The sequence below is a fragment of the Vigna angularis genome, chromosome 8 (genome assembly GCF_016808095.1).
Source record: "Vigna angularis cultivar LongXiaoDou No.4 chromosome 8, ASM1680809v1, whole genome shotgun sequence".
Lineage (NCBI taxonomy): Eukaryota > Viridiplantae > Streptophyta > Magnoliopsida > Fabales > Fabaceae > Vigna > Vigna angularis.
Genome location: NC_068977.1, coordinates 34,695,183 through 34,839,361, shown reverse-complemented (window position 1 = coordinate 34,839,361; position 144,179 = coordinate 34,695,183). Strand labels below are relative to the sequence as shown.

Genomic DNA, 144,179 nt, shown 5'->3' with positions numbered 1-144,179 from the left:
TTGGATAGATTAGTTCTTAATAAAAATTTTGTCACTGTCATATACCTAAAAAAATCAGCCATGTCCCTGTAAAAAAAGAAAAACAGTCACTATCACATGATTCACATCAATTAAGGAACTTTAATTATTGTTTAATGGCCACTTAAACATATCCACATAACAAACTAAGCAAAAGGGGTTAAAATATATTTAGACCTTAATAATGTTTAAAAACTTATAAACTTTAACTAAAAATGAGCTGCTTTTAATTGAAATGCAACAACATTTATTACTTACATTTTGTAAACACAAGTATTTTCAACTACTCCCTTTATTTTATTATCTTTTTTGTATTTTTTTATATATAATGGATTTCTTTATTTTAATGAAATGTTTTCTAAAAATTTATATTTTATCATTTCTGTTTTTGTATTATGATGAATACATATGCTTGGATTGATTAAATTTATATAAAAAACTATAATTAGTGAATGAGAAATTAATATTATTTTAAACTTCGCAAGTAACGCATAAATAAAAAAAAGTCTGGTAACAATTAAACTAAAAGGGAAGAAGCAGTAGTTAATCTCACATAAATTGATTTATATGTTCTGGAAGTAAACATTTTTTGTTGAGTTTAATAATTTGATGGTCCCCAAGTTATTTTGTATGTATGTGTCGATATTATCGAGAAAACAATAATAACATAGAAGGATGCAATGAATCGGTTGATTTGTAAAAGGGTGAAAAAGATAATTGTTATGATAAACAAATTAAAAAAAGAGAGAAATCAAACATATTAAAATGAGCTCAACTGAAACACAAGACATCAAAGATAATTAGATCAAAACAAAGGAAAAAAATGATCAAAATCAAGATGAAAATTAGTTCAAGAAAGAAGTTACATATTAATAGTAGAATGTGAAACCAACAAATATATATAATACGAAGTATCAAGCAGTAGTAAGTTGATTTTAAAGTGAAATTGAAATATATATATATATATATATATATAATATTATTTTTAGTTGATATAAAATTTCTAATTTTTTTATGTTAAAATATATATATTTTGAAAATTGAACTAAAATTAACGAGTAATTCCATAGCAATTAAAACAATAAATTTTATTAAGATATGTTATAACTGATCATTCTAATACAAGGTTAAGAATAGACTTGAAATCTAATTAATATATATATATATATATATATATATATATATATATATATATATATATATATATATATATATATATATATATATATATTATAAATTGATGTTATTTTCTGTATTTCATTGGAAATATTTTAAGATAATTAATCTTTTTTATATATTTTTTATTTTATTAGATTAAGTAATTGTCAAAATAAAAGAAAAAGAATATAATTTAATTATATTATTTAGATATATATATTATCGATTAAAGATTACATAAGTTATTCAACTCTCACTCAATAATATATATATATATATATATATATATATATATATATATATATATATATATATAGCTAGATCATATATAAAATAAAAATAAAAATTATAGACACAAATTAAAATATAATGTGAAACACTCTTAATAGAAAAATTAAAATATCAATATTTATTATAGGAAATGTAGTCTCCACTCTCATTAATTTTATCTTTAGTAATTTATTTTTTAAAAACCACTAAAAAATATACAAATTAATAATATAAAATGTTTTGGTTATAAAGAAAATTAGTTAGCTTCAGTAGTGGCAATGCAATTTTTAACAAATCATTTTGATTAAGGAATATTAACCATCACTCTAAACCCATCAACTAATATTTTTTTCTAAAACCTTAAGTTTTAATAATCTCAATTAATTTATCAATATTTTCTATAAAATGAAATTTTTTCATCCGTAAAATGTGTTTAATATATGATATTTATATGACACGTTTATGTGACGACGGATGACATTGTGTAAAGACAACCATGGTCTTGTTTACCTATTGTTGTCAAAATAGTAAAATGTTAATACTTTAATTTACTCCATATTTTAAAAGAGTTACAGATTTTATATGTGGAATTCTATTTTGAATTAGTGAACTAATAAATCCCTTTGATTTGGGTTTAAGATATAAAAAAGAAATATTAGTTTTAGAAAAATGGTAAAATCACTAAAAATGAAGAACAAAGTTATTTGTTTTTATTTATACCTCAACACCTAATTTATGTAAAATTATTAAGTGTGATAGAAATAAACATAGGTGATAATGATTAATAAATATATGATATTGATATACTGTAAAAGCTTAATATAATAACAATAATATAAAAAAAGTTTATTTTTCATTTGTTAAAAGAAAAACTAATATAATATTTGTGATGTATACACAGTTTTGGATCAGGTATAACTGTGAAAGTTTTCGGAAAAAGAAAACAAATTATAATATCTGTGGTTCTAATATAATGTACGAATGACCAATTGAAAAATGCCAACACATAATCATATCATATAAAACAATCCTGTTTTAATTTTTGTGATTAAAGTTAAGCAGAAATTAAAATTTTTATAATCGTGTTGATATCGTATGATTTGTTTTATGCGTTTATCTCCAAAAACAACCATTGGATCTATTGTTGAAATTGAAAGATGACTGGGAAGGACGAGTTCGTCTCTTACTCGCCCCTTCCCTCAAACCCTAATCCCAATCCTTACGCTTATCATTACCCAAATCCTAGTTCTTACCCCCAAAACGTTGTCGTTCTCCTACCCACCTACCGCCCTCGTTTTCACCGCCGTCGCCGCCGCTGCATCCTCTACTCCTCCGCACTCTTCCTCTTCATCCTCTTCGCCGGTGCAGCCTTCCTCCTCTTCCCCTCCGACCCGGAGGTACGCCTCGTCCGGATCGGGCTGAACCACATTGGGATCCGAACCAACCCGAAGCCCATTCTCGACATTTCCTTCTCCCTCACGGTCAAAGTTCGCAACCGAGACTTCTTCTCCTTATCGTACGACACCCTCGCCGTCTCCGTTGGCTACCGCGGCCGCCAAATAGGGTTTGTCACCGCCCCTGGAACCGGTGGACGCATCAGGGCGCGCGCCTCCTCCTACGTCGACGCCACGCTCACCGTCGACGGGTTTGAGGTTCTCTACGATGCGTTCTACCTTATCGAAGATATCGCTAAGGGTGTGATTCCGTTTGACACTGAGTCGCGAGTTGAAGGGAAGTTGGGGCTTTTCTTCTTCACTGTTCCTTTGAAGGTACCAAATTCCAGTAATCTTTTAATTCAATTTCGGTTGTTTTTTTGCTCGAAAACTGATTCACACTTTATCCGCTACTCAAACACTCTTTGATTTTGGGGGAATTGTAAATAAATTATGCAGAGACATGCATATTTTTACAGTACTATAAGTTTGTATATTGACTTGTATATTAAATAAATTAAAAGTAATATTATTAATGATTATTTATGAATCGTTTGTAATGTATAAATTGAACTACAATATTGATGCATAAATTAAACGTGGTTTTATATTATAGGTTAAATAGTAATGTAGAAAAACAAGTTGGACAAAACATAGTACGTGTGTCTGTGTCTAATGAGTTGGAAGCATTAAAAACATTTAAAGCATTCTTCGTCTAGCAGGAGTATGTTGTGGAGGATTTTAAATTTTTTTGTGATAGACCAGATTAGTTACTTTGCATTATTTTTTTCATACTATTTAGAATTTCCCATGAGTGGATTACTTAGCTTTTGCATTTAATTTACTTGAAAGATGCTTCAGGGGATGAAGGTGAATTTTTTTCTCCGAATGTAATCTTTTAATTCAATGGTGGTAAAATACTGTTACTACCAATATTGTTTTGCTGTAACTATATAGCTTAAAATCTCGTATTTGATTGGTGGAACTTGCTATCTGGAGGATGTTGTATTTACTGGAAATTGACACGATTAATGTCCATGCTTTTGTCTATTTGATTCCATTATATCTAAATACTGTATGCTTAATCTAGGCGACGGTGTCATGCGAAGTTTATGTGAATATAAACCAGCAGAGAATTGTGCGTCAAGACTGCTTTCCTGAGGTGAGGATTTTCATTTCTCATATCTGTCTACCATTTACAATTTTGTCTCCATATTCATAGCCCAGGAATGATCTTTGTCATCTATAGATAGAAATTGTTCCGCTGATCCTGTCCATATTTTTTTACTGAATTGCATGCTTTATCTGATTTATACTCCAGCAAGTAATTTTTAGGTTCAAATGCAATGCACTTGTCTCTTTTATACCTTGTGCAACTCGTAGCAAGTATTTAAGTTCTGTTTGGCTTACTATCAAACGCTTTGTCTGCTCTTACTACCCTAGAGGGACGGGGTTACATTAGGCACCTTTATTTGTCAAGAGAGTTAAAACCCAACTCAAAGTCAGTGTGGAGAAAAAGAGGCAATATTGGACAGTCCCTCGTCTGCTTTATATTAGAAGCTGCATAAACTTGGTGGGCACTTTTTATGTAATAGAAATTTGAACTAACCACAGGCTCTAGCTCGTTTGCTTGAACACAACTTAGAAAAGGGCGCGTGGAGTTGTGTGTGTAATTTTTCTTTGAATTGTTGCTTGCCTTTCTCCTGTAAGTTTCTGAAAATTCAAACAAGCGAAAGGTATCAAATAAATGTGTTCACTTCATATATGTGCATAGCAGCTACATGTATTAGCTTAAGACTAGAGAGCACGTCTCTTACAGTCTTGCCGTAGAGATCTTCTTTAGCTTAGCTGTTGTTTGAGAAACTGCTCAGATTAAACTTAAATTATCATGTTTTTTTGCCATAGAAGGCTGCTTCAATCATATAGGCTGTTTTTGAAAGAGAAGTTCAAACCACCATACAAAGGACGTAGAAATTACAGTGTTCTCCTATATGCAAAACTGTTATCATTGATCGCCTCGCCTCATTTTCACTTGGATTCTCATTTTTTTTTATAAATTGCTTGGGTTGCGTTATAGGACCCTTTTTTATAAATTGCTTATGCTACCATATTTCTGCCTTTGTTTAGTTAGTCTTATTTCACTGGTTAATCTATTCGTTTTGTAGCTGCATGCTTTTATTAGTGAAACATTATCATAAAGCTATTCTTTCCTGTGGCTCTGTGCAATCCTCCTTAGTATAACACTGGAAACTTCAAAGGATATCTGTTTTATGCCTTTTAAACTGAAATTGGTATTTTTGATTTTTAGATAGAATTTGAATCGGTGTTTGTCAGCCTAGTAGCGTTTTTCTGTTAACCATTATCCATGTTTCTTAAATCCTGGAGTACTCTACTGGGCGATTGAGTTTCTAATAGAATTTACCCTCGGTACCAATCATCATTATTTACTGTTTGTTTTTACGCAGTTTCAAAAGTTTAAGGTTGAACTAAATTATAGTATGAGCTTCTCGTTTGGTACTTTCAATTTTTCAAGTTTTAGTTATGCAGGCCTTTTGTCTTATTCCGTCTTGTTTCATATTCTTAAATTCTTGTAATTAAGCATATCTTAATTTAATATATAGAACTTGCTAATGCGTTATTCACTTGCTTCAGTCATTGGGTGATCCGCTGGATCAGAGCGCAGATATTGAAGCTGGGTGATACATGATGCGGTATTAATCTTTAGCATCCTTTATCTATACTGCTCTGGTGGTGGTGGTGTTCGTATTCATTACATTATTGTTAGCGTGCCGTATAATCTGTACATGGTTCCACACCCTTGTAAATAACGATTAACTAGAAACCACCTGCATTTTGTATTCAACCCTCCTATGAATTAATAATTTAATGAAAATGTTACCTGGGAGTTTTTCAGTCTTGTAGTTCAGAAATAAAAATATATCTTCCCTCATAATCTGATTTTTCTCTCCTTTTAGGGCGCTTATATATTCACAGTGCACACCCGGATTTTTGTTGAGTTTTGTTTTGATAGTTCTTTTATTCCACTGGTTGGTAAATACTTTTAGGAAAAATGGAATGGTGGTTTAACCAAGTGATTTGCTTTCGTCGCTTACTTATACTGTAAACATTATCTTTTTGTGCAATTTGAAATTCCGGAAGCTTTGAATAGAGTGTGTAATATATTATGTATAGCATACCTTAGTACAATAATTCGTAGTTTTTTTTAACTGAGCCGATATTCTGTAGTGCACATGGCCGATTTTATTTAATTATAGCAATTTCTACTGTGAGATATGACTTCATCGATAAGGCTCGGTTGATGCTGTTGAAATTCCTGGACATTTGTGTTGTTTTCTGTTTTTACTGTGAAAAACCAAACTCCTACTGATTATGGGGCAAATGTGAGAAAAAAGGTCCTAGCACGATATCGTATTAAAGTAGCTAGATTGGTTTTTCAACTTGAATTTCTTGGTGGAATGTCGTCATCAGAGGTTAGTGGGGTGCCATCTAGCATCAAATTTATAGTAGCAGTCTCTGTTCTGACCAATATTCTGTTCTCAACGGGTTCTTCTAGTAGATTTATAGGTGATGGCACACATGCCTCGTTTTAAAGGGAACCTAGAGCAGGGGTATAAAACCCTACTTTCTTCCATCGTACTTCATTGATTAGGTGCTTTTGATCTCTCTTTTATTCTCACCGACGATGAAAGGCAGCATGTAATGCCTTCATGATATTATTTATTTCACAATGCTTCTGCTATTCATTCTGTGATCTTGTTCCTAAATAATGCATAAACTGTAACCGCATCACACATTACGACCATTAGATAGATATATCTGTGTATTTGAGATGGCTATTGTGTCAATTCTGCTTAATCAAGATCTAACGGATGAGACTATAACTGTACCTTAATCAATATTTGTTTAAGAGTTAATGCAACACTTGTTTTTCTTTATTTTTAGTTAAGATACTAATTCAATCCTTATTTAGTTCAGTTTTATCAATTCAGTTTTTCTTATTAAGATTTTAATTTTTAATAAATTTAGTCATGTCGTTTAAATAATCGTGAATGTCACGTATTAGACAGTGAATTGTGAATCTCATTTATCAGTTTATGTCTTTTTTTAAATTAAATTTTATTAAAAAATATCAAAACTAAATTGACAAAACTTGACGAAAAGAAACCAAATTCGTATTCTAATTTTTTCTATCCAAACATGTAGTTATACGATGAAAAAATCTGCCTTATGGCACAGAAAAAACAAAGAAAGTCACAATTTTCATTATCATTCACCACAAATGCAAGCAGCTCGAACATCTGATCTCAAATTCTTTCATCGTTCATCAACAAAGAAGAAAGATGGATTGTTTATTTACATGCATGCTAATAAACTCTTATCATTAACTACATCCAACTACTTATCAGCTCTACCACGCCATACATACTCCCCGTGATGCAATCGGCACCGGAATGACCCCGGATGCTGCGACGGCGAGCACGCGCATCGCTTCGCAGAACCACTCTCGCCGGAGCTGCCACCACCATCACGAGGCTGCCCTGGCACCGCTGACAAAAGCCATCTTCTACGCAGCATGAAGGCTTCTCTGTTGAGAAAAGGAAGTCCAGGGTGACACATTGATTTTTCTTTGTGCTTTGAACCTTTTTGTTAGCAGTGGCTACAACACATTATATATATTATGTGGCTCACTTTTGAAGTTTAGAGTTGAAAAAGAAAAGAATCTGAGAGGGGGAATATGACATTTTGGAAGAAGAAAAGAAAGGGGAAGTAAAACGTTGGGTGTTTGGCATCGTAAGAAGCACTGACAGGTTTTGAGGATGTTTTTGTAGTGTGTGTTGGGTTGTATTGTGTTGTGTTGTGTTGTGTTGGACCAAATCCCACTACATCTACGAAACCATGTTGTCTCTTTTGGCATCTGTCTTTGCTGCTTCCACGTGGCTCTATTCAGTCCCTCTAACTCAATAACAAATCTTGCGTGGCATCTGCCTCTTCTGTGACACCACCCACCTTCAAAAATATTCATCACAAAATATCGTGAAAATTTAAATAAAATTTAATCTAAATACAATTGAAAATATATTAAACTTCATATATAATTTAAAATAAAAAATACAATCCAATATGTTAAATTTTAAATACAATTCAAAAACATAAAAATACAAACAAATTACTATTTAAATTAAATTATTTTTGTTATTTATCCATTTATACTATTAGAATTTTGAGTGATAAATTCATCACATATGAGGATTTACGTTTAAAATTTTCATTTTTTTTATACAACTTAAAATTTATAGATAAATTGTAATCTAAATTTAATAGATTGGGTTCAATTTTAGTCTATGCGAAAAATTATAATTCTTTTTAAACTCAACTCAGGTTCAAATTTATATATAAGATTGATTTGTAAGTTTTAATGTTTTAATTGTAATAATTTTAAATAAATTATATAATTTATTCCTTTTATCACATAAAAATGTGTTAGTTTATAATTAATTTGACAAAACCATGAAAATTAATGTAAACATTTTACTCAAAATCATGTAGATGGTATCTCAACATGATTATGAAAAGTTAACATTAAACCAAATGTTTATTTTTGTCTTAGATTCATTAGGTATTGTGTTCATTTTTCTTTTACATCAAAATTTAGGTCTAGTTGTAATGTTTTATTTTTTTCATTGTTGACCATATTTCAATTTAAAATTAATAAAAAAAATTAAAAATCATACCTAACCTAAAATTTATTCAGTACTTCGACTTCATTACGAAAATGTTACATATTATAAGGACCTGTTCATGGAAGAAGAACGTAAGAAACTAAATAATAATAATAAGAATAAAATAAGAAACTTAGTTAATGCATACATGAGAGAAGTTGGAAACTTTTAACCTATTTGTATTCAATTTTAATGAATAAAAACAGAGTTAATAAAGGATCTTGATTTTTCTATTCATTTTTAATACTTTGGATGCATTTTAATTATGAGCAAGTGTTTGATTCACATACTCAAGTTCTTTAATGCTTAGGATTATATTCTGGAATGATTATAAAAATAGAGAATATTACTTTCCTTTTCGAATTCTTAGTTAATTATTTTATTTGTTATTTAGTATGTTGTTTATAATATAGGTGTCTAACCCTAGTTAAAACTTTTTTAAGATGTTTAAAACAAGACGTGTGACATTGACGTATAAAAACTCATAAAATCATTAACAATACCATGCAAATATCATCTTACTATTTTTTAACACAAACGTAAAATTTAATCCCATTGTCAAAAGGGTCGTAATTTTCCTAAAATAAATTATTATACAAATGATTCATTTGATAATCATGCCTATTCCTGATCTTGATATGATACAATTTACAATCTTTCATCCACTTTTGAATTTTATAGTTTTTCATCAATGGAAAATGAATATTTGTTCATTGCCAAAATGTTATGTTACCATTAATGTAAAAGAAAATGCCAAATGCTTTTGGTAAAGTTTGATGTGTTATTATTCCTTTCACTTTCAAAGTATACATTCTTCTTTTCTTCCTTTAACCATAATTAGTAATGACTTATGAGACTGTTAAACCAATTTTTGATGATTTTTTTTCTCATTAGTAATAGTTTAAATTAATTTATTTTAAAAATTATTAATAAGTAAATTTAAATTTAATTTATTTATACAAAATTGACATAAAAAATAAACGTCTCACACATTTATATATTATAAATTTATCTTATTTTCATAAGTTTTTAATAAATATTTTTTTATGAAATTAAATATTTATGAATGATTCAATGTTAGTGACTGATATAATACATATAATATACTTTTTTAGAATAAATTACAATATACTAAATTAAGAAGGACTCTTTCTCACAAATCCGACTCATAAATAATATAATAAAATGAAAATATTTCTTGAAAACGTGTTTTCCAACCAAAACATAAACGACACATTAAGATTCTTGAAGACCTATTTCATTTTGTTACATTAATTCGATTTGAAATTCAAATTTTAGAGATTATAGTTGAGAAATTAGGAACGAATTTGAGTTGAATTTTGGAATTAAATTTGAGATAGACTATAATAAATCTGATATTAAGATCTTACATATAGAAATTCACAGTAAATGTGTTTTCTGATTAGATGCATGTGCATTTTGTTAATAATTAAAAAATATATCTAAAAGTAGTATTTTTTTTTCTACCTCAACAAAATTGTAGATATAGACAACTAGAAATTAAATATATTCAATATGCCAGATTCAGCTAAAAAAGAAAGTTTTTTTTTCTTTCTACAAAACAATTGCGTAAACATATAAAGAAAATTAGTATATAGCAATATTAGATATATATTTATTGTGTATTTGGAAATTCCTTAGAATTTTTTTGAAATTTTACTCATTTAAATGAATATAGAAAAGGGGGTTGGATTGATTTGAATGTAGTTGTTGGTAATTGTAATTGAAACACATCCACAACCATCACATTTTAATTATAAAAAATCTATTAATCTATAAATAGTTTTAAGAGTTTTTATAAATTTTTCTTTATAAGAAAAAAACAAAGGTAAGACGATAAAATATATTTATTATTTTCTTGTCTAAAAAACTATGAAGTGTAAAATTTTTATGAATTTTTTAGGATACATATCATCGTACGTGTGTATTTGAGATGAAAGCTTATACTTGAGATTAAATAGTCATTAAAGTTTTTAAAATTTATTAATTTAATCTCAATATCCATATAATTCTGAATATTTCACTGACTACTTATATTTAATTTACAGACTATATTTAAAAAGAGAATAATACTTTTATAAACTAAATTGACCTTCTTTTTTTCGGAAATAACTCATGGTCAAAGTTCAATGATTATTTGACTTTTCTAAGTTTTAGTTTGACATGCCTCTCAGCACATCACCTTTGACTATCGCAATATTAAGGGAATTTTTAATTTGGTTTATTTTAAAAAGTTAATTATTTAGTTTGTCAATATTTTAAAGAAATAGTTATTTCCTTAAAAAAAAGCATTAATTCTTATAATAAAGATGCTCATCAAATTATCAAAGACGTATTTTAATATCATTTAATTAAGTATCATGCTATTCACATATAATGCAGATTTATACATAATTTTTAAACACTATTAAATTTGTACACTTGATAATTAATACAATTAATATTTTTCCTTTTATTATTATTTTTATTACTATTAATTTTAAAAAAACCATAAATGAAATTAATAAAGATATAGTAAATGACACAATTAAAACTTAACATGCTTGCAATAATAAATAAATTCACAAATAAACAGATATATTTAAATACTTATTAAAGACAATTGAAACTCAATGTTTTCTCCTTACAACAGTAATAACTGTTCCTTTAGAGGTAAACTCGGTTTGTATTAAATGTCCCATTAATTATTAAAATTTAGTAAATAAAAAGAAAATAAAATGACTATAAAACCTATATAAATTTATTTTGTTTGAACTGAGAAAAACGTGTTAATATTTCTTTTTTGCTTACTTTATTATATGAAAATATTAAGGTTTAATTTTCATTAACGATTGGTCCAATTTTTTTATGCTACCAACTAATTAAAAACTACTTTAAACATAAGTATTACAAAAAGTAATAAAGTAATTTGCACGGAATTAGGGTGATAACTACTATTCAAACTTTGAATATTTTTGGTGACATGAACACATTAAAAATATGATTGAAAAAGAAAAAGAGAAACATGTTCTAGAACAATTGGGGTTGGGTCTTTGATGGTTGTTTTTACGAGAATTAAGACAAAATTACAGATACACTAATGAATACACACTTAAATTTATTTGATATATATTATAAAGATAAAATAATTATAAAAGAAATACAATTTTATATTTTTAGATGAAAAAAAATAAAAACAATAATATCAAATAAATGTGAAAATAAATAAAAATAAAATAAATATGAAAAATTTATTAGTGTAAAAATATAATTTCTATTATTAAATTACTCATTGTGGCAAAAAGCTATTAATTTCATGACATGTACACATTTTAATAAATTAGAAACGTTTTTATTTGTTATACGATTTTTAGTACAAAGTGCGTAGAATAAATAGTAGATTCAGTTAAACAAATATTAATATATTTTTATTTATAATACAATAAAAAATTACCATATTAATATGAAATCCTTAATTTTATTTAATTTTTACTAATAATTAAAATCATAAAACATTAATAATTTTTAACAATTGTTACGTGTGTTTATTAAATAAAAAGTTTAACGTTATTATGCAATTAATTTAAAAGAAATCCATTATATTTGTTTTATAAATTTAAAATTTTACTTACTTTTTAATATTAACGTTAATTTCATTTTAATAAATAACATTATAAGTATAAAAAAAGCAAAAATTTAATAATTATAGTCATTAAAAAAATTTAAACCAGATTAATAAATTATTTCTTTTATAGTGACATCATAATATTTTTATTCTATCAGAAATAAAATATATTAATATTTATATTATACCGATTATGTTAATAATAAACCGAGTCGCCACCGAGTCGAAACCAGCTGCCACGTCTTGAAACTCAGTCTGCATTTGTTTCGTTGAAGTTTCTGGCAGACGCCACGCACGAAAGCAAACACAGTTCATTTCTTCTTTTCTTCGTTTCTTCATTTCTTCTTTCACTGTTATAAATAGCACCAACCTTTCTCACACTTCAAAACACATTTTCTCACATACCCTTTTATCTGCTCAACTTTTCCACAATTTTCTCGCCGGAAAAATGAGGACTGTGAATTTTGTCGCCGCCGTCCCACTTCTCACTTTGTTGTTCATGGCAATCTCTCATTTGGGTCATGCTCAGGATTTGCCTTCTCCAGCACCTTCTCCTACCAGTGATGGTAAGTTCAAAACTTTACCTTTTTCGTCTTCTTCTTTACTTTTTTTTCTCTTTCGGTTTTCCGTGATTTATATAAAGTGATAAACTTTCTCCTTTTTATGTTCTCCTTTTACAATTTGTTGATCTGGGTTTGTTTTTGATTGTCACAGGAACCACAATCGATCAAGGAATTGCTTACATTCTTATGCTGGTGGCTCTGGGCATCACATATATGATTCATTGATTCTTCTTTTCTTTATTGCTTTTATCATGGTCGTATTTAGAGAAAAATTCAGAATTTTTGTGCTGTAATTATTATCATTATTGATGAAATTCAATATTATTCGTTCTTATACATTTCTTCTTCCTTTTTGGGTCAATTTTTCTCCATTGTTGTTGCATGTAACTGTGTGCTGGGAATTCTCTTTTCATTGTTCAAAAGCTTCCATTTTTTAATAACGCGGCTTAGAAAAATTGGACCCATGATAGAGATTGGATTGATTATACTATTATGCGTAAAAAAGACAACTTGTTGTAAGACTTTATAAAAAAACATTCAATATTGCATTCCCAGTTCATACAGGGTACAAATTGGTCAAGCCGTGTAAATTTGAATGTTAACCACTCAAGGAATTTCAACCTATTATTTAATGGCACTATTAAATAATGCACTAACACCTCTAGAAAAAAGAAATAATAAAAAGTAATTATTTTTATTTAACATGTATAATCTTGCAAGATGAGTTTCAAACACATATGAATGAATTTGTTTATGTATATATTTTTACTAGTACATTTGATAGAATTAAGAATTTATAAAATTATTATCATTTAATATAAGTTTTTTAAAAATAATAAAAAGTAGTAGGATATTTAAGGACATTTTTAATTTGACCATCCCAACTCAAGTATTCTAGCTCCACCCTGTTTTCCAACCATCTAGAAATTTTCTACAATGTTTGTTGACTAATAATATTATTATAAAAGATAACATGGATAGTAAAACAACGCATGTTCATTTGAAATTGAGTTGTTTGTTTCCCCAAAATGCTTAAAACACTAAAAATTTATACATTGCTTACTTAATATTTTCTCTGCTCTGCTCATTAATGTGAGCAGCTTTTTATATGACCCTGATCTAACAAACATTTTGCATTTCCAATGTTGTTCTTCAAAGTGGAGGATCACACAAGCTTTGAAGGTTATAATAATGCCTAAAACTTGCGTTGTTTTGCAACCTTAAAAGGAAAAGGCAAAGCATTAAGTTGCTGATTAAACTGATGTATGCTTTTAGTGTTTACAAACACACAGAGATGCAAATTTCAAAGCCAGGGAGAATTGTAGATAGGAGTTGCAACAGATTTAACTTTAAGATACTTATGAAGTGCTTCCAGTCCATAATCTCTTCCAAATCCACTCATCTTATACCCTCCAAAAGGGCAATCGATATCAAATGCAAAGAAGCAGTTGATCCAAATGATGCCTGCACGGATGGACCTTGATACAGTGTTGGCAATATCCAAGTTCTTGGTCACAATCCCTGCTGCTAGGCCATATTTGGAGCTGTTGCCTTTCTGAATTGCATCCTCAATGGTTCTGTTGCATGCATACCATACTTGATTTAACATTCAGTTGCACAATAACAATCTCTTTTTTTGTCTCATTCTAAATGAAAAGGAATATAAGATGCTTACTTGAACTTAGAAAGTGTCATCACAGGTCCAAATATTTCCTCCTGTGCAATTAGCATCTCCTCCTAAATGAATTTTCATAAAGGACAAAAACTTAAGATCAGTTGCTCAATAATGATAAAGACAGCTAATTTCATGGTTTTTGTTGAACTGAAATACACCTTAACATTGGTAAAAATGGTTGGCTCAATGTAGTATCCCTTTTTGCCCACTGGTTTACCCCCAGTCAATAGAGTGGCTCCTTCACTCTTTCCATGATCAATATAGGAAAGAATTTTATCAAATTGTGCCTTACTAGTCTGCAGTATAGAATCATGTTAGAGGAGAATTACATCACCAATGGTGTTTTTTGCTAAAGTAGTTATGTGAAGATTGAAATAGAATATGCTAAGTGTTACTAATAATAAAGCTACATTCCTCAAATCCTAGCTTAAACAAAGTTGTGTTGTGCCAATTTGAAGTAATCTCTTACTTGGGGTCCCTGTTGAACTTTTGGATCAAAAGGGTCTCCTACTACCCAAGTTTTAGCCTTCTCCACAACCCTTTTCTCAAATTCATCATATATCCCTTCCTGGACAAAAACTCTGGAGAATGCAACACAGATTTCTCCCTGAAAAGTATACAGTTTCAAACAGAATAAGTCCATGTCTTTTGTATGGTACAAAATTTCCATAGCAGAAAATTTACCTTGTTGTGTAGGATGCCAAAGAGAGCAAGATCAACAGCTTTGTCTATATCAGCGTCATCAAAAATCAACACTGGTGACTTTCCTCCTAATTCAAGAGAAACAGGTTTCAAATTGCTCAAGGCCGCAGCCTGCATTATTTTACGACCTGTTTCTGTTGAACCTGTAAAACTGACCTGTGATATAACAATTGCAACAAACCTTATAGTTAGTGGTTAATGAAATAACCTTCAACTTAATCAATGATATAAACTTAACACTCAAATTACCGCATCAATGTCCATATGTGAGCTTATTGCAGCCCCTGCAGTTGAGCCAAATCCAGGTACTACATTGAGCACTCCATCTGGGATACCAGCCTTCATGAAAAGGGAAAATATGTATTCATGTCCTTCCATGTATGAATGATAGCAGATAGATACTAACAAACCAAACATTCTAATGTTCCTGAGGTAGCATTTGGCCCAAACACTTATGTTCCATGTTCTTTGATTCCACTAAAAGGGTGTAGAATCAACATGTACCTCCTTTTTAACACCATGTGTACCAAACATAAAACATAACATGTTATATTTGATATGACACTGACAAGTTAACTAGCCAAAATCGTATATACAAGTGAAGGCAACTCTAGTTGAGTTTATAGAGTTTGCCCTTTACGAGTATGTTACCACAGAACAATATAAACTCGTCTAATCTTTAATCAAATATGGAATTTCCAACACATTCATAACTTATAGGTCTAATATCATGTTAAGAAGTAGAGTTCATATCTAATTTAACTTTACAAAATAGATTTTATAGGATGAGGTTTGCATTAACTTATATATGGTAAACTCGTTGTAAAATCTATAACATTATAAGATAGAAATATCCAACATGTTATGTTCTGTCTCATCTTAAAATGTCTACCAAATGTTACTTTAGCTATGTTTGATAAGCAAGTAAATCAAGGTGTTAGCCATACCAACTTAGCAAGATGAGCAAGTAAATCAAGGTGTTAGCCATACCAACTTAGCAAGATGAGCATAGAAGAGTGATGAGAGAGGTGTTTGCTCAGCAGGCTTGATGACCATGGAGCAACCAGCAGCCAAGGCCGGGGCGACCTTGGCGAAGAACATGACAGTAGGGAAATTCCAAGGGATAATGTGACCAACAACACCAACAGGTTCCATAAGAGAATACAAGTGGAGGTCACGAGATGTTTTGAACACATTTCCATGAATTTTATCAGCAGCGCCAGCATAGTAACGTAGGATGTTGCAGGCTTCAGGAACATCCACAGCCTTACACCAACTGAAAAGCTTCCCTCCATCAATGGTGTCCAATGCTGCTATTTCTTCTACGTTCTGTTCAATTAGTTGCGCCCATTTCAGCATAATCTTTGCTCTTTCCTGTCCAACATAACAAGTCACTTAATGTTGCTACTGTTTGAGAAAAATGCTATTTGTAAAATTTTGTAGACTTCACATTTTCATTATTATTACTCAGAATTTTAGTTATACAATGCTCGAATCTTTTGCAAACTCTACTTCATATATGTTGAAAACTCATCTCAGCTTTTTGGTAGTGATGAGTACACAATTTTTCATATAATTGAAATAAAAAGATAGGTGATGATATGAACTTACAGCACCGGGCATACGTGGCCATGGACCAAAATCAAATGCTTCACGTGCAGCCTTCACAGCAATATCAACGTCTTCTTTGGTAGCTTCTGCTATTTCAACAATCACTTCCTCTGTTCTTGGATCAACAGTCTCAAACGTTTTCCCTTTTGTTTTTCCAAACAAACCCAAATGCATTAAGGTTCTAACACCCCGATTTAATTGTTAAAACATAAAAATGAAGAGATCATGATCCTAGTCCAAGATCAGGCAAGTTTACAAGCAAAAACAATACTATCACATTAAGCTCACATGATATTACTACATCATAATCATAAAACAAAGGTATATACTGAGAGATTCTAAGAATGAGTTGATTACGAAGAAACAACACCAATAAAACATGATCTCAGAATATTGATACACCTTTAACTTAAACTTTTCTACCTGAAATAGAATCTATAAATTCTCCATTGATGAAAAGCTTGGTAAACTTTACTGCTGGAATCTGGACAAAGGATTGTGAGTGACTTGCCATCCTTATCTACTTCACTGATCACTGATGACTGATATGGTGAATGCCAAGTTCCAAGGAAGTTTGTTGGCTATAGAAAGGAGACACAACAGTTACTTATACATTTGAATTACATGAGTTATTGGAGCTTTATATGATGGTGTTGGTGGGTAGCTGAAACAGGTGAGAGATATTATTCTCATAAGTGTTTCCTTTGCTAGCAATGGAACTCTCCTAATGCATGCATTTCAACTCCCTCTTTTTCCTTTTGCATTTTCCACATTCAATGCCAAAGGAGTGTCAGTATTTGTGGGAATACAAATCATGTACAAACCGGATAAACTGGAATTTCAATTCATCATCCATTTTTTCTTTTAGTTTCCTTTCAAATATATATGATTTTGCACCTAATATTTTTAAATATAAAAACTTCTTTACTATAAAATTTAATATGTTTTTGTTCTCTAAATTATTATAAAAGATATGAAAGAAATTCATGAAATGTAGTTTCTAAAATAAACATGTGGATATAATATAATATGAAATATAATATAATTCTCAATAGAAATATTTTATATGATAAAGTATAAAGATAAAATATTTAATAATTTAGTTTAGAGAAAATCGCATGTGATGGTATGATTATAGTTGGAGTGATGTATATGAAATTAAAATTCACATGTTTCACTATTTGATTTCAGTTTCAGTTTTGTATTTGTTTAATAAATCGAATTAAGTTACCATAATCTTACATAATTACTCTTAATAAAATATACATATTATCTTGTAAATGTTATTTATATTGATATATTAATACAGATATCATTTGTCACTCTGATGTCAGTTATGTTTTGGAATAAAAAAAAATAGAATAACTGAAAGAAAGTTGTTTTTGGCTTGGAAGTCGCTCGTTGTACACAATTGACTTGTAAAATAAACCACCAATCAATTGCTCTTTCTTTCAAGTTAAAACAAATTATCAAACTTGCTTTTTCAAACAATAACTTCAAGCTAAATTAATAACTTTTGAAATTTTGGACATAACCTTGATTAGGAGAGTAATCAACACTGTTTGTGTTAGTTATTTTGTATTCATTATTTATCAATTATTTGTCAAATATTGTGTTTTGAAGTTAACATATATTTTTATTACACTCAATAATCTCATCTCAATTAAAATTTGAGATTAAACACTTTAAATTTTATTTTTCGAAATATTTTTTAAAAACAAAATCACGGTTAAGATTTCAAAACAGATCATGTAATAATTAATCTAATAACAATTTATAAAAAAAAAATCGTAAAAGATAAGATTTCAAAATAGACAAAAAATAATTAATTTAATGAACTTTTATAAAAAAAAATCATAACGAATAAGATTTCAAATCAGACAATGTAATAATTAACCTAATGATAAAATTATTAAAATTGTGAAATGTATATTTTAACTGAAATGAACATTAAGTCTAACGTGCTCATTTCATATTCCGTGTAAAACAATTTAATTAATTAAAATATAAATAAATGAACATACACAAAAGGTTGACAAATGGATCAATTTTCATTTTATAGACACTAACATTGCGTTAACAACTAAAATTTATATATCAATGTTGAAAAAATAAAGGCCTGTAATATACAATTTATACAAATTTTAACCAATATATCGTTTATCAAAAGGGAAATTGAATTTTATCTCCTCAAAATAAGTTTCGCATTGGAATATTTTCTCTAAAAAACGTGATGAAAAATTTTAATTTATTAAAATTAGTGAGTTAGATTTTTCCACTGAAACTAATCATGAAGAATACGTATATTGAAAACATGAAGAATATACACATATAATTCACTAAAATGTTTATATTAATATAATAAAATTGTTTGCAATAAAATATACAACGATGATGAGATGTCCTTTTTAGCCATTTTAAAAATAGGAAGAGTTTCTTTAATGGGCCTAATAATTGTACCAACTATTTTTCCGGTGTTATGGTTAATATGTCATCATGTGTACCAAACCAAATTATTTATTCTTTTGAAATTAAAAGGTTAATCAATATAAACTGGCCTTTACTCTATCTTTTTTATTTATTATTATTATTTTGTTTAACAAATGTTTCATGTGTGAGGTAGAAAATCACACTTAAAACACTTCACTTCACACTTTTTTCTAAACTGTATCGGGATACTTAAATTAGTAATATAAATATTCAGTTAATAATTTTATATTCAATAAATACAATCATTTATTTCTTTAATTATTTTAATATAAATTTATAATTAGTATAAGTTTAATCATGACTCAATATATTATCTATAAACTTAATTATTGATGATATTTTAAGTGTTTAAATATTTATTTGATTGAACAGTTGCTATTATAAAATACTATTTGGTCAATACACAGTACAACGTAAATTAAATCGTGTAAGTAATTAAAGATTCTATAATTTCAAGTTTGACTATAAAAAACTGAGTACTTCTAAGCTTTTGATTCACCTAAAAGTTTTGACCATTAATTTCAAAGTCAATGTTGTTCAGTCTCACGTGTTTTGGACTAATAGACGTCACATGTATACTATGAAAACTGTTAGGTATGATAAAACGAAAGCCCTTTCACCTTTTAACTTACAACATAAATTTAGAGCCAAGTTAATTCATTTTCTGCAACTGTGAAAATTTTCTTTTATATGAAAATAATAATAATAAATAATAATAATAATAATTCTGAGCACATCACAGTGTGTGTGATCGCAGTGAGACCTGTGCTTTATCATCTGAAAATTGAAATAAAGAAATTGGTATTTCTTTTACTTGTTTTTCTTATTAAAAAATGAAAATCTCATGAATGGGCCGCTTTTTAATTTGGGCCAAGTATATTAGACCGTCTCAATCCAATACGGGCCGGGCAGTTTCTTCTTGCACCGCTCGTAGCCCGTAATGCATATTCTTAGTAAATATGAAGATTTACCGAAAAAGAAGAGTTTGATTTCAGATAAAAAGGTCACAAACTGCATGTATTTGATAAAATGTATATTTTTCTTACCAAAAAACATGCATGGATCTTCCGATGTAATGCAGATAGACTTAGATTTTTAATATATGAAAAAATCATTGTAGAAAAATTTCCGACGATTAATTTAATGAAAATAAAAAGTATATATAAGTATAAAAAAGTACAGTGAGAATAAAATATTTTTATTGGTGGAGATAGATCTGAAATATAAATTAGAGGTTAATTTTTTAATAAGGTTAATTTGCAAAATATTTATCATTTAATCTATTGTCTCCGTGTCTGTGAATTATCATGATTAAGAAATTTATGACATATTATATGGGGACATAATATTTATGATATTATTTAATTTTATTTACTGTCTATATAATTGTGTTTATTATAGAGAGTAATTATGAGATGTTATAAAAGAATATTCTCCAGCATAATTATTATATTATGTTCCGTCAGGGAGGTACATATATCAATAAAGAGTACGTTTCACAATTATTTCATTATTAATTAGTTATATTTTTTCCTGTTTATTCGGAAAAACAAACTTGAAATTTCAGAATTTTTTTTCTTTAAAGATGTTTGGTTATTTTTGCTTTGGACACACATGTTTCTCAAAAGTGTACAAAGATATTTTCTTTTTAAGAAAAAGAAAAAGAAAAAGAAATAAAGTAAGCAATAACATAGGGTCAGCAACTGTTTTACTCTGTCAACTGACTCGTATTGGGCCAGAGATTCAATAACAGTGTCTGCAACCAAACACGCCCTAAGCCGACCACATTGTGTGTTTCTAAATTCAGTATATTTCCCTGTGTACACGTGATTCAATTGGACGGTACTTTTCTTTTTCTTACTCCAAGGTGTCTAATTAAAAATTAAAGAAATTGTAATTTATTTATAAAGAAATCAATATATTTCCTTAATTAAAGATCTAAAGTATAATATTTAAAAAAAAAAAAATTTACAAAACAGTGTACATGTTAATCTAAAAATGTTACTTGAAATTATTTTATCAATGTTTTTTATGGTATGCAATTAAAATAAGGAAAGATTTGTAAAAATGATATAAATTCATATTACTAGTTTAACTATTCCAAAAAATAAGAAATTTTATCTCTAGAGCTTATAAACTATATTATTAAGCAAATATGGTCAAATAGATATATAAGACATAAATAAACAAATTAACAGTAAATATGGTCAAATAGATATACAATATATATAAATAAATAAAAATTTCACAAAAAATATGTTCAAATAAACATACAAAACATAAATAAACAAATTCATGTGCAATTACCTTTCATACTAAACTTTTTCAAAAAGGACTAAAAGTCAGAATGAAAAGATAGAAGTACATGATACAAAATAATACAAAATGTTCATATATATATATATATATATATATATATATATATATATATATATATATATATATATATATATATATATGACTAATTAAAATTCATAAAATTTCACATGAATAATTTCTCTCATGGTATATCATCATTCTCACTTGGAAGTTCATCTACTTACATCATTTTGCAAAAGAGAAATATAAACAACACAACAACTAAAAGGTGCAAACTAGTGATAATTTTAAATATACATATTTTACAATTTCTATAATAATACAATCTATGTTAACTTGCAACTAAAATAAGCAACATACATTGTAACTAAAATAAGCAATACTCTCTCACATAAGAGTGGGCTTAGCTTATGGCTTTGCTAGAAAAAAAATCTCACCATAAGTGTCTCTTTCAACTCTCACTTCTTATTAAAATACTCTATTTGATTATGTAAGTCTAAGATAATTTATGATGATTTTAATCCAATATATATCATTAGTCAATACATAACACTAAAGTAATAAGTATTTGTACTTCTCCTCTAAAAGCACAAACCTTATGCAAAACATATAGTTCATTAATTTAATCTTTCCATCTCATTCATTCACTTTTATAAAACACAAACTTCCTAACAAGTTCTTCAGATTTTAAACCGAAATTCCCAATACAAACTAATTGACTTGTTCAATAATATCAATTACTCACTCAATGAGCTTCTCTCCTTAGCAAGACCGGTTACTCGCTCAACGAATTTCTCTAGAAAGACACTCACTAGCGACTAAATCTTTCGTCCAACGAACCAAGTAATGAAACAAAATGCATATTTATTCGTCAAATGAGACCTCATCTCTCTCTATCAAACTCAAGTTTCACTTTCGCTCAACAAAAAGACATATCTTGACTTTATACCAAACTCAAATTTAACACTTATCTAGTGAGAAAAGGGTTTTCCAAACGAGTTTGTATTATGTAAACACATAAATATGCATTTCAAAAAATTCTCTTAACTTTATAAAATAATCTCATTCTTCATTCAAGTAAAAACAAACCAATTTCGTTTTCAATTACTCATTATCAATTATTCAATCTAAACTTCACATCACAACATCAAATTTCACATATATCACATTACACATTCAACTCTTTACATATCTCAAACCAACCCAATCCAAAAATAATTTAACGATCAAAATCTATTTCAAAACATACCAACCAATCAGATCTCAAATCAAAGTTTAAGAATTAAAATTAACTTCTCTTTGTTTAAAATGTTTTTACTCTTACAATAACTCTTTAAAGTTCTATCTAACACTGTATAATGTAACTAGACAATAATAGAACCACCACTATAATGTAACTAGACAATATATTCAATAGTCGAAGATAGTGAAGATTTTTGGTAACTCCATTTATTTGAATTTTGAAGGCTAAAAAACGTTAATTACTACTGGCTGAGAATTATGAACCACCACCTTTATATATCAATGCATTTTTATACATAAATTATATATTTATTTATTTATATCTAAATTCAAACTCCCCTACAGTTCATTATAAGTTTTCTTTCTTTCAAATGAATATGTGAAAACGGGTTCCTAAACTGCAAAAAAAATGTTTGAAAAAATTGTAATTAATTATATTTTCAATGAGAAAAAAAAAACAGTTTAAAACATATTATATAGAGAGAGAGAGGATTGTAAAAAATTATAATATTTATTTTATTTTTCATTTAGAAGGAATTAGGGAGAAATTAGTCTAAATATATATAATTTGTTTTTAATATTATGCACCATTTGTAACATGGAATTTTTAAATTCTATCAATAATTTATTTTTTCTTCAAAAATCTTTGAAGGATATGAGTATGAAGAAGACGTTGAAGGAAAGTGACAACTCCAAATAAAAACAAAAGCAATGCCAAATCATGTTTTGTTCCATCTTGCTACTTATTGTATTTGGAACAAACACAAACACTACCTTACATCTCTAACTTTTTTTTTTTTACTTTTATTAGAAATGGACCACTTTGTTGGACTTTTGAATTAAGCAAAGAAAACAGATAAAAACTTTCCTAGCATTCAATTTTTTTTCTGTTTAACTCAATATCTAACATTCGAAAAATGGTACTTTAATATACAAATCTTTTACAATTATTTGGTATTATCATTTTTTTTACTCTCTTTTTTCTTAAAAAAATCTAAAAAATTATTTTTTAATAACTATTTTAATTTTATATTATATCAAATGAATATAAAAATATATTATCTTATTATTATTCATAATAAAATAATTGAAATGCAATGCACATGTGTAAAAAGAGAGCAACTTTATTCTCTAAAAGTTATATATATATATATATATATTTTTTTATCGATATCAATAACATTTGAGTCAACTATATAAGGAATTGACACCATTTTTTTATTTAAAATGTTAAGGTAATAAGTTAATGGGTCTTTCGTCTTTATATAGTGTTTTATTTTTTAATTTCTATTCAATGTGAGACTTAGACTCACATTTGAATTTCCAACACATACACACGTGTGTATATATATATATATATATATATATATATATATATATATATATATATATATATATAATTAGAATATAATAATATGAGATCATAAAATATAAAAAAATAACATAATTATTAGACAAATGAGTATTTAGGATTATAGACATTTTTACAAACAAATTTCAGAAATACCAATCTTAAACAATACAAATTGATAAAAGTTTGTGACATGTAGAAAACTTAAAGATGTATTATTTTCATGATCTCTTTCCAACTCTGTTTTTTAAATGAAATTTGGGTTCTTTCTAATTGCTTCCAGCTACTGCTGCGTCTTTTTGTTTATTGTTTTTGAGACAATCCATTATCCTCTTACATTTCATTTGTCATGTACCTAAGAATAAGACCTATTAATAATTTTTGGAATGTTTTGATGTGAAAAATTAATTAAACATAAACTTGATGATAATCCAAACTCGTGTGAAAATAAAAATGACGTACAGATTAGAATATATAGTTTCTTATTATTGAGATAAAAGGAAGTTTGTATAATTATAAGGACTAAATGAGTAAAGAAAACAAAAAGTACTAAAAATAGTTCAAAATTTGTGAAAAACTAAAATTTCAACTGATATTTTAAAGCTTTCGTAATTAATTTTTTATTTGATTAATTTAAATTTTTAATTGTACTATATATGTTAATCTTCTTGACATTTTATTAAGCATTAAATGGAGAAGTGAATGTTTATGAATTTAATTCATACTGGCGATGGATACCATTTTTTGGCGCAATAACTTCAATAAAATATTATCTTATTATCACATCGTATAAATGAATAGAACAACATAGAAAAATGATTAAATTTTATAATATATTTGTATGAAAATAATTTTCATTAATATGTATCAGAGTCAAATAACGTCAATAGTTAGTATAAAAAAGAATGAAAAAAAGAGATGTTAGAATAATATATCACAAAAAAGTATAGCTAATCAACGTCTGGAAAATATTAAATAAAAAATGAAAAAAAAATTATTAAAATTTATGATAAGTTGTAGTTAAGAAAAGATCGTGTAAGCAAATTTTGTTTTAAAAATTTACCAAATGTTTAAACAAAATAACATTTAAAATTTTATGATAAAAGATAAACAATGCTAATTATTACATCTTAAGTACCCTAAATGATATAGGAGTGTTTAACTATAAAAGAGTATAACAAATGTTTGACCATCTAGTATAAATGCGGTAAAGAATATGTAAGAGAGTTTTTAATATGAATATTGTCAAATAAAGGTATGGATAATGTTAAGGTTAACTCTTGTAAGGTTAATTCAATAGAATTAGAGTGTCTAATGAGATAAACTAATAATACTAAGAATAATTATAGTTGTCTAATCAATGAATTAGTTGTATATTAGGAATGATTACACTCATTTGTAATAATTTGTGATTGTGAATCTCTGTAAAAAGAAAAGTTAACTTAACTCAAATTTGAACAAATCACTATAAAAATTATGTGTTTTATTGCTTTTATTTTGTAAAGGTTTTTCATTAAACGCTATTAGAAATCTAAATATTTAACATTTATTGAAAACATGATATACTTTGTAAAAAGAATTAAACATGAATTTAGAAAAAGTTTAAAACTCATTTGTAGAATTTTTCTGTGTTTCAGTTGCATCGGAGTTGTGATAAGAATAATAATAACATTTTTAAGTATTTCTTTTAATTCCTTAATTATTATCTTGATTTTTTAAAATATACGGATAAGTTTGGTATGAATAAGACAATATCTATATTGATGTTATATTATTGCTTTAAACAATTATAAATAATTGAAATCAATAATGTTAGAAATTTCATATTACATAAAATGAAACCATGATTGGTGAGATGGACTGATAATCTTTCAATGTCCTTTCGTGTCGGCAACGCTAAAAAAATTGAAATGCAATAATTCTTGAATTTGAATAGTACCTACCAACATGGCATAGGCAAATAACAGTAAAATAAGATATTCGAGTTGTAAAATTTCAGCAGTTGACTTTTACCTTTTTTTTTTAAAAGAAAAGTTGTATGTCTTTTAGCTATTTACAACAATTCAATTTGAGTTTTGGTTAATAACTTCTTCAAACTTCTTTAAAGGAGCATTATTTACAATAATTCAATTTGACTTTTGGTTAATTACTTCTTTAAACTTCCTTAAGAAAGGATTGCCAAACAAATTATTGGAAATAATCCAAGTTTTATATTCAGTAAACAAAAATAGAAAGTTAAACAGTCATAACTTTATTTATTTAGCGTTTGAAATTAAAAATGGTGTTAATTTTTTATATATAAATTGTACTCGTGTTTTTATTAGTATGGTCTATTTTCAATGATTCTTTTTAAAAAAATAATAAATAATATTAGAGATGATGATTAATGTTGTTAACAGATGTATATAAAATATTCTTGATGGAAGAACAATAAAAATAATATTTAAAAGAAATTGATAAAAATGAATGAAAATATCACATAGAAATCATAAAAATTTAATGTAAAAAAATCGAAAAACTAAAATTAGTATTTAAATAAAAGTAAATTTTCAAATTCATTTAAATTTTAAATAACTAAATATTTTTAATTAAGTTCTTATTAGAAAACTTCTTTTTACTAAGAATTAATATTTTTTTTTCAATTGATGCCATTTTTTATTTTCAATATAAAAATACTAAAACAACAACAATGCAAATCAATCATGTTGGACCACTTGGTGGTAAAATCAAATAACAAAATCTCAATTAAAATTATAAAAAATTCAAACCCTCAATAAAATGAAATATTTAACAGAAACTCAATTAAAAGTATACAAAGATAAATCGAAGATTAATTTAAAAAAAAAACAAATCAAAACAAGATTGCTTGGGAATAATATAAATCGAAAAGAAGAATATATAGAAAAATTTAGTCAAAAAGAGAAGGTACGTAATGATGAAAAGCAAAGGACTAAACAATGTTTTAGCATGTTTACCGATTCATTGTATTTCATATTCAAATACTTATAATTCAGATGTAAAGAGAAACATCTTTCTTGATACATTAATGTTAATGTTAGGTAGGATAATTTTTAAGTAAACTTTGATTTTGTTTTTCCTTTTCGTCTCTCTTCAAAAATTAACCCTAAAGTAATACCTTTGATGCCATTCAAAAGGCTATTATGCAACTTGAGAAGAACGGCACTCATAGGCTATGTTTTTTTCTTTCTTCAAAGGTTATTTTATTTTATTTTATTTTTCTCAAAAATTATTTATGTTGAATAAAGGATTGGTTGAATCCGATTGAACTTTGGTATGTGAAACTTGTATTAAACAATTCATTCTAAAAAAAATCTATCAAACTGAAAAAAAAAGTGTGTGTGTGTGTGTGTGTTTTTTTTTTAAGTTATCTAAACTAAAACAACATATAAAAAATCGAAAGTCAAACATCCCCAATTAAAAATTAATGTCATCTACAAAAATATATTTATCTAGTACGGTTCACGGATTAAATCTTTTAAGTTATTGTTTTCATCAACCACACTCAATTTTTCGGATAATTATAAACACTTCCTAAAATCAAATTCTGGAAACTTAATGGATCATCACTTTTTCAAATACGTCTACCCAACCCTAGTCTTGCATTTATTGTGAAGTACTTGAAAGGAAATTGTTATTCAATGGAAACATGCATATACCTGAAAATGTGGGTTGGTTTCTGGGTTATTTTGTTTGTATATAGTTGTCAAAACACTGTATTTTATATTTTTATTTTATAAACAATGAGTCAGAAGTTGAAAGATGAAAAAGACTCCCTCTTAATTTTAAAATATTCATTGTATTTTTTTTCCGCCTTCTTACAATAATAAAAATAATAAAACATGTTATAAAAGAAAAAAAAAAGAGAATAAGAGATAATGGAAACTTATTTTCTGTATATTATTCTTTTGAGAAAAAAATCTATTTGTATAATTCAGATGATACAACTCAATGGTTACACATAGCTAATATAAATAGTTAAGCCAATTATATGAGTAGTTGTAACAAATTAATCATTCATATGAATAATTGTAATTCTAACAAAATACTAGATAGTTATTTATTAATAATTTTTCTTTTTGGGTTTCTATTGATAAGAGAATATCTCTCTTTAAAATTTTAATATAAAAAATTCTTTAGGATATATTAGTGAAAGAAAATGAATCGATGACAAATATAATTAATTTGTTATAATAAATTGACTGATGATATTTTTATTGTAAGACCTATGAAAAATATTTACCTTAATAGTAACAATTTTATTACTAGATTTATTTGTGAATGGAAAATATAATAAGTTTAAGTAAAAAAATAAAATGTGGAAAGCTAAATAAGAAATTTTGTTAGCTTAATTGGTAGGAAATTGTGGTGATTTCAAGAACATGGGTTCAAATTCTTTTCTATCTTTTTCTTTAAAAAAAATTTAAAAAAAATTAAAAATATTGATAGTGGATAAAACACTCATATTTTAAGGCATTATTGAGGGATCCAATATGTCAAGTGGTGATTAAAATATTATTGAATTTGTAAATAAGAAATTTGTTAAAACTAGTTGAGGAACACTTTGGCTAAGGAAAGAATTGATACTTAAGTTGTCCATTGTGAAGGAAAGACTTGGTACTTAAGTTGTCCATTGTGACGCACCTCTCTTTCCTGGAAGTCTACCCGACAAGTTTTAACTTAAATCTTGTTGAACAGATTATGTACTGTTAAATTATTGTGCAATATATCTCGTTGGAATGCAAATGTCTGATGAATTCATGTTATTGTGGTAGATATGGAATTATGAATTATAATTGTGATGGTAGGACAGAGGAATCTCAAAAATCGGAGTTGGTCAAATCCAGTAAGTTGTGACTAGTCATATCTACTGGCATTTATGGTGAGTTTGATTCGTCAAACATTTGATTCTTCTCTGGTGACCATTTATGGTGATATTTTAGTATTGTTAATTTATTGTGATATATTCATTTTGTATGATTTTTGCGATGATTGGATTTTATTATATTGGATTTGAATTTATGCATCTGAACATGATATGAGTATTATGGGGAGATTTTGTAAGGGTATAATGTGAGTTGAGAAATATGAGTATGGTATGAGTCTCGCGGAGAGATTCAGTAATGATATGGTATTTGTGTATATGTTGATATTGAGGGTCCTCTAGTTGAAGGTTATCCTGATACTCTAATAATCATCAAGTCTCAAGTAGAGAATGATGAATTATGTGGTGAGAGGGGCAGGAGGTCCTGGTCTATGTGCCGGTTTTGGACATAGTGTTAGACTAACCTTGTGGATGATATGGAGTATTTTGAAAGTGTATTTGTAAGAGGAAGTAGAAGACATCACAAGTGCATAACCTCCCGTGACCGCTCATCAACATATCATCGGAATGAGTGTCTATTGGGTATTGTGGAATGAATGTCTATTGTGTATTGTGGAATGAGTGTCTATTGAGTATTGTGGAACGAGTGTCTATTAAGTATTGCGGGATGAGTATCTATTAGTAATTGTGGTATTGTGTGATGAGTAACTATGATGCGATTGTTGTATGATGGTATGAGTATCTATGATGCGATTGTTGTATGATGGTATGAGTATCTATGATGCGATTGTTGTATGATGGTATGAGTATCTATGATGCGATTGTTGTATGATGGTATGAGGATGTCTGATATAATTATTATATGAGGTTTGTTGAGTGTATCAGAGTAATTAGGCATGTTTTATAAATGATTGGTTGCATGTTAGCTCACCCTACTTGTTTGTGTTTGTGTATGTGCGATGATCGTATAATTCGTTATACGGGAGCAGATGGAGGAATGTCGTCTGATTCAGTACCAATGAAGAAAGAGATAGAAGAATTCGAGTTATATTTATGAGTTTATAGTTGAAATCTGAGTTTAATATATATATATATATATATATATATATATATATCAACTATAAATTATCAAGTGTGGGATATAAATTATCAAGTGTGAGATTAAGAGATGTTACCTTAAATGTAATGCTACAATATATCAATTATGAATTATCAAAGTGTGAGATTACGAAATATTACATTTATAATACGAGTTATTATAACATGAATTAAAAAAAATACAAACTTAATATGAAAAGTATAATGAATCTATTAGAAGAAGTGAAACACATAATATAAATATAATTATAGTAAAAAGTTGTGATGACGGCTAAAAGAACTTTATGTGAATGAAGAGGACAACCTTATTATCACATGTACACAGGATCTAATAAATTTGAATATTATTTCATTTATTTTTAGTTTTTGTTCATTTGAATGTTATTTCATTTATTTTTAGTTTTTGTTCCTCTAATATAAGGTACTCGCGTTCTCTCTTCAGCTAATGTCTTTTTGAATTTAGAAGAAAAATTCATCAAAATTATTTTTAATACACTTTAATCCATTACTCTAAATTTTTTTAAAAAGATAATATAAGAGATATTGTGGGTAGCATGCTTCTCTTTAAGGAACCAAGTATCATTTTCAATTTTTTGTACAAATGTTAATCTTTTGCATATTTTGTTTTATAGTTCCATTATTTCCCACTGTCTTTTGTTACAGAAAAAGAAAGCAAACAAAACAGAGCACCACTTATTTTAAAGGTCCAAAGCACCCTCGCATTGAGTAGCTGTGCGTAGTTCCAAAAACTTATTCTTAAAAAAAGCATACATGATTAAAAACTACACGGTGTGTATAATAAAATTATTTAAAGTGACAATAATTTACATTAGTCGTAAAGTAATAAGTAGCGTCTTTGTCTCTCTTTTAAGTCAATATAGATCCAAGTAATATTCTATTAAATAAAGGCTGCTAAAGCTATTATATGGGATATATACTGTATAACTCTTTGGTCTCATCAGACAATTCAAATAAACATGACTATAAGAACTATTGAGATTGAACTCTTGTAATTTATGGACTCAACGATTTTTTATATCGATTAAATTTAATACTGATTAATTTACGGTAAAATTATTAGTAATATAAGATTAAATTTCACCATTTAAATATTTTATATACTCAGATAAAAAATCAAAACCTTATTCTCATAAAATACTTGTAGACAAAAGTAGAAACAAAAGATAATTTTTGATATGTTTCTCTTAACTCATTATATTTTTAATCTCTAGTTTTAGACGAAAAATTAATTTTTTTTTGTCTTAAATTTTAATATATTTTATTTTCAGATTTTAAAAATGAATGAACTTTTAATTTAACTGCATTAAATTCTTTATGTATCAAATATATTTTATGTGTTATTTGAGTTGTTTGTATCATTTTGACACATCCAAACTCAAATATCAGTTTAAAACATTGTTTAACAAATTTACAAAAACTATATATATAATTTTTTAAATTTAGGAATAAAAAATATATTAAAGTTTGAAAAGAAAACAAATTCTAATTTTATATATGAATTTAAAAACTAAAATCATTCTTAACCCTAAACTTAATTATCATTCAAACCCGTTTGATTCCTCCATCCTTTCTTCTTCTCTACATTTTTTCCCTCTTAGATTATTTTTTATTTTATTTTATTCCAATTATTTCATCCTCTCGTTAACCTAATTCCACCGAACCAAATTAGTCCTTTTTTTGGGCTTGGACCAACCTTGTGTTGCTCCTTTTGCATCACTCATAAATTCTATTTTTATAAAAATATATTTTTAAAACTCAACAGTCACCAAATCATTAAGACATTCATCTTCGACTATGATTAAATCAGTTTTAATAAATAATAGTTATTCGGTACTATTAAATAAATATAATACAGGATGAGTAAAGAATTTGAATAAAATATATTATAATGGTTATGTTAATTAATAAATTATAATGATATTCATTATACCAGGATTTAATTTACACATAAAATGAAAAATTGTAAATTAATATAATAAGTTATATGGAAGTGAGACGTAAAAAAAATGTAAATTGACATAAATGAGTCAATTATACGTTTTATAACAAAAGAATAATTGATAAAATAATTTATATTAATTCATAAATATTCAAAAATATTTTTTTATTTATTTAAAAAGGAAAATTATTTTTAAAAAATAAAACAAAATAACCGTTTATTCCAGTTTCTTTTATCTTGAAAAAAAAAATCTGGTTTCGTACAGTGACCGGACAGGTTGCTGTGTCAATTTTTAGTTGGATCATTTTAATTCGCCCGTGGTCCACTTTCCAAATGATGAATATAATAATTTTTAGAAAATGTGTTTTTATTATTATCTATTTTCTAGTTACTTAAAAAATTATTACTATTTTTAAATATTTAATGCTATTATTTAAATTTTATTGATGTTAGTCCATTAATTTTTTTGTATATTTATAAATGTACAGTAAAATTGCTTAAAAAACAAATAATACTAATAGTTCATTTTACTTAAAACAAATTAAAATTCATTTATTGGATATTAATGATATTAAATGTGTTTATTTAACATCATAAATATTAATAATAATCTAACAAATGTTTAACTCACATAATAAATAGTTTGAATTTCTAACCCCTTCCATATTAATATCAATTAACGAATGTATTTACTAGTATTACATCCATAAAAGCGTCATAAGTTTTATTTTAATAACATTATAATTTTATTTATTTTCATATTATTTGCGTTGTCATCTTATTATAACTTTTATTTACTTCTTCCGTTTTGTTCTTCTTATTGTATTCTCATTCTTTTATAATACAAACCTAATACCATCAAACTTATATTTATTTTTTTATATTTTTAGCAATCACAATTTCTACTTTTTCTTCTTTATCTTTTTTAAAATTTATTTATCTGTTTTACAGAACTGTCTAGTTATATGATGCATTAATTATTTTTAAAGTGCCCCTGATATTCTTAGTATATTTTATATTAGTGTTAGCTTGTTACATATTTTATTGATATTAACAAATAAGGACAATATTAAATTAATAAATATATACTTATAATATTTATTCAACATGATAAGATAAATTAGTATGTAACTACTGGAAATTACTGATATTAAATATATTTATGGAAACCCATAAATACTAATTAATAAGTTCACAAATATTTACTAATTATTGTTAAAAATTATATAATGATATTTAATTCGTAATTGAAACTTAGAAACATAAAAGTTTGTGTCTGTATTAAATAAAATCTTAATTATAAGTGTCACATAAGTATCCATCATTAAATAAAATTAACTTTCCTAAAATATACATATCCGGCCATATAAAAACTCTAGAGGATTCCTGGATGGTTTGAATGTGAAAAAGAAAAGCATAAGTTAAACACGTTATGTAAAATAAAATCAAAAGAAAAAGTTATGCAATATAAAACAGTGTCAAACTTGAAAGCCTGACCTGTTGAAGGCTTTCAATAAAATAATTTATTTCATAGATTAATTCAATGATTAGTGTATAGTGAAAATATATAATCCTATTTATATTATTTATTTAGTAACCATTTTTATATAAATAAATAAATAAATTTGTGGCTATAAATAAATAAATAAAGTAGTGGCTGATTCGAATGCGACGTGTCTATAATGGTTACGAAAAACGACGGTATCTACTTGTAAAATATATGGTGGATATTTCTTAATTTATATGCTGAGGTATAATTTATTTAAATTTTATAGAAATAATAAATTTATTTGATTGAATATTTTATTACGCATATATTTTAAGGTTAAATTGTATTGTAAAGAGTTTGAACACTATAATCAAACATCATTTAACCCGTTAACAAAATTTATCGCAAACAAAATTTATCCTAATTGTTAAAAAATATCTTATTTTTAAGTTTAATTTAATTTTACTAAATCGTTTTACAAAATAAAATTTATATATACTTAGATATTCTAAAATGATTTTATCTATGATTATATAACATCTTTCAATATATATATATATATATATATATTAATGTGAGATTAAACGTTAATAAATCTCATAATAAATAAAATAATATGTTTAACAAAATAATCTCTTACGAGGTTAAATTTTAACAATAATAATACTATATTAAAAAATGAATTTTAAAAATTTAACTCTACAAAAGAATTTGTAAAATGAAGTTTTTATTCATTTATATACTAATTTTATTGTTAGTAAATATAAAATTTTTAACATATTCCTTTACGCTAAATATATTTATGAAAATTAGTAATAATATATATATATATATATATATATATATATATATATATATATATATATATATATATATATATATATATATATATATATATATATATGACAATACATTAATAAAGGGTCTAATAACAGGTGTAATAGTATTTTCAACCAACAACAAATTTCTTTAATAAATTCTAAGAATGATTTTTATGGTTACATAAAAAAATAAACTTTAAATTTAATTCACATTTATCATAAAAAAAATTACATTCACTTGTATACTTTAAACTAACATTATCTCTTACCATTTATCCTTACTTAAATTTGGAAGATTATTCATATTCATGTTTTAAATCTAAAGAAAAAACTTTCCAAATTACATTTGGAACATTAATTATATCAATTTCAGATAAATTTTAAAATAGAAATATATTTAATTTATTTTTTAAAATTATACGTAAATAATGTTATTGATAATGAGTTGGAAGCCCTTTTCGCATCCTATAATTGTCATAAAGCCTGAGGTGTGTATAAAAGAGGTACCTTTTCTGTTCTTTCCTCTTATATTAGATTAGATGCGTAAAAACATTGCCTTGTGATTATCTTCTCTCTGCTTCTGTACACACAAACATGGCTGCTCTCTCTAATGGCAACCAAGCTTCTTCCTTCAAAATTCCTCCCATCAAGTTCACCAAACTCTTCATCAATGGACAATTTGTTGATTCCCTTTCAGGTTCTTAACTTAAATCTCTTTCCTTTCACTTTTCTCTCTGCATTTCTTTCATCTGTGGAAAAGCTCAACCGAAAACCCTATAATGAAAAATGTTTACTGTTACTGGTTTGAGTAATGGAAAATGAAGTGAGAGAAGGCAAAAAGGCATAAATTAAGTGAAACACTGAACTTAGCTTATTGCAAGCAGATTTTAAAGTTATATATCTGCAAGTATTTTTATGAGTTTTCATGCAAAATTCTCTGTTTTAATGTATTTCTCTCTGTTTTTTGCTGTGTTTCATGTGAAAACGGAAAGAAATACAGTATACAAATTCCAGAGATAGATGAGATGAAAACTCTGTGTGGACAAGAATTGATATTTTTTTTAAAAAATTATAGAACGGTTTATTTAATGGTTTGTGTAAAGAAATGAATAAACATAATTGACTTATATCAATTAAATAATAAGAAAAAGTTATAAGAAGTATATACTTTATGTATGATAAAAGAAAAACTAGAATCAAGGAATGTAGATATTAAAAAATTGATACTGAAAGTAAACCACAATAAATTTGACTGATTTAATATTATTTAACTAAAACTTCAAGTTAACTAATTGAATTAGTTTGAAATTGTACATCCTTGTTTGTTTGTGAGTGTGTTTTATCGAGTTTTATGTTAAATTGAAATTAATTTAAAAATTATAACAAATTTTCCATCTCTAATTAAATTTAATTTTCTGACTAAAATTCAAAAACATGTATCACAACAACTTCAATGGGTGAGAGAAATTGGAAGAATTTGATGAATGAAGATTCCAGAAAATATTTTTATTTTTATTTATAAAATTGAAAAAATAATTTCAGGAAAAGAGTTTGAGACAATAGACCCAAGGACAGGGGAATTGATTACGAAGATCGCAGAGGGAGGAAAAGAAGACATTGACGTTGCTGTGAAAGCGGCACGTGTCGCTTTCGACCATGGTCCATGGCCTCGTATGCCCGGTGTGGTATGTTATCATTTCTCTTCTTCTTCTTCGTTCTACAAGAAGTGCTACATTATCACCATAGATTTGTGGGTCTCATTTATTTTATCACGTGTGCTGTTTAATGTAAGTAAAATATTTAATTTACATTCATAAAGAAATGTTACAAATTTCCAGTTTATCAATTTAAAAGTCATACAAAAAATATTTAGGTTTTTTTATTACAAAAAAACCTAAATATTAAAGAATGTCGTCTAATAACTTGATTTAACAGCTTTGGGTGCATTCAAAATGTATTCGATGACCTTATAAATAAAATTTATATACATTAACTTGTTAACTAATAACTAATCATTGACTTTGTTTCATAATTAATTTTCTTGAACCGAGTTCATAGGGTTTGTTTGGCTGATTCTTGCGTGCGTTTAATGTTTTTGACTTTTTTTCTGCTATGAACTTGTCCGATGCATTAAATATCAGTTTTTGTTTTTGATGTTCATGATCTCACCTTCTGTCACGGGCCATCTCATCCTATATCTTTGTTTGACATATATATAATTAAAGTTTATTACGATTTAACGTGACAATAATACGTTATGATCAGTAAAGTTTGTATAAATTCTGTAAAATTTTATTAATTAACAAGAAACACATTATACGTAAGCGCCTAATTAATTAGTACAAATAATTTACTTTTATTAATTAATTATTTTGATCCATTTGGTGATAGGGGATGAAACAAAGGAAAAAACAATGTAGCAATATTAAAACTATGCCAACTAATGTTAAAATTGAATAACAGGTAACATCTAAATAATTATGTATTTTTTAAGGAATTATTCAATCCTCGAAACATGAATCGATTGGGATTTGGAATTGGATTCTTCTGAATATAATATAAGCTTTGTCTGTACTCGTGAGGTATTCGATTGGACCGATCGATCAAGTCATGTTTTGGTTTTCATATTTTAAATTTTATTTATTTATGTTTTGTCGTTGAGTTTATTCAAATAATTGAAGTCTCTTCAAGAATTTAGATGCGTAAAAAAATAAAATAAAAAATCAAACATTGTTGATGTTAAGTCTGCATAATTTATCTAAGTATGTAAAGTTTGGCAGAAAGAGAGTCGAAGCATGTGGATTGAAACCGTCCACGACATCAACGTTGAACAAAGACAGTGTTTTTGAGTTCAAGAAACACGAGTCTCCAACGTGTAATGCTTTTTTTTGTTTGACTTCAAACAAATAGTGTAATACTTGTTAAAACACGACACATGATATTCTCTTTTGCAAGTTGATCAGCTCCACCGAGTTATGGGTGTTATCTTGTTAAAAGTAGCTAGCCAATATTGACAAAACTGTATACTGTCTAGATAAATGTTTACTGTAGAAGTGTTTGCCGATGAACTGTTTGTAAAAAAGAAATTAAGTTATATTCAAATAAGTTGGTAGCTTCTGTAATTAGTAACAAAGTTCTTCACCGGCATGGTTCTTTTACTTTCTGATAGCATTGACATGACATAAGTGTTCATCACTTTGAGATGGTTTTGAAATCAGGAAAGAGCAAGAATTATGATGAAATGGGCAGACTTAATTGAGCAAAACATAGATGAACTAGCAGCATTGGAGGCCATCGATGCTGGGAAGTTGTACCACTTTTGTAAGGTTGCTGACATTCCTGCAGCAGCAGCTACCATACGTTATTATGCTGGTGCAGCAGATAAAATCCACGGGGAGGTCTTGAAAGCTTCTAGGGAGTTTCATGCATATACTTTACTAGAACCAATTGGTGTTGTGGGACACATTATTCCCTGGAACTTCCCTACCACCATGTTTTTTGCCAAGGTTAGTCCTTCCTTGGCTGCCGGTTGCACAATGATCCTCAAGCCTGCTGAACAAACACCTCTCACAGCCTTGTATTATGCTCATCTAGCTAAATTGGTATGCGTCTTTTACAAATGGCATTGACAAGTTGATCACTGAAGGTTGAGTTATTGATTTTCCTTACTTTTATGTTTTGAAGGCTGGAATTCCAGATGGAGTACTTAATGTAGTACCTGGATTTGGTCCAACTGCAGGAGCTGCAATAAGCTCACACATGGACATTGATATGGTAATTACTTAAATCTAAAATATGTGGACATTATGAGTCTCAGGTCAAGTAGAATAAAAAGGTTAAAGTGTTATTGCTTTGGTTGACTGATGAGACTATAAATAGACTAAATTAAGGTGCAATATACAAAATACTAATAGGTTATCACGAATAATAATAACAGAGTAACATAGTTTAAGTACAGTAAAACCAATATGATTGGCTTGATTGTGATTTGTGATTTGTGCATGTGTAGGTAAGCTTCACAGGTTCAACAGAAGTGGGGCGTGAAATAATGCGTGCTGCAGCTAGTAGTAATTTGAAACCAGTTTCACTTGAATTAGGAGGCAAGTCACCCATCATAATTTTTGATGATGCTGATGTAAATAAAGCTGCTGAGCTTGCCCTCTTTGGCATCGTATTCAATAAGGTGATTTTCCTTCATCAAATTTAATTCCTTTTACAAGGATCAGTTGAAAATATTCTAACTTTTTTTTTACTGGGATTTCAGGGAGAAATCTGTGTTGCAGGTTCTCGCGTGCTCGTCCAAGAAGGAATTTATGATGAATTTGAGAAGAAATTGGTGGAGAAAGCAAAAGCCTGGGTGGTTGGTGATCCTTTTGATCCTAAAGCTCAACAAGGGCCTCAGGTTTATACCGAATATGTCTTCTAGTAACTCTGATCGTTGAAACAAAAATGAGAGTAATTGGCTAATTGTTTTCTTGTTGCAGGTTGACAAGAAGCAATTTGAAAAGATCCTTTCCTATATTGAGATTGGAAAGAAAGAAGGGGCCACCCTTTTGACAGGCGGCAAAAGAGTGGGAAACAAGGGTTACTACATTGAACCTACAATTTTCTCCAATGTTAAGGTGATTTTTAACTTCTCCCAAGTATGAAACGAGGTTGTTTTGGAATAAATAGATAACTAACCATCACAGTGTCTTTCTCATGATATCTTGTTTAGGAGGACATGCGTATAGTACAGGAGGAGATATTTGGTCCTGTGATGGCCTTGAGGAAGTTTAAGTAAGTCAATGTAGTTTTATTTACTTGTTACTATAAATGATTCAATGTATTCATAGTAGTGTCTATGAATTTATTCATGAATACTGAATTCAAAAGTAATACATGAATGAATAACAGGACTATTGAGGATGCAATTAAGATTGCCAACAGTACTAAGTATGGTCTAGCATCAGGCGTTGTGACCAAGAGTTTGGACACAGCCAACACTGTGTCAAGGTCCATTCGTGCAGGCATTGTTTGGATCAATTGCTACTTTACCTTCGGGAATGACATTCCTTACGGAGGGTACAAAATGAGTGGATTTGGAAGAGATTTTGGACTGGAAGCCCTACACAAGTATCTACAAGTTAAATCTGTTGTAACTCCCATTTACAACTCTCCTTGGCTTTGAACATCTCCTTTCTGCTTTCAGTTTAAACAGTACAGTAGATTTAACATATGTACTCTATCAGAGTAATAAAATTGGGTCATGTTACTTTACATAATACATGCTCAAGTACGTTTAGTCTAAGTTTTACACATAGTTTGTGTGTTGATGAATTCAAAATTATGTGAAGTATGATTTTTATAATGATTTCTGTGAAAGTAAAACTTTCTTTATTCTATCTGTGCCTCACTTTCTTAAGTTGTCACTGAATGTATACACTGTTAAATTTGAAACAAACTATTATCTATGTATGGCTTTCTTTATACTAATGCACATAGCCGATTTCATTTAGTTATAGTAAATTTTACTGTGAGATGAGTTCACTGATAAGGCTCTGTTGATGCTGTTGAAATTCCTGGATAAATTGGCACAGAAAAAACAAAGAAAGTCACAAATTTTTCATTATTATTTCCCACAAATGCAAGCAGCTCCATCCTCTGACCTCAAATTCCTTCATCGTTATTCATCATGAAAGAAGAAAGATGGATTATTTATTTACATGCATGCTTATAAACTCTTATCATTAACTACATCCAACTACTTATTAGCCCTACCACGCCATACATACTCCCCGTGATGCAACCGGCACCGGAATGACCCCGGATGCTGCGACGTCGAGCACACGCATCGCTTCGCAGAACCACTCTCGCCGGAGCTGCCACCACCATCATGAGCCTGCCGTGCCACCGCCGACAAAAGCCATCTTCTACGCAGCATGAAGGCTTCTCTGTTGAGAAAAGGAAGTCCAGGGTGACACATTGATTCTTCTTTGTGCTTTCAACCTTTTTGTTAGCAGTGGCTACAACACATTATATATATTATGTGGCTCACCTTTGAAGTTTAGAGTTAAAAAAGAAAAGAATCTGAGAGGGGGAATATGATTGTGGAAGAAGGAAAGAAAGGGGAAGGGAATTGGCATCGTAAGAAGATGGAAGTTTTAAGGATGTTCGTGTGCGACCAAATTCCATGTTGCGTTGGACAAAGATACCACTACATCAACTTACGTAGGAAACTATGTGGCATCTGTCTTTGCTGCTTCCACGTGGCTCTATTTAGTGCCACTGACTCAGTAACAAATCCTGCCTGGCGTCTGCCTCTTGTATGATATCTGATAAATTATACGATTTTTACAAGGTTTAATACCTATTTTTTTATAAGGTTTAAAGTTGTTTTTTTTAAAGTTCACTAATATTTTATATTTTACAAAAACAGTTCATGTTAGTTTTTTTTGTTTCTGGTGTTAAAAAAGTTAATGATAGACTTGTTCTCTAAAAAAACATGATGACTTGTATTCTTATTATTGACTTGATAATGTGAGGTATTTGCGGTATTAATTACATTTAGAATTAAAATGAGGTGGAAAATCTAAAACACCTTTTAGGCCGCCGTGAGGAAACCATCAACACCATCTTTTTCCTCAAGATTTAGACACAACAAAATCCAGAAAAATTTCCAATTTCTGAACTCTCAAATTGCATAACAGAGCAACCCAATCGCGTCGTTGCCATGAACCCTAGTTCGCGAGCGCCGCCACCATGAACCCTAGCTTACGAGCGCTGCCGCGATAGAACTCCATCGCGAAACTCTACCACGCTTAAAAAACCAACATTGCGACCTTCGTCCTCTGCGAGAATCACCATGCCAACCACACCGTGAGCACCTCCACTAATCTCCACTACCTGCAAATTAAACACAAAAATCCAGAAACAGAAACCCTAAATCGCATTTTCTTTCTCGCGAGTTCATCATTCTCGCGCAACCTATAGATGCACGAAAGTCATTCTCCTCGCAAGTGCCGCCATCAACCTCCATCCAAAATAGAGCCAATGTGCTATCACAAAATGGAGAGAGAAAGAGAAAATCGGGACTATGAGAGAAGGGAGAGAGATGAAGAACAGTGAGGGGTAATTTTGGAATTAACAAATTCTGAACCCTAAACACTTTTCCACGTCACCATTACAATAAAAATTAATTTCAAACGAACCAATCATGTGATGCCACGTGTCGTTGTAAAAAAGTTTGCAAAAAATTAATATATCGGGATCCAAACGAAAAAAACAACGAAACGACACTTTCTTCCTCACCAAAGCAAACTCCTCTTCTTTTGGGCAAATTTCCTCAAAAGATGATACAGAGGTTTACTTTTCTTCCTGCATGGTTCCTCCTTCTTTTCCAATGGTTCATCGTCTATTTTGCTCCCACTCCCAAATTGATGAAGCCATCACAGAATTTAGTTACTTACTTAGTAAGCATAAAGTTCATCCCATCTTTGAATTTGGAAAGATTTTGAGATTCTTTGTGAGAATGAAGTAGTACCTTATTGCTATTTCTCTAGTTAAACATCTCGTCATTCTCACCCTCCTCATTAATAGTTTTTGTCATCTAAGAGAATTAAGCTTTGGTTTTTATGTATTTGCCAACATTCTGACACGAGGTTGTCATCCAAATGGCATTATGTTCACTACACTAATGAGAGGTCTCTGTCAATTTGAATTTGAAAACTCTATCTCCAAATAAAAACCCACCATTGGAATCAACTTATCTAACCAATAGTTCACTCAAAATGTACCTACCAAGCTTAACATTATCATTCAAATTTAAAACCCATCGAAATTGCATGTTCTCAATAAGTGACATGTGCTCCTTACACAATCTTTCATTCAAAGTACAAACATACTTCGTTTTAAAATAATGACAAACGCATAACTGCATCAAAGTACAAACATACTTCATTTTTCTTATTGGAGTTATTTTTATTTCTTTTCTTCTTTTCTCAGTTTGTATAATGTTGCGGTTCAACTTTTTGGAAGGACTGCGGGCAAATGGGCCCTCAAAGTGGTTCTGAATCTGGGAAAGAATCAAAAGGTGGTTTAGATTATAGAAATACTGATGGGTTGAACGAAGTGGAGAGTACCGACACTTAACTTGAATGGAGTGGATGATGGTGGCCTCCTACCGAATAAAACAAGTGTGGTGGTGGAGTGAAGCGACGCGGTGGTGATCGAACCAAGCGAAAACAGGGATAAAGAGGGGAAAGGTGGTGAATAGAACCTGAATGATTTAGGATTCGCCATTGTGAGGTTCGCCATTTTCAGAATAGAAGCGCTGCTTCCATTATTTTTCTATTTTTTTTAATTTACTAAATTACATGTCATAATTTAATTATTTTTACGTAATAAAATATCCTTCTTAGTATATTCACTGTCATAACTAATTAACGTCGTTTTTAACAATTTAACGGATATGAGAAAATTAACTTAATTTTACAAATATTAAAACCCAATTGAAACAGTTGTCGATGACCCTCTTAAGATTTCGATACAAATACGAGGACCACCATAGAATTTAAACCAAATATTTAATCAACAAATAAAAGGTCACAAAATGAAAACATAATAACAAACATGAAAAACCAAATCGAAAACGCAAATAATAAAAGAGAAAAACTCGTTTACCTTACTCAAACCACAAACGTTATCAAAAGATTTTATTACCTACAATACCGTCCACCTAATGGAACAAAAAATATAAAAAACTTTAACACAAAGAGAGCTTATGGTTTGTCTCATGCAAATGATAATTTAAGCAAAGGTTAGAGAAACCATGGACTATTAGAGAAAGAGAAAATCAAGACTATAAAAAAGGAAAAGAGATGAAGAAGTGATTTTGAAATCAACAAATTATGAACCTAAAAACTCTTCCACGTCATCCTTTATAACAAAAATTAATTTCAATCGAACTAATTGGATATTTATGACTGTACTATATGAAGTATACCGATCGGAATTGATTGCATTAAGTAAGTACTAATAGGTCAGATTGTGTTACGCTCTACAAATATACGACATTAATGATTAATTATTGGGTTTGATTATCTAAAATATATTGCACTAATGGTTAATCAATGGACGTGACTGTCACAAGCCTTATAAGTAGACAACTGAATGTCTAGGTATAATCATCTTTTTCTATCCTAATAAAATATAGACCTCTTTATGAAACATATCTGACTTGAGTGTCGGAGTGTCTTCTGCAGGTCAACAACCCATTGGAGTGGATCGCGTTCTTGGGGAGGATTGAAGATCAAAAGAGAGCAGAGCAAAGAAAGACGACCGACCCTCAGACCAATTCAACCGAAACATTTTGGCGCCCACCGTGGGGCCGAACAACATCCCCATGAAGCCACGAAGAACCAGACGCGCGCTCGGTCTCGACATTGCTACTTCATATCAACACCAGGTTTTACAACAAGAGTAAAAAATTTCGTAATAATTCATAAAGGCATGTCTTTTGTTTTGAGAACTTTTAGGAACGTTCAGCCCTACATCCAACCTTGACAGGTTTTAGTTTTCATTTTTAATTTCCAAATTATAATATATTTGTTTAACTCATATTTTTGTGAGTAAAAATATCCTCCACAGGAAGGTAGAGTTGCGTTCAACCTTGTCAGGTTCTAACAACTCTTAATTTTAAATTATAAAATATTATGCATGGTTCAGAGCTGCTTTCAATCTTATCAGGTTCTACCAACACTTAATTTTAAATTATAAAATATTATGCACAGATGGTTTAAAGCTGTGTTCAATCTTGTCAGGTTCTACCAACTCTTAATTTTAAATTATAAAATATTATGTGCATAGTTCAGAGCTGCGTTCAACCTTGTCAGGTTCTACCGACTTTTAATTTTAAATTATAAAATATTATGCACAGATGGTTTAGAGCTAGGTTCAATCTTGTCAGGTTCTACCAACTCTTAATTTTAAATTATAAAATATTATGTGCACACGATCGTTCAAAGTTGCGTTCAACCTTGTTAGGTTCTAACGACTCTTAATTTTAAATTATAAAAATTATAAAATTTTATGTACATGATGGTTCAGAGCTGAGTTCAACCTTGTCAGATTCTATCAACTCTTAATTTTAAATTATAAAATATTATCCACAGGATGGTTTAGAGCTGCGTTTAGGTTCTACTGACTCTTAATTTTAAATTATAAAATATTATGCACAGGATGGTTTAGAACTGCGTTCAACCTTGTCAGATTCTAACGACTCTTAATTTTAAATCATAAAATATTATGTGCAGAAAGGTTCAGACCTCAACTTGGTTAGGTTATAATGGCCGCTCGGGGAAGTCAGAAAAATGACTTCAGAAATCTCCGCTCAACGCAGGAAGTCAGAAAGATGACTCCTGCCTCAAGCTCGGGGGAAGTCAGAAAAATGGCTTCAGAAATCCCGACGCAAGAAGTCAGAAAAATGACTCCTGCCTCAAACTGCTCGGGGGAAGTCAAAAAAATGGCTTCAAAAATTCTCGCTCAACGTAGGAAGTTAGAAAAATGACTTTTGCCTCAAGCCGCTCGGGGGAAGTCAAAAAAATGGCTTCAGAAATCCTCGCTCAAGACCACTCGGGGGAAGTCAGAAAAATGGTTTCAAAAATCCCCGCTCAACGCAGGAAGTCAGAAAATGACTCCTGCCTCAAGCCGCTCGGCGGAAGTCAGAAAAATGACTTCAGAAATCCCCGCTCAACGTAGGAAGTCAGAAAAATGACTCATGTCTCAAGCCGCTCGGGGAAAGTCAGAAAAATGACTTCAAAAATTTCCACTCAATGCGGGAAGTCAGAAAAATGACTTCTGTCTCAAGCCGCTCGGGGGAAGTCAAAAAAATGGCTTCAGAAATCCTCGCTCAAGACCACTCGGGGGAAGTCAGAAAAATGGTTTCAAAAATCCCCGCTCAATGCAGGAAGTCAGAAAAATGACTCCTGCCTCAAGCCGCTCGGCGGAAGTCAGAAAAATGACTTCAGAAATCCCCGTTCAACGTAGGAAGTCAGAAAAATGACTCATGTCTCAAGCTGCTCGGGGGAAGTCAGAAAAATGGCTTCAAAAATTTCCACTCAACGCGGGAAGTTAAAAAAATGACTTCTGCCTCAAGCCGCTCGGGGGAGGTCAGAAAAATGGCTTCAGAAATTCCCACTCAACGTAGGAAGTCAGAAAAATGACTCCTGCCTCAAGCCGCTCGGAAGAAGTCAGAAAAATGGCTACAGAAATCCCTACTCAACGCAGGAAGTTCGAAAAAGAACTCTTATCAGTCAACTACTCAACAAGTTCAGCTTTGTCAGGTTCCAATGTCTTTTCATTAAAAAATAAATATTAAAGCGTTTAATTTATTTAAAAAACATATTATTTGAAGTGAAAATCTATTGCAGAGGACAAAGTTCCAAAGAGAACTCTTAGCCTTTTCCATTCAGTCTAAGGAACAGATCCAAAGAAAACTCTTACAGTTCGCCGTTCGATACATAGAGCAATGAAGACTTAAATCATCGAAGATAGACTCCCTAAATACAACGTGAGCAATCTCTTTTAAAGCTCATAATAATCCTTGTGCACCTCTTTTAATAAAGAGCTTGCTCGAACTTGGAGGACTTATGTACTATATGAAGTATACCGATTAGAATTGATTGTATTAAACAAGTACTAATAGGTCAGATTGTTTTCCACTCTACAAATATACGACATTAATAATTAATTACTAGATTTGATTACCTAAAATATATTGCACTAATGATTAATCAATGGATATGGCATTCACAAGCCTTATAAGTAGACAACTGATGTGTATGTACAATTATCTTTTTCTATCCTAATAAAATATAAATCTCTTTATAAAAAATATCTAACTTAAGAGTCAGAGTCAAGAATGCATTGAAGTAGATCGCATTTTCAGAAAAAATTAAAGATAAAAAAAGAACAAAACAAAGATCATTTATACATTTCATTCTTTTACACAAATGTTTCATTAGAGTGATCCTATTCCTCTAGTAATTCTTTCACTCCTTAAAATCTTTGAACTCTCACAAAATTCCAATCATGCATATGTTCAAAGAAACGCAGAAACAAATCCTGAATATAGATGATGGTGATGGATAACACGGAGAGTTAAAATCTCACTTTCCGATTTTGCCCCTGAGTTTGACACCGAGAACCCTCTCCATCTTGGCCAGCACGGCCTGGTTAGGCACTGCCTTGCCGTTTTCGTACTCCTGCACCACCTGCGTTCGCTCGTTGATCTGCTTCGCCAGCTCCGCCTGGCTCATCTTCTTCTCCAAACGCGCCTTCTGGATCGCGTGCCGGACCTCCCCCGCCACGCGCTCCAACGCTGCTGGCTCCGTCCCCTCCTCCAGCTTCCTCGGGTTCACAGCCGGACCGCCGGCCTTCCGGTTCGAACCGGAGTCGAACTTCTTGACAGTAAGCACCTCCGCGCCGGATCGGAGCGCCTGGTTCACGGCCTTGGGGTTGCGGAGGTCCTGCGCCTTGGGCTTGGCCTTGTGCAGAACGATGGGGTCCCAGTCTTGGGTTATGACTCCCGTTGATCGACTCGGCATCGTGCAAGAAACCCGATTCCTGTAATTGATTACTTACTAGTTGAAGAAATGAAGGGCGAGTTATGAAAACAGGGAAGAGTAATGAGAGTTTTATAAGGGTGGCGAAATGAGTCTCTGGAACGTTCCATTATCGTTTGCATGTTTGTGATGGTAGCGTAAATGGAATTTGACCTTCTGCACTTATCTCGAAAGTTCGACGGATATGGACGAATGTATTTAATTTAGTATTTAGTAAAAAAAATACAACTCATTACCTCCTTTTATTTTCGTGGTGGATTTTAATACGGTAAATCCTATAGGAGGAAAAAATGTATTTACAAGATTTAGTAATTAAAGAACTATTGAGTAGTTTTTCATGCAAATAAAAAACAATAAACACTTTTAGTTTCGGATAAAACTTAACTGTCTAAACTGCAATTTTCCAAAATTTGAATGTTATCGTTAAATTTAAGGATGGAACCAATCGTTCACCTATAAAAAAATATTTTGATGTGAAGATCGGTTGATGATTAATAATTAATAGCACAAGAAATTATTTATCTATTTATTTTAAATTTTTATTTATAAGTTTTAGATTGAATTTTTAATTAATATTAACTTAATTATAACTAAATTGTATATTATCATACTATATTTTTAAGTTGATAAACATTAATATTAATGTGTTTTTGATTTATAATGGACTTATTTGTTTGGTAATTGACCAAGTTTAATAATCTAATATGTTATTTACTAGACCACGATACTGTAATACACTTTTATTTTAAATAGGCTTTTATATGATTTTTAATAAATTATGTTTTATTTTAAATTCATAATTTGGAATGACAAAAATTGGAGTGTTTCTTTTTCACCACCTCACATATCTTCATGTATTTACATTATAAAAATAATTTTCTTTAACAGATTTCAAAATTTATTAAAATTATTGAAAAGTTCGTATCAAAATTCGTTAAAGTTTTTTCAAAACTTCAACAAATTTTTCAAAATTTATTAAAAGATTTTTTCTTGAACAAATTTTATAATTTGTTGAAAAAGAGAAATGAGATGTAGAATTTTTTAAAATGTAAGGAATAGTTTTAAAATTTAAAAAAACATGAGAATGCATGAAAAAAATGTGAGAAGGTACACGAAGAAACACTTCGAAAACTGTCCAACCCAGTATGTATAGGTTATGATCCATCTAACAACAGGTCGGTCCATTAAAAAACGGGCTAAAAGATTAATCCATCCTCGCAACAATAACAAAACAAAATTATATTTACTTTTTAATACATTCAAATCTTTAAAACATTACAAAGTAAAAGACTTCAATATAAATTTTTAATGTGGTTTTTTCTAAACATAAGTATATTATAATTAAAACCTCTTGTTGAATATTTTTATCATATAGTTGTATTTTAATTTGATGATAGACAATTTATACTACGATATAGTATTATTTTTAACTATGAATACTTTTTTTTTTTAATTTTAAATTTTATTTAAATAAAAAATATACTAGAAAATAGGAGGAGAAACTTCCCAAAAATCTCGGCAAGTAAAATGTATAAAAAAATGATTAAAAACATTTTTTTACAAAAAAAAAATTAGCACATTTTATTGAGTATATTTTATTAAATAGCTATCATAAGTATATTTATTTAAACTTTTTTCTTTCCCTAGAAAATGTAACTAAAGATTTCCCTCCAAAAAGGGCTAGAAAGAAGCGCTCATGTATAAAAGTTCTGGACACTATAAAACCCTCTTCCACCATTTCTACTCTGTAGTACTCCAAGGGTTAAGCTCTCAAGAATATTTTGGCGCCAAAAATTTCCACATTATGCATAGATATTTTCAGCGTATTAACGTTGAGCGACCTCCCACCGCTCCGACGGTTGACAAATTCGACCGCCACGGTACTGCTGCCGCTAGTCAACCGCCGCCGACCGACGATGTCAGAGGAACCGATACTCCGCCGGAGAAGGTGCCTCGTCGCGTTTTGCCGGCGAATTTCCCGCCAAAAGAGAACAACTCTGGCCCCTCCTTGTTTGAGAGCATCATGCACAAATTCGTCAAGGTCGACGACAACGAAAGAATCGCTAAGAGGTACGCTTAGTTCTTTTCCTTCTCCGAGTCGTTAGCTTAGAGTTTTATGGAAGCGCGATAAAGCAGAAATGCGTTTCGATCGTTCTTCGCTATATTTTGATGCCTCCTTTATGCTTTTATGGTATTCGTTTGTGTTAAAGGTGAAGCACTGGTGCATTTTGTTTCAATAGTTTATTTCGTAATGATGTTGGTAGAATGTCGTTGAACTATTCAAGTGAAATTGATAAGACATTGTAAGTTGAATCGTAGCACTATTCGGCATTTTGTTAATTTGAAATGCACAAACGTAATTTCAGTTTCCTTAGAAATTTAGAGATTACTGAGCGGAAGACACTGTTGAAATTGAAGCAGTTTCGGCTTCGTAAAGGAAATGGCTGTTTAATGGATGCTACGGATGTTTAAAATCACAATCTCAGTTGCAGTTTCATTGTGGTCGTTGATGTTATTGCAAATTCAGGGCAAGCATGTTGGCACCTGTGGTGGGTCAAATTTTTTTGATGTTGCGACTAAAATCATGGGCAACTTACGTGCATTTTTTTACAGGAGCTGTCCATTGAATGGTAGTTTGTCTAAATCTTCTCAACCAGTGGGAATACGTGCTGATACTGATCGTGAAGGGGTGCACAAGGAAGCAGTTTTTCAACCTCTGGTGAAAGCAAAAGATGATGCTGGGAGTTTCAAGGAAAATGCTAATCAGCAAAACATGACACTGATTGTAACCGATGACGATGTTGCTGGACCAGAAACCCCAGGAATGCAGCCTCTTCCTTCACAGGTAAAGCGTAGTCGTGATGCTGGATCCAAGTTTGGTTCCTTGCTAAATTCTGGCAAACGAGTCAGGTTTCTCGATGATTCAATGGCATTGGACACGACTAAGAAGGAAGTAGAAATGGCCAGCAAGTTTGAGTGGCTTGATCCTTCTCGAATCAGGGATGCTAATGGAAGAAGGCCGAATAATCCTTTGTATGACAGGACGACTCTTTATATTCCACCAGAAGTTTTGTCAAAACTGTCAGCATCACAGAAACAGTATTGGAGTGTCAAATGTAAATATATGGATGTTGTGCTATTTTTTAAAGTGGTTAGTTTATCAAGCTCTTTGAATATTGGTTTCTTAATTCCTCTGGATCCTGTAGTTTATTTGGTATTTTATGCATAACCGTTGGGTAATAATAGTATGCCGCAATTAATGGTCAATGTAGGGAAAATTTTATGAGCTTTATGAAATGGATGCTGACATTGGTCATAAGGAGCTTGATTGGAAAATAACTTTAAGTGGTGTTGGAAAATGTCGACAGGTGATTCCAAATTTATATTTTGGCTGGCGCTTGACATGCTTTTCTGTTAGTTGATGTCTTCCAGTGACTGTTTTACTTATTGGTTCAGGTTGGTATATCTGAAAGTGGAATTGATGATGCCATTCAAAAGCTGGTTGCACGTGGGTAAGGAACCATGAATTTGATGTGATAGTTGATAGGGATACCATATTTATTATGCTCAATGTGGATTTTGAATTTTGTGCACCTTAAGATCATTATAGCTAATTCTGCTTAGAATGGACGGTGTTAATTCTCAGCAATTCCTAGTTAACTTTTTGTGGACTTAGTATGCTGCTTTCATTGTGAAGGTATAAGGTTGGACGAGTGGAGCAGTTAGAGACATCTGAAGCAGCAAAAGCTAGGGGGGCTAACTCTGTAAGTTTTCCTGTCCTTGCAGTTGTATGGCTATATAGCTTCAGAAGTTTTATGTAAACGTGTTCAATATTTGGCTTTGCGTGATGAGTTACGCTTCAACAAGTCTAATACTCACACACACTCTCACATTCTCTAGGTTACTGTAACTATATGAGGGAGTAGTCCGAATCTCTATTTCTTCAGTTAATGTTCTGAATCTCTCGTGCTTTAGCTTTACTTTATCAAATATAATAACGCAAGAAACTTTTGCGAAGTTTCTAATTGATGTTGGGGACTGTAAACTGGACACGACACAGCTGTCACTTGACTTCATAAGTCTATGTATGATATCATCCAGTATCTGTTATGCTTTTTAATTGACTTTTTTTTTTGCATGGTATGACCTTCACTGCTGGATTTCAGGTTATTCGGAGAAAGTTAGTTCAGGTAGTCACTCCATCAACCAATGTTGATGCTAACATTGGTCCTGATGCTGTTCACCTCCTCGCAATAAAAGAGGTTCTTATTTCTCACTGTTACTTGTTCATTTTTTGTTTGCTATTATTGTTATGTATGATGGTGAATTAAATGTTTTCTATAGGAAAGCAATGACTTGGATAATGGTTCCGTTGTGTATGGATTTGCTTTTGTTGATTGTGCTCGGCTCAGATTTTGGGTTGGCTCCATAGAGGACGATACGTCCTGTTCTGCTTTAGGGGCCTTATTGATTCAAGTATGCTCACAATACCCCCTTTGTTTTTTTTATTCTTGATTTTGTATTTACTTTATGTGAATGATCATTCCATTTTGCCAAATTATTAGCTAATTTAATTCTGGGAATTGGGTTGTAGGTGTCACCCAAGGAAGTTATATATGACAGCAGAGGTGAATGCCATGAATTATCAGTTTGCCTTTAAATTGAACAAAAATGCTGACACTTATTTTTTCTGACATAAAATTAATGGGTGAATTTTTTTGTGAATTCATTTGAATATTTGTGCTGCTCTGCCCACTTTTTATTTAATGGGTCTCTCATAAAATTCACCCAATTATGAAATAAATGTGTTGGAAAGATTGTACTAAGGAGTGCTGGCACGATTCCTTTTGACTTGAATGCACATCACTTCTAATTTTTATATCTTAACGTTAAAATATGATGTTGTTTTGCAGGGTTGTCCAAAGAAGCTCAGAAAGCACTTAGAAAATTCTCATTAATTGGTAAGATGTGATCCTTCCTTGTGGTTTATGAGAAATTATTAGGTAGTCCTGGATCACTTTCTGTTCATGGTTGTAACAAATCTTTATGTGATTTGTAGTTAATATTATTATTTGTTATCTTAAATATAAAAACTAAAATGTATCACTTAAAGATTAATTGGAACCATAGAATGGGCAGTAGTGGAAGACTACCTAATAATTTCTCATGGTTTAGACTGAGAATATTCTAGAATTTTAAATGGGCGTTTCTGCCACTTTTTTTTATTATGCTTGGAAGCTGTATGTGAAGAGAAATGTTAACAATGCATTTTCTTACACATTCGTTTTGAACACTTTATATTGGAGTTAAAATTCATTGTAAAAATCACTAGTTTTTGTGTCTCAGTTTCTTTTTATGGATTTTTCATTTCATTTTTGTAGTTTTCAATAAATTTTAACCAATACTTGATATGTATTAGAATGAGTTTGTTGTTAGAACAATTTGTTCGTGAGCTACAAACCCTTGCTGGAAAATAATTATTTTGCACAATAAAAATTTAAAGCAAATATCTGGTGGTGGCAATTATTGTGAACAAAATTATTCCTCGGGGAATCTAGTTTTTCTTTGACTTAAGGACAAGCGTTGATTTAACATTCACGCTGTCAGTTGTACTTTATAAATGACCTACACAGTCTATACTGTATCTCTATGATATCTATAAATATATATAGATAAATCAAGCTACCTATTCTCTTTTGGAATTAAGTTGGTATGGATATTACCTTTGTGTTACAGCAAGCGGTTCTATTAGGACGTTTCATATCACGTTTTATATGCTGAGTTTCTCATAATTTGTTTGAGGTAACAAAAGATCATGCTCTTAATATACAATCCTGTGTGTTTATGACAGTGTGAATAATTTGATGTATGTTGCATTAGGAATAATTTGGAGTTTGCAAATTTTGCATATTTTTGCAGTTAGATATTTTAGCATAACATCGACCTTTTAAATCATGAACTTTTCAAATAATGTTTTTAGTTGTTCTAAGCTGAATTCATTCATTTTAAATTTTGGAAAGCATCCTGGAATCTCAGTATTGATTTTCTTTCCCTATTGCAGGTTCGGCTGCACTACAGTTCACTCCAGTTCAGTCAATCACTGACTTGGTGAACTCTGAAATTAGGGATTTAATTCACTCAAAGGGATACTTCAAAGGATCATCTCATTCGCTGGACCATGTGCTGAACAATGTGATTCATCGTGAAATCACCTTGTCTGCTCTGGGTGGATTGATTGGTCATCTTGATAGATTGATGGTACAATTTTATACAATACAATGATGCCTCTCTTGAGGGGGTTAGCACTAAATGTATCTGTGTGCTTGTTGTTTAAGTTAATTAATTTGTTACACTTTTTATATAGTTAGATGATGTCCTACAGAGTGGGGATTTGTATCCATACCAAGTTTACAGGGGTTGCGTGAAAATGGATGGTCCAACAATGATGAATCTAGAACTCTTTGTTAATAATGAGGATGGTAGCAAATCAGGCTAGTACTTGTCCTATTTCAGCACTCTCAAAATTTCCAATATAATTTTCATTGGAAATTTCTGTGAAATCATGACATATTCTGCTTGAGTTTCAGGTTCCTTGTATAATTGTCTGGATAAGTGTGTAACTTCATCTGGAAAGCGACTCCTTAGAAACTGGATCTGCTGTCCGTTGGTAGATGCCGAAATAATTAACAACAGGCTTGATGTAGTGGATGATCTAATGGCTAACCCAGAGATTATATCACACATTGCTCAACATCTTCGCAAGCTTCCAGACTTGGAACATTTGCTTGGCCGAATTAAGTCCAGCCTTCAATTATCAGGCCCTCTCTTACTGCCCTTGTTAGGAAAGAAAATATTGAAGCAGAGGGTGAGTTCCTGCTACTGCTTTTATGCCAAATTTGTAATGGATATACTTAATGTTTGTTAGTGTGATGTCTGATCAATTTTTCTTCACTCATTTAGGAGCTAAATACTCATTTTAGTGTGCCAAAAAGACTTGCTGGCAACATCTCATTTCAATATCACTATACTTGTGTCTGTCATGTCTAAATTACTTAGTCACATATTTCATGCCATGGACATGGGGCGGCTGCACTCCTTAGAAGGAAAACATGTGGCTAATACATAAACAGTGAAATTGGTCCTGGAAAAATTTGTCTATACCTATATAAGGAGAAATCTGATCATATTGTTTGTTGTCCAAGCTGGATAACCGATATATACATGTTTTGAGATTTTTGACTAATAGCAATTTTTTATAATATACTCAAGATCTGAACTTAAGGTTATATTGTGATATTTGGTTCACTAATTTTCTGTTATTATGTGCACATAATTTTCAATGTAATACAGGTGAAAGTGTTTGGATCACTAGTGAATGGCCTTCGGACTGCTTTGAGTTTGTTGCTTCTTTTAATGAAAGAGCAGCCTCTAATATCATCTTTGACCAAAGTTTTTAAACTACCAATTCTGACTGGTAGTGAGGGCCTTGATCAATTTCTTATTCAGTTTGAAGCAGCTGTGCACAGTGACTTCCCAAATTATCAGGTACACTTTCTGCCTTACTAGCTTTTCAAATAACGTTAACTTTCCTCCACATTTTCTTCGCTGCCCAGGAACTATGTCTCGGTTCATTTGATTTAAATTGTTATATGGAATACTGAATTTGTTAAAAACTGGGTGTGCTGTTATTTTTATTGTAAATTAGAATATAAATCACACGCTGCTGGTAACAGTTGCTGTTATTTGGAAATTTTAATAGTTGATTAGTTCCTAATGATTTATTTAAAAGTGTTAGATTGAGGTGGATTAATATTCACGGAGAAGCTTTTCTTATTCACCTGTCACTTCTGCTAATGGTAATGGAAGTATTTCTAGTTTGCAAATATTGGATATATGATTGAAATGGAGGTACCTCGCTGTGCATAACAATAAGCAACCAAGTAGGAAATTGTGATTTTGCTCCAGGAAACTTCGAGGCTATAGGCCTAAATGTTGAGGATGCTAAAAATGATAAAGGGAAGTGAATTTAAGTGGAGGCATGACACTTGAATTTGTGGCTTAGGCGTTTGTGTTGGCCTGGCGTTATTCGGGTCATAGTCTAATTTCTGTTAGGGGAGTCAGCCAAACGAAAATTACTAAATCTTTATTTTTCTAAATCAATTAACCCATTTTTTCAGGTTACTTGGACTCATTTATTAAGTTTGAAATTGTTTGATTCATTTGAACACCTTTTGTGATAACACTTTTAGCAATTTTAATATATTATACCGAAGACCTTTCTGAATAAAATTTATATAGTCATCGTAATTATCAAATGCACTTCTGCTAATTTTTTGTTAAGATAAAAACTTAGCAGCACTTTTGATTCTTACTGCATTGCCTTTTACTGTGGACATTTGGTATTTTAGCATTTTTGATGTATGGAAAATGTTTATTTTCACTTTCATCAATTATATGTTAATGTTTGTGAACATATACAGTGACCTATTATCATGGAGTGTATATCTAATGGTATAGTCTGTTCTAGAATCATGACGTCACAGATTCGGATGCTGAAACGCTCACAATTCTTGCTGAATTATTTTTGGAGAAAGCTGTTCAGTGGTTTGAAGTGGTTCATGCCATCAATTGCATTGACGTATTACGATCTTTTGCTGTCACTTCTAGCTTTTCTTGTGGAAATATGTCTCGGCCGGTCATAGTAGCATCAAAAGGAACAAGTGGTGACACCGGAGGAACTGTGCTCAAGATGAAGGGACTATGGCATCCATTTGCCCTTGGAGACAGCGGGTGTTTGCCTGTTCCAAACGACATAATCCTTGGTGAGAGTGAAGATGGATCTCATCCTCGCACTTTGCTGCTTACTGGACCAAACATGGGAGGAAAGTCAACTCTTCTGCGTTCCACCTGCCTGGCTGTTATTATGGCCCAGGTTTTTTCTCTTCACCCCTTTTCACTTGTTTGGTTAAGCTAGAAATGATTGTTACGTAATTACTTCTAAATTAAAATCTCACTGGCTGGCTAAGTATTTAAATGAGGAATGGCTGACTAAGTATTTAAATGAAGAAAAACTACAACACATCCTTTTCCCACTGAAACTTCAAAGAAAGTGCATGTGTTCTACATTGTTTACTCTGTTAGATTGTTCTTCTGATGCGTCTTTTATAAATATATGATGGTCTTTGCAGTTAGGCTGTTATGTGCCATGTGAAAGTTGTGTTCTCTCGGTTGTGGATATCATCTTCACACGACTTGGAGCCAAAGATAGAATCATGACAGGCGAGAGTAAGTAAACAAAAACAGATGGGCTTTATGGTTTTTTGACATGCTTGAGCATCAAAGAAACTGCATACCTAAGCACTTTGATAACTTCGCTGACATTAGTAGGGTTTTTTCAAAACTTGTAAAATCTAGAGTGTGGTCTCAAAATGTCCATGTGTTCAGATACAGTTTAGCTGACTTTATTGATTGCCAATACCAACAAACTTCGTATTTTTTAGGTACCTTCTATATTGAGTGTACAGAAACTGCTTCGGTGCTTCAGAATGCCACTCAAGATTCTCTTGTTATCCTTGATGAATTGGGTCGAGGAACAAGCACTTTTGATGGCTACGCCATTGCATATGCTGTGAGATTCCATCTTTACTATTCTTTGTTGTCTTTTTCTTGGATGAAAACTTTTGGATCTATTTGTAAGTATGGTGTTTCTATACTTCACCGACTGGAAGTACTAAAAGATTTAACACTCGAGTGGCATTGGAAAAATGCAAAGAAAGAAAAACAACGATACTATGTTTAGTAGTAACAGGGTTATCCATGAAAGAAAATGACCTACAACATATGATTCTTAAGATTCTTCTATTATTCTCTAACATTTGGTCCCGAGCATTTTTAAAACCTCTATGTTGGTATTCCTATCACCTTTAGTAATTTATGACTTCGATAATGTTTCGGTATTCTGTCTCTTTAAATAATTGTGGATGTGCACAGGTATTCCGGCATCTGATTGAGAAGGTTAACTGTCGCATGCTATTTGCCACTCATTACCATCCGCTCACGAAAGAGTTTGCCTCTCATCCACGCGTTACAATGCAGCACATGGCTTGTGCTTTCAAGTCAAAATCTGACACTTATTCCATGCGTGATCAAGAATTAGTTTTCCTATATAAGCTTGCCTCCGGAGCATGTCCAGAGAGCTACGGATTGCAGGTTGCCCTCATGGCTGGAATCCCAGAAAAAACGGTGAACATTGCTTCTAAGGCTAGCCAACGGATGAAAAAATCAATTGGACAAAGTTTTAGGACAAGCGAACAGAGATCAGAGTTCTCAACCCTTCATGAAGAATGGTTGAAAACCTTGGTGTCTATCTCACGAATAGAAGATTGTAACTCGCTGGATGAAGATGTTTTGGATACATTGATCTGTGTGTGGTATGAACTGAAAACTTCATTTGTATCAGGCAAGTGCAGATGATATATGGGGTTCGATAGGTAGGGAGTAGTCTGTCATGTAAAATTATTCTCATTTTGGAAAATGGAAGGCTTCTTTATTATCGTTCATTGTTTGGGATACATTTGGATAACAGAAAATATGCCACGTAAAAAGTTTTAGATTGAATTTATTATTTTTTGGTACTGATCTTTTTTACATTCACTTAATGGGTATGAAATGTGAGGAAGATTGAGTTAGAAAGACGAAAAAAATGGAGAAACTGAAAAGACAGTATTGAAGTTTTTACCTATAAAAACAAGATAAAAGCTTAGAAGTTATAAGGGCGCCAATTTCGTTTCACTTTTGTTTTATAATTCATTCCTGACAATTTAATTTTACGAAAATATCAAATCAATACCTGAAAAGAATGAGCAATTTAGAATAACCGACTCCTGTGATAACTGAAAAAGTAAAATCGTTATTTATCACTTAATTAACCAAAATAATTTACTTAAATTTATATATTTAATATTGTCATTAATACAAAATATATAATTTAATAAGTTTTTTTATTTTAAATATTTTATATGAATTTATTTTAAATAAGTTTTTTAATTTCATCTTTTTTATTAATTGAATATTTGATGTTTTGGTAGATCACATTCCATAAAATTAATATGAAATTTCTTGAATATTAATTAGGGGTTTTTTAATTGAACAATTAGTATTTCTTGAATATTAATTAGGGTTTTTTTATTGAACAATTACTATCATATTTTAAATTAGTTGAAGAAGTTGAATTTGTGAGGTAACTTTTTTTATAAATAAAAAATGGTTTAATATCTTTTTAGTCCTTGGAAAAATAAAATTCGTTCATATCTAAAACTTTCATATATTTTTTATATCTAAATTTTAAAAATGAACGAAGTAAGTCTTTTTAATCTATATACACTGATTATTTTTACGTGTCCAATATTTTTTATATTAACATGAGTTATTTATACAATTTGACATTTTTTCTTTAATATTTAGGTTTCATGTTAATATTTCAGTTTTATACACAGTTTAAAATGTTCTAACTTCAATATAAGAAAAGATATTTAATAAGTAATTTTTTTTAACATAATTGGATTAAAAATACTATCTTCATTTATTTTTAAGGTTTGAAAGCTAAAATATATAAAAAATATTATACAAAATACTCATAATGTAAAAAAAGGTAAAAAAAGGGAATTATAAAAGTAATATATTACTATAAAATAGGATAAGAGAGAATTGTCTATTTTTCTACAAAATCAGCTCAAATGAAAACATAATCATAAGTTTGCATTTTAATTTTTTTTCCTCCTAAATAAGAAAGAACATATAAAAGTGGGAGAAATAACAGAAATAATAAGTAACTCAAAAGTCAGAAAAAAAATCTTAATAATTTTATTTTTTATTATATTTTATTATTTATTAACATCAAACCATGTATTTTATAAAAAAATCACCAAATCTAATTCTTATTATAATAAAAGTTTGGAAATTACACACGACCTCCTGACTCCCATTATGCTGATCTGCAGTTAATTACATTAATATTTAATCAAAGCAGTTATCAAACGATAGTTTTAGTCTGATGGATTAAACTATTAAATTATGTGTACGAGCAGGACAGAGAAGATAACTGCAACCTTTCTGAATAAACATTACTTCAAAACAAAATGCTGCATCTCCTCATGAAATATCAATTTCTAACCATAGAAAAATTGCACCTATACAATACAAGAAAAAGCAAATTAACTCTACCACTTCTTTACCAAACAATTCGGCAATATTTTTTCCCATCATTCCCTGTGTCCTCTCATTTCCTTCGTACTCGGTCTCTTCCACTCTCACTACAACCTAAGCCAAAACAAAACAAAAAATGTTTGAGTTTCATTATGACTACGTAGAAACAGAGTAAAACTGGAGTACGTCCTTAAGATGAAAGGTTAATTCTTTCAACGACCCTTTTTCATGCATGCTATGGATAACGTACAAGATTTCATGCACGACGTTGTAAACAAGAAGGGCACCACGAAGTCGAGAAGAAGACAACTAGGCCTATCATGCATGCTGAACACCGAAGTTAGCGCAGTTATAGCAGTGGTTCGTCGTCCAGAGTGTATTCCTCTCTACAACCTATCTGCCCCAGATGAAACCTACGACTCTTCCCTCATCAGTTCCTTAAGATCCCTTCGCTCTCTCATTTTCAACCCTCAGCAAGAGTGGCGCACCGTCGACCCTACCATCTACCTTACCCCCTTCCTTGATGTTATCATAAGCGACGACGTTCCGGCGGCCGCCACCGGCGTTGCTCTCTCCGCGGTTCTCAAGATTCTCAAGTTCGAAATCTTCGATGAGAAGACGTCGGGTGCAAGAGAGGGTATTGAGTCTGTTGTGTCTGGGATCACCAGCTGCAGGCTTGAGAAGACCGACCCGGTTTCCGAGGATGCGGTTATGATGAAGATATTGCAGGTTTTAACCGGGATAATGAACCACAGGGCTTCGGATTTGCTCTCCGATCAATCTGTTTGCACCCTCATCAACACTTGCTTTCAGGTCGATCAACATAAAGATACTATCTTCTGTTGTTTTTTCTCATTTGTTACAGATGTATTGTTCCGTTTATGTAAGCTTTTAGTGGTTATTATCGTTGTAGATTCACGTCAAACGATTTTATAGTATATGATGATTTTGTGGGATTGAAAGACAGTATGACAACATCATTGCTGAATGCAATGTCAAGGTTTTTGGAGTCTTTTCTGCTATAATGCAATTGTAAAATTGCATTAAGGCAGTGTTTGTGATTTTGTCACGATCTTCAATAGTGTAAGAAATTTTAGACCAAGGCAGCCCAAGTATCTGTAATCATAGTCATTTATGGTCACAAAAATGTCAAATTTCTTCACATAAACCTCAGTTGTTAATGTAGTATCAAAGACAGACAAATAAACCATTTACAGAATGTTCTGTTCCTGTATGTTTTTATTTTTTTTTCCATAAATAACATTCTGGTGTTACTTTCTAACGTAAGAGGGTTTAAATCCTGCTTTCAGGTTGTTCAACAATCCGCGAGTAGAGGAGATTTACTGCAGAGGAATGCGAGGTACACCATGCACGAGCTTATCCAGGCTGTGTTTAAAAGGTTACCAGAGATTGAGGCTAAGGATAGAGAAGGGGACTCAGAATCTGACATGGAGGATGGTGATGAGGGTGGTGGTCTGGAATCTGGCTACGGCATTCGTTGTGCCATTGACATATTTCATTTCTTGTGCTCTTTGTTGAATGTTGTCTCCATAGTTGAGGCAGATGGGTCTACTACTCACACTGCTGATGAAGATGTTCAGATTTTTGCTTTGGTTTTGATAAACTCGGCGGTAGAACTGAGTGGGGATGAGATAGGAAAGCACCCAAAGCTCTTGAGGATGATCCAAGATGACTTGTTTCACCATTTGATCTACTATGGGACATGGTCTAGCTCCTTTGTGCTCTCCATGATTTGCAGCACTGTGTTGAATGCCTTTCACTTTCTCCGCAGGTCAGAGATACTTCATGTAAAGAACTAACAAGCCTCAAGAGAGATTGATTTTACTTAGGGTTAACTATATTCTTTTCCCTAAACTATAACACGATGTTGCCTGGTTCCTATCTCAAACTTTCATCTAGTTTTCATACTAAATGCATGAATGAAGTTCTCCTCCAAATTTGTTAACTGTTTTTTAGCATGATAAAAAGTGAATCATGTTGACATTTATATAAGGATCTCACAAGATCAAAGTTTGAGATAAAAACAAAAAAGTATCAGTTTTTAACTACAAGAGTCAATAAGTTCATCATACATGACAGTCTATGATTCAAGATTTGGTCATTTACCTTTGTTTTTTTTTGTGTTTGTAGGTCTATCCGATTCCAACTGGAAGCATTCTTTTCATACGTGCTGTTCAGAGTTGCAAGTTTTGGGAGCACAATTGCGCTTCAAGAAGTAGCAATTGAAGGAATAATAAACTTCTGCAGACAGCCAACATTCATAGTTGAAGCGTATGCAAACTTTGATTGTGATCCAAGTTGTCGGAATGTGTTTGAGGAGATTGGGAGGCTGCTTTGCAAGCACTCATTTGCACTGAATGGGCATGTCACAAGTCTCCACATTCAAGCCTTTGAAGGACTATTGATCATGATTCATAACATTGCAGATAACATTGACAAAGATGGTTCTTCAGGTTCTGTAGGTGCATACTCAATTCAATTGCCTGAGTATAGACCCTTTTGGGAGGAGATGGATAGAGAAAAATACTTGGAAGCTTGGGTGGAACATGTAAGGCTGAGAAGACTTCAGAAAAAGAAACTGCTAATTGCTGCAAACCATTTCAACCGTGATAACAAAAAGGGTCTTGAGTACTTGAAACATGCCAAGTTAATCTCTGATCCTCCTGATCCAAAGGCTCATGGTCACTTCTTTCGCTACACTCCAGGCATAGACAAGAAAACAATAGGGGAATTTCTTGGAGACCCTGATCCTTTCTACCTCAAAGTTCTCAAAGAATTCACTGACACCTTCTATTTCCAAGGCATGAGTCTTGACACTGCCCTTAGATTTTATCTGGAGAGTTTTTTGCTGCCAGGAGAGTCACAGAAGATTCAACGCATACTTGAGGCATTTGCAGAGAGATTCTATGATCATCAATCCTCAGACATGTTTGCAAGCAAGGACACTGTTCTCATCTTGTGCTACTCTCTCATCATGCTCAACACTGATCAGCACAACCCCCAAGTCAAGAAGAAGATGACAGAAGAGGAATTCATCAAGAACAATAGAGCAATCAATGCAGGACAGGATTTGCCTAGGGAGTACCTTTCTGCGCTTTTTCAATCCATTTCCACCTGTGCATTTTCCCTTTCTCAAACCACAGTGTCACTAGACATGAGTCCAAGTAGGTGGATTCAGCTCATAAACCGATCCAAAGTGGCACAACCTTTCACACCATGTGACTATGACCGCAGAATATGTAGAGACATGTTTGCCTGCATTGCTGGTCCATCAGTGGCTGCTCTTTCATCGTTCTTTGAGCATGCTGATGAAGAGGAGTTACTCCATGAGTGCATTGAAGGGTTATTCTCAGTTGCAAGGATTTGTCAGTATGGACTAGAGGATACCCTTGACGAGCTCATAACATCTTTCTGCAAATTCACAACACTACTAAACCCTTATGCTTCTATAGAAGAGACCATGTTCTCCTTTAGTCATGATATAAAGCCAAGAATGGCAACAGTTGCTGTTTTTACAGTAGCAAACTACTTCAGGGACTCAATTCAAGGAGGTTGGAAGAACATAGTCGATTGCTTGTTAAAACTCAAAAGGCTTAAACTATTAACCCAACCTGTCATTGATTTTGATGTGGTTGCCGCAACAACACCTGAATCAGGAGGTGCCATGTCTCCAACAGATGGTCATAAAGTTGGCTACCAGAGAATTGCTAGCATGATCACTCGTTTTTCCAATCTTTCATCAGAGGGCATGGAAGATGGTTTGACCCTTGGTAGTGAATTTGAACAGAATAGCAAAATGATCAAGCTGTGCAAAATCGGTAGCATCTTCAGCAACTGTTCAAACATCCCCAAAGAATGCTTACAAAGCCTTGGGAGATCTTTGATCTTCGCAGCGGCTGGAAAAGGCCAAAAATTTAGCACCCCAGTGGAGGAAGAGGAAACAGTTGAGTTCTGCTGGGATTTGATCGGTGCAATATCAGTAGCCAATGTACACAGATTCCAAGTATTCTGGCCAAGCTTCCATGAATATCTCCTATCAGTTGCCCAATTTCCCATGTTCTCTCCAATCCCATTTGCAGAAAAAGCTATGCTAATACTTCTCAAGGTCTGTCTCAAGCTCTTTTCTGCGCCAAGAGAGGACAAACTAGTTGAGGAATTTATATTCAAGTCCATAACCTTAATGTGGAAGCTTGATAAAGAAATCCTCGACACATGTCACGATGTCATAGCACAAACAATTAGCAAAGTACTCATTGAATACCCTGCAAATGTGCAGACACAAATCGGATGGAAGTCAGTGCTGAATCTGTTATCAGTTGCATGGAGGCATCATGATACATATGATGTGGGAATTGAGGCTCTGATAGCATTATTCTCTGATTACGCCTACATATCACGCACAAACTACGCATATTGCATAGACTGTGCCTTTGGTTGTTTCTTAGCCAAGAACAGTCCAATAGACAAAAAGAAAAAGATACTGGACCTGTTGGCTGATTCAGTAACCCTTTTGATTCAATGGCACAGAGGCCAATACTCGGATCCGGGAACCAATGCCAGTGCATCAAGCTACAATAGCAGTTCCTCCATTGACGAGAATTCAAGAGCTCCTTCTTCTGGAAACTACAACATGAACCTGTTTGTGAAACTTGGAGAGGCATTCAGAAGGACAAGCTTGTCAAGACAGGAGGAGATAAGAAACCATGCAGTTTATTCTCTTCAGAAGAGTTTCAATCTAGCCGAGGATCTTCTTTTCATCTCATCAAACTGCATCAACTATTTCAACCTTGTGATCTTTGCCATGGTTGATGAGCTTCACGAGAAGATGTTGGAGTATTCAAGGAGGGAAAATGCAGAGAGGGAAACAAGGAGCATGGAAGGGACCCTTAAGCTTGCAATGGAGCAATTGTCTGATATGTACTTGCAGTCACTGAAACAGATAACAGAGTCTCCAGCATTTAGAACATTCTGGTTAGGCATATTGAGAAGGATGGACACATGCATGAAGGCTGATTTGGGACAGTATGGTGCATCAACTTTGAGTGAAACAATCCCTGATTTGTTGAGAAAGATCATAACTCAAATGAAGGAAGAGGGAATTTTGGAGCCAAGAGAAGATGATGATATGTGGGAGATTACATATATTCAGATACAGTGGATATGCCCTCCTCTCAAGGATGAATTGTTTCCATTGTAGACTAATTTTTTTACCCTTTTTCTCTGTCATTTTTAACACCATTCACTGGTTTTTGTAGCAGACTTTCTCTGTTCTTCAACTTCTGTTCTGCGGATGCAAAACAGTAGTATCATATACCCTTAACCTTAGTGCACAGTTCTCTCATACATGTTAAAAGGGTAGGAAACTAATGTATTTAGCATTTCTTACATCCTTGAAGATATTCTAATTTCATTGCAACATCCCTCTTCTTGTATATCTTGGAAAATGTAAACCATGAATGCATTATTTTTTTTTCAAGATTTGGTTTCAATCTCATATTATACCATACTTTTACATCACACTATTATCTTGTCTGTTTTTCAATTTAGATTCTTTGATCAATTTATTTGTATTGTTCTCTTGTTATATTTTTAAAATATACTGCTCAACACTGATTTTCATGTTTTAATATATTTTTAATTAATATATTTACAATGTTAGAAAAACCTTTTTTTTTCTTGATTATGGGCAATGCAAAGCAATTTCTTTTCGTGAAAATTTGAACTCAAATTATATATGTTTAAAATCAAACTAATCATTAAACGGACAATTCAATAGTTTGAAGTTTAATATAATTTTAACTTGTATGAAATGAATAGGTCTAGATTTGTTTATTTTACAAGAATAGAGAAAATATTTAACTCCTAATTCAATTGTGATTAACTGAAATTGAGAAATAATAAACTATATTTTAACATTATGAATAAAACAATAGAGGTTTTAAAAAATGAACCAACATAGAAAATGATATAACATATAAGATATTTATGTAGTAAAATGATTCACAGTGAAATATAATGGCTGTAACATATAAAAAATTGACCACATTTTAGAAATACGAATATTACAGCCATCTTGATGCATTATCATATAAAACTTTATACTCAACCGTATAAAAATCACCTTAAGTGTGACATTTATGGGAGTCATTAACAAATCAATAACCTTCCATACATAACAATTAAATATAAATATAAAATGTTTTACATTGCTAACACATTTAAATTAAAATTTTAACTTGTAAAAAATAACAAACTATTCATAGACTTTTTAAAATGTTTTAGTAGAAAAAACATAATATAAAATAAGTTTAAATATATAAGATTAAAATAAGTTTTTTTTTTTAATTTTAAATTAATTTAGTTTCTCAACTTTAATTATGGAAATTTAATTCTTTTAATCAAATTTTGTTAAATTAAATTATTTTGTATTTAAAATGTTAAATAAAATTAACAAAATTTAATTAAAAAAAACTAAATTCATATATTTTTAAAATTGAAAGATTAAATTAATGTTTTAAAGATAAACTAATTATAATTATCACTTAAAATTAAAAACATATTTAACCTATAAAATAAAATCTATGTTTTAAAAACTAGTTTCTCTACAATATTTATCAAATTTTTACTGATTTTACTAATTCTTAACAAACTTTTTTACTCTTTACAATTTTCAGAAAGGCTTAAATGTTTACTTCGTCTCATGTTAAGAGGTAAATTTTTGTTTAGTACCTGATTTTAGAAATGAAGACATTGGATCCTTATGTTATGAAAAGTATATGAATAAGGTCCACAAAGAAAAAACAAGTTCAACAAAAAAAACTAGTATGCAGAAGAGAGAAGAGAAAAAGTACGACCACATCAGCATGGACTTAACCCCGTTGCTGTCAATTTAACGGATAGGACCTTATTCATACATTTTTCATAATATAGGAACTCAATATCTTCATTTTTAAAATCGGGTACTGAACAGAAATTCACCTCTTAACATGAGGCCGAAGTAAGCATTTAAGCCTTTTCAGAAAAGTCTAACTCTGCAATTCCTATTTAGCAAATATGTTGAAAAAGAAATTAGGACCATCTAGTCCATGAATAGTACACATATTCCATTGCTCAATGGTTGCATCTCCCTCTCACTCTTTCATATTTTTGAGTTCAATTATGATGGGAAAAAGAATCTAATTCTTCGGGTGCGGTTTAAAAAACCTCTTCCATGTTTTGGTCAAAGTTAGTTTGATTCTATACTATAAAAATAATGGCTGTAATATTCGTATTTCTAAAATGTGGTCAATTTTTTTTATCATTGATGGTATAAACGATTGACAAAGGGCCAAATCCACCAGTCTTAAAAATATAAAGACAAAATTCAAGGTTTATAGATCACAGGAGATTCAAACCAATTCTTGAATTGTTATCGGTGAATTTGCTACTTAGGTTGTAATCAAAATAAAATATTTAAAAATGCTATAAAGAAAACAAGAATTAGCAGAGCCTTTGCATACTACATTACCAGTCAAAGGATCTTGTATACATTGAAATAACAAAAAAGACAGCCAACAAAACTCTTCCATTGAAATAACAAAGGACAAAAAACCATTGCTAACATTATTTTAAAGCTGATTTATGTTTTTTGATCGGTTGTATAAAATAGACACATTATACAAGAGTAGTGCTCCAGCTCAAGTACCATAACAAAACATTGGAAAGAGTGGCATCAAGATTCTCAATTCAGTGGAGGTGTAGTTAAGTTTACTATTAACATTTAATTTCCATCCAAAGACAGATAAGTTACAGAAATGTGCTACAAATTATTTAATGGTGCACCAAAATTATTGTTAGTTACCCGTACAAAAAATTACCCTTTCTAATCAACTTCCCCATTATCAGGGAACATAAAGGTCAAAAACCTTACTGGGAGGATCTCTTTATCAGCGTGTAGACGATGTTCCCTCCGAAACTGGTGCACTCTATCAAGATATCACCACCCTTTCCAGGATTATCTACTAAAACAGAAAAAAAAAGAAAATAAAACATTGCAATATCATTTTCAAATATTTTGGAATAATCAGATACCCTGCACTATTCAAAATAAACAATCAAACGAGTAAACATACAGTTACGAATCCAAACTGACAGTATGAAAGCATACCTCTTATGGATAATGAATCAGTGCAACGCAAACTACCAAAAACTAGATTTCAATGTTACTATATTACACAGTCCAACGTTATAATGAAGTTTGCTAGCATCCTAAAGTATGGATATTTATTGAGCAATCACAGCATTCCAACATATATTCTGATTAAACACCAGCACCAATCACACCTTCTGCTATTCGTCAAAACGAATATAATGTTAAATTGACAATACCTGACTCTGTCATCCTTTAGCCCGAAAATGTCACATTATTCTCCAAAAATTTCAAAATTTGGTCTGAATTGTCCTTATGCAAGGGACACACTATACGTTGAAAAGGATAAGTGTGGGCAACATTTGAGATTTCTAGGGACTAATGTCATCATTTTTCCTTCTTGAGGGACAGATGGGCTGCAGTTAAACAGACTCCAATATGACAAACGAAATCCCTATCACTTCTTCACAGCAAGTCAATTACTATGTTTATGTAATCATATGATGACTCAGGTAATAGGAACAGTACAACAAATCAAGCTAATGATTTTTATACGATGTGCACTGGTACATGAACTATTAAAAAAGTTAAAAGAGTGAGCTTTCTTACCCAAGTTCACTCTGATAACTGTGTCAATCCACCGAAAATGCTAATTCCATTGATTACCAATCACCAGATACCATTTGTTCCATGAAAAAGGAAATCATTGACAAAATTGACAGGACTACAGTTTATGAATGCTTGTGACTACAAAAACCCTTAAGAAAATACTAAAATCACGTTCAGGGTTGCCTCCCAAAATCCAAATCAATTAATATCAAGGGAAACCAATATAAACCTTAATCAAGGAATATTTCTATCTGGAACTAAATTCCATGTATTGTTCACAAACGGTGTTTTTGTTAGACATAAGCATTTATTGTACCTTAGGAACTTGATATGACAATAGTTATGTTCCTGTAAGTATATCATCTTAATCCAGAAGTACATTCTTGAACTTATACGAAAAATTCAAAAAGTTCTTTAATATTTTATTTCATAGCAAACAAATTTGGTCATCACATTCAAGAACAAAAAGGAAACCAAAATATCTGCACAAATTTGTGTAATAGATAGCTATTTTATATTTATACTATTAAGAGTATAAATAATTAATAACCACCAAACCCAACTAAAAGCCTATTACAACATTTATACTATAGCAGTTCACCTTATGTAACCAAACATAAATATCAATCACATTACAAAGTAAATATTGTGTACTAACAGAATAAGATATACAAGAAAAATATAATCGGGCCCGTGCCGGTAAGCAGCTTAATTATGTATTTATCATGCTAGTGTTTATGTATTAGTTGTTTCTATAATTAAAGTATTAACAAGGTTAAACTATTTTCATATAAGCTGTAGCCTATCTCGAGAGCTTAGTGAAATAACCTGAAATATTAAAACATTTACAGAGAAAATCATGTGCTATCTTCATTAGCTTACTCGAACAGTCACAAAAATATTATATCATAATTCCTGATAAAGTATAAATAAGTTCTTCAAACATTCCATACACACCCTTAATCGTTAACCAACCAACCTACCTACCTACATCATTCACTGAGATTCTCCGTGGAAGTGTCGGTTTCCTCCTCATCCCCGTCCTGAATTTTGGCAATCTCAGCCTGCGCCCTCTCGAGAATCTGCTTCTTCTGCAGCTCCAACTCCCTGTTAAAATCCAGCCTCATCTTCTCCAACTCCATCATCTGCTGCCTCTTGCTGTTCTCAATCTTCTCATAAATCTTCCCAAACTTCTGAATCGAATCCGCCAACACACGGAACGATGTCTCATCCTCCTCATCAGCAGCACCGCCACCACCAAACTCCTCTTCTTCCTCATCATCATCACTCTCAGACTCCCCTGGACTATCCCTCATCTCATCAAATCCATTGGACCTGTTCAAGTAAACCCTAGTGTTCATAAACACATACTCCCCAGAATCCACCCCACACGCAAGGCCATACTCTTGCCTTGCAGAGGATGCCATCAACATGTCCATCTTCTTGAAGAAGGGCCATTTGCAAGAGCCCATCCCCATTTCATCCATTTTGGTTTTCTCCTTCTTGTACTTTCTCTTCAGCTTGTCCAGCACGCTCCTACACTGCGTCACGCTTCTCTCTGTCTTCAATTCCTCCGAAACCTTTTCGGCAACCTCGTGCCATTCCTCGGACCTTAAACTGTTCCTCCCGAGCTGGAGGAACTTGTCCCCCCACACCTCCAGTAGCACGAAAGTCTCGTGCTCGCTCCACTCTTCACCGGAAGAACCCGAACCACGCGAACCGTACGACAATTTGAAACGTGGCGCGAATTCGTAGGACCCTGGTGCGACTACCACCTTGCGCTTCTTCGGGATCCGGGGATACCCCACGACGTCGTTTTCGTCGTACCCGTTTTCGCCTTCGTCGTTGTCGTCGTTGAAATCTTCGTGTTCGTTTTCCTCATCTTCATCGTCGACTTCCACCATGGGCTGGTCGTAGCGCGTGGGCATTGGGCGGTGGTAAGGGGCGGCGCGTGCGGGGTGTTTATGTCGGTGGGAGGGATTCTGACGGTTGAGGGAGAATGACTTAGGGGGGTACCTTGCGTCGTCTTCCATGTCGTCCATGGGAGTGTGTGATTATTGGGATCGCACAGATTCCACGAATAAAAATCGCGATTTTAAGTGAAGAAATTAAGGAATGATAGGAGAATTTAATCGGTGAAGGGTGAAATTGGGTTAGGGTTTTTGTGTGGTGTCAAATTTGGGGAATGTTTCGATCTTCAGACATTTTTTCTCTTTCCTTATTTTGTGTTTGCGAAGGAATAGTGTTTGGGCTGAAAATAGTGGCCTTTTGGTATGGATCAGAAATTTAAGCGGCCTGATTGATATGCTAGTTTTTTTTTTTTCTTAGATGATTCTTTTAACATTTTTTTTTTGTTCTTCAGAACTTTAATTTTTAAAATACCAATTATTTTCTCATCTCTTCACACACCCATTTAAAGAAGATGATTGATACCTGTACCTCCTACTCTTACTAATACACCTCATTTTTTCTTTTCCATAAAGTATTTTACTTAATATTTATATCTTTACACTTTCCAAAAATATTTTCCCAAATGTTTAGCACTTTTAGATTTTCAGAATGTTTAGATTTCCACACATTCCAAAAAGTATTATCTAAAAAGAAAAAACATCTTTTTGTTCATAATTACGTAAAATTGAAATTAGTTTTTCGTAGAAACTTTTATAACTTTATTTTTAAAAACATTAGTTTTGGTTCTTATCTTTTCCATGACATTAAAATTTATCCTACATGGTAAATGACATGTCACATGTTATTAATTTTTTCTTAAAATTAAAATTATTGTGTCACTCTATCACATGTTTTTCATGATTGATTAGAAAAATTAAAAAGAAGAAGACAAAACATATGAAGAGTAGACAACGAATATAGAGGTGTGTTACTATAGGCTTGTAGTCGACTGATCGGGTGCAATGATCTGCTGGCTTGAAAGGATCGAGCGGTCAACATGCGCGAAGAAGCCTCTCAGTCGCTCGGTCCAAACAACAGTTATGTGCAGTTAAAGCGCAATCAATACAATAACAACTACTGATGACTGGTTAAAACAGGTATTAAATGGTCATATTCCTTTAAACTCTATAAATAACGGTTTAATTTCGAGATAAATCCACTTTGACTCACTCTTAAATTACTAAAGACCTAAGAGAAAAATTATGACTTGAGCGTCGGAGTGTATTCTGCAGTTCACCCCCCACATACCGATCGATCATACGAAGCAGGAGAAAAGACAAGCGTTCGGCATACCGCAGCATCACCAAGGAGGTTATCTTTATCCCAATTCACCCGAAACAAGAGGCAAGAAAAAGAAATAGGCTAAGCCCAACCACTACCTTTCCAGAATAAAAAAAAAAACTATAAATACTCCATTCATCTTAATCTTCCTGGGAGGTAACCATGGAGGAGCACCTATATGTTTATAAAAAGAAAATCAAATTCCCTTATAGTTTTCCTACTAAGACATATTTATGACATTTGTCTGCCTAGGTTTCCTAAAATTAAGGTGCATTATGCAACACACATCTTCTAAAACAATAAATAGGGATACAATAGAACCTACCAATGCATGAATATACATTTATTAGACATATATTTTAATATTATTTCTATGTTTAGGTTAATTATAAAATAAATTTGTAATATGTTAGACATAATTTCTTTTTCAATTTAATGCCACATAGATGAGAAAGTGTCAATTATAATTTGGTCAATCCCTTCATCAAACTAAGAATGAAAAATGCAGCATTAATGACACTTTAGCTAATCAAATATCACTTCTTCTTCACCATTATTGATCAGTTTGAAATGGAGTTGAGGTTGACATTTTCAGGTTTTGTTTCTTTCGGTTAGAGTTTCTCTCTTGGTCTTCCATTATGATTTAAAGTGCTATGTGTGACATATAGCACAGTTATGATAAATTGTGGCCATTCAGTGGCTTAGTTGCATAATTTAATTTCAATACTTGTTAAGAATAAGAATAAAATAAAATTCGAAATCAAAATCAAACTATTATTTTTTCATACCTACAATCATGGCAAGAGTAATTATGAGTGGTCCAACTCATTCATTGTTCTATCAAGCCCTACAAACAATTAATTAATATTATGAGTTGTTAAAAAGTAGATTTTAAGCCTAATTCAACTCTACAAAATCAGTTTGTTAGATGAAATTTGTATTTACTTATATACTACAAATTGATTTTATCTCTAGTCGACCTGGAACTTCCAATATACGTTTAATTCAATCTTATAAAATTGATATGAGAATGTCTTCTATAAACAATATAACTTGAAAATACATATAAATCAAACATCACCTTATTAAGTATATTAAGAGAGAATGTTCATTAAGAAAATACAACATCAATGAAACCTAAGTCTAATTATAAGGAATTAATACCATTCTTTATCAAAAATCTTAAAACAATAGGTTAATGGTTTTCACGATACTTCACTCTTTCATTTTTATCTTATATGAAACTTAAATTCACACTTAAATTCTCAATATACCTTCCTATAAAAAAAACATGACCAAAACTAGAAACAAAAGAATAATGATAAAATACTAAGCATAAACTACCGCGTATTACAAATTATGAACTTGCCGAATTCGGATATAAAAGATGAGTAAAGATTCTTTGACACACCTAAATATTTTACATTCATTTGACATTATCATTACTTACTTTTATTATCTTCTTTTTTGAAACAATACAAAAATTTACAATTTTTTTACTATTTTATTCTTGTAACCTATGTCAAATAAATGTAAAAGTATGTCATAGTATCATTACTCGTAAAAGATCGATTTTATTGTTAGAGCATAACCACGTATGCGACAGTACTAGCAATCTTTTAAACATTATGCAAACTTGAAAGTAAACTACGTACCTAAAGTTTCCAACACTAAGCCACACAGTAGGTATAACCGTGTCTACGTGAATGTATGTAGATTTATTCGTATCCAGATTTTGTGTCCTTTTCTAGTTTTATCTTCAACTTGAAGGTTTGCTCCACCAGATAGACACGTTACACTGTAGCCAACACAGCATAGCATAATTATCCAAGTAGAGAATGCAGACTGGTCCCGTTTACATTTATATGCTTCTTCCTCTCTTTCTATATCTATCTATAGATATAATATATAATATACCAAAGTAATTAAGACAACCTTTGTTATTGGAAAAACAGACAACATTAAAAGTGATTAATAATGTTTCGTAGTAAATGATGGTCATAATGAGATAGTTATGAAAAATAGTGGAGTTAAGGTTGCCATCGACATGGTCCATGTTCATTACCCCATCACCATCTACCACCGAGAAACATTGGATGGTAGTGTGGCACCATACCGACAAAATAATTCCAATATACCGCAACAGTGTTACACAATATTGAGGTCACTGTATTCTGCTCTATCTCATGCAAATCAAGTGATGAACCGCTTGTCAGAATAGCTCTCTGCACTTCGTGTATATAGGTACGTCACTGTAGAATTTATGACTGCATAACCACCATGAACTTTTTAAACTGAGTTCTTTATCATTTGGTAAAACAAGAGATTGTTAACACGTTTAAGATAATCTAAAGTTTAAGTCTGAATGTGCAATATATTGAATAATTACAGAGAATATTTCATTGTTCTAAGTTAATTTATATATCTTACTCAAATATTTGCTTGAAAAGAAAAACATTTGGGTTAAATCAAAGATAATGATACTTTGATAACATCATTTATGTATCATTATGTCATTAGTCTAAAATTAATCCATAATTAATAATAATCATAAACACCAATCTGGATCAATCACAGAATGACAAATAGATGATATTAAAATGTTATCAAAAAAATATTGTCAAAGTATCATTATTGTTAATGAAGAGATAAAATATTGTTGCTTGGAAACAAAAAGCAAACAACTTTCATTTACTTTTCTATTTAAATGATATATTATTACATCCAATTGTATGTTAAGAAAGATAAAAAAGGTTGGTGTTGACATAAGTGAGGTTGTTAACGGAGTGGATATTATATGCTTTTATTATGATTTTTAACTGTATGGCTATTTTATTTTTGTATTAGAATTATTAGAGGAATGATGTATTTATATTTATTTCATAAAATGGTCATAAAAAAAAGTAAATTTTTATGTTTTTTAAAAAGAAAAGAAAATATAAAAAAAAAAATATAAGATGAATATAAATAAATTATGTACATATATTTCAAAATCAAACTAAGAATATGTTAAAAAAAAATCTTATCTCTAGCTTTGCCTTCTACAACATGATATCTTGAAATTACATTAACCTTTGATTTTAATACACTAACCACATGTATTAAAATCTCACTATAGAAAAGATACAGGCTATAAAAGATAAATTTTGTCTCTAGTTTTTTACATACTTCATAATACTTGAAAACACACACTTGCGACAGAAAAAAAAAATGTTCTCCTTTTGAGGATTCTTTATCCCAAAATATATAAATAACTATACTTATTTTCATATGTAATTGTTATATTTGTTTTTTTTTAAAAGATTTTAAATGTAAATTCAAAAGTCACTAAAGCAAATAAAAAGAATAATATATAAAAAGAAAATTTTAAACGAGTAATGCAAATCCAATTTTAATAGTAAATTTGGAATCATTTTTTATTGTTAGTGTCATTTTTTGTTCGACATTAATTGTTTATTTTTCGTAGTGACTCATTATTTGAGATATTGAATTCACGTATTTTAGTTGGTGTCATGTGTAAAAATATTGTACAAGTAGATAACTTATGGATAAAAACACTTTTAAAGTATTTGTTTACTTAAAACAAATACTTTAATTATACTAATTTAAGAGATTAATAATGTAAAATAATGGAATTTAATGTTTTCATTTAAAAATAAATAAAACTTTAATAATTTCGTGAATGGATGATAATTAATAACATAATCATAATTGAATCGAATAATGAGTAATAATTCCACGCTACGAAATTAAGTGCAACTATAAATTCTAATTATTCAATTTATATTAGCCGTACTTCATAATTGTTTGATTATTTTTACATTTAGTTACTTTCATTATTCAAATCAAAGGTGTCTAAAATTATACTTTTTTCATTTCTCCTGTTAAAATACATATGAATATAAATTTATACATAAAACCCAATTTAACAAATCTAGAACCAAATTGAAAATGTAGTAAATTGTATTTTAATAAATTTCCGAATGATAATGTTTGGACACTCATAAATTAACATCTAACACTAATCGTATAACTTTTTTGTATCCCTAATTGAAAAAATTAGTTTAATCTTGACATCACCACATATCTATTATCTCAATTAGTACTTACAAAACACAACACATCACGAAGATTCCCGAGGATTAAATCCAGGTTTGATTGATGATTTCTTATCTTTTCTATTTTTTTTAAGGTGTAGAAAGATTTATATAAGAAATATTTTCTTGTTTTAATAAATTTTAAAAAATATTATTAAGAATTATATTTAATCTTAATACAATCGATTTTATCTTTAATTCACGAGGGAATTACTCATTCATGGTTCTAATTAATAGAATAAGGTGAAGTTTGTATGTGTGTGTTTGTGTGTGTAAATATACTGTAAATTATTATTGATGGAGTGTATAATAAGTTAGTAATATAATTTGTGGTTGGAGAAAAAAATATAAGTGTGGGGAAGAGTGGCAAATCATGAATGCGAATGGAACTTCACGTCACTGGCATGTGGTAGAGCTGGGATATTACTTTCATGGAAGGTAACTTGTGAGGTTGCAATAAACAACATTTTCCTAACCCTCCAACTGCACAATAAATTCTATTCGTCTTTTCATTTTCTGCAATAATGATTATCATTCATTCACATGCAAGCGAGAACTATATAAATGCATGCATAGCTATACGGTGGAGTGAGTGAGCTGTGTACACTGTTACTTGCCACGTAGTAAAACATCATAAGATGGTGATGGAGAGGAAGTTCGTTTCGGTTATTGTTCTGGGGATCTGTCTGGTGCTGGGAATGTCCCAGTATGTTGAAGCAAGGAACTTGGAGAAAAAATCAAAGGAAGAGGTGAAGAAACCAGAGTCATGCATAGATGGAGGGTCCGGTGGTGGTTTGGGTGGAGGAAGTGGTGGTTTAGGAGGAGGGTACGGAGGTGGTAGTGGTTTAGGTGGTGGATTTGGAGGAGACGGTGGAGGTGGTAGTGGTCTAGGTGTTGGAATTGGTGGACTTGGAGGAGTTGGAGGTGGTGGACTTGGAGGAGTTGGAGGTGGTGGACTTGGAGGAGGTGGTGCCGGTGCCGGTGCCGGTGCTGGTATAGTTGGTGGAATTGGTGGAGGCATTTACAAGGGAATTGGAATTGGAGGTGTTGGAGGTGGTGTAGGTGCCATAGGTGGAATCGGTGGTGTCATTGGTGGTTTCGAACATGTTGATGACAATAAGCCTTGAAACATTAGAAGGAGTTACTTACCTTAAAATAATTGCAGACTCGTGACGATATAGTTCTATCATTAGTGTTTCATTTTCACTTGCTATTTTATTTTGTTTTCATTTTGTATCCACAAATAAGTTCACGTACGTATGCATGCATGCTAAATTTTCCGTTCATGTTATGTAAAAGATTCCAAGAATATATACTTGTCGTACAACATTGCATGTCTTATATATATATATATATATGTCTTTGCATTACGAGGATGCGGAGTTGCTGTTATAGTAATTTTGAAAACATATATAAAGTACTGAACTTGTTTTCTGTTTGTTGTTCCATTTTTGTTTCTATATCGCCTTATATTTCTCATTTCCGTCTCTCTTGTTCAGCACTGAACATTTTTCTTATATAACTGCATGATCAAAATGTCTGACAGAAAAGAGATAATGTTGAGGAAGAAGTTTCGTATCACTATGACTTCATTTAAGCTGCACAGGCATTACAACTTTGAACACAGACAATGGTTACAAGAGGTGCAACTAATTGTAGCAGTACCAGCTAATTAATTTTGTAACTATGTACTATTAAAAGCTGACCAAACTACAAGAACAAGGACATGATCACCGCTTGAATCACGTGGCTTTTGTATGGGCTGCATGAATAATTTCATTGAAGTTTTGGTGTCACTGTCACCTAAGGATAAGGCATGATGGCTTTAGAACTTTCTCTCTGTTATATTCATTTCTATTCCTAATACTCTCTAAGAAATACAAATTTTTTAATTACATCCGTCATAATACAAAGATTATTTATCTGATTTAGTCACTAAGAAAAATCTAAGACAAACCTTTGACTTTGAAAGCATGTGTGGATTGTATGAGAAAGAATTCGTCAGATAGATACATATGGATCTATTTTCGCACAACATATTGAAACTATCTTCAATCCAAAACACAATGTATATATGATTTTTTTTTTCTCGTATAAGATATCCAACATTCGTGAGACTTGAACAAAACTTACCTACAATAATATCCATTAGCAGAAAGTAAATATGCATAATTTTAATGATTATATCCAATTAATCTGCACATCCAATCACATTTACCATAAAAATAATTATAATTAAATATATTTTCAATCCCGAATTTATAAAATTAAAATTCGTCGGTCATCCAAACTTTTTGATATATAATATCACTAACATGGCCATGGCACATGTGTCTGAGTTAGATACGATGATAAAATGAAAATTTAAAACTTAATTGAATTCAAATCAATTTTAAAAGAAGAGTTATGATTGAGTTTAAGAGGTCGAGGTTAAGTTTACTTCTCACAACTGTTTTCAAATTTTAAGTTCCAGTAACGGTTCTTTTTCCACTTCATGTTGGTTACTATTCAGTCGAGCTAAAGTGCTAGAGTGCTATCTATAAAAAGATATTCTGATGCTAAAGTCAATGCATGTCCAATAGTGTTAACAATAAATATACAATCAATGTAACCAATTACACTACAAACATGTATTTATAAATTTTCGAAATAGACTTTTTATTAGTGTTGAGCTAATCAAAACCTAAATGGTAATTATATAACTTATAATTAATATAACTATTCTTAACGTTAACTCTCTGTGTGTTGGAAGTCTCACATCGACTAGAGATAAGACAAAATTATAATATATAAGTGAAGTGCAAACCTCACCTTACAAACTGATTTTATGGGAATGAGTTAAGTTTAAAACTCACTTTCTAATATGGTATCAGAGTCATGATTAAAGTATATCCTAGCGATATTTCTTTACTATACAAGTTATAAAAAGTTATATATATTATTTCTCATTTACCATAATAAGACAAGGGCATGTCAAAAGGTAGAAAGAATAAAGGGAGTTGCTCCCTCCACCCCCACACGTCTCTTCCTCCACCTCCCCAATTTTCTAAAATGCCAATTATATCCTTCTAAAATGACAATTATATCCTCAAAAGTTAAAAGGAACACTGCCTCTGGATGGATGACATCCTTCAACGGATGTCAACATCCGTTTAAGGCAAAACGGATGTCGACATCCGTTTCGCCTTAAACGGATGTTGACATCCGTTGAAGGATGTCATCCGTCCAGAGGCAGTGTTCCTTTTAGGTTTCGTTTTTATTTTACTACGTTTTGCGGCTCATGCAAGGATTATAGGCTTGGATATTCAAAGGATTATTGGAAGTATGGGAAGGGTTTAGGGTTTAGAATTATAGGAAGGATTATGACTACGTACCTGGAGAGGAACCACGACAAGGACACTACACCATAAACGCACTGCACCACGTATTGCACCGAGAACAAGAGGAAGATTGCTTGATAATTCTTTTCACGATCACCAAGCTTTACAGAAAAATATTTTACTCATACAAGGAACTACGTAGGTTATCAGTGAAATATGTTATAAATGAATAAAATTAAAAAACAATAATTTTAAAAATAAAATTTTACTGAGGGGCAAAATAGTAAAGGAAAGGTGGAGGAAGGGGCAAAAAAGTAAAGGGGAGGTGGAGGAAGAGATGTGTGGGGGTGGAGGGAGCAACTCCCAAGAATAAATGGACAAAAGCCCACTTTAAATTTGACAAAAGCCCAAATGACCAAACATAAAATTCAAAGAAAAAACTATTACTTAGTCAAAAAGTAAGTCTGATGGATAAAAAGTGAATAGTTTCTCTCGTTAACTTCATCATAAGAAGATAACATAACAAAGTAAAAAAGAATTGTTATTTGCGTAATTAATTAAGTAAACGGAGTTCGGCAGGTGCATTGCACTGTAACAGGGTCAAAAGTGGCCCTTGAAATGAAGAAAACTAGACATGCATGGTTTAATTTCTGGTACGGATCACTCATATCATCGTAGAAAGGAATAAAGTAGTGGGTTCTGGGTCAAACTTGGAAAAGGAATCAATTTCTAACTCATGTCTACACCAACTTCCACATAATTTTTTTTTCAATAAATATGAAAAAAAAGTTACGCATAAATTAAAAATACGAATTTTAAAAAATTATATGGCAGACTTCAAAAATTAATGTTCATTTTAAAAAAAAATAAAATTTATTAATATATAAAGAAATTTATATGAGTGGTTGAGGCGAAAGAATAGGCGTTATGTTCCCTTGCTACCGCGATTTTCAAACCTTCTTTTTCATGCTACATTTCTTGCTTCCTAGTGTTGGGTAAGAGTAGCTAAAGAGTAATAGTTAATTTAGTTGATCTATGCTCTCCTCTCTGAATTATTCTATCATAAATAATTAACTAGTACTAATTTATGCATTTGTTCGTATAAAAAGAGGACTCTCACAATTATTTATTAAAATTAACAGTTGAAAATATTATTTATACAATCACACACATATGGAATCTAAAATTCATCACAACTTCAATTTTAATATTCTAATATTCTATTTTATTTTCCAAGGTATATACACTTTAAAAAGTAGTCAAATAATATATTATTTATTATGTCAGAACAATAAGGATACGCCTATGTTTTAAATTTATGAATCAAAATTATGATTAATTTAAAATCAATTGTAAATATATATGTGTATACACACACACGTATATAGCTATATTTTTCAACAATGCATGCCTTTATAGTTTTTTTTTTACATAAGAAGAAAAAAAAACGTGTTCTTATCTCTTCATATAAAAGAAATACGCTCGTAATCATTTTAGGTTTTAAATTTCTACCCTTAATCAATATTTAATTACTTTCCTTTCGTTCTTTAACAACGAGTGCCACTTTCTTCTTTCTATATTTTTCAAGTGATCGTGCTCTTTGACTTCTGAACAAAATAAGCTTGGAAAAGGCCATTATTGATAATAAAATATCATTATTTACCAAAATGTTTCAAACTTTCTGTGTTTTGCTTTTTTTCATTTAATCATGGAAGAGCAAGCAATGAAGACGAAAAACTTACAGAGTAGGCAAAAGCGGCAAAAGTAATCTTGGAAAAGCAGAAGATCAAGAAGGAAGAATCTGCACACTGATATCATGTGAATATAAAATGTATATATTGTGTGCGGAAAAGTAAAGGAGTGCCCTTATATATAGGGTAGCAGAGGAGCAAATAAAAAACAGTAAAATAGGAACAAAAGGGGAAAAACTAATTACGGAGCATTCTGACAGCCCCCCTCAAGCTTGGCGTAGATGTTAAGGGTGCCAAGCTTGGAATTAATGCTATGGAAGGTTGAAGGAGGAAGAGGCTTGGTCAATATATCAGCAAGTTGTAGAGTAGTGTGTATGGGGAGGAGCTTTACAATGCCCTGTTGAACTTTTTCCCGAATGAGATGACAGTCAATCTCTATGTGCTTTGTTCGTTCATGGAAAACTTGGTTGGTGGCAATTTTGATGGCAGACATGTTGTCACAATATATGGTGGCAGGTTGTGGAAGAGAAAGATGGAGATCATTCATAAGATTGCTAAGCCACTGGAGCTCACATACGGTTTGGGCAAGAGTGCGATATTCTGCTTCGGATGAGCTGCGTGAGACCGTGTTTTGTTTTTTTTGATTTCCATGATATTGGCGAGTCCCCCAAGTAAACAATGTAGCCAGTAGTGGATTTGCGAGAGTCAGGGCAACCGGCCCAGTCGGAATCACTATAAGCTTTTAATTGGAGGTTATTAGTTGCAGTTAGAAAAATACCTTGGCCAGGAGTTTGTTTGATATATCGTAAGATTCTAAAGGCAGCTTGGTGATGGAGCGTGGTAGGAGCAGCAACAAACTGGCTGAGACGATGTACAGCGTAAGTGATATCTGGACGGGTGTTGGTGAGGTAGATAAGTCTTCCTATTAGCCTCCTGAATGCAGCGGGGTCATCAAGAGGAACACCATCAGAAGAGACTTTGGTGGAGAAGTTCATAGGGGTGCTGACAGGAGCTGCATCAAGCATTCCTGTTTCTGTGAGAAGATCAATAGCATATTTCCTCTGGGTTAAAAGGATCCCTGCACTGCTTCTAGCAACTTCAAATCCCAAAAAGTAAGATAGATTACCAAGATTTTTTATTTTAAAATTTTGATTAAGCAGGTTTGTTATTTGATCAATATCATGAATATTATTTCCAGTGAGTATTATATCATCAACATAAACAAGCATTATAGTAATGTTATTCCCAGTATGCTTTGTAAAAAGGGAGTGGTCTCCAGATGTTTGTGAAAAGTTGTGAGAGAGAAGAAAAGATGATAACTTGTCATACCACTGTCTGCTAGCTTGTTTCAAACCATAAAGGGATTTATGAAGGAGACAAACCTGATTTTTACCTGTTGCAAGGACCCCCGGTGGTATTTGCATGTAAACCTCTTCATTTAAGTCACCATGTAAAAATGCATTATTGACATCCAATTGTCGGATGTGCCAATTTTTAGCTGAAGCTAAAGATAATATGAAACGAACACTAGTCAGTTTAACAACAGGAGAGAATGTATCAAAATAATCAATACCCTCCATTTGAGTATAGCCCTTGGCAACAAGGCGAGCCTTGAATCTGTCTATGGTCCCATCGGCCTTGTGCTTTGTTTTGTATACCCATTTGCAGCCTATGGCCTTTTTGTTGGAAGGGAGAGTGGTGATGGTCCACGTATTGTTGTGTTCTAGAGCCATGATTCCTTCTTTCATAGCATGCCGCCAATGATCATGTTGTATGGCCTCTTTGTAATCCTGTGGATCAGTAACACTATCTAGAGAGAAAATGAAAGTTTTATATGCAGTTGATAATTTGGAAAAAGATAGGATATTACTAATTGGGTATTTTGTTTTAGTGGTACTATAAGAAGAGATTTGAAAATCTTTTAGATAGGGTGGTGGTTTTCTAATTCTAGTAGATCGTCTAGGAGATTCATTTTCATGATTTGCATTTTCTGCAGGGTCTTGAGTATGTTCATCATTTATGGTTACATTATCTATGGGAACAACAGTGTGATTGTGATCATCATTATGCATAAAGGGATTAGTAGATAAAGGTATCGAAACACACTGATCTTGTATAGAGGGGAAAGTAATGGCAGGAAATTCAGTTTCAAGAAAAACAACATTTCTAGAAACTTTAATATCGTGGCTATCAAGGTTATATGTAATGTAACCTTTAGTAGTAGGATGTAATCCGAGGAAGAGGCTGGGCTTGGCACGAGGATCAAGCTTTTGTCTATTGGAATGAAGAGTGCTAACATAACAAAGGCAGCCAAAGACTCTTAACCTGGAAATGTCAAAATCATTTGGATACAATCTGTCATATGGTGAACAATTATTGAGAAAAGGAGTAGGCATTATGTTAATTAAAAGAGTAGCATAGTTGAGGGCATATGTCCAAAAATGAGTAGAGATTTTAGAATGAAAAAGCAAGGCTCTAGTTACATTGAGAAGATGTTGGTGTTTCCTCTCAACTATACCATTCTGTTGAGGTGTTTCAATGCAAGAAGTTTGATGAACTATACCTTCAGAATTAAAATAATCAGTCATAGCAAATTCTTTGCCGTTATCAGACCGAATGATCTTGATGCTAGTTTTAAATTGATTTTTAACATATGCAATAAAATGAAGAATGTGTTGACGAGTTTCAGATTTATGTTTCATCAAATGTATCCAAGTATATCTAGTATAATCGTCAACAATGGTTAAAAAGTATCTATGAGAATGCAAGGAGGGATTAGAGCATGGTCCCCAAATATCAATATGTATAAGATCAAAAGCATGGGAGGTACGAGTAATACTAGGAGAAAAAGGAAGACGTCTTTGTTTAGCAGTGTGGCAAGCATTGCAATTTTCAGTTCTAAAATCAATGTAACTATACTTTTGTCTCAAAATTTCTAGTCTTTTATCAGACAAATGACCTAGCCGATTGTGCCAAATGTTGTTACAATCAGATTTAGCAGGAGTGTGCTTATCTACAGAGTGAGTAAAATGCTGTGTAATGTTGGTGGATCCACGAAAGATGTACAACCCTCCATTGATATCAACTGAACCAGTCTTGTTGTTTGTTGTCAAATCCTGAATAAAACATTTTCCATTAGTGAAAGTAATACAGATATTATTATGTGCAACCAGCTTAGATATAGAGATGAGATTATAACAAAAATCTGGAATAAACAGAACATCTTTGAGAATAATATGTTCACTGATTTTAACAATGCCTTTATGTGTGGCGGTGGTTTGCATGCCATTAGGTAGATTAATGGTTACAGGAGTAATTTTTTCATAAGATCTTAAGTGAGTGAGGGAAGAGGAAACGTGATCTGTTGCGCCAGAATCTAGAATCCAAGATATAATACCCTTGCCTTCATGAGAAGTAAGGGTAAAAACGGATTTACCTGTATCATTTGAATTAGATATTACAGAACTGATCTGATTAGTTGATGAGGTTCCTGTGTCGTGAGAGGGCTTGATAAGAGTCAGGAGAGCTTGATATTGTTGTTGTGTCAAGCGGACCTCTTGATCATTGGCATCTGAAGAACCATCATTCTTGGTATCTTGATTTGTAGTCATGAAACTTTTTCCATTATGGAGTTTATGACCCGGAGGAAACCCATGTTTCCTGTAGCAGACTTCAATGGTATGTCCAGCTTTTCCACAATGAGAGCAAATCTTCTTACCAGTAGTATTTTTGTTAGCTAGGAATCCATGTTTCTTGAAGCAAACCGATTCGTTGTGACCATTTTTGCCACAATAGGAACAAGTGACGATGCCGACAGCAGCAACGTGTTTAATTTCCAACCCATTGAGAAAATTATTGCTCATAACCTGTCTTTCTTGTTGTACAACATAGGAAAAGATTTTTGAAATGGGAGGCATAGGATCCATAAGCAAAACGTGAGACTGAATGTTACCGTATTGTTCATTCAGTCCGCAAAGAAATTGTAGAGTCCGATCTTCATGCTTTCGTTGAGCAATTGTTGAAATAAGTTTGCAAGAGCACTTGATTTCACAGGAGCAGGTCGGTTCAGGACGAAAGTTGTCGAGCTCATCCCATATTATACGCAACTTGGTAAAAAACTCTGTCACGGTTCTTTCCCCTTGTTTTAGAGCGGCGGCTTCATTTTGTAACTCAGAAATGCGTAGGAGATCTCCTTGGAAGAATCTTGATTTTAGGTCGTCCCATATGGCCTGGGCGCTATCCATCCAGAGGATGCTGCGGCGTATGTCCGGAGATACAGAATGTACGAGCCAAGAGACCACCATGTTGTTGCATCTTGTCCATGCGTGATAAAAATCAGCTTCCTTTTGCGGCGGTGTAGCGGTACCATCAATAAATTGAATCTTGTTCTTGGCACTCAAGGCTGTGCACATTGATTTGCTCCAAGCATGGTAATTGTTGGATTCTAAGAGAGGGGAAACAAGGGAAATTGCAGGGCTTTCGCTTGGATGAAGATACAGGAGACCGGAAGAAAGAGTATGTTCCTCCATCATCGTGGAATATCCTGTAAAAGAATAGGCAAAGAGAAGAAAAGAGGAAACAAAAAAAAAAAAATAGGGTTTAGAGGCGCAACAGAGCTCTTCAAAGGAAGAGTTCTGATACCATCATGGAAGAGCAAGCAATGAAGACGAAAAACTTACAGAGTAGGCAAAAGCGGCAAAAGTAATCTTGGAAAAGCAGAAGATCAAGAAGGAAGAATCTGCACACTGATATCATGTGAATATAAAATGTATATATTGTGTGCGGAAAAGTAAAGGAGTGCCCTTATATATAGGGTAGCAGAGGAGCAAATAAAAAACAGTAAAATAGGAACAAAAGGGGAAAAACTAATTACGGAGCATTCTGACATTTAAGTATATGTAAATGGCATAATTAAGTCAAAAAAAAAATTATAAAGGTGGGGGAATGGTTCACTTTATGCCCCCATTTTGAATTTATTTATTTATTTATCTGTGTTGGTGGTCATACGTGTGTTGGAAGAACTTAGTTGAAAATCACTGGTGAATAAGGTGTCATTCCCATCCAAAGTAGAAAACATGAAGCCTTGAGATTTTTTTGTCAAAAGGGCAATTAAAATATAATTTTAATGCTAATTATGATTATGTGCACTTTCAATTCTTAATTTCTGGATTTTAAAGGAAAAATCTTTGCTGCAAGTGAGTACCTTCTATTTAGAAAATAAAATAAAATAATAATATCTGTCAAGTAATTTTGAGTGGGGCATGGTTTATCCAGTGAATCCTAAAACATGAGACAAACACGACCCTATAACCATGTCACTAAGTGACGTTTGAAAGCAAAAAGGAAGAATTGGAATTGAATTAAAAAAAAAAAAGGAAAAAAGACAAGACATGTATACGTCGTTATGTTTTTTGTTTTATGCATGAAAGAGAGAGTTTAGTCAAGAAATGCTGGCTAAGATACAAACCATGCGAAAGAAAAAAAAAAGGTCGTTCAGTTTCGTAGTTTAGCCCAATTCTTTATCTAGAGATGTGCTGTAATTATTATTCTAGACGATAATACGGTACTCAACTATCAAGAAATTAAGCAAATATATTAGAATCATTCTAGTTAGCATGGATGATGTAGATTCATAGGTTCATATTATATATATCAAAGGAAAATTCATTACAAATTTTAAAGGTGCAAGGCGAGATTAAATCAATGTGAATTTGGGTTATATTTTTTTAAAATAAAATTTACACTCACTTATATATTTTTAATTGAAATTATTTCTAGTTGATGTGAGACTTTCTGTATATATCTGAGAAATATACATCTCAACTCTATAATTAAACATGAATAGTATTTCCATAGTAGATAAAACTATAAACCCCACAAACAATAAAATTTGCTAAATAAACCCTAATATATACATTTCAAACTTGAAACTGATATTAATAAGTAGTTTGATAGTTTTATTATAAACCAACAAACAACAAAATTTGCTAAATAAATCCTAACATATACATCCTAAACTTGAAACTGGATATTAATAAATGGTCTAATAATTATTCAATAGTAAGTGAAAAAATAAACTTAATAAATAATAAATTTCGTTATATAGACTTTAACTCATTATTGATACCCTCTTAAAAATTGAATTTTAAACTTAACATAATTTTATTAAACTAATTAATTTGAAAAATAAAATTTACACTTATATATTATATTTTCTATGAACTTTCAATAAATAAGAATAAGGAATCTTAAGTTGTGGTTATTAATCTTTTTAACTACCCACTGAAAGGATTTTGGCGTGGTTCATGTAAGGGTTATATAAAACTAGGTTTTATGGATTTTGAAGGTGATATAAGGTCAAAAGATGGAGAAAGTTATATATTTTATCAAGTTGTTTTTATGACGTGCGAGGTCACATACAATATTTTTTACTACAATTTATGATAATTCAATGCAGTGACATTACTTATCACTTAACAAGCAAATCTACGTCTATAATATAGACATAACCTGTTTCTATTGCAAACAAACTCATTTCACATAGAATACGCAGATACATAGAATGTTGAAATAGCCTTAAATTTGTATCCTCGTATTCCATTTGCAGCACGTAGTGGTTAGTGGTGAAGAGTCAGAATTTGAGGTAAACTTGTATTCAACTTTGACCTTTAGGTGCTGCCAAGAGTCAAAGTCACATAAGGTTGCGTTTGTGTAAAAGACGTCCACCAAAGGTCGGCTTTGCATGGACTCTCTAGAGCTAGGGCATCAATTTTTGGGATAAAATTTACTCTAGAATGAAGAAGATACAACAACATTACACATATCTATCTTATAAATTGACTTTTTCATCATAAAAGAACCGTTTTTTCTGCAAATAAGTTGAATAACTCAATTCTTTGTGTTTCTATTTTACATTAGAAGAAGAGAGACAAATCTTACTTTGCATGTCATCATTCCATATTTGGATCGTGCAATCTACTTGGCAATGGAAAATGTTTGTTAATTCCGTGTTTTATTTTATTTTTTGGATTGATCTTGAGAAATAAATAATGAAAGAAAGTTGAGAAATGTCTTCTATGTAGTCCACACAATTCCATTAACGTAAGACATGTGCCATTTCCCACTTCCCATTTACGCACAATGCAGGGGATGGCGACTGAATTATTTGGATTTGGAGGTGGAATTAAAATTAATTTAAAATAAATGTTTGTAATGGATACACAGTGAAAAGAATAGTGTTGGAAATATTTATATCAATGAAAAAAAATTAAATAGTATATATAAATATTAAAATTCATAAATTTATTATCTTAAGATTTTAAATTAAAAGTAGTAATTTTTTTCACCTTATTTTCCTTGTGAACAGTATTCACCTGAACCAAACATAGTTTTGTGGTTAAAGATAATCAATGAAATAAAAATTATATTTATTGTTTTATCGCTTTCAAATCTTCCTTAATTAGAAAATCAAATAATGACATCAACATCTCTATTTCCTATCCCAAAAATATAAATTTGTTTTTGTTAAAAAAGAATACTAGTTACATAAAATAGTAAAATTGAATAATCATTTATTTTGAATAAACTTTCCTCGATATTCATCGTGCATGAAAGCGTACAAGATGTCAGATACAATATCATGTATGTGGGACAATAAATATCTTAACTACTAAAAATAATATATAAAACTTGAAGAATTCATTTTTACTATCTTCTTGTTCGGTTTAATTTGATCCAGATTGCGAGATTCCACCCAATATATATTATTGACGATGACGTGTTATAAGGAATTTCTAAAAATAGTAATGAATTGACAATAACATAATAAATATATATATATATATATATATATATATATATATATATATATATATATATATATAATCTTTAAGATAATATAACGTTTTTAAGAGAATATACAAATTAGTTATATAGAAAATAAAAATGTATTGTGCAAAATCATTAATATTATTTACAATATTATATATTTTCGCATGAAATAGAAATATAGTAGTTTACATAAATGTACTAAAAAATAATTTTAAAAAAGCATCGTATATAACAAAATAGGCATATTATATGCAAATATTAATCAAATTACACTGTGAACATAGTGCACACGATAAATAAAATTAAAACTCAGTCGTTTTAAATAAAGATGTAGAAATTTTCAATTGAAACAGTGCAGTCTGTCACACTCAATTACTTTTAAAAGAATTATTTCTGCAAATAATATCAATTATCTATGAGTTAAATCATAATTGAATTATATAGTATGAGTTCTTATACTTTCGAGTATAATCTTTTTTGTCCCGACTATAAGCTATAATTTTTTAACATAGTGGTAAGTGTTTGATTGAATTATTGATATAAGGGTCAAACTAAACATTAAATAATACAAATATTGAAAGACATTGTTATAAATTGCATCAAAGATTTTGTGATGAAAGTCAAATAGATTAAAATACAATAGAAAAATTTAACTTATAGTGAGATGAATTATCCTACAACAAATATCAAATTATAATTTAATTTATAATGAGATCAATAACCTTATGAGAAAAATCAAGTGAATATTTACTTCTTAAATTTTTTGTTTAAACTTAATAAGAGAAAATTGAAGACATAATTTTTTAATAAAATAAAGAATGAAGCAAAATAACATATTTATCAATTTAGTATTTTTATCTATTTAAAATTTTATATCTATATTAAATATCAAATCTTACAAACAATATATATATATTTGATGGTTAACTCTGAAAAATGTTGAATCATGCATTTTTATTAAATTTATTTTGTAAGAGATTATAAAAATTTATTTAAATTGTTAAAAGATAAGTTTTAAATTTATTTTAACTTTACAAAACTTATTTAATAAGATAGTATCTACTTATTGTAAATTGACTTTATTTTTAATCCATGTAAAACTTACAACATAAATTATATTCAATATTAATATTTTTAATAAAAATTTCATTTATATTTAATATAATACAAGTTGTATAAAAATAAGAATAAAATTGAAAAGGTAACAAATTTTAAAATATTTTTTTAAAAATATTAAAATAGTGTTATGTGTGTGTGAGTATATAGTTAAAAATGTTAATGATCGAATCATTTGTATAAAATTAAAATTAGTTAGAAAATAAAGCTAGAAAAAATATAACAATTTAAAAACTCTCGACACACTCTCGTTTTCTTTCTTTTTTTTCCTTATAACTTTACTATTTATTTTTATAAGACTTTCACTTTATAATAAAATATATTTAATTAAAAAAATTATCTGATATTCACGATAATCTCATCAAATAAAAACATAACTGCAAAGAATCCATTGATCAAAGACTATATATTCATTAATTTATATAAATATATAGCTAATATGTTTTCTGCTAAATTTATCTATTCATCACTTCATAATTTATTTTTTTCTCGTTTTCTTTCATAGGATTGAAACACATAAACATAGGATTAATGGTGGAGGCAACATGAATGATATGTAATAGATTTAATAATCTCCTATTTACTGTTTTATTTGATGATTGAGGATATATATGGAAATATGTGAAAAGCTATATATTAATATTGAAGATATGCGTTTCCCGTTTGAATAATAATATATAGTTTTAGTGTGTTGAAGAAGATGTATCTTGTTCAACTGAGGGAGGCTTATTTGGTAGTAGTTTCAAGACACACTCAAATCTCCCAATTTGTCTCTTTCTTTCAGGTTTTGCCAAACTAAGATTTCCCATCTTCTATATTGCTTTTTCCTCTATTCCTCATTTTGGATATCATTTTCCATCCTTTTGCCATTATCAAAAGTGACAATCTCATTTCCACAATAAAATAAGAACCATCCAATCAAATTCATTCTCTAAGTTAGGCGTGTTAGAATATAACTTCAATCAACTGACAACAATTATAATTAATTCATTATAAAATAAATTTTAGCAAGAGGGTGATTTTTATAAGATCAAAAGTCAAAATTATTGGGTACAAACAAAGTCCCACATCGGATAAAATATGAAATACACATGGATTTATATACACATAAGATACATCACATTTTAGAATGGTACCAAAAAAAATCTGTGAAGGTTTAGTTCAAAGCGACCAATATCTTACTAAATTATGAAATGCACCTTTTTAATTTATGGTTTACACTATAAACTTTTTTGCTATAATTTTTTGATATTAAGTCTCGAGTTCAAAAAAAATAAAAAATTAAATATTTTATAAGGATAAAAACTCATAAATTTATTATTTTAAAAACTCAAAAACTTTGTAGACCAAAAAGGTTGTTTTTACCAAAAAAGTTAGTTTGTTGGCATCAGTCACATGCATGCACTATCTTTGTCTGGGTTTTGTCTCAATACACCATTGTCTTCCTAGGTCTTCATGAATGACATTTGTGAGAAAAGTAATTTGAATCACACAATCATGTATATATATATATGGTAAAAAATTATCAGAAATTATAAGAGTATATAATCTATTAATGATACGTGTTGCAGAGAAGCACTTCAATTGACAGTCCCGACTGAGGGAGGCTTATTTATTAGTATGCTTTAAACATATAATATGCACTTCAATTCATACTTTCATTGATGTGATCAAGAAAGTGTTTATAGGTTCAACTTTCTCAAGTAGAGCCTTCATTCCCTTATAAGTCACATCCTGCTCAATCACTGTTTCAAACAACTTAATCAATCTGTAAATTTTACTACCAATTATCACATTATTTGTATTATTTGTTATTTATTTTTATTCTTTTCAGTTTATTCTAAAAATTATAATTTTGTATTCTTTATTAGATGGTTTTATTCATTTGGTCTTTCACATTGTTTGTTTTTAATTTCTTAGGCACTTTATTTAACTCTAAATTCTCAATTTCTTGCTTAATTTTCAAAGTTCAATAAGAGTAATAATTAAAATTAATCCCAATCTTTTTTTATATTTATATAAATAAATATATAATTTAAATTATTTTTTAATTTTAATATATTTTGAATTTCCAAATTTTTTTTATATATTTATATAAAAAATTTGAAACTACTAAAATATTTATCGAAGACCCACCTTTGAATAAAAACAATTTTTAATGGATCAAACAAATTTTAAGCCTCACATTCAATTATTTTAATTTCTTTTTAATATTTGTATTTATTATTTTTTTTCACATAGGAATGTTTGTCAAATTGTGTTTAATGGCCTGAACCATTTATTTACTATGTAATAAAAAATTATTTTCTTTATTTTTTTCTATCTTTAATTTTTGTTTTATTTAAATAACTTTTTTTTCAATTTAACAATTTTCATTATTTATCAAAGGTTCGATTAGTCTAATATCTTTAAAGTTTTCTTATATCTATATTTTTTTTTCTTTATCTCAATTTGTGCTCAATCACATAAACTTTTCGTTTACTAAGTAATATAAAAAAATTTATTCTTTATTCACATTTATCCTTAATTTTTATTTTATTTGAATAACTTATTATTTTACTAAGACAATTTTCATTATTTATCAATTTGCTCTATTATATCCAAAGAATTTTCTTCTTTTATGTTTGTTCGTTTGTGAAATTTCATTCCATGTCAAATCATTTTTAGGACATACATTTGATTTTTTTACCTTTTAATATTTTTCTTTATTCATTTATAATCATGCAAAATATTGTTTTAATGATCTTTTATATAATTATTTTGATTTTTTAACTTATTCCAATGTAATTTTATCGTATAGACATTCTATTTATTATAATATAATAATTTAATGTCATTGTTATAAATTTTAAAAAATAAAATATTTATTTCTAAATTTAAATTACTATTAATTAAAAAAATTATGTGTGATTTCATTTAAATAGTATATTATAAAAAAATATTATAATTTGGAAAAGAAAAATAAATAGACATTTGAAATATTATAAATTTGAAATTTTATGTTTTACATGATTTTTTAAAATTATATTTTAACTTTATCAACTTTGTTTAATATTTTTAAAAATTAATGGTTATTTTGGTTGTTATAAATTTTAGTTATGTATAATTGGATAATATTTTAGTTTTATTAACACTAAATCCAAATCAAATTAATTTAGTTCACATAAAATTGATTTAAAAATTATCAAACTTAAATCCTCGATAAACAAAACATAACTACTCTTTAAAGCATTTTAGTCTTGCTTCTACAAAATATTTTATATCTTCTTTCTATTAAAACTATCCGTGTTAAGATAAAATTTCTTTTAAGAAATTTCAGAATATTTAAAATAAAAATAAATGTTAGAATGTATGTGTACAACTCCAACACAAAACGTGATACTAAAAAATCAACTCATCTCGTAGAAAGGAGAAATGGAATAAGAAGCAGATGACGAATATGAAACAAAACGTAGTTGTTTACCTCATTTCAAATACATGTCAAAACGCGCTTTTTATCACGTTTCTACATGCGTATGTATTATTATGATGACCAAACAAAAACATGACACTCGTTCAAATTATCAAAATCATCTCTTGAATTTTCAATCATAAAAACACGGAGTATGATATTTTAATAACTTTTTTTAATAATTTTTTTATAATATATTATGTATTACTATTTTAGGTTTAATGTTTCAATAGGTCCCTATTTTTGTTCAGAATTTGAAATAGGTTCCTTTATTTTTTGGCGTCTCAATTAGGTCCTTATTTTTGTTAATTTGATGCAAATAAATTCTTTCTGTCAATTTCATCAAACGACGTTTAATGAATGTGTGACGTGGCTTGAGAACAGTATTGACACGTGTAAGGCCACGTCACATATTCATTAACGCCGTTTGATGAAATTGACGGAAATGATTTATTTGCATCAAATTAACAAAAATAAGGACCTAATTGAGACGCCAAAAAATAAAGGGACCTATTTCAAATTCTGAACAAAAATAGAGACTTATTGAAACATTAAACCTACTATTTTATTAGTTTGTATATTTGAAATGGATCAATTACAAACTATCACGTAAGTTGTTATAAAAAAATTATCAAAAAAAATTGTTAAAAAATATTTTCCTAAAAACACAATATAAAATGAAAGTAAATGCAAACTCCATTCCTAACTCTTCCTAGTTTAGTCTTCTACAAGCTAAAGCAACTTATAAATCACTTTAAAAAAAATCTCCCCTACCTTATATTTATAATAAAAATTTCTAAATAGAGAAAGTGAAGTAAAAAAAAACCTCCTACAACTTTTGGAAAGAATATCTCTATTATAAAGTTACTTTTTTAAGCTACATTATTCTTTTTCTTTTCATTCGCTTTGACTGAATTTAGGAAGTTGAAAGAGGATTGTTTATATATTGAGGAATGACTTTCAACCATAAAGATGTTATCATTTTTACTACTAAGAAATATTTAATAATCAATTACCTAATTTAACATGTTGTTTGGTGATAAAAAAAATTGTGGTGGAGTAAAGAATGACTGATATTAGGTTTTTTAAGTGTCAATTTGCTTTCAAAAATATTAATTTAGGTTTTTTTTTAAAAAAAAATTACAGATTACGTCGTGTTAAATAAATATGACTTTGTTTTAAAGTTGTCATGTCTATAAACAACTTTGAACTATAAAAGTGAAGTAGTTAACATACATCACGACTTTTGTGTAAATTAAAGCATGTATAGTGAATATAATTAACACTAATTACCCTTAATAAGAAGAAAACGATTTTTAGTTAAAAATTTATGAACTTTAAAGTAAAGTCGTTGTTATGTAACAATTTCAATATAATTAAATTTGAACTAAAATCATTATTTTTATGATGATTTCAGTATAATTGATTTCAAAAGAACGAAAACTTTAGTTATAAAACAATTACACTTAAATTGTGAAAAAAAATATAATTTTATATCAAAGTCAAGTATACTAAGATTGTCACTTGAAAATAATTACTTTAATTCAAAATTCAATTACTCGATAAATTTGAATTGTACAGTAAAAACACTATAAGAATAATGATGAAGATGCCATATTAATAGAAGAATTATTGTTGATGACGACTTCCTCCACTTATCAATTAATAACAAAAATCAGAGGAAAAGGAAAACGCCAATTATACCTATTTTTTTATATGAAAAAGGAGCGTAATAAAAATATTTTCTTAATAGTTATTTTTCGTGAAACTCGTGTAAAATGCAATGATTACGAAGTGAAATTCGCTTTAGTTATAATATGCCCCACTTATATATTGCGCTTAATAACTAAGTTAATATTTAAAATTAATAAAGTTACAAGTAGTTTTTTTAGTAAAAAATAACCTTTATTCTTATTTTTTGATCTTTTAAAAATCAATCACATTATGCGATTATATTTCATTCAATTAAGTGTCCATGAAAATTCATATTATTGACTATATTGCATATATCTTGTGGTATAGTATATGTAATTTTGTTAATTTATAATAATGATGAAATAATTATAGATGTTGAAATAATATTTTTCGACATTTTTTTGACACTTAAAAACCATCTAGATTGTTTCTAAATTTTATCGTAAATCCAAAAATTATTTATTAAGAAGTTTTTAGAATCAGTTCACCAGTTTTGTTCTACCTCTTAATTCTTCCAATATTCTAAGTATCTGGAAAATAAATAAAAAAATCAAAGTTCTTGATGTATGTAAACTTAGTTGATGTACATAAATAATAAATAAATATAATTTCAGCTATAGCTTTTAAATTAGTGTTTGTATATATAGTCATTGTTAAAATAAATATGTAAAAAATTACTTATAAAGCTATTTATATAATTGATTAATATAAGAAGCTCAAGAAAGACTAATTTATCAATGGAAGCAACCCATTCAGTATTCTAATAACTGAAATTTATACTTAATAACCTTGTTCGTGTTGCGGCATAATTATTTATTAAAATATAAAAATGAAAGGAACTTGATCGGTTATGCTTTCTCTCCAATTTCATTACTTCAATATTTTTTATTAGTTTACTCAATTAAAATACAACAATTCGTTTAATTTGGAAGTTGTACTTAGTGTAACATCTCAAAAATACAGTCTAAAACTATATGATAGAATAATTATATTAATTAATATTACAGATCAGTCTTACATTAAAGATAACGTACGGCTGTGGCCGAACGGCCTTACAGAAAGACTAGGAAATTAAAAATTAAACGACATAAGTAATTTCCAACCGAACGGTTTACAAAATACTATACCGAAATGTCCTACCAAAAGCAAAAGGGAAAAGGTGATCGAGCGATCACCTTAATATCAAACTACTATTGACCGAACGGTTCTACTGTTCGGTCTTAACTTCTACCTCGACTAAGTTATCTTCCTCCAGCGCCTCTTCCAGCAGCTCGTCTCCTTCTGCTCACATCCACATAGATGATCATTGCAACAGAAGGACGACCGAACGTACAAAACAGACAAGTAATCACGCATGACTAGGACCTATCTGTCCAAATTAACCATAAGGACTAGGACCTCCTGCCGTTTCCACACATGACTTACCCTCCTCTACGTGAGGACGAGTAATCACGGAACATCAAGATGAACCGCCAGCTTAGCATGCCCACATTCATACTTTACCGATTCCAATATACATTCATGAGTCATTCCTCCCCGGAACGCTCGTCCATAATCCAAAACGTTTCATCCATATCATATTCTCTTCATCTTTCATTATTAATCATCTCAATTTCACCTTTGTACAAATATTATTAAGGACACCAAATACCGAACGTTCAATCCTAACTCAGAACGAGAACGAACACTTGGAGCGAGACAGAGAGGTCTCCAGTTCCAGAACAGATTAAGACTGAGAGGGTTAATATCGGATTGAGAAAGAAACCGAGTACAATCATATATCACAAGAACGACTAGAACGAACGTTACTTACAAAGTGAGCCAATTAAATGAACTGACTCTTGAGAGCTCAAACCGAACACCGCAAAGACTATGCCAAGTGCTAAGACTCTAGGCCGAAACCAATGAATATGGACACTTGAAAGAATAATACTTAGAGGAATTCACATGAAGAAACCGTACGCTTATAAATACTTAGCTTATTTGAATTCACATCAAGAAAACCGAATGCCAGTCAATGACCGAGCACGGTAGGGAGAGAACTCTATTGAAGTTGGACGAACGCTATTTTCATCAGTGACGAACGTACACTTTCATAGGGGAAATTTCATACTTAGAAATCATTTATCTCAATTCAATTCTCACCATATATCTTCATAATTTCATACATTCATATCATAGTAAATTTCTTATACTTCATATATCAGAACATAGCAACCATCATATTTCATATAGTCACACATCTCAACAATCATGCTTCATTTTAATTTAGCAACTCAACGAACGTTCATGCAATACAACAACATACAAATTAAATTAGATAAGCTTCTCTTACCTCTAGCGTGACCGAACGTTCACTGAGGCAGAAATACGGTTCACCCTACTATAAGTCCTTCTACCCTCAACGCTCAACAATTCTCCAAAACTAAACCACACAAAAGACCAACAATGGCTCAGAACGAGATGAACTCAGGCAACCAGAATATTGGTTTACATGTGCCAGAAAATGAACGGCTAAAGGAGAAGAAGAACTTACCAGTTCAGAACCCGAAACCGATCGGTTCAAACTGAAGCTCTTGACGCCGGAAGTGCTTCTACGGTGTCTGAACGGAGATCGGAGAAGAGAAAGGGTGAGATTTCGTAGAGAGAAGATGAAGGAGATTTGGAGAGAAGGAGGAGAAAATGAGATTTTCAGAATCTGGAGAAGAAGGGTGCATGCAGAGAGTGTGGCGTGAATTTCTGAAAATCAAGTTTTCTTTTCCACGTCAAAACGAGCGTCCGCTCCTTCCACCAGTTGAGTGTCGAGCCCCCCTCTTGATACGTAAAACCCACTAAAGCGAATCCTGAGTGGATTTTTAATGGTCCTGACATGTAGATTAATCACAACTTGTAATTTGTAAGCATAATAATAATAATAATTTAATCTATATGTGTGTAATATTAATATCACTGATCTGTTCTGAATATTTTTATTTAAAGAAGTTGTATCTACTTGTCAATATCATTTTTACATTGTTTTTTTAAACTATACGAACATCAACTATTAAATCTAGAGAAAGTGATAAATAATAATAATTGTTTGCAACAAATAGACAATTAAAAAATTATGTTTAAAAAAATTGAAATACTAGAAAGTGATTTGTTTTAATTAATTGTAAGAATGACATTATTTAAACCACAACTCGAGAAGAAAAATGTATTAAAAACATCAAATTAAGATTTAAATCAAATAAATTTTATTTTTTTTTTCAAAATTTGTCTTTGTATCTCTTTCCAATATGGAGGCCATTGTCACACACTAACCTAAATACATTTCGACTTGCTAAAAATATCTCATTTTGTAAACTTAGAAAGACATTATATATATAAATAAATAATAGACATATATATATATATATATATACATACTTGAGAGTTTCATTAGGTATATTTTAATTTACATTAGATATTCCAAACTAAAATCTACATGCTTGTTGGTTATATATCTTGATTAAATATTTAAGAATAAATTTTTTCATAATTTTTTTTATCAAATCACTTGAACTTTTTTAATAGTGAGGTATTTCTTTATATATAAAACTCTTTGAAAAACTGCATAGAAAAGATTCGTGTTCCTAACACACTCATATAGCCTCTCGTATTTGCAAACAAGAATGCTAATAATAGCTCAAAAGGCAATCATGCTTAAATTATATTCAAGCATAAAATTAACTTTATTGAATTAAATTTAAAAGGTTGACTCTAAAATTATTAAATTATTATCTTTCTCAATCAATCCAAAAATACCTTAAAACAATATATGTGTACGCATCGATGAAGAAGCACAACATAATAAAATAGCTTATAAACAACAACCAATATCACTTGAATAACAAACATATGAGTATAATATTATAATAAATAAATTTACTTCTCTATTCGCCGCAACGAAAAGACTATAGTAGTTCATAAATTTTTAATTCTTTAATATCAACCAAAATCGATCTCAAAACGATGCATTATTAGAATTGGGCAAATTCATCTCCCAACAACAACAATAATGAGATAATAATAATTTCTGCCAAATAAAACACATTTATATGGATGCTTATGTTTACTCTTTGAGTATTCTAAAAGCATTAACTATTTTAAATAGAGAATATTATTTGCACGTGAGATATATTTTTTGCACTATGTTACTAACTCAAAATGTCGTTACATGACAATAGAAAGAGGAGAAAGAAATGAATAATTAATCAGAAATAAAATAAAAAATTCAAAATGTATAATGAGTTTAATGGAGCAATATATTTTAGGAAATAAAGTCCATTTTTACGGAAATAAAAAGGATTTTTACCGTTTTGCATGGGAATAGAAAAAGGAAAAATACGTGTGATATATATTTCTGAAAATAAGTTACGTGTGTGGATGTATGTTTATATAATTCACATGCTAATGTTTCACTTTCTTACTTACAATTCCCAAAGTATTTTTTTTATAAAACTTGAATCAAATACACTTTAAGTTTGTCTTTTTTTTTACAATATACTTTCTCTTAAAATAATAACTTTTGCTATTGATTGACAAAAAAAATCGAAAAAACATATATGAAATAATGCAAGATTCTCACGTTTTAATTTTTCTTAAACAAACCAAGACCAGATATTAATATTGAGGGAAATTTTATTTTCCATAATTAATGTTTCTGGATATCGAGTCTGTAATTGAAATAAATTAATGAAGCATTAATATCATTTTATACTCTAAATTAACATTTTTAAATATATACCTGTTTAGGTTTTCTTATCTGTCTTTCAAATTGTATCCTTCAATAAATACAAAAAAAAAAAATATTGATTCTACAACATAGTTACGAGATTTTCTATTTTATTTATTTCTACTTCACAATAAAGATAAAAATTAATTAAAATTTATGTATATAATTAATAAAAGAGTAGTTTATATATTATTTTTAGATTTAATAATTATATAAATACATTCAGAAAAGCTAGCAATTAAAAGAAGTAAAAGAAATATTGTGAAAATATTAATTAACCATAATGACAGACGTTGTAACGTAATATAACTTACCAAGACAGAATTTCATTGACGTTGTAAATTGGTCGTGTTCGTGTAGATATAATATAACAGTGTGTTAACAGAGAGGATATATATATATATATATATATATATATATATATATATATATACACAGAAGAGAAGTTGAAGATTGGTAATAATTCATGGAAGGATGCAGAAGAGACAGCACAATAACTGTTTTCTGCAGAACATTTAACGTTTCTGCAGAACTTCAAAGTCTGTCGAAAACCGTATCCAACAATTCCTCAGAATTCTCTCAGTTATCCAAACAATAGATATACGAAAAAAAACACACACCTAGGATGTTCATTGTCAACCTCATCAAGACTTAATCCACTGTTCTGTCATCCAATTACCATTTACCCTAAATAGTTTCCACTGCAAAAGGCCTATATATACTCTCAAAGCCACCACGCGTCTCTCACACAAGCACCCTTGAGTAGTTACTATTTATCAGACACCCTCTTCTTTATTTCTCTTTTCTTCTGTGAACACACATACATATACACATAAAAATACATTCTTTGGAACTATTGTTCTTGTTTGTTACTATGGGTACTCTTGGTAACACGGAAGTTTACAATCACGACCATGAAGATAATGATCCTGAAGAGTATCTTCATGGGGTGAATTTCTCGATCCAGAGAGGATTCAAGGCGAAACTGAAGGCGAGTTTGAAGGAAGCTTTGTTTCCTGATGATCCCTTCAGGCAGTTCAAGAACGAGGAGAAACGGACGAGGAGGGTGCTGAAGGGGGTGCAATACTTCATCCCTATCTTTGAGTGGCTACCGACGTATAATTGGCGTCTCTTTTGCTCTGACTTGATCGCAGGTTTAACCATATCAAGCCTTGCCATCCCTCAAGGCATTAGCTATGCCAAACTAGCAGACCTTCCTCCTCTCATTGGCCTTTGTAAGAATCAAATTTCATTTTCTTCCTTCACCCATTATATATTTTTCACTTTGATTCCACGTCTTTCAATGATTATCTGCTTTTAATCCGTGTTTGGCAGCATTTAATAACGTCTCTCGTCACAACATATGCAATATTGATCTCCACGTTTGCTCTCTTTTTAAACCATTGATTTTCTTCATCTTATACAATTCTGTGATAAACACCGCCAAACACTGAATGAATGGTCATGATGATGTTTATAATTAGAATCAAATCAGAATTGTCTGATACTGAAGGAAAGATTCCCTTCTTCCTTCGTATATTTACAAACTCATGGTGCATGAATTGAACTTGCGTGATTTTTATCAGCAAAAGAAAGCTCTGTGGTTTGGAAACTAAGATAAAGAAATTCTGATGATCATCACTTTGTGTGTGGTTTGATTAAATCCATTATGTGGGTGTGTGTGGACAGTTAGTTATAGGCTTAATTATAGTTACGTGAGTGACTTCCTTTGACAGTTTTAATCCCCTTGTGTGTGATGTGAAGAACCTGGTGATTGATTCGATTTGTTAAGGTTGTGTTTAGGATGAAGCCATGAAGAATTTAAGGAAATAGGTTGTGTTGATTTGACGTATTTGGAATCATTGTTGTAATTTTATCAGATTCAAGCTTTGTCCCACCTCTGGTGTATGCTATTTTTGGGAGTTCAAGGCACATGGCTGTGGGGACGATAGCAGCAGCATCATTGCTTATTGGTCAAACCATACAAACTGTGGCAGACCCAAACGAGGATCCAACCTTGTATCTTCATTTAATTTTCACAACCACCTTTGTCACTGGTGTTTTCCAAGCTGCTTTGGGATTTTTCAGGTAACTCATCATTTTCAACACTCTCACATGCAAAGGTTGTCTTTGAGACAAAGTATCATGTTTTCCAAAACTTGTTGCAGGCTGGGGATATTGGTGGACTTTTTCTCTCATTCCACCATCAATGGCTTCATGGGAGGGACAGCAGTGATTCTCATCCTCCAACAGCTAAAGGGCGTGTTTGGAATGATACATTTTTCACAGAAAACCAACTTGGTGGCGGTGGTAAAAAGCATCGTTAACAATAGACACGAGGTTAGCATAGAACAAGTTTAAATTATACTTAGTGCTTTTTTGACCGACCAAAATAGTAAAAGGTTGCGATACGAAATCAAATTATTACATATGAGGACAGTTCCCTCTAGAATGATAATGATATCCCAACTCAATTTTAGCCTCTTTTCAACACATGCATCAGGTTCCACAATCTCACTCACCTACACATTACAAAGACCTTAAAAATATACAGTGTGCTTGTGGTTGCAAATTACAATTTAAAACCTTAGTTTCTTTATATATTCACTTGTTTGTTTCATTAGTCTCATCAAAAATAGCTTTTAAGAAAAGAAAATTGTTATTTTTATCTATATTTTGGAGATAAATAACGTAAGTGGGGTTGTCTTTTTCATATATTTAACAGATTAGGTGGGAACCTACAGTTCTTGGAGTGGTCTTGCTTGCTTTCTTGCAATTTACCAAGCACTTGGTGAGTACCATTTTCTATAGCCATTCTCATCTTAGCTTTCTCTTTTGCATATAATTTATTTGTGTGAATAAAAAAATAGAAGTGGCAGGACAAGACATTTAGTGCGCCACTCAACTTGTTGGACCTTAAGAATATCGTATGAATATAATTATGGCAAACCAATACTAATAGTAAAGTCAAGTTAGACTCAGAAAATGAAGCAATATTAATATTTCACAAAGGCCATATATGTTAATTAAGTGATAATTCTAATGGATTTCACTTTTTGGTGTAATCTTTCAGAGGAACAAGAAACCAAAACTCTTTTGGGTACAGGCTATAGGTCCAATGGTGACTGTAGTGGTAGCTGGTGTTTTCACCTACCTCGTCAAGGGCCAAAAACATGGAATTCAAATTGTAAGTACTAAGATATAATAATAATTGTTTACAGTTTCTAAAATCATCTTAAAAACATCCCCAGATTTTGTTTTTTGTTCTTATGTGAATTGAATTATGTACATGTAGGTGGGACATTTAGACAAAGGATTAAATCCATTGTCCATCCACTATTTGAACTTTAATGGTAAATACTTATCAGCAGTTCTGCAAGCTGGAATTATCACAGGGGTGTTATCATTAGCAGTAAGAAACTAAAATCTCTTCCAATCATCATATACACTTCAACAATTTCTTTTATCAGTTTTATTTACTTATTCATTTGATTTTCTTAGGAAGGAATAGCAATAGGAAGAAGCTTTGCTGTTACTGATAACACACCTCATGATGGGAACAAAGAAATGATCGCTTTTGGCCTCATGAACTTGTTCGGATCTTTTACTTCATGCTACTTGACTAGTGGTGAGTTTTCATTCACACATGCTCATCTCACAAAACTAACCATATCAGTAATTAATACTTTTTAGTACATGTTATTATGCTATGTTACATGTCGTAAATTTCATTTCAACCATTCTGCTATTATACTGATAACAAATGTGTCTGTCATAACAAAAACAATTTGGCTTAGTTTTGCATAGAAATGTTACATGTTGATTCTAAAATCTATGTTCTACAGGACCATTTTCGAAGACTGCAGTGAATTACAATGCAGGGTGTAAGACTGCAATGGCAAATGTGATACAGGCAGTAATAATGGCACTGACACTGCAATTTTTGGCACCATTATTTGGCTACACCCCTCTTGTTGCTCTCTCAGTCATTATCATATCTGCCATGCTTGGACTCATTCATTACGAAGAAGTCGTTCATCTCTTCAAAGTTGACAAATTTGATTTTGTCATTTGCATGGCTGCTTTCCTCGGAGTTATCCTCATAAGCATGGACGTCGGTCTCATGATTTCTGTCAGTATTTCCATTCTTCATTTTAAGAACTTCTTTTCACGTAAATTTTCAATGTCATGTTAGGGCTACCACATTATCTATGTCATGCATGGTTCAAACTGAGTTTGACTTTGTTGATGATTCTATCTGCAATGAAGGTTGGACTAGGGGTTTTGAGAGCACTGTTATATGTGGCTAGACCAGCGCCATGCAAGCTTGGAAAGTTAGCAGAAGTTGGTTTATACAGAGACACAGAGCAATATAAAGTTTCAACATTTGCTGGGGTTCTTATTATTCAACTTGGTTCTCCCGTTTACTTTGCAAATTCTAATTACGTCAAAGAAAGGTAAGTTAATAATCAACAGTTAATATGCTTGATTATGCAACGTAATCATCAAAATTATTCTAATTAATTTGATTTGCATTAGGATTATGAGGTATATTCGAAGCGAACAAGCTTCTACCGGAGAGAATGTTGAACACATCGTACTTGATTTGTCAGGTGAAGATAGAAAATTTGTTTGCAATTAATGTTTAGAATCCTCTTTGATCATGGAGTTTGTGGGAAAAATGTTTATCTTTGCTATTGATTGCTTAATTCACAGGAGTAACATCCATTGACACAACTGCTATCAAAGCATTGGATGAGATGGTTAAAGTGTTGACAAAGAATGCAATTAAGGTAATTAATGGTTGGAATGTTAGTTTTATGATTTACAAATAAACTAGTTGGTATATGATTTTAGAACACCTTAGGTTTTCTATGATGAAAATAGAGAGAAAAGAATATGAATGAATTTTGTGTTCACATATGGGAACCATCACCCTTTAATAATTATAATTTGACTCTTTCAACAAATTAAAATTATTGTTAGTCTCTACACAATATATTTTTTATGACATATATACTCTTAGTCATATTTACTTAATTATATCACTTTCTAAAGTTGGTTAGTAAAATGATCCTAAATTGTTAACATGGAATGAAAGTGTGAGGATAAGTTTTATATTAAATAGAAATGAAAAAATTTATAAACTTTTTATTTTAAGGTTTTGAATTAAATGTGATATTAATATCTTATGTATGAATTAAACTCATATACTCTTTTTAATTCTCGTTAAAAAGAGTCATGAGTGAATGTGTTTGAGTGATTAATTATGTCTATTTTTTCATCGTATTGCATAGATTTTGTTCGTAAATCCGAGGGTGGAGGTGTTGGAGAAGCTAATGTTATCAAAGTTTGTTGACAAAATTGGGAAGGAAGCGTTCTATCTAACATTGGATGAGGCAGTGATGGCAAGTCAATATTCACTTCGTTCATCAAAGGAAAATCATGGCGAAGGTGGCATGGTTTAAGAAATTATTTTCATGTACTAGTTTATTGACTAGCTTTTCGATGCTCCCAAATCAATGTTAGCTAGTATCGTTTAGTATAATAAGTATAAGAATAATAATTATTATTATAATAATAATAATTATTATTATACAACTATTAATGGATTTTATAAAGTTTTGGCTAGTAATCATTTCTCCTATGCAGCGTGGGATACAGAGCAACCCATAACATAACTAAAAGGCTCAAGATTAATTTAAACTTACCAATAACCATATCATCAATGAAAAAATAAATCAACTTTCCAATTACATTTAAAATTCAAATTTATTTCAATTAGTTAAATGAAAATAATTTCACATGAATTAATTAGCCTACTTCAAATGTCATTGAATCGGTTCTTGATAGTTGTGTTGGCTGTTCATGGAGTGAAAAAGACGTGATGTTGGGAATAAAATTAATGAGTGAAAAGAAAATAGATATTGCTAAAAAGAAAAGCAAAGCTTATAATCGAAATAAAGGTTAAACAGGAAGACAAGAGAAAGATGAGTAGAAGGAAGAGCAACACTCACCTAACAATCAAAAGGAAAATGAATTTTTTAAAATAGAAAATAAAAAAATTAACGATGATTTATGATAATCGACTATGATACTAAATTATTTATGTTAAAATAATGAAACTAAATGAACATAGACAAGAACATAGGAATAAGCAATGGCAACCGAGCACATGAAAGTGTCGTGCTTTATTGGAATTTTCCATTTCTTCGTAGTTTGATTATTCTTGTTGCTGAAGCTTATAACAACTTAATGAAATTAGCATATCTTTAACAGATTTTTCGTTATTAAGCTCATGTCAATAACTAATGTCTTGTTAGCCACAACTAATAAGACTTCTGAACGTCTACACATATATACATACATATATATATATATATATATATATATATATATATATATATATATATATATATATATATATATATATATATATATATATATATATATATATATATATATATATTTTTATATAAATTTGGCAAGTTTTTTTATAGATATTTAGAAACGAAACCTCGTAACAAAAACATTTACTTGTTATTTTTTAAAATATTTGTTATATAAAATTATTTAAAAAATATTTACAAATATTTTAAAATTCGAATATATAAATAGGTATCCATAAATATCTATACAAATATTTTATAAATTGAATATATATATATATATATATATATATATATATATATATATAAATAAAAGTATAATTACAAAAAATATAAAATATAATATAAATTAAATTAAATATAAATTAAAATTAAATTTTAATTAAATTTAACCTAATGAAATATAAATTAATTTTAATTTTAATTAAATTTAACTTAATAAAATATAAATAAATTTTAATTTTAATTAAATATAATTTAGTAAAATATAAATTAAATTTTAATTTTAATTTTTTTATATAATATATATTCATAAATATATGAATAGTATAATACTCATATTTATTTATAAATGAGTATTAAAATATCATTTATCTATTAATAAAAATGTTTTTGTCGTTCCAAAATTTCTATATAATCAATCCACTTGTTCAGTTTGGCAATCTACTATTTTTTTTTTTCTTTTAAACGAGTAATTTTTCTTATTTCATTTTAAATTTAATATAAGCATTTTTACAAAGAAGCTAAATTATAAATAACAAATTTTCTGAATATATACGCTGAAGATTAACTAGATTTATTCTTTGTTGTCGTAGTGGTTTTTAGAGGATTTAATTTGAAGAAGTTGATTTTGTAAATGTTTCAAATAAATTCGTATTAAATATAACTATATATACAAATTGACATCTTAACTAATATTTAAAAATTTATTAATCATTTATTATCAAACGATTTTGTAAACTGAGGAATAAGTAAGTTCAGATATAAATAAAATGTTCCTGTACATTTTCAATATTGTTGCATTTATTACTCTTTATTCCATTATTGTATAGAGATGTTGTTGTATCATATTTTTGGGGTTAAAATTCTTTTTAAATTTTTAGAGAACAAACCATATTTAAAAATTAAGTTTTTCTTAAGAGTGCAACTCGTTTATGTGATAAAACTATTGATAATATGGTTAGTACATCATCATTTTTTCATAAAAAAAATTACATTGGTATTTTAAAATTTTAAAAAAAATGTTAATTAGTTTCTCTGTTAAATCCTCGTAAGAAAATAAAACATTCATTATGAAATTTAAAATTACAAATAAGAATGAATTAAAACTTGAACATACTTTTAACAAATAAAGATATTGATTATTTTTCTAATATCTGTATATTAACTAACAGATATATCATTTTTATTTTATTATTAAATGATTCAAACTATTTGCCTCTTTTTTTCATATATTTTTATTAAATATTTATTAATCAGTTTTTTTTTCAACATTAAAGCATCATTGTTTTTTATTCAGACTTATGTGACATTAATTAAATTTCTTTCCTTTTCAATTTTGGGCTAAGTGCATTTTTGGGCCTTTGGTCTAAGTTGAAGAGAGACAAAGTTTAAAGTCTGGGCCGAATATAAATTATAGGCTTGAGCAATTTTTAGACAATAAATTTGTATTTTTTTTTTAATTGAATACATGATGTCAATATTTATATAAACAAGTTTGAAATTTTTAAATAATAAAATTTAAAATTCTGTAAAAATAATAAATGTTAAAATGAATATCTTCTTATTAATACAAGTGGATCTGAAAGGAAACGTTTTTATAAAGGTAACTAAAATGAAAATCTTATAATATAAAATGTTTTTAATTGTATAGGAACTCAAACAGTAGTAATGTGAGGGATAAAATAAAATAAAATAAATATAAGGATTAAAACAGAGAAAATAAATGAACAATTTCTTATAAGAAGCGAAAATTTATTGAAGTCTGAATTCTAATTAGATATAAACAACCAAAGTCTATCTAGGAATGACCTGAAGTATAAAAAGAAAATGGATATTGGCCCAAAATCTTCAGAGCCCAAAATAAGAAGAGTTTAACCCCAAACTAAAAAAGGCTTTAATATTAGAAAAAAAAATTGAGATGTCTAAGAGTTAGACACAACAAGAAGGCCACTTCTTCATGCACCTCCAATTATTTCTTCATGCTCCTCCAAATTTTTTAAAATTTTAAAACTATTATCTGCAATTCAAAAAATCATTTATCTTTATCTTTTCTTTCTTTAGATTTCAAAATTCGCTAAAAGATTCATGGATTTTAAAATTCGTTAAAAGATTTCTTTAAGATTTCAACATATTTCGAAATATGTTCAAGGATTAAATTTTTATCGAAAGGATTTTTTTTTCTTCAATAGATTTTAAGTTCACTGAAGAATTTTTTCTTTAACAAATTTCAAAATTTATTAAAAGAGTTTTTTTAGTGAATTTCAAAATTTGTTAAAAAGTATTTCAAAAACTTAAATGAATTTTAAAATCTATCAGGAGAAACGTTATTTCAAGTTATTTTCGAAGATCGGAGATGTAGAAAGAAATATCTGGAGGTGAAAAAAAAAATAGACAACAACAAATGAGAATAAAACTTGTGTTTTTAGTCTAAACTTAATCTTAAAATTACAATTCAAGGTCTAAAAACAGTTATAATAGATATTTCAAATAGTTATAATTGGTATCTAATTGATGGGTAATGATAGGTGAAATTAATAAATCCAATCCGCAATTAAAAAATTATTATCATTTTTCGTCCTAAATTTTATAAGTTTTATTTTTAAATTTTTTTTTATGATGGTTAACTTTCCCAATCCTATCCCGTAAAACATAAAACCACATTTAAATCTTGAAAATAAATTTACATGACCTAAAACAACTTGTGTGTAACTCGAAGAGGGTTGAAAATTTGGCGTTTCTATAAAAGGTCAAAAACATGTTAAATATGTTCTGATAACCCATTTTCCCACAGTCTTGGAAAAGGACCAAACATAAATTCTAATGTTTGATCTTTCTTAGTTCCATGATCGTATTGCAAAGGCCCGTAAAGTTCTTGATACGAATATTATTCTAATAGAATCCCAGTTAAGAAACGAAGAAGAAGAACAAGAAAATAACAATCGAAAGGAATCTCTTAGGAACATCCTACACAGACATTTTCTTAGATTATTTGTAAATGCTCTACAACTCTTACAAGGTTGTCAGTGGGCCAGAGGAAGGTAATCAAAGGAACCAGGTGCCTCAAATGGCGTTTGTTTTTTGTACTTGTGATGAATCTATGTCATGCATGTATGTATAAGAGTATTAATTATGTAGAATGATTCTAGTTTAGCATAAATTTTAGTATTTCCCTGTTTATTATGTTCATATACCTCTCTTATTCGTTTTGTTGGTTTCTTCCAGCTTTTCCGATTATCTAAATAAATAGCTTTTTCATTCTTACTCCAAACCCCCCACTATCTTAAACAATGTCCCAATCATGCCCAATCATTTGGTTACCTTTTCATAAACATTACTTAGCCAAATAAAAAACTGGTCGGACTCTTCATCATCACAAAATTATCAAAAACAAAATATGCTTTCCTAAACACATTATTTTTCTAATTAGCTAACTCCATTCTTTCCATATGATATTGGAACTAGCGTTAATACACATTCAAAACATTTAAATCATGAATATTTTAACTAAATTTTTTTAGTTAAATATTTTTAATGTTACAAAAATTTGTTTAATGTTACAAAAAAAATTTGAGTCAAATATCTATATTATGCAAATATCATCTGAATAATTTGGACGAGATATTCTTACTAGACAAAACTTAAGACTTTGAATCATAGATAAAAAACCGAGCAAGCTGATCATGACTCAACACCCAAAAAATATATATTAGGTGACACTTTGTAAGAGGCATGCGAACTGAGCTGGCATATGAAAAGGTTACGTATTTGTTATGATGCATTTGTGGGGTATGCATAAATACGCGTCTGCAACGAATCTAACTTGTCACGGTTAGTTTGAACAATACAAAGTTGTTTGTTTTTGTTGTAACGTGCCGACAAGTTCATAGGTTAAGAAAAGCATAGTGGTTTTGAGTTCTTAGCCGTTTCTATATATATATATATATCTGTTTGGTCTATCTCAAAATATTCATTTATGAGATAACTAAGAAGGGATCATAAAAAATTGAGTTGGTGCTTCTCATGTTCTTCTCTAAGCATACTTTCTTATTCTCTCCTACATTAATTTAACTTCAACAAACATCATAAGTACTGGTTTTATTATAATCATCAAATGCGTGGTCCAAATGCATGGTAAGCGAGTTCAAGTTTTCAGCACCTAGAAAAAGGAAGATTTTATGTATCTTTTGCAGTTTAAAATGGTGGTTGTAGGAAGAGTTTTAATGGATGCTGAAAGGGTAGAGTGGAATGTCAAATCAGCATGTAACTTTGATGATAGACGAGTAGATATATATTTAGTTAATGCTGAGAAAAAGAGTGAGCCCAATGCCATAAAAACAAGGTTACAAGAGCTTTTGAGTTTAGGGTATATCTTATCTTCATGGGGTACCATGTTCCTTATCATAAGATCACACCATATCACATGCCACCCACACGGACACTTCCAATTTTGGACCACCACCAATTTTTATATTCATTTTTATTTCATAAATGTTAGTAATTTTAAAAATACATTCTTTTGTTACCCTCAATCCTTATACCAAGTCTTCATCTAATTCCAATACAAATTATCTTCGTTTGTAAATATTTTTTAATGTAACATCTAGGTCAATAGTTTAAAGATTGATAAATTGTCTAAAATATGAAGGTTATTATGAAATCAAATTTCTAATATAACCATCCAAATCGTTTTAAAGTATTTATAGAAGACACTCTGAAGTCAAAGTTAACTTAATATTGATAATTATAAAGTAATGAGATAGTAAATACAGATCACCTACCTCCTTATCTCAAACCTATATTTATAAATTTCGAAGTTAACTTATAATTAACATTAACTTAATCACAGTCTAATAGTGAATAATTACATTGATTTGAATAATAATTGATCTTATAATTAACATTAACTTAATCACAGTCTAATAGTGAATAATTACATTGATTTGAATAATAATTGATCGTTCATTATATAACTGACTAAATAGTCATCATTTTTATCGTAATTAAAATGAAAGAAAATATAAAATAAAATATGTAATTTTTGGTGAAATTTGATTGATTCAACATTGATCCCCAAATTCATTTTCAAAACGTTACGAAACAATACAAATATACGTAGCCTAACATGCAAGACACTCGTAAACGAAAATTGAGGGTAAATAAAGGAGTTTTTCTATTCAGAAATAATTAAAGGGTTGGTTTAGATGGCTGGATTACATAAGTGCATATAGTTTATATCAAATAATTAGTTTAATTTATTTTTCTATAAGTTTTGGTGCGCCTAATAATTGGCCTCAACACATTCTTAATTCAACGAATGGCAATAATTAATAATCTTTCAAACACTACCAACCACCCAACATTGAAAATTCCTTTCAGGAATTTGGGGTTTTAATAATTATGTGTTCTCCTTGTAATTTTTTAAAGCAAAGTGATTTAAATAATTTTTTAGTTAAAAAAAAGTATAAATAATTCCTAAAAATTTTATATTTGTATAAATGATTTTTAAATAGTGTATCTTTTTAGTCCGTATATAATTAAGTCATAATTTTATATTTTTCATACTAATAAATTTGGTTTTCAAAAATTGTAAAAGCATGTGAATTTAATCAGCCATTGATTATTTATGAAAATAAATTCAAATTAAAGACTAAATTTATATTTTTTATTTTAAATATCAAATTTATCATATATGAAACTACGTGGATAGATAAGACCGTGTGATGTGGTTACTTAAGACGACGCCGTTAGTTAACTAATCTAATCCAAAATCTTTAACTTCTGTCTTTGTTTCTAACAAATGCACTATTTGAGTTGTTCATTAAGGAATAATTCAAAACCTTTTCTTTTAGGAATAAAGCAAACAATGAAGTTGAAAATATTTAATTTATCATTATTTGACTAAAATGTGTACTTTTTGTCTCCTAATTTTGTACCATATTATTCTTTTAGTCTTTCAGAAAATTGCAAAAATAAGTCGATTTTTATTTTTAATTTTTTTAAAGAAAAAACTACAAAAACTAATTAAAAAAAAGAGGGATCTTAACGTCACATCAGAACGTAACTAATAAAAAATATTATTTGTTTAATATCGTACTCCCAAAAGATTAATTTCCTTTTTTTTTAGGAAAAAAAGAAAGTAAACTTGTCATCTTGGTCGTGAATACACCTTAATCAACGAAAGAAAATAGTTTTTCCTTATCAATATTTAGATTTAATAAAATCATTATAAAGAAATAACATGTTCAATTATCTATGTCAAATTTTGCAATGAATTTCTCAATCTCTTATTAACACAAGAAACCAATATTTATATTATGCTTTTTTGGCATATATATTTATTTTCATACCTATAAATGTTTTTTTTTACCAACCTATTTATTAATTTTGTCTTCTTTTCTCGTCTTTATTTAAATTAAGTTATTTTAATTCCTTTAATAAATACATCTATTTTTACTTTCTTTAGAATGCATCCATTTGGAAGCTTTTCATTTAACATATAGGTGAGTGATTCTTATGTCTTTTTCGCTTTATTTTGTTAAAAATGTATTATTACTTGAAAACGTATAATCACGAATCTATAAAGTAACCTATTTGTAATATTAAGAGCATTTTTAGTGACAAATGCCTATAAACTAATTAGGGTAAGAAATTATTGCTTGAAAATATACTTAAAAAATTTGAAGTTGTTTCTACAAATAATGATTCTTTAAGAACAAAAACAAAACTATTCTATCTAAGTTTGTACCAACAGTGATAATATCATTTTAAATCAAATTCAAATACCAATTAAAAATATATAAAGTTACGAGTCATTTAAAGTTTTTTGAATTAAAATAAATTTAAGTTTAAGTTGTGTAGAGATATTGTGGTTGAATAAATACTACAAATTAAATTTTTTTAAGATGTGAGGCTATTAATATTAGTTCCTTCTATTATAAATACCCATGTACATACAACAAATAATATATATTGTATTTTTTTGCGTTAAGATATCCAGCATAATAAAATTATTATCAATAATAAAGTTCCTATTTCGAGTATTTAAGTGCGTACTTAAATATTGAATTTGAAATATGTAACTAACTTAAAATAATTAAAGACTATTTTTTATCAAAATTTTCATATGGAACAATGATAGAAAATATATTTTTTTTCCTTTTAGGCAATGCTAATTGATAATCTAAGTGCGTACTTATAATAACAGTCATAAAATTTGTGTGGGTATATAAACTTTTGGAATAACAAAAATATAAATAAATGATATACTATATGGCTGAATGATTTTATTTTATATTTGTTTTAAATTGAATTTAAAATATAAATATTTGTATGCACTTGTAAATATTATACTTATTTTCTTTCAGCTTTTTTTTTCAGGTAAACAATATTAAGTCTACTTTTTCTTTTTTATATTTTCTTAACATCACGATGATGTGATAATATATTGACATGGTATTAATGCTGCGATATTACTTTTATTGGTATTTGGTGATTGACTACGTCATTGCAACGTAACATTTTGGTGACATAAATTACAATAACAAGGAATTAACATAATTAATGTGTTATTAAGATTGTTGTAACATGTCTAACAAAAAGATAAAGGACAAAACAATTGAATATTTTAAAATTCAAAATTGGGAGAAAAATTATAAGACTAAGAGAAACAATTTTAGTAAATTTGGAATTTTATTTGGCTAATATTTAGGAATGATATGAGATGGTTTTTTTTTAACTATATTATCTCTATTTTCACTTTTCAATTAAAATTTTATCTCACTCTAATTTTTTATTTTAATAGGTACGAAATATTTGTTTCGACTAATGATATATTCGTACTTCATTTATTGTTCAAACATTAATCAAATGATTTTTAAAAACATATAAAAATCACATCAAGAAAAACATCATATTTTATTAAATATTTAATATAAAAAGAATTAACATTGTAATTTTTACAAAAAATTTTAAAGGATGACTTTCTTTTTTAAACAAAGGGTTACATAGATTCTAAGCAAATGAGGGAGCACATGTGTAGTGAGTATATAGAAAATGTTGAAGAATGTGTCTCTAATAGTTGTCATTCATTTATTTATTTCGGTACATTTACGATTTTGAAGAAGTATAATTCAATGGGACATGCGAAATCTTGACTTTCTAGACATAAAATAATTATAATGAACGGAATATACAGAGAAAAGGTCAAGGGTAAAATTAAATGCTTGTGTGTTATACAACCATGTATATGCACATGTTTTGTTCCAAAATTCAACTTAAAATAAAGCCTGAAAAGACCTCATACGTGCAAGAAAAGAAACTGAGGTATCATTTGATATTTAAAAGAAAGAAAAGAATAATTCATATAATTAACAATGTTGGAAATTTCATCTTAATTAAAAATAAAATCAATTTAAAGAGTGTAAGTGAATGAAAATTTTATCTTAGAAAAAGTAAAATTATAAATATTCATGATTGTATATAACATCCAAGTTAAAAAATTATATTTTTTTCTATGCTTCAATTCGTTTGAGAATTTTAAGAGTGGAGTTCACGAAGAGTTGAGAATTAATAAGTGCTCTACGATATCTATTTTCTCCTCTTTTAGAAAATATGAGATAATCTATTTTATATAGTTTCTAATTAAATAAACGTATACGTTAGGAAAAATAAATAAATATAAAGAAAAAGATAAAGAATAATAACACAAGAGGAGTAACCTTGACTTCTTCAAAATCTCCGTAATTTGCGTCACCACGTATTTTTCTTTTTCTTCTTCTTCAGATAAAGCTGTCCATGAAAACTGATAAAAGAGTGATATATAATTTTATTGAATTTGTTCAACTATGTAATAGCGTCTGGATAATTCTCATAAAAGATTATATATATATATATATATATATATATATATATATATATATATATATATATATATATATATATATATATATATTCTTATGTCTGTTTCGTCTTTCTTTCTAGAAGTTTTCCTTTTTTTCCACCGAAAAGAGTACTAAGATATTTATTAGGCTAATATAGTGCTCTTTGGAATAACAGATATATATAGATAAAAGTTAAATAATAAATTAGAATTTATTAAAAAATAAATAAATAAAACTACGTCTCATCATTTCCACTTTATTTAACCTTTGTCTACGGTTCATTACTTTTCATCAACAATAACAAATAGATTAAAAATACTCATGTCATAATTACTTTTTCTAACAACTCTAAAATAAATAAAAATATACACATAAATGATTCTCAAAAACCTCAATATTAATTTATATTTCTTTCATTATAAATAAAATATTTATGTATATATTTAATGAAAGAAAAATTAATCTTATATATATTTTTTACTATATTAAACATTATTTAAAAAAAAAAGAGAAATTATTGTTTCTACCACTACACCGGTCACTGTCTTTACTATCTATCGTCGTCATTTTTATTGGAGTTTTAGTTTCGACAGATGACTACACGGTTTTTATCGTCTAGACCAAGTGATCATCATGTTGTCAATGACATCTTCATCGGAGCTCCTACACATTTTTATAGCGTAGAGATTATTTCTTTCTCGTCTTTCAAAATTTGATTTGTGTTTTGATTGAAGAATCTTGAATTTTTATGGTTTCTCTCTCTTATTCTGTTCGTCCATGTCTTCTTCCGTTTTTTTTACCTCTTTTGTACTCTAGTCAATACATATATATTTTTTCTCCATTAGCAAATATTAGTTTGTTTATATCATCTCTTTATCAACTCGAAGTTAATTTCTCAACAACGATTTATAAAAAAAGATTTATATGAAGTAACCTGTCAGATTTGTTGTTTAGGAAAAATAATTTTGGTTGATATATTGTCTTTTCAAATCATTGATAATTTAGTATCACTTAAGTGCAAAAACATATACTTTTACTAAATTTTTACAAAAATGAAGAATTATAACAAGTTTGGTATATACATTCGTATATACTAACTTAAAAAATAATAAATTTATTAAATTATTAAATATCTTATATAATTTTTTTTAATTAATTTATTATAATTTATGATTTGTATAAAAGCATATAACCTAAGAAAAATTGAAGTTAATTATTGAATGCTATTGCCTACACTTTACATCAAAGTCACAATATAAAGAAAATTAGTGTATTATATAGTTTGACACAAGGAATCAAATAACAACTTCTATATTAAATGCTCAAAACAATCATCGTATGATTTTTCTTAATACATTAATCGGATATTTGAAAGAAATATTTTACATCATAATAATTTATCTGACTCAAATATATTATTAATATAATATGAGAACATATATATATATATATATATATATATATTATTTCGTGTAAAAGATATAATTAACTTAATTTTCGAAAGAAAAAAAAAATAGATTGCGTGAGGAGGTTTTGAACGTGATAGTCAACATGGAATAAGATTTGTGGCCCCCGTGGAATGTTCCAAACACGACACGTGTCAACGTAAAACAAAACATCTAACAGCTGGCGTTGCCGGTTGGCAAATTTGTCTTACTCTCGTTCATACGTGGCAAGGGTTGCCACCTAAGGTTCTTCCTACTCCCCTATTTTATTATTTTTTTATCTTTTATTATTCAATATAAATAAATCATATTTAACTCTAATTCAACCTACTTCACCAAATTAATTTGATCATAAATTATTCAAATAACTTTTTAATATATGTAAATGACGTTTGTTAATCGAATATAAGGAACTGTGCACCAACTTATTTCAAACTTGGAAAGCTAAAACATGATAGAGCCTCTAGCTTTTCTATCTTATCTAAAACGATCTTTTACGTCAAAATAATGTTCATTATCATATGAAGGTTTTAATTAAAAAATATAATTAGAAGGTTGGTTACGTTATCTGATTCTTTAGCCAAATGGTACCTGCCAATTAAAATTGCTATTATTGTTGAATCATGGTCATTCTTTTTAATTTTTTGTTCCATTATTATTTTTATTTATTTGAATGGCTTGAAAAAAAAATATTTATGTCAATTTCAAAAAACAAAAACAAAAACCATTCAAAGGTTAATATCAAGTACCAACGAAATTAGACTGAGAAACTGGGTTTAAATGGTGTTATTTTATTTGAAAAATATTTAACTTGTTTCCATTCTTAAAATTTTACTTAAATAGCCATAATAACATATATTTAAATATTAAGAGAGTGGAACATGTTTTAGATTATCACAATCAATAAAACCTTTGAAGTCGACCTGGTGATTAAATAATTTACATAAACTTTTAAGTTTATACTTCATTAAAATAATGGCACATAAAAAATATTATATAGTAATTTGGTGCATTAACCTATAGACCTAATATAGGAGTATACTAAATAGAAGAATAATCGTAACAATAAAATCTCTAACTAATCAAAGCATAATAATTCACGCAATTGAGATATCGATCCAACTAACATATTTTTTCCTTATTTATTACATTATTTGGTCAGTAATTAAACATTAATTAAGTATACAAAGTGGAACTGGTTGCTTTCAGATGATACAACTTGTTCTAAATCTAGTTATTCATGTATGATTGAAAGTAATAATTTAACCATCTTTATATTGAGAAAGTGACCAACTTTAATTACTATATCTCTAATCAATTTTTTTTCAATAATGCATCTCAAGATGTTCCATTTTAGAACTTTTTATCTTAAAAGTATGATTAATTAAGTTTCAATTCATTCATCAATTTAGGTGATATTTTCAATTAAGTTAATTTTTTTCATTAACTATTTAAAAATTTTATATATTTTTATTTAAGTATCGATTATTTAATTCTTTTGGTTAACTTAAAAATAGAACTATATATTATTTTGTTCCTCGATCATATGAATTACTTATTACTTGTTCAGAGTAAAAGTCACTGTTATTTAATGGTGGTGATGACAACCACAAGAATCCCTTAATTATTGTGGATGATAACATAAAAATCATAAAGTATTATAAATACTAATATTTATTTTGTGTTGAAGTCAGAACCAATTCATTAATTCTCATACTGAAATAAATACACTATTTTAATCTCTACTTTCATACTTCTTTTACTTTATTAAATTATTTAAAACTATTTTCATTTTATTTAAATTATTATTATTTTGTCACATGATTTCTCATTCTTTTCGAATTGAATTATGCGTTTAATATCACAAAATTTATTTAAACCTTAAATATACATTTTTTTATTATTATTTTTATCGGAATTTGAAATATAACCTAGAAAAAATATTAAACTAAATAATCATAACGTATTTTTGTTGAAAGTTGATAAAAAAAGATTACTTTTAAAATATTTTTCGATGCTTAAGTAGTAAAATCGTTATATATAAAATAAAATAACACGTATGAGTTTTGGCATGTTTTTCTTAATGAAATTTTTAATGAAATACATTTATATTAACAGAATTTCAAAACCTTATATTATTTATGTGATTTAAATAAAATATATATTTATTAAAACATATTATTAAAAGATATTTAATAACTATTAAAAATATTATAAAATTATTAATTAAGATTTTAATCAAATCCGCATCTTAGTTCTAATTAAATGTAAACATTTACTCAATTGAAACAAATAATTAAGATAACTAATCTATAAATATAATTATATAAATGTTTACAATTGTTCAAAAACATTTATATGGTACATTTATAATTAAGATAATTAATTTATAAATTATGATACACTTCTCATTGTCTGGCCTAAAAAAGTGATTCTCTCCTTAAAAAATCATAATTATAATGTTTCTAATGATGAACTATACATTACATATTTTTGTTGTATACACGTTCAAAGAAACCGAACAATTCTTCGTTTTTTGTCTTTGGATTATCTAATTATGCGTTTTGTATTACATGGATAAGTTTCTAAAATTGATTTTTTTTTGTACGATTTTTTATTTATAAATAAGTCACACTACAAATTTTTTTTTATAATTATACGAGATTCAATGAAAAACAATCGTTGTTGGTTTCTTGTGCTAAATTGGTAAGTTTGGGCATTGATAAAATAAATTCTTGTACCGTTTATATTATACAACATTTACTTTACGTTATAGAGAAAAAAAAAAAACAAAATTACTATATTTTTAAAAAAAGTTACATTATTTTTACTTCCTAATTTGAATATTATATTTTAGTTCATGCGCTTAAAATGAATATAGATAAATAAGTGACTAATGTAACCCTAAATTATTGTTATTTCCTAATTTGAATATTAAAACTGTGGGCTAACACATTATTTTTTATTTGACATGTTGTCAATTAAACATTTTGTGTTTATGTAACAAAAGATTCCGTATTTAGTTTTTATATACAAAAAAATATATTAAACGAGGGAGAATCAATTATGATAAGCATAATTTGTGATATTCGGACACTGACGAGAGTGGGGAGTGATCGTCGGTGCAAGAGGCACAGACAAAGAGCGGCTCCTGGTAGGCTTTCCGTGGAAGGGGCACATGGATGAATCGAACATACACCAGAATGAGATGAATCTAGAGACTGTATAGGTATGAGACTATACAGTTGAATGATAGCTTAAAAAGATTGATTTGACTACTCATATCACCAAATGCATTTGCTTTTCGATAGTCTAACCCATAAGAACTGGTTAAGCGTGCTTAGCCTGAAGTAATTTTGAAATGGGTGACCTTCTGGAAAGTTTTTCGAGAAAATGTGCGAGTGAGGACAAAACACATTGGAATAATTAGTTTTTAAGTGAATAAATATTTTAAAACCTGTGTTCAAAATTAGGTAAAATATTTTTTTATTATGTCTCTAGAACTTATTTGTTTTATGAACTTTCAAAACCAAAACTCAACAAAATATATATCTCCTCTATGCAGAGAATATTACACCACTCTAATAAATTCAAAGGTTGACATACACATAACACTTTTTTATAAAGGATAAAAAATATTAAAGTGATATATAAAAATTAAAATGATTCTAAAGATGGTTTATTTTTATAAAGATTTATTATGATTTAAATAAATAAAAGTTATAGTATTAAATGTTTGGGTGAAACTGTGAGAAAAGGAAAGATGTGACGAGCGCCCACGATCCAGGCGAGCAAGACGTGACACGTGGGGCCCAACAACGACGTCGTTTTCTTAATCGCTTGAGTTTTGTGGGACCAATTCCCTCCTCCGCATCAATGCTCATACGGACGCGTAACATGGCAATTGTCTGTGGTTGCAGTGTGAAGTGTAAACTTTTAACTACAAGCCCTGTTCATCTTCTTACCCTTTTGGGATATTTTCAATATACTTCCCAATTTTGATTGGATTAAATTAAACTTGTATATCTTATAATTGTAATTATTATTTAAGATTAAAATAATTAATGTAATGACTCGCTAAAAGTTATAACTATTACATAGTAGAATAATATATATATATATATATATATATTTAAAATATAAAATATTTACATTGAAGTTATAATTTCTTCTAAAATATAAATAAATCAAAAAAGAGAAAACACTGTCATGTTCTATAATTATACTCACTTTAAAAATTACTAATAAAAATACCACATAGTATTACACAATGTGATCATACATACATCAAAATTATACCTATGAAAAGAAACTCAAATTTAATCACATATTATTATATCATTAAGTATGAATAATTTTTTAAAAGATTTTCAAAATTATGATAATCATAAGTTATTGGATGACATATAATAAATGATTGCTACTATATAAGTTTATGACATCTCCTAATCACTTAAATTGTATCGTGTGATTAAATAACTATGAGGTTGAGATATATCTATTAATGTGAATCCTTTTATCATCATTAGTCAAAAACACGATACTACCAATGTATCTCTACATCTTTTACCATAGTCATGCAACCCACTAGAACAAAGTCAATTAGTGTTGTCAAAACGGATCACCCAGCCTAACCCAATCTAACCCACCATGAGTTGGCTACTTAGTGAGCCAACCAAACCCGAATTACTTACAAACGAGTAGAAAAAATTTGAATCTGACCTGACTCACCATGGGTTGGTGGGTTAAACGAGTTGACTTACTGCATCACTTAATGACAAGTTTTTTTTTTCCAATTCCAAAAAAATATAACAAATTTTTTCTAATTTATATCTAAATAAAATTGGATCCAAAATGATGTTAAATTCTAAAGACAATTCAAAATAAAAAATATATAATACAATCCAAATACAATATAAAAATCATTTGAAACTTCAAATATAATTCAAAAGCAAGCACAAAAAACAAAATGAGGTGGGTTGGCGAGCCAACCAGGTTCACCACGGATTCAACCCAGGTGAATCGGGTTCTAGTGGGTCGAAATCAAAATTGGCTCATATCAAAACTTCAATATTTTTTAACCCAACCCGGCCTGAACCCGTGATAGAGTGGGTTGACTCACGGGTTCCAACCCATTTTGACAGCACTAAAGCCAGCAATCTAGAACAAGATTTTATATACATATATACCTAATCCACACACACACAAACGCTCATGCACACACACACACGGACACAGACACACACATGCACACGCGCGCACACACACACACGAAATATTGTCTGATACATGTTTAGGTTTCTTCAGTATGTTCTGGTATGTTTAATATTTGTATGCTTTCATATATCTTTTTCCCTTAGTTGATATTGTTTGAATTATTGTAATGTAAATTGATTATTGTTATATACTTTGATCTTATTTATTTATATTGTACAATATTTTAATTATTTGAAGTTATAAATTACATATATTGATAAAAACTCTATTAATAAAACCTATTTTAAGTTATCACGATGAGTTAATGAAATGAGATCTTAAATATTGCAATATGTGTGATCTAAGCAAAACCCTATCTTTTTAGTTTTTAGTTTTAACTATTAGATTGAATTAAAAAATTTACACATAGTCCATAATACACATTTCTTCGATCTGATCGCTTTGATTGATAATTAGTTGTCTATGGTTACAAAAATAACTTTTGCAATTTTGGGTGAAATCTGAAGGTCACTTTCTTTTGTATTGCAAATGAAAAACTTTTATATATAATTTGTAACACATAATTCTTTACTTTAATCGTTAGATTGTCAGTTATAGGTATTTAGTCGGAGATATTTGTCCTATAATCTTAATCTTAAAAAAAATGTTGTCAAAACTTAAACGATGAACTTTTGTTATAAATATCATGATTGAGTAAACTACGTATATACTCATGTGGTATTGTGAATTATTGTACTTATAGGGTGGAAGTAATACTTTGATGTACAGTAATGATAAGAAGTGTATTAAGATGAGATTTTGTGTGGGGACTATCCTAGCTTGGCTAGTATAAGACACATGTAATGTATGGTTTCTAGTGGTGAGAACCGATGGAGATTTCTATATCGCAAATATAGAAATTTATCGTGTCATGATCTACTTGTGATTGTGAGTTCAAAAAAATCAAACCTATAGCTATAACTCGTGAGAGGTAGGAGATAAGCATGATAGGTGCCGAGTTTTTTAATTACTCAATGCACTGATCTTAATTCAGATGTCTATGTTTTAAATTATTTATGAGTATTGAGTATTGGAGATTGTATTATATATATATATATATATATATATATATATATATATATATATATATATGATGATTCTTGTTGAATTGTTAATTTAAGAGTGGACGATGAATATTAAATATAAAGTAAAGTTAATTTTATTTTATTGATTTTGTATATTATGAAAATGATATAATATATAGACATTAATTAGAAGGGTCGAATATGTGATTGTTAAAATTATGGACAATATTCACTATGTTACGCTTGAATTTTTATGGATGTGATTTTTATCTACACTGAATATGTAATTTTTATACGTGAAAACAAAAAACAGGTAGAGATTCCTACTTAAAATCTTAAGAAGTAATAATGGAATATTATAAAAAAATTATAACAAAATTATAAAAAATTGTTTCTACCTAAAATCTTGAGATAAATCAAATAATTATAAAAAAATGTTTCTAAAAATATATTATATTTTCAAATAATGAATTTATTAATAACAAAACTATTTATAATAAATTAGTTTAATATTAAAATAATCAAATTCTATTATTTTTAAAACTATTATCAATATTAAAAGAACATTTTTCTAAATTCTTACGAAAAAAACACAGTACATATCATTATCTCACATATATATATATATATTTATTTATTTTAAATCTTTTTAATTTTGAGGAATAGATCTGGTTAGGTTGACCGAAAATTTTGAAAATCTAAATAGAGCATTCCTATTAGGTTATCTGAAAGTGTGAACCCATCCAACTCATAAACACGACTCAACGCTGGGAGACAAAGATACTACGAAATAAACATATGTATTAAAATGTCACACTTGTGATTGATGTAATGAATTTAGAGAGTTATTACAATTAAAGATTCACGTTTTGATTAAGTTATTATCACCAGTTGTTGCTAACTTTTTCATGACCAAAACGCGTTTCAAGCACTTCAACATGCATCATAATTTTTTTTATCCCTAAATATAAAAAATGAAAAATAAATATATACATTGTGCAGTTGTATTTGCTTCTTGTCTTTACACTCTACCATATAAAAAGTTTATTGTCTTTATTTGTTGCCATAAAATAATACTTTTTTTTTGACAATTTATGATTGAATAATAGTATAATAATATATATGTAATTTTTCATCTTATGCTAAATTTTTAGAGAAATTGCTGGCATGGAATTTCAAGAAAAGAAAAACTGAAGCTCGTGGAATTAAAAGCGGTCCATTTTGGAAGAGAGTATGACATTAACAATTTCAGAATGTGTCTCTTTCAGTTTGATTTATGAATATTAAAACCTATAAAGTCTATAAATAAATTGATGAAATTATTTGTTGAATAAAAAGAAAAAAAAAATTATAAATCTAGATTCATTTAATAATAGTTATTGACTGGAAATAGCACTTGCACTTTGTGTTCGAATATTTTAAGGGATTGTCCAATGATTAATCTGTTCTTTTGTTTCAAATGATAAATTGAAAGTTATCAATGACCTTATAGTTAATTTTTTATTAATAACTTTGTTACTTTTGTTATTTTGAAACAAGGAGTCTCACATTTTTTTATTTATTTTTAACTCCCTCGATTTCTTTTACACCATTAAAAATAGATTTAGTGAAACGCAGAACCTATTATAAAATTATTTATCTTAAATGATTCCAATTAATATTTTCTCCAAGTTAATTAAAACTCCGCGTCTCTAATTAAACGACTTTCATTATAGAATATATTTACAATATATAAGCTTTTAAGTACATTATTAGTAAGATATCTTATGCACACACTTTAATTAAATTTAATCTACTTAATGAATGATGAATAAAATGTTAAAAATCTTATCAAATATGTATTCTATATTAATGTCATTAATTATTTTACAAAGGATTAACTATTTTAAAACTGGATTCAGTGGTCTTTCTTCACATGTAATGGATGACCCGATGGAAAATTCAAATAAAGTATTATTAAAAAGCGAAACAGAAGATAAATAATTAATAATGATGTATATACAATTAATAAATATATCACAGGATACAATATTCTTAAATAAACTACAGGAAGTTAATTAATAAATTATTAAAGTTTATTATAATTGTGTTTATTTACAAATTATTATTGGTATACATTTTTAAAGTAATAATCATTAAAGTGAATCAATTCACTGTGATGATAGTACATGTGTTTTTTTAATTTCATTAAAAAAAAAAGAAAAAAAAAAAAGGAAACGGTGGAATCTATTAACCAGAAAAAGCCATTAGTTAGAAAGGCGAAAGTCCGTCCAGAAGTTATCGCCGTCACGGGAATTGAATTACGGAAAAAGCTCAAGAGGTGTGAGTGCGTGACATTAAATATTACGTATTACGTATTTTAATCAGCACTCTACTCGTATACGTATTACGTATTTTATAATCAAATAAATCTCATTCTGTACAATACGAAATTAAATTAGCAACAAAATATATTATTCTCTTATTTTTTTTTATTAATGGAAATAAAGTTACGGCCATTTAATTTAGTTAGAGAGGTGTTTGATTTGACAGTGGTCACCGACACAGAGGAACAGCTCTCAGATTATGAATCAGCAAAACAAAAATTCTATAGTTAAATTAAATTTGTGGCAATCACAATTTCCACATCATCGTGCTAACGGTTTATAATTATTTTTTAAGCCTAAATCATCTGTCAAATAGAGAGGCGCGTTATAATTTGATGGATGCAACAACTACTACTACATCATGTCTGTCTTCATAAAATATAACGGAAACAATCATTAGGAAAACCACCTTAGTTTTCAAAAAATATTTTTATTATATCAATTTTCACTAATATTATCGTGAATCTTATTAGTAATAGAAATATAGGGAAGAAATTAGAGTATGTAAAAATATTGATTAATTAATTATTAAGTTTATTTCCTGAAAAGAACGTATTAAATTAATGCATGTTTGGTGGGAATGGTCTAATCTCTCTCTCTCTTGCCATTCCATCTCTCCGCGTAAACCACTTTATTCAAAGCGTAAGCGAGTGAGTGCCAACTAAGTTTTTAAAAAAAGCAATAATAAAAATAAAAATAATAATGAACTTGTTGCGTCTCGCAAGGAAGGAGCCAGAAAATACCGAAAAAAAAAATAAAAGTAGAAAATGAATTTTCGAAAATATAGAAAAATGAATAAAGAAAAGGAAAAGCGAGTGCGGAAGAGAAGAAGGATAGAGAATCTGGTGGGCTTTGAGCTGTGATTTAGCTGTCCTTTTGATGAATTATTAAATTGTTTTTATTTAATTTTGATTTAAATTTAATTTAAATTTTAATTTAACCTCATACATTCCTCTCTCTTCACAGACTCTCTTATACGCTCCTTCAGGGGTTCTCTCTGGCACTCTTCCTAAATCCCTAGAAAGAAACACAGTGAGTCGCTCACGCGCATTGAGAGCAATCGAGGTGAAGTATTTGAAGCAGATCTGAGAGAAGGGTGGAAGAAATCGCGTGTTGAATTGGGTTGTTCAGATGCGGCATGTGAGATGAGGAAGAAAACCTATTCCTTCCACTTCTCACTCTCACTCTCTCTTTCTCTCTTCGTCGTTGTGCTTTTGCAGTCACTCTGTGCCTCTGAAGGAATCTCCCACAATGGGCCTCTCACCGACGCGGAAGCCACCTACATCAAGCAGCGCCAGCTTCTGTACTACAAGGACGAGTTCGGTGACAGAGGAGAAAAAGTAACCGTAGATCCCTCTTTCCGCTTCGAGAACGACCGTTTGAGAAACGCTTACATAGCGTTACAGGCATGGAAGCAGGCCATTCTCTCTGATCCCAAAAACCTCACGCTAAACTGGGTGGGGCCCGATGTCTGCAACTACACCTACGTCTTCTGCGCTCAGGCACTTGACAACCCTAAGATCCGCACCGTCGCCGGAATCGACCTCAACCACGGCGACATTGCCGGATATCTCCCCGAGGAGCTCGGCTTGCTCACTGACCTTGCGCTTCTCCATATCAACACCAACCGCTTCTGCGGCACCGTGCCGCACAAGTTCGACAAGCTCAAACTCCTCTTCGAGCTGGATCTCAGCAACAACCGATTCGCTGGAAAGTTCCCCGACGTGGTGCTGCGTCTGCCGCAGCTCAAGTTCCTAGATCTGAGGTTCAACGAATTCGAAGGCACGGTCCCCAAGGAGCTCTTCGACAAGGACCTCGACGCCATTTTCATCAACGACAACCGCTTCGTGTTCGACCTGCCGGATAACTTTGGCAACTCGCCGGTGTCCGTGATCGTGCTGGCCAACAATCGCTTCCATGGCTGCGTGCCGGCTGGAATCGGCAACATGAAGGGGTTGAACGAGATTATTCTGATGAACAACGCTTTCAGGTCGTGCTTCCCCGAGGAGATAGGGTTGCTGAAGAACTTGACGGTGTTCGATGTGAGCTTCAACCAGTTGTTAGGTCCTTTGCCTGACGCCATCGGAGGTGCCGTGAGTTTGGAGCAGCTCAATGTGGCTCATAATTTACTCTCTGGGAAGATTCCCGAGAGCATTTGCAAGCTTCCCAATCTCCAGAACTTTACTTTCTCTTACAACTTCTTCACCGGCGAGCCGCCCCGGTGTCTCGCTTTGCCGGCGGCTGACGACCGCCGCAACTGCCTACCGGCCAGGCCCTTCCAGCGCTCCGCAGGACAATGCAAGTCGTTTTTGTCACACCCTGTCGATTGCAAGTCTTTTAGGTGTAAGCCTTTTGTTCCTACCTTGCCTCCTCCTCCTCCACCATCACCACCATTGCCGTCACCGCCACCGTCGCCTGTTTATGTCCCCCGTTCCCCTCCGCCTCCACCACCGGTGTACTCGCCACCACCACCACCTCCAGTGTATTCGCCTCCTCCACCACCTCCAGTGTATTCGCCTCCACCGCCGCCGCCACCTTCACCACCTCCGCCTTCACCGCCCCCGCCAGTCTATTCTCCACCTCCACCCCCACCTTCACCGCCACCACCATCACCACCTCCGCCATCCCCTCCACCGCCAGTCTATTCGCCACCTCCTCCTCCCCCATCCCCGCCACCACCAGTCTATTCGCCACCTCCTCCTCCACCTTCACCGCCGCCACCTTCCCCGCCACCGCCCTCACCGGTTTATTGTGTAAGGTCTCCGCCACCACCTTCACCACCTCCGCCATCACCTCCACCTCCACCAAGTCCTGTATTCTCCCCACCACCACCTGTTCAATACTACTACAGTCCACCACCGCCACCACAACACTCGCCTCCCCCGCCCCCACCACACTCACCACCGCCACCACATTCACCGCCGCCTCCAGTTTATCCCTATCTATCACCGCCCCCACCTCCTCCTGTTCACTCTCCACCTCCACCGGTCCATTCACCACCACCACCATCTCCTCCACCATGTATAGAACCGCCACCACCACCTCCCCCCTGTATAGAACCGCCTCCACCTCCGCCATCACCACCGCCTTGTGAAGAGCATTCACCACCACCACCACCATCACCACATCCTGCACCTTACCTGCCACCGCCATCGCCATCACCACCACCTCCTCCAGTTCAATACAGTTCTCCTCCACCACCATCGTCGCCACCTGTTTATTATTACAACTCACCGCCGCCCCCACCTCCTTCGTCTCCACCACCAGCCCCTGTATATGAAGGGCCTTTGCCACCCGTCATAGGAGTCTCATATGCATCTCCTCCTCCACCTCCCTTTTATTGATTCTTTTGAGAACTTTTCTCCTCTAACCCTTTGCCCTCTACCCTAGCAATGAAAAAAACCATTCAAGTTCAGTTCATACTTTTGTTATTATTGGTGGCTATTTCTGCTGTGCCCTCCTCTTCCTGTGCCAGCCATGTCAAGTAAGTACGCGACTCTCGTCGCGAAAAATAAAACCTGAGAGAACCAGAAGGGTTTGTGTAAGGCTGCATGTGATGTTTGTTCTAGTATAGGAAAACAGAGAGGAGATCACAGTGGATTGCGGTAGGAGGAGAAAGTCTCTCTCCATATTGATTTGAATTGTTATGGATATTCGAGTTGTGAAATAAAAATGGCTGAGAAAGAGTAGGTTGCAGAGAAAATGTGTATGTATAGGGATGAATTTGGAGACCATAATTCAGGGTTGCATTGCATAGAGAGTAGCATCACTTTCTGCTACTGCTGCTGCTTCTGCAGGTTTGTGGAGTTTATTGTTATTGTCTCTCTTATATCATACTTTTTTTTATTTAATTTTTTGTTTCTTTTGTTTTGCAATTGATAGTATAATTTAAGAACATTTACATGTATTGATTTTCTGAATTGAGGTAATTCCTTTCTCGTACCAGTGTCTCGAAAATATTTCTCTGCTATGAGAATGTTGTGTGTGTGCTTATGCCTGCCAATCTCTATTTTGCATTTATGTGATGTCCCCTCATTTGTCATACCATGCCAATGAGATAGACTAACTTCATCATCTGATCAATTAGTGATATACTTGTTTCACTTCAAACTTTTGGAGCAATATACCTTTGTGCTTCAGAGCTCCAACTCCACCACCATCTTTGTTTAAACTTCGAATATGGTTTTTGCCAACCAAAAGCCAACCCCATCTTTCTTTCAACTTTAGATATGGTTTTGGCAATATCCAGTGTCTTGGCAAAACGCATTGCATAGCGCGGAGGAGGGTTTACAGAATCAGAAAGATGCTTCGAGTTCTTTTATTTAAAACCTGATAGTTAAGTTGAAGTTAGGAATCTAATTGTGGTTGTTGCTGTCATCAAAGATTATACTTGCGGTTTGAAATGACCCTTAATCTTGGATCGAGGTCACACCACCTGTTGTCTATAGTTTAGAGGACCTTAATTCTGGTCATGGTGGTGGGACCTGGATTTCCATCCCAAGGACCCTTTTAAGGATGATGGCACGCCGGATTTCATTTATTTAATGTTTTAAGCCTTTCTTTTTCACTTGATTAGCGGTATCGTTTAAGATTGCCCCCCATGTGCACATTTCATAATAATAACTCTTTAGATTTGAATTCAAATCTGTTTACGTAAAGCACACTTTTCCACCATTCTAATTGTTGACATAAATACTGTTAACCTTGCTAAAAGCTCCTTCAGGTTAAAGTCTCCCTCCCATTTTGCCTCCTTTACCAAACGTTCAAACTTGCTTTTCCTCTTATTTTAAATCCTTGTTTTGTTCTTTTTACCAAATTGTTTGCTCAACCCAAACTTACTTCTGGCCATAAAATACCCTAGGTTGCTTGTTCTTACACTCACAGAATTTGTTCTAATATTCATTTAGAAAATGTTTAAATGTTGAAAAAGACTTCATTTTAATTTTACAAAATCAAAAGCATAAATTAAAGCTTGTGAATTGAAGCTTGTGCTTTATTTATCTGGCTTTTGACTTTAAAGACAAAAAAATTGCTTTTGTCTTTTACTTTTTGTTGGTTGTGCCTCTTCTGTGCTACCCCTTTCATCACCACCTGCCTTCCTCGGGTGTTGTCCACTGAAACTTGTCTCACATAAAAGTAAAGGCAAGATGATTATGAAACTTTTGTTTCCTACCACCAACAGCTAACTCTACTATTTCTGGCTTATCATTTCCAACCCTATTGATGTGAATTGTTCATAAATTCGGATAACCTCTACAGCCCAACTCAATTTGGGGTTTTCCATGGGACCTTCCAGCACTTGCTCCGAATTTTTCGATACAATTAAAATTGATACAACCACATTTAGACCCGCCTATGTTAATAAAAAAACACTAAATAAGTAACAAATAATTATGAAAATATAAGATATATTTTTATGGTTTATTTAAAAGGAAATTTTCTAAAGAAATACAAACACCAATAAGATATTAATTCAATCATATAAGAAATTGATACCATTTTTTATCTAAAATCTTAAAACTATGGATATTATATAATATTTCATTTCTTATTTATATCTAATATGTGACTTAGATTTACCCTTCTTACTTTTATATTATCAAACGAACAACTTGTGTTCTTCACAGTAACTCTCAGAAGAACAGCACGATTTCTATTAATCAACACTGTACGTTAAATTAAAAATAGAAGAAGATCAATTGTATGTAATGTCGCATACAATGCCGTACATGTCGAAATAATTGAAATACTGAAAGTAGAATTTCAAGGAAGATTTGGTTCCATTTAATTGTAACCTCAATACTTGGTTCTCATCAAAAGAGAAGCAAGTTTTCATGGCAACTTTTTTCCCAACTTGTTTCTTATTTTCGTCCATTACTCTCCTCATTATTTGTGTTCTTTTTTTACGAAATTGAATAGAAGTAGCAACTTGTTCATCATGCTTAAGGAAAAGTGTGATGGCATCTAATTAAATCGTTTGCAATTATGAGAAAAATGAAGAGCAGCGTTAGGTAGTAGCACTTTAAATATTCGCTTTATCGTGTTTGCAGATAGGTGTCTCAAATGCGTGCGATTTTCATAAGGGTAAGGAATCAAAAGTATAGATACCTCTTATTAAAATCGATATTTTTTTACAGGTATCTAAAAGCTAGTTTTAATACAACACAACCCTCATTTTCATTGTACTTTTGATAAAAAAAAGTTACAATTAATTTCTTAATTAATGCCTTGTAAGAATGGTAACCCCACCAGAAGACATGATGTCCAACTTCTAATATCATTAATGGCTTTGTAAAAGAAAATTCTTTAGGACATTGATGAGCAACACTACTACTGTTTTCTTGCACCATTATGCAACACATAGGTGCCCACATACTGAACCCGGAAAACAAATTAGCTGCATTCATTAAACAAATTTCATCTTTTTACACATGAATCGATTTCTCTTTTACAACTTAACATGCATAAAAAGAATACCCCTTTTCAAAATTTCTACATTTGAAGGGAACTATGGAAGTAGCGTCACTTTCTCCACTGTGGAAACCAAAACGAGTTAAATGAAAGTGGGTTTTGCTTTAAAATTAATCTTCCTTATGATATAACTTGTTCGGTTTATCGAAGAGGAGATTCATTGAAATGAGAATTGAATTAAATTATATAAGAAATTTATATCATTCTTTATCCAAAATCTTAAGATAATGAATTAATGAGTTTTTATCTTTATATATTATTTTACTTTTTCATTTCTCTTCATTATAAAATTTGAATTCATACTTAGATTTTCAATACTTTCTCTTATATATGTTTGCCGTGAATTCTCCTCACTCGAAAAACTTATTAATTGTATACATCCCTTGTGTTAGGGGAAGGGAAAAAGTGGAGAGAAGTAAAAGCATTTGGAAGTTGTTCCACTTGTTCTTACTACCTTTGGATGAAAGTGGAAAATCAGAAAAAAAAATTGGAACCGAAACAGAGCATATCCCACCACGAAATGGATAGTGACGTACACGAAAAAGGGGCCCTCCATGTATAAATTCACATGGCCTGCAAAGGCTTTTCACATCAAACATGTAATGAAAAATATTAATGTTAGAAGTTGGTTGACTTGTTCTATGCCTCAACCGGGACATAAGTTTTCATTTAATTTGGGTTCAAGGATTAGGTCAAGCATATTTAATGGCATTTCATAAAGTGACTCATGATATTGACCCCTTTCTCTCTTTTAAAAAAACACACACACAACTATCTGTTTCAACCAAGATAAAGAGATAAACAACCTTATCAATCTGCAGGAAACTTCGGTTTAGGCAATTTTCTCTTTTTCAAATCAAACTAGATTTACCATTACCTTTTTCATACGCCCCCATTATTTCAAATATTCCTTAAAAAAAATTTATTCATTTTCCCTCCCTTTTGTCTAATTATTTTAGAATATAAACCTTTCGAAAAATAATCATTAAAAAGATACAATACCTATAAAACATTAGTATAGAAATTAATAATATTTTATGTACGGTATGGTTATACGGCTACAAAAAGAGACTAACCGGATAAGACCACCCAGAAAAGACGATTGGTTAGCACCACTGTACCACGCAATCAAGATAAATAAATGTTGTTAACCGACTGCACCGTCATGGAGGATGGGAGACCGAGTTGACAACCTCCGACAATAAGTACCCTTAAACATAGTTTCCAATCATGATTACGGGTGAGAGTTATTTAGTGGATTGAGTCGTAATTAAGACTTCACTAATCACAAGCCCGTTACAAAATCTATAAATAAAAGTGAAAAGTAAAAAGATAAGTAATTACATTTATTGCGAATTTAAGATTTTACTGTGATCTCCGATTGAATTAATCACTTATTTGTGCCTCAGAGTGTCTTTGACAGGTACACCCAAATAATTTGGAGCGTGAACAAAGAAGGATTTAGACTAAGAATATTGATAACTACTCGGAAGAAAGTGTGAGCCAAAACACTTTCAATCTAAAATAAGAAATAAATTTATAAGTTTCATTTAATTTTCACATTTTAATTCAATACAGAACTTAAACAAATTTAAATTTTTAACATTTTTATAATTTTAAATTATTTTTCAAATCAAAATTATGATCACAAAGTTAAAATTTTCTATCCACCATGACTATGTTGAAGTAAGAACAAATACATTTCATTATATTTTTTGAATGAAATAAGTAGTGTTTGTTTTAAGAAATGAGCTTGAAGAAGTAAAATATATTGAAATGCAAATGTTTTGTTATGTGAAAATATTAGTTTGTAAATGCAAGTTTAGCAGAAAAGGAAAAAGGAAGAGCTAGAGAAGACATACGAGAAGATGAGAGGCACATAGCAATGGAGGTAAGGTTAGTATTAATGTGGGAGGTGCCATAAAAGGAACATTATGAAAGCAAAGTGAATGGATTGAAGTCTATAAAAAGTTGTAGGTAATTCATTAATGGATGAAGATGAAGAAGGTGGGCAGTGGCAACCAATTCACATAGATGCATATACCTAATCATACCCATTATTCACGGCAACACAAAATCTAAACATAAATAATAATAATAATAATTATTATTATTGTTCAAGTAAATAGGCATGGATTTTTTCAGTTCCTATTCTCTGCCAATCCAATAATTGAATTGAGTAATGCAAAGAAGAAGAGTAAAGTTTGTAGTGTAGCCTCAATTTAGATGAGGTAGAAGGGGAAATGGAAAAGGACGATTTGAATAAATTACCCTATGAAGAGTAGAAAGTTTTGCCGCAATTGATGGGTCAATCACAAAGTCACCATTGCCACACTTTTTCCTAGCCCTAAGGGAAAAACAGAATTAAAACAAAAAATTAAAGGTTGAAAGACAACGATGTTCTCACAAACTTTTGTTTGGATTTTCTTGAATGAGACCCTTTCAAATTTCCATTCTCAGATTATTCAATTCCGAGTTTCTCTATCACCAGAATGTTTGCTCGTGATTTGCGTATTTCATTAGTAGTTCCCACGTTTATGTCTCATTTATTATGTATTTCTATTTACGTAATTTGTATTCAAGAATTATACAATGTTATGTTTTTGTCAATCAAAAGTACGAAATTTATTGGGTGTTTCGGATGTGAGGGTGAGAACTATTCATTCATACTTTTCTATTAATCTTTAAAAGTTATATTAGGTCAGTGTTACAATTGTCAGTTGAATATGTTTTATTTATAAAATGTTGAATTTTCTTACCTTATATCTATATTTATAGGGTTTGAAATGAATTTTTATTTAAAACTGATCTAATCGTGACTCAAAATTCAATAGGTATGGTTTACCAATTTTTACTTGTAAATATATTGGATTTGTAATGATTTTGGTTTGTGAATAAAGTAGTCGATCAGCTTAATAAGAAGTCGTCTGGTTTATAAAAACTTTCGATTGAGAGATAATATTTTAACATTTTTTTTGAAAACATTGATGGGACAGTCAACAGGTAACCAATCGATCATAAAAAAAAACATAATATCAATGAAACTCCATTTTAATCACATAAAGGATAAACTTCACTCTCAACTAAAAATTTTAATGCAATAAATTAATAAATTTTTACCTCTATATAATATTTTATTTTTCATTTCTATCGAATATAAAATTTAGCACATAATTTACTAAAATATGAATACACCAAACTAATACACCATTAGTTTGGTCCATATCTTCCGATAACTTTTTTTAATGTATGAAAAAATAATACAATTTTTATATTTTCATAAAAGTTGTCTATTATTATTATTATTATTATTGCTATTATTTGATTAAAAGCAGTGAAAGGCAATCACTCGTGATAATTTCGGCGTAAATAAGTGACCGACAAGATTCGCGTGATTTCATAATGTTTTTGGTTACTCTTGTGTGTGTGCACATGTGCGGTGGCCACTCATAGTTTATGTTTTCTTTGTTTCATTTTTTTTTTGTATTTTTAATTTTTCCAATTGCTACAGTATTTATTTACCCAGTTCAAAAGTCTATAATATTAATGCATGTTGGTAAAATCATATGATTCGAATTCAAACTCTGGATATTTAACTACTCTAAATATTTTGAAAATAGTTTAACTGTTTATAATATCATTTTACAGACCATGATAATTTTATTTGACTCGAGTTTGTATAATCCCACATCATCAACTGAGTTTGCATAAGAAATTTAAGAAAATTTGAACACTTTAAATTTAAATTATTACTATTATTAAATATTTAATTTTAATAAATTAATTTAAATTTGTTACTTTTTTAAAAAATTTGATTAGATAGTTTCAGTTCTAATCACATATGACATTGGAGATAGAGACTAAGTAAAGCGTCAAATAAATATTACTAGACTTTAAGCCTAAAATTTGTACTTAGGCTCAAAACCATTGGATAAAATCAAGTAGGTCATTTCTTTCCTACACCCCATTCTTTCTATGCCCACCCTCATGGAAGGGTTTAGAGACTAAATTTATCCTTTGCCACCGCGATTTGTTATCGTCACCACCCCTTTTTGATAGTGGCCATTTATCATTGTTTATTGGTTGTATTATTTTAGATTGCATGATCTAAAAATATTTTTTAATAAATAAATTTATAAATGCTGTAATATAAAATTTTAAAAATAACTTTTGGATTGTATAAGTTGAAAGAAAGCTCTTTTATGAGAAAATTATTCCTAGAGTAATTCGGAATTTTTTTTTCAACTTTTGAACAGTATAATTCAGAAGTAAAAGAAACTTTGAGACAACACAATTTGAATTTGAATGTAAAATATTATTTATGAGTTGCGCATTCCAGAATTTTCTTTTTCATGACAAAAAATATTTTTTGAATTGTATAATTAATAAGTATATGGTTTTTGAAATTATACAGTTTAAAAATAAAAAATTAATCATGCAATGTGGAAGTTATTTTTTGTTTTTTTATGTGATAATTTAAAAGTAAAAAAATATTTCAAAATAATATAATTTAAAAATAAAAATATTTTCACATTGCATAATTTTCAAGTTAAAATTAACTTTTAGGCAATCCAAAAGTCGTTTGATATATACAGAAAATTCAAATTGTAACATCTGAAAATATATTTTAAGGAGAAAGTAAGATTTTTGTATTTATATAAAAGCTGATAGCAAATACATGACAATGTAAAAAGAAATCCAATCAAGTACTTCCTGAACTCCGAAATCTTTTTTTATTAGTGTTAAAAGAATATTGGGTTAAATATGTTTTTAGTCCCTAAACTATTGGCCGTTTCTGGTTTTCGTCCCTCTTTCAAGTAAGGTACGATTTGGTCCTCAATCTTTAAAAAACGTTCGTTTTAGTTCTCAAAATTTTGTTTTTAGTCCTCGTTTTAGTCCTCAAAACGTTCGTTTTTTCGACTAAAACGAACGTTTTTTAAAGATTGAGAACCAAATCGTACCTTACTTTGAAAGAGGGACGAAAACCAGAAACGACCAAGTTTAGGGACTAAAAACATATTTAACCCAAGAATATTTTATAACTTAACTTTACAAATTTGTATTTAGTTAATATGAAACTTAATTCTTACAATGATGTCCATATATCTTGTGTATTAAATAATTTAATAATAATCCGATAACTAATAAAAAAATATATTTAAAAAACAATAAATTTTACTAAAATAAGTTTTAAATTATATTTCCATATTAAATAATGACATTAAACTTAATTTAATCTTACAACCTATGAAATAAAATTTACATAAATTTATATATTCTAAACTCAACTCATGAAAAAAAATGTTAGGCTTTCAACAATTGAGAATCCTGTTATTCATTAGGAATTAAATTAGGCGCTTGCAAACTTGATTTAATGATCTTTCCATTTTTTCTAATTTTATTTTATTTAAAATCAGTTTTAAGCGAATCAACTTGTTTGAAAAATAGACAATTTTTGTATTTTGTTCTTTAGTTAGAACTAAGTACGTACGGAACACCATGATTAATTAATGTTTTGTACCTTTTCTCAAACATAATTTTGACAAAAGAACCGATATTATTTAAACTGAATAAATTAAAAACGCTTTGATGTGTTTTATAGTAAAATATTAATATAATGATGGGCCTTCGTCTTCTTTGTAGTATGTATATCAGTTTTTAGTTGGGCTCTACAATTGGGCTTTTCGTATTTCTGTAGTGGTCCAAAACTTATCCATGAAAAAAATCTAAAAGAAGGAGACTTGAAAATCTGTATACAGGTAATAAGGGTGTTGCTCCCTCCACCACCACCGTATACTTCATCCACCTCCCCACATTATTTTAAATACAATTATATCCTTAAGTTAAAAAGATTTTTACTTTTACTCTATTTTAAATAATTTGAAACCCTAATTTTACTTTTCCAGCACCCACCTACGAAACTCTCTTCCCTTTTCCCCATTTCCGTTTCACCTCCCCGCTTCCATTCCTTTTTCTTCCCAATTTTTTTTTGTTTGAAAGCTTCCATTGCTGCCGTGCTAAGGAGCGTCGCCGCCGTGGTGTGGAGGAGCGTCGAGGAGCGTCCAGAGCGTCGACCAGCGTGAGGAGGAGGAGTTCTTTGGAGTTTTCGTTTCTTCCAGGTTGGTTTTCTTCACCCTCCTCTTCACAACAAACCCTAAAATAAAAAACGTAAACGGAGGTGACATCCTTCAACGACCTCCGTTTAAAGGTTATGTTTTTTATTTTAGCATTTTATTTCAAGGTTTATTCGAATACGCACCTGGAGGAAGCACGACACGCACTGCACCACGAGAGCGACACTGCTTGATAATTCTTTCTACCACCACCAACCTTTGCAACTTGTAGTATCTCACAACGACGAAAGAAAGAGAAGAAGAAATATAATGTTAAAATGAAAGAAAAATATTTTACTCATGTACGGGACTAGAATAAGTTATTAGTGAAATAGATTGTGAATGAGTAAAATTAAAAAATAATAATCCTAAAAATAAAATTTTACTGAGGGGCAAAATAGTAAATGGGAGGTGGAGGGAGAAAGGTGTGGTGGTGGAGGAAGCAACACCCAAGTAATAATAGGTTAACCACCTATCGTAAAACAGTAAATATGTTTAACGGAAAAAAGTGAGAATTAATTTCAAAAAAATTAAAACATTAAATAAAACAGGAATTTGAAATATTTATTTAAAAAACATAAATCTATTTAATAATGCATTACTAACTTTTGCTGAGGAACATTTACAAATAGTTTTTTTTTAAGTCTTGAACTTATAGGAATTTGGAAAATTAAATAACCTAAAAGTGAATTATTTTTGACTCCTAGCCATTCTCTCTTCCCTTTTCTTCTTCTGATAGAAATTATGTTTTTTTTTTTCTTTGTAAAGTTCTATGATTTATCCTACACATGTGGGTCATATCAGGTGAATGTGTGAGAGAGGGAGACACAAACACAAAATCCTTTTCAACATGTTTAGATGTCATCAAACATGATGACCAATCGAAAGATTTTTCTTAGATAATACTAAGTCAACTTTTTCAAGCTTGGATATCAATTTTGTCTTCAAAGTGTAAAATAATATTTTATTTTGATTTTGATTTTTTTTCTTAAAACATAAACTCGGGGTAGTTATCCCTCTACATTAGTACTGTAAAAAAAATTGAGTAAATACGAAGATCTATAAATAACTAGGGAAAGAAAGCATTTTAAGATCATTATTCAAATTTTTTTCATTACAAAATAATTTGGTGGATCTTTCATATAAATAAAATCTTTTTATTAGAAAGAAGTATATTAACGTGGGAGAAACTCATCCTCGAGATCATATTATTAAAAATAAACTAGACATAATGTATATACAATCACATTCAATAAATATAAAAAATAAACTTGAATTTATATATACATAAATTACATTTATTGATAATGGACCTTTTAAAATGTTACAAAAATAAATTTGTAAGAATTTAATTTAGAATAAACAATATTTTATTATTGCGAAGACTTGTGATGACGCTTCAAATCCAACACATAATGTATGGATGAAATTATTATCACATATAATTATGTTTTTATAAATAAAGATGGATGCTTCATTTAAAACTAGACATTATATTAAAATTATTTAATGAAAAAGTTGGAATGATTAATATTATTTTGAATTATGCTTAGGATTTTATCAAGAATAAATAATGACTTGAAATTGTCATATTAATTAATGATCAGTGAATAAACGATTAGGTATTATTTATAACGAGTTTGAACGGTAAATAGGGAAAAAAGAAGTTGGTTGCGTAGTAGTGCAGTGGTGAACCACATGTTTGAAAAAATACGGTTAGTTGATGTATGTATTTTCCGTCTACGATTTCGTAGTAGTGTACGTGTGAGTTATAAATCTACACGTTATTGCCATCATCTTCACCCATTCTAAAGAATCAAATTCCTTCAACCCGTCTTTCCTTTGAATCATCACCAAACAGTGCGTGACATCGACCAATAATCAAACTCAATTTTAATCATTCACTGCAAATTATTACGTGTGAAGACGTCATGCGGAAATTTTGATTAAAAATAAAATTAATTTATAATATATAAATAAAATTTATTTTATAAATCAATTTTGTAAAATTAAATTAATGTTAATATATTTAACATGTTTTCTTAATATGATTTTGTTTTTAAAAGTTTGTACGCCATGAATAAATAATTAAGGATTTGCAAAATTAATTGTATGGTGAGAAATAGCAGAGCTGATAATAAAGCGACATATTTTTGGCATGTTGATATTTATGTGTGCCTATGGAAAAAAAGATGGACCACCTTTTAATTTCCCTTTGAGAACATCAACAACACAAATAAAGAATGGACAATGTGGTTTCAGTGCAGAAATCCACTAATTTAAAGGAAACTTTTTTCTTCCCAACATAACATTGGATGCTGCCTAATTCACTTACGTACACCACTCGTGTTATTATAGGACAAAACGGAATTATGTAAGATACTATCCTATCTAACATAATAATCATAACTAGTCGGATTGGATACAAATAATATTTATCTGTTTAATTTGTAACAAAAATATTTATATATAGATATTAATTTAAAAGATACTTGAATTTTAAAATATTTATAAGTATTCATGATATTTATAAATTTTTAAAATAGTTATAAAAAAATATACACCATAATATAAGTTAAATTAAATTAAATTTTGATTAAATTTAATTTAATAAAATATAAATTGATTTTAATTAATTTTTAATTTTAATTTTTTTAATAATATTATAAGTATGGATAGTGTTTTACTGTATCCATTTATAGATAAATATTAAAATATTTACTATAATAAAATATTTCAAGTCTCACTATATGCTACGAAACACGAGTATTTTTGTTATATCTAATATTATTTTATTAAAAAATTTATGAATTTAAGTTTTATATTAAATAAAAATTGAAATAAATAAATATCTTATTATAAAAATTTATAAATCTATTATCTTAAAATTTTGAATTAGGTATATTATTATTTTCTTATAAAAGATTGATTCGCTTTCATTATTGCTATGTGTGTCCATTAAACTAGTTAGATTTTATGTTATAATGTTAATAACGTGTCAAATGGATATTGATGGTATATATAATAGTTTTAAACTGTATAGAATAATATTACCTCCATATTACAAAAAATATATATATTCTTTGAACCTGCAAGGAAAAGAATAACAAAAGGAGATTTGCATTGGAAAAAGGCGAACAAATTTTAACTTTGGTTACTGCTAATTAAGGATAATCTATAACATAAGAATATGGAATATTAGAATTGATAAGATTTTGAGAAGTCAAAATAGGGAAGAACAAGATAGAAGCCCTTTTGCAAACGTCAAAAGTGACAGTGTAATATGTTGCTACATGCACGCAACAAAAGATGATAATAATATAACATTGGATGATTAATGTTTTAGTAGGAAAAACATAATAGTATGTAGCATGAAACCAATGATTAAGTTGTGCGTGAAAGAAACACTAGAATCTAATCTTCACACTCAATTAAGACATTGATGCTACATGCATCATTACTACCCTCATTCCACCAACCTTCATGCCAACATGCTCTTCCTTTTTCTCTCTTCTAAAAACACTTTCTCACCATTTAATTTATGTCCCAAATAAAGAAAAAATTATTTATTAGATGTCCATACATAAATAGTATGCAATGGAATCACAAACAAACCTATCCTACTTAGTTCTTAATATCTTAAATGAAATCATTGAAGATAACTAATTTTTTCACCAAATATTGAGATAGATATTTTCCTATAACAATTTTTTTATCAATAAAATTTAAATAAATTAATTAGCACAAAAAAGTAATAAAATATTAATAATTAATTGTAAAAAAATATTATACTATTAAAAAAATTGGAATAAATATTTTTCCGTAATTAAAATTATTTTTATCAATAAAATTTAATGAATGAATGAAGTAATACAAAAATTGAAAGAATAATAAAGTATCTATTGTAAAAAGAATCTTGTACTATAATTAAAAATACTGTTTGGTAATAAATATTTTTAATTATCAATAATTTCATAATAAATTTTATCGACAAATTTTTTATTAATAAATAAAATTTCTATTATTAAAAAAATTATTAATTTTTTTTATTAATAAAATTAGTTAATATTTAAAATTTTAAAATTAATCAGTGAAATTTGTCCATAACTTAAATTTATTTCTATTGATAAAATTTTGTTGATAACTATAAAATTTTTGTATTGGTAATATCTTCATGCAATCACGAATTATATACCATGAGATGGCTGGTTTTTATTACATTAATTATTAGTGTTATAATAATGATAATTGATTGAAAGTGTGGATTTTTATACGGTTGAAAAGAATATGCATATATATGTGGTGGAAAAATTAATTGAAGTGGGGGAATAAAATGAGTAAGAGATTTGTATGGGCAAGAATATATAGTTTAGCTTGAAAGGAAGCTATTGGGAGAGAGAGAGAAGATAGAAAGTGCATGAAGCTTGAGCTTACGGCGGGAGAAAGGAAAAAGAAGAACAAAAAGCAAAGAGAAACCACCGAAAAGCAACCTCGCCACCTGTACGTCGCTGTCTCACAACATTTCTAAGTGTCTCTGATCGTTCTTTATCATCATTTATAAACTCTCAAACAGCAACACACATGTTGCACCAACCATTCTCTCTCTTTCTCACTCTTTCGTTTTCTTCTGTCTCTTCATGAGAGAAGAACAAAGAGAGAAAGATTGTCATGGAACATAAACATCATCAAAACTTGTTCAAGAAACAACACTGTTCTTCTTCTGTCTCCATGTTATTGTGTTATACTACTACTTCATCATCATCATCATCATCATCCTCATCGATTCTCTTCTCCCATGGTTTTGATCATCTTCAGGTACTGTTCATTATATTCCTTCATTTGTTTCATTCCCATGTATTCATCAACCCCATTTTTTTTTCGTGAAAGAAATAGTAGGAAAATTCAAACTTTCATTTTCTGATAAATTTTTTGAAGAACCCCATTTAAAGCTGGCAGTCAATTAACGATTCCATTAGTTTCTGATGTTTTTTGCTACGTGGTTTCGTGTTTTGCATTCTGCTTTGTGAATGTTTAAATAGAGAAATTTTCCTGGTTTTGTTTATTTTTTTCTCAGTGAGTTTCTACTGTTGTGTTCGTTGAATCTTTATCGTTCTTGAGTGATTGTTATTTTATTATAATGTAAATATTACTTTAAATCATAGATTATAGTTTGTAACAAACTTGCACATGTTTATGGAACTGATCATGATGAACGCATAAGTTTGATCGATTCTTGTTTGCTGAGAAAATCGCAAAGGGAAGTTTACGAAAAATTGGACGCTTTCTTCGAGGTTTGGGAAACCGAATATTTCTTCAGATTGTTCTGTTGTTTTGGACATTATTAAGGTGGAAAATCTCTCAGGAAAAATTATAAATTTATGTTCTTTATTTTTCTTTATTCAATTTTTAAGAAACAAATTTTAATTTCTTTACTCACCCCACTTGTTTTTTTTATTTAAAGTTGACATCTGTGATTAATTAAATTATTTCTCCTTCAAAAATATTGGTAACGATGGAGAGATTATTTATTGAACTGTCGACTTTTAAATGATATGATCAACAGTTTTTAATCTGAAAATGTCTTCTTTTTCATGAAAAGGTAATTTTACACTTTTCTTTTCTCCCTCTCTTGATTTCTTTTATCCAAAACATCTCCTTAACACTGCGAAGGGAAACCCAATATCAAGATAGTTACAGCAAATGACGTGAAAAAGTTCTTTCCCTTTCTTTTTGATAAAAATCGAAAAAAGAAAAAGAAAAACCTAAACTTTAGCCACTTAAGAAGGTGGGGTTAAAATGACAATCCAAAGATAATTTTTTTCTTGTTTTCGAACTTTAAAAAACACTGCTTTCGTGAAACATGCTGTTTTCCACTTCAACAAGGTGGAGGTTTCTAATTCGATGTAGTGCAGGTAAGACTTTATAGAACCAAGGAATGTTCTATTGAATTTTTTTTTTCAGGGTTAGACTATTTTTCTCAGAGTAATATAAAGGGAATTTCAATGATATGGTAGGCATACCAGAAATTTTGGGGTTTAGTATTTAGTCTATGATGATAGGTAAGATAATGCAGAGCTTGAAAATAATCTATGACTAGTAGGACCAACTATAACGACTATTATTCTCAGGGTTAATGAAGGCTAATCGTTGGTTCTTATTTAACTGTTTGTTCTGTTTCATTCGAGGCCTAGATGAATGTGATGAATTTTCATTTAGTCTTTTGATGCATTGCAGTGCAGGGGAGAAGATTAGAAGATATTGATTGGAGTGTGTGGATCAAATTTTTTGTCTCTGTGATCCATTCATGCACACTGTGTTGCATTGATTTGTTGAAAATTAGATAGAAGATGGAGACAGGGGAAAGCAACAGCAGTAACCAAAGGTGTGAAGTGTCGAAGGATTCTTCATGGTATAGTCAATTCAGAAATGTTTCAAACCCTTGGTTGGCAAGATATGTGTATGCTTTGATCTTCCTAGTGGCCAATCTGTTGGCATGGGCTGCACGTGATGAACTTTCTAGCCTTACTGCTTTAACTCAACTGAAGGGTGAGATTGCTTTAATCCTTCATGAGCTTTCACATTCCATCACCATCACATTTAATTTTTGGTTGCTACTTTCAAATTTTGGCCATGTCCATGCCATGTGTATGGTAGAAAGATTGTTTTCTTTTCTAAGACGTGGAGGGTTTTAAGCTGTTTTCAAGGTGTCATTTTTCTCATCACAAATCTTGACATTACAAGAAACTCTAGGCAAATACTGTGAATTTGACAGCAATTACATGGACTCTTAGACTAGAACAGTTTGCATGGACTCGTTAAAAAAGGAAAAGTGAACGAAAACTTTGAAATTTGA

At 30.1% G+C, this 144,179-nt stretch overlaps 12 protein-coding genes and 2 long non-coding RNA genes across 24 annotated transcripts in view; 9 read left to right on the top strand and 5 right to left on the bottom strand.

Moving 5' to 3' along the window:
- Positions 1–2,550: 2,550 nt before the first annotated feature.
- LOC108343918 (uncharacterized) lies at positions 2,551–5,792 on the top strand. Of its 2 annotated transcripts, XM_017582363.2 has the most exons (3): positions 2,555–3,215; positions 3,970–4,041; positions 5,532–5,792. In XM_017582363.2, exons 1-3 carry the CDS (start codon positions 2,604–2,606, stop codon positions 5,577–5,579), a joined length of 732 nt encoding a protein of 243 aa, XP_017437852.1. In that variant the 5' UTR covers positions 2,555–2,603; the 3' UTR covers positions 5,580–5,792. The 2 variants fall into 2 exon arrangements, with proteins under 2 accessions (XP_052723517.1, XP_017437852.1); XM_052867557.1 differs by having other exon boundaries at positions 2,551–3,215; positions 3,970–5,792.
- Positions 5,793–12,486: 6,694 nt separating this feature from the next.
- On the top strand, positions 12,487–13,144 carry LOC128193624 (uncharacterized). The gene is made up of 2 exons (XR_008244983.1): positions 12,487–12,811; positions 12,960–13,144. It is a non-coding gene; the product is annotated as an uncharacterized LOC128193624 (long non-coding RNA).
- Positions 13,145–13,784: 640 nt separating this feature from the next.
- On the bottom strand, positions 13,785–17,523 carry LOC108345057 (aldehyde dehydrogenase family 2 member C4). Its single transcript, XM_017583618.2, has 9 exons — positions 17,220–17,523; positions 16,797–16,939; positions 16,176–16,559; positions 15,435–15,524; positions 15,168–15,341; positions 14,953–15,090; positions 14,642–14,779; positions 14,484–14,545; positions 13,785–14,385 (listed from the first exon to the last, which is right to left on the bottom strand). The coding sequence occupies exons 1-9, from the start codon at positions 17,308–17,310 to the stop codon at positions 14,112–14,114; spliced, it is 1,494 nt and encodes a 497-aa protein (XP_017439107.2). The 5' UTR covers positions 17,311–17,523; the 3' UTR covers positions 13,785–14,111.
- A 17,392-nt stretch (positions 17,524–34,915) lies between these two features.
- LOC108346139 (aldehyde dehydrogenase family 2 member C4) lies at positions 34,916–39,793 on the top strand. Its single transcript, XM_017585143.2, has 9 exons — positions 34,916–35,106; positions 35,952–36,094; positions 37,628–38,011; positions 38,094–38,183; positions 38,419–38,592; positions 38,674–38,811; positions 38,894–39,031; positions 39,127–39,188; positions 39,306–39,793. The coding sequence occupies exons 1-9, from the start codon at positions 35,004–35,006 to the stop codon at positions 39,577–39,579; spliced, it is 1,506 nt and encodes a 501-aa protein (XP_017440632.1). The 5' UTR covers positions 34,916–35,003; the 3' UTR covers positions 39,580–39,793.
- Positions 39,794–46,341: 6,548 nt separating this feature from the next.
- LOC108345270 (multiprotein-bridging factor 1c) lies at positions 46,342–47,100 on the bottom strand. Its single transcript, XM_017583857.2, has one exon. It carries the CDS (start codon positions 46,991–46,993, stop codon positions 46,556–46,558), a length of 438 nt encoding a protein of 145 aa, XP_017439346.1. The 5' UTR covers positions 46,994–47,100; the 3' UTR covers positions 46,342–46,555.
- Positions 47,101–48,723: 1,623 nt separating this feature from the next.
- Positions 48,724–57,647, top strand: LOC108343740 (DNA mismatch repair protein MSH7). The gene is made up of 17 exons (XM_017582091.2): positions 48,724–49,081; positions 49,625–50,162; positions 50,284–50,379; positions 50,468–50,523; positions 50,709–50,775; positions 51,178–51,273; positions 51,356–51,487; positions 51,606–51,639; positions 51,925–51,972; positions 53,073–53,269; positions 53,376–53,502; positions 53,599–53,876; positions 54,362–54,556; positions 55,539–55,943; positions 56,200–56,296; positions 56,512–56,639; positions 57,002–57,647. The coding sequence occupies exons 1-17, from the start codon at positions 48,816–48,818 to the stop codon at positions 57,482–57,484; spliced, it is 3,243 nt and encodes a 1,080-aa protein (XP_017437580.2). The 5' UTR covers positions 48,724–48,815; the 3' UTR covers positions 57,485–57,647.
- A 1,511-nt stretch (positions 57,648–59,158) lies between these two features.
- LOC128193546 (uncharacterized) lies at positions 59,159–61,968 on the bottom strand. The gene is made up of 2 exons (XR_008244850.1): positions 61,343–61,968; positions 59,159–59,329 (listed from the first exon to the last, which is right to left on the bottom strand). It is a non-coding gene; the product is annotated as an uncharacterized LOC128193546 (long non-coding RNA).
- On the top strand, positions 59,453–64,531 carry LOC108345258 (ARF guanine-nucleotide exchange factor GNL2). The gene is made up of 3 exons (XM_052867234.1): positions 59,453–60,028; positions 60,526–61,007; positions 61,367–64,531. Exons 1-3 carry the CDS (start codon positions 59,453–59,455, stop codon positions 64,431–64,433), a joined length of 4,125 nt encoding a protein of 1,374 aa, XP_052723194.1. The 3' UTR covers positions 64,434–64,531.
- A 2,408-nt stretch (positions 64,532–66,939) lies between these two features.
- Positions 66,940–70,243, bottom strand: LOC108346077 (trihelix transcription factor ENAP1). 8 transcript variants are annotated; one of them, XR_008244849.1, is made up of 3 exons: positions 68,957–70,237; positions 67,604–67,780; positions 66,940–67,233 (listed from the first exon to the last, which is right to left on the bottom strand). XR_008244849.1 is itself a non-coding variant. In XM_017585025.2 (2 exons), exon 1 carries the CDS (start codon positions 70,013–70,015, stop codon positions 68,966–68,968), a length of 1,050 nt encoding a protein of 349 aa, XP_017440514.1. In that variant the 5' UTR covers positions 70,016–70,243; the 3' UTR covers positions 66,940–67,236; positions 68,961–68,965. The 8 variants fall into 8 exon arrangements, 6 of the variants coding, with proteins under 6 accessions (XP_017440514.1, XP_017440516.1, XP_017440517.1 ...); XR_008244848.1 differs by having other exon boundaries at positions 68,961–70,237; XM_017585025.2 differs by lacking the exon at positions 67,604–67,780 and having other exon boundaries at positions 66,940–67,236; positions 68,961–70,243.
- A 5,696-nt stretch (positions 70,244–75,939) lies between these two features.
- On the top strand, positions 75,940–76,428 carry LOC108343978 (glycine-rich cell wall structural protein). The gene has a single exon (XM_017582440.1). It carries the CDS (start codon positions 75,940–75,942, stop codon positions 76,426–76,428), a length of 489 nt encoding a protein of 162 aa, XP_017437929.1.
- A 7,459-nt stretch (positions 76,429–83,887) lies between these two features.
- LOC108343979 (uncharacterized) lies at positions 83,888–84,858 on the bottom strand (the record flags this gene model as incomplete). The annotated part of the gene is made up of 1 exon (XM_017582441.2): positions 83,888–84,858. A coding segment is annotated over exon 1 (957 nt), but the record flags the coding sequence as incomplete, so codon positions are not given.
- Positions 84,859–99,604: 14,746 nt separating this feature from the next.
- Positions 99,605–104,795, top strand: LOC108344808 (probable sulfate transporter 3.5). Its single transcript, XM_017583309.2, has 12 exons — positions 99,605–100,395; positions 101,041–101,248; positions 101,329–101,500; positions 101,886–101,951; positions 102,234–102,347; positions 102,456–102,572; positions 102,662–102,788; positions 103,006–103,292; positions 103,430–103,617; positions 103,700–103,773; positions 103,877–103,953; positions 104,458–104,795. The coding sequence occupies exons 1-12, from the start codon at positions 100,035–100,037 to the stop codon at positions 104,626–104,628; spliced, it is 1,962 nt and encodes a 653-aa protein (XP_017438798.1). The 5' UTR covers positions 99,605–100,034; the 3' UTR covers positions 104,629–104,795.
- Positions 104,796–125,700: 20,905 nt separating this feature from the next.
- Positions 125,701–128,684, top strand: LOC108345733 (leucine-rich repeat extensin-like protein 4). Its single transcript, XM_017584456.2, has one exon. The coding sequence runs from the start codon at positions 125,888–125,890 to the stop codon at positions 128,084–128,086; it is 2,199 nt and encodes a 732-aa protein (XP_017439945.2). The 5' UTR covers positions 125,701–125,887; the 3' UTR covers positions 128,087–128,684.
- A 13,003-nt stretch (positions 128,685–141,687) lies between these two features.
- Positions 141,688–144,179, top strand: part of LOC108343935 (uncharacterized) — a 5,492-nt gene continuing 3,000 nt past the window's right edge. The window contains exons 1-3 of one of the 3 annotated variants that reach the window (XM_052867231.1): positions 141,690–141,826; positions 141,974–142,141; positions 143,561–143,872. In XM_052867231.1, coding sequence (XP_052723191.1) covers positions 143,674–143,872 — 199 coding nt within the window. In that variant the 5' untranslated portion in view covers positions 141,690–141,826; positions 141,974–142,141; positions 143,561–143,673. Of the gene's footprint in view, positions 142,142–143,560; positions 143,873–144,179 lie in introns of all 3 variants that reach the window. The other 2 variants (XM_017582390.2, XM_017582391.2) reach the window with 2 other exon arrangements.

What these genes read in the sequence shown, in the direction of transcription:
- LOC108343918 (XM_052867557.1), top strand. Translation starts at nt 2,604, where the DNA reads ATGACTGGGAAGGACGAGTTCGTCTCTTACTCGCCCCTTCCCTCAAAC. An exon ending in TCTTCACTGTTCCTTTGAAG is followed by an intron (nt 3,216 to 3,969) that starts GTACCAAATTCC and finishes TGCTTAATCTAG; the next exon opens with GCGACGGTGTCATGCGAAGT.
- LOC108345057 (XM_017583618.2), bottom strand. Translation starts at nt 17,310, where the DNA reads ATGGCAAGTCACTCACAATCCTTTGTCCAGATTCCAGCAGTAAAGTTT. An exon ending in GGCCACGTATGCCCGGTGCT is followed by an intron (nt 16,560 to 16,796) that starts GTAAGTTCATAT and finishes TATGTTGGACAG; the next exon opens with GAAAGAGCAAAGATTATGCT. An exon ending in CACATATGGACATTGATGCG is followed by an intron (nt 15,342 to 15,434) that starts GTAATTTGAGTG and finishes GTTATATCACAG; the next exon opens with GTCAGTTTTACAGGTTCAAC.
- LOC108346139 (XM_017585143.2), top strand. Translation starts at nt 35,004, where the DNA reads ATGGCTGCTCTCTCTAATGGCAACCAAGCTTCTTCCTTCAAAATTCCT. An exon ending in ATTTGTTGATTCCCTTTCAG is followed by an intron (nt 35,107 to 35,951) that starts GTTCTTAACTTA and finishes AAATAATTTCAG; the next exon opens with GAAAAGAGTTTGAGACAATA. An exon ending in CACACATGGACATTGATATG is followed by an intron (nt 38,184 to 38,418) that starts GTAATTACTTAA and finishes GTGCATGTGTAG; the next exon opens with GTAAGCTTCACAGGTTCAAC.
- LOC108345270 (XM_017583857.2), bottom strand. Translation starts at nt 46,993, where the DNA reads ATGCCGAGTCGATCAACGGGAGTCATAACCCAAGACTGGGACCCCATC.
- LOC108343740 (XM_017582091.2), top strand. Translation starts at nt 48,816, where the DNA reads ATGCATAGATATTTTCAGCGTATTAACGTTGAGCGACCTCCCACCGCT. An exon ending in AACGAAAGAATCGCTAAGAG is followed by an intron (nt 49,082 to 49,624) that starts GTACGCTTAGTT and finishes ATTTTTTTACAG; the next exon opens with GAGCTGTCCATTGAATGGTA. An exon ending in AAGCTAGGGGGGCTAACTCT is followed by an intron (nt 50,776 to 51,177) that starts GTAAGTTTTCCT and finishes GCTGGATTTCAG; the next exon opens with GTTATTCGGAGAAAGTTAGT.
- LOC108345258 (XM_052867234.1), top strand. Translation starts at nt 59,453, where the DNA reads ATGGATAACGTACAAGATTTCATGCACGACGTTGTAAACAAGAAGGGC. An exon ending in TCATCAACACTTGCTTTCAG is followed by an intron (nt 60,029 to 60,525) that starts GTCGATCAACAT and finishes TCCTGCTTTCAG; the next exon opens with GTTGTTCAACAATCCGCGAG. An exon ending in GCCTTTCACTTTCTCCGCAG is followed by an intron (nt 61,008 to 61,366) that starts GTCAGAGATACT and finishes TTGTGTTTGTAG; the next exon opens with GTCTATCCGATTCCAACTGG.
- LOC108346077 (XM_017585025.2), bottom strand. Translation starts at nt 70,015, where the DNA reads ATGGACGACATGGAAGACGACGCAAGGTACCCCCCTAAGTCATTCTCC.
- LOC108343978 (XM_017582440.1), top strand. Translation starts at nt 75,940, where the DNA reads ATGGTGATGGAGAGGAAGTTCGTTTCGGTTATTGTTCTGGGGATCTGT.
- LOC108344808 (XM_017583309.2), top strand. Translation starts at nt 100,035, where the DNA reads ATGGGTACTCTTGGTAACACGGAAGTTTACAATCACGACCATGAAGAT. An exon ending in TCCTCCTCTCATTGGCCTTT is followed by an intron (nt 100,396 to 101,040) that starts GTAAGAATCAAA and finishes TAATTTTATCAG; the next exon opens with ATTCAAGCTTTGTCCCACCT. An exon ending in TCTAATTACGTCAAAGAAAG is followed by an intron (nt 103,618 to 103,699) that starts GTAAGTTAATAA and finishes GATTTGCATTAG; the next exon opens with GATTATGAGGTATATTCGAA.
- LOC108345733 (XM_017584456.2), top strand. Translation starts at nt 125,888, where the DNA reads ATGAGGAAGAAAACCTATTCCTTCCACTTCTCACTCTCACTCTCTCTT.